We start from the raw sequence: 144,179 nt of genomic DNA on the forward strand, positions 1-144,179 counted from the left end.
GGTTTTCTTTCAAATGACAAAAAACAGGGTTGGACCCAATACAAGAAAACATCCCTGTTAACTACCGTGTGCTACACCAAACAGCCTGCTGTTGCAATAAAATATTTATAACTAATCATTTTGTTAAATGAAACATGTACTTTATGACACCTTTTGTAATTAACAAGCCGCGTTCCAGCTGATTGTGCACATGGTGTTCCATGGTTTATTACCAGGTACTATGAGGAGACATAATAAGCACCTACAAATAACCGCCCATATTAAGATGTAGTATTGCAAAGAGAAGCAATTAAGCTCCTGGGAAGCTTAGTGTTATTTGTTTGTAAACAAGTGCAAGGGTAGGACCTTTGCCAAACAAAAGATTGGGTTAGTGGGATGATAAAGCAATAAACCTTGCAGTGCATGAACACTTTGTGGCAGAGCTACAGTCAGGGAGTGATGAGGAGGCTTTAGCAGAGACTTTAATCAAGCTGGATTTTGCTGACAAAGGGTGCTTAAAGATACTGGTATGGTTAAGCTGTATTTAATGATGCCTTAGATGTCCTGAGTGCTGGGATTAACACTGAAATAATGGCTCATGATCTCAGTAAGGCGATCTCAGTGGACTTTGGTCACACGAACATATTCAACATTCACCATTAAATTCTCTAATTTGCAGATTAAAGACTAAAGTAAGAGGCTTGAGGGTGTTGTGCTGAGGAGAAATCTCAAACACCTGTCATTCATATTGTCATCGACCAGTCAGAGGTTGTAGGTACAAGGAACTCTGAAAGATTCATTTTAATCAAACCAGAGAGCAGTGATGTTGCAAAGATCACTGACTTGACCACAGCAATGCAGAGAGCTAAATCATCTCCTAAATTTTCCTGCTGTGCAAGCACAGGACAGCCACTGCCCACTGGCCCCATTTTCCATGGTTGCCTGTCAGGACAAACCTAGTCAGGATGGGATTGCTCATGTGCTTCGTCTTGGAGTCAAAAGCTAGAGTAGGTTAAAGCAACTAAAACTCAACATTTTCATATGGCAGCTGTGGTCTGAGGGTCCAAATGCTAACTGAAGCATCTTCTGAGGAAGAATTATCCCTGATTAGAGCCAACAAAATAGGTGTCATGTTCCTGTTATCCCTGCCTGGCAGAGCAAGCCGAGTGTGCAGCGCTCAGGGTGAGCAAGGTGGGACAAAGACTGCTCTGGTGCACCTGGGCAAGCCTTGCTCCATCAGTGCTCCCAGCACATAGCCCAGCACTGCTGGGGAGGGATGGAGTGGGGAATACCCCTCTGATACACACAGGTGCCCTTCATCTCTCCTGAGCTGTGCCTGCTTGCCTGGCTGGCATGTGCAAGCCCCATGGCAGGGGGACAAGGCACCTCACCCAGAGGGGCACTGCTGCCACTCAGGTCGAGCCAAGGGACAGGCAGGGACTCTGCATGCTCACTGCCAGGCACATGCCATGGTCTTGGTGCTGCAGGACTGGGCCATCCTGTGAATTAACCAGAAATGTGGCATCTTCTGTCTTGCTCTGAATGTAAAGGCTGAGGCTGGCACTGTGGTTATTTGGAAACGGGCAGTCCTCATATATTTTTACTTTTATTGGTACTCTGGGTTCAATTTTTGCAAATTGCTGAGAAGTTTTGCCAAACCAGTGGCAAAACTTCAGCTCTCACTGGCTTAATTGGTCCTTTGGTAACAAACATCTATAATGGGAATTAACCATCTGCAAAATGCTGCCCCACTCTATTTGTGCCAAATCCCCACATCCTTATTTGAGATCGGAGACTGAGGGGGCAAAACACATCTACATACATGGTTTTCTTGCAAAACATTTCCTGGCTGTTTCTTTTTAAAGGCTGTGTTAACATTTGGCTCACGTTCTCTACAGGGGTAAGCTTTTGTGCTTCAAACACAATGCAAAGCCAGGTAAAAAGTTAAGGCTCAGTTTGAATACTGACAAAATTATTGTGAATTTTCACTTCATTTAACTTTCTTATCTTTGTTCTATCTTACCTTGATCTGTCTTCAGGATTACTGATGTTCCCTGGGCAGTCTTTCTCTGGTTAGTTATACCCATCCTGGTTCGGTTTTTTGATGTTGTGGGTTCAATTTATTTGAATTTGCCCTAAAACTGGAGGCAGAAGAGCTGAAGAGATGTGAAACTGGATGAAAAACTCCCATTTTTTTCTTTCATGCTGAAGCCAGCAGATGGTGCTTACTGCCTTTGCACATTTCTTGGAGAAGCCCCACATTATCTGCCAGCTCGTTTATGGTATTTACCAGGGAACAGCAATAAGGCTCAGAGCCATTTGTCACTTTTCTGAGAGATGGAGAATTGGGTTCTGAAAGCAAGACACATCCCACAATGTTGAGAGCTTTAGAATTTCAACTCCCTACGATTTTGGATGTTTTCACAAACTGTATTCTCAAAATGATGCTTTGCTGCTATCACAATAATTGGTGCAGTTTGTGTTGTTGTTGGGAGTTTTCTCTCCTTAAAATTGGAAAGAGTGAGGAAGATAATGAGTCATAGCATCTCCTTGGATGGGTTTTAAAGTGGAGCTTGGAGAAGTAAGCTCTAAGGGACAGGTTATGCCTATGGTACAGGGTAGCTGAGGCCCAGGGGAGCCAGTTCAAGTTGGGATGATTTGCAGGGATAATGAGGAGTGTGTGCTTCCAGGAGGGGTGCTCTGAGACCTCTTCAGCCCAGAAAAAAAGGGTAATAAGCTCTCAGAAAAGCATCTTCCCAACCCTCCCCAGCACTGGTAAAGAAGCACTATCTATCCCCACTGATGAGTGTTGTGTTCCCACGTGCGCTTTGGGAGACTTTTACAGCCTGAATATTTTCCCAGAACAGCTGTTCTGTAGCTGTTCTCTCTGCCAGTGTGGCTGATATCTGCTGAAAGGTGCAGAGAGGTTTAGTTACATGGTTTAGAAAAACCCTAAAAACAGTGGTGCTCTCTTATGTGGTGATGGAGAGTGTGAGCAGCAGTGCTGAGGATAAAAGGCTCAGTTACACATTTGCACTCATTTCTTCTGTGCAAAGAGCTTCGCTCGTACATTTTATTTACCTTTGTATTTCACCTATGTATTTCCTTTCTATGTCTACAAATCAAAACAGGAACTTACCTGGCAGACTGCATCTTTCTGTGAGCATCTTTTATTCAATATTAATCTCATTCTCTTCCTTGTAGCTGAATCGTTATGTCTACATTAAAGCAGTAATTTCTATTCCCAGCCACCAGCCAACAGCTTTAGTAACAGGTAACAAATTTGCTTATGTTTAAAACCAGTAGGAATTTCTTTCAAGATAATGTGTGTCCAATTTCTTCCTGATTCCAGCCCCAGCACAGTGTCTGTCAGTGCCAGCTGCATTTCTAGGAGCAGCCTCAGGTTTAAACCTTTCATTTGATGATGCATGCTGAAGTACTCTCTTTCTAATTTTCTTTTTCATTATGGATTACCTGATGTACAAACCCAGCTAGGTTTCCTACATGGGAGGGCAATTTCCAAACCCAGCAAAGCTTATTAGAAAAGTCAGCAATCTGACCGCTGGTCTGGATGAATTTTCTGACCACTTTTACCAGATTTGGCAGCTAACCCCCGAGAATGAGAGCTTCAGGGAAGCTGTGCTGCTCAGTGCTCTACTCTTTCAGTCCTCAGGTTTTCTCCAAAATATGTTTTTCCTCCCTACCAGCATGTTTAGACTGGAAACTTGGTGAAATTACAGAAATACTGGTGTTTTCCTGAGGCTGACAGCTAGTTCATTTTACCTCACTGACAATTATTAAGATAAAAGATAAAAATCTCTGATTATTATTATCTTTATGATTTGATCAAATGTGGGTAGCGTGAATCAAGGATTTTCTAAACAATAGAGGAGAAGAGTGTGGCTAAGCTTGGGCAGAGGAACCAGGCAGGGTCTGGCCCCTTGTGAATCCTAACTGAGGAATTGGTGTATTTCAAATACCTGGAACTGATATCCATGGCTTTAACAAAACAAAAAAAAAGAAAAAAAAAAACACAATCAACAAACCCCCTCTTGAGATAACTTTAGTTTTCATCTGTGTCCAGGAGTGCTGAGCACCTGCCATTCATACTAACATTCTATCACTGTCAGAAAAAATAAATGTTGGAAGCAAATGACAATTGGTTACTGAGGTATTATAAAGCTACCACTCAGTTTTTGGTTTATGTCATGTGCAGGCTGACCCACCTTGATCCATAAATAACCTATCTATCTACAAGAAAAAGGCTTGCATAATCAGGTTTTTTTCTGTCCTACTTCTGGGAGAAGGTGTTGTTAGCAAAGGCAAAAAGTGCTCAGCAATTCCGTGGCCCTGCTTCTGCACAGCACAGGCAGCTCCTGAGCACTGAGCCCCACAGGAGATGTGACAATGGCCTTCCTTGCTTTGAGGCACTGGAGACATAGAAAGGTCTCTCAAATCTGCTTTGCCCCCAGAGAAATCAATTACAGAGTTCTTATTGATTTCAATGAGGGGGGGAAAAAAAGCAAACACTGTTTATGGGTAAGTAAGTAAATTTATTTCACAGATTTAGATGTCAGTGCTCGCAGAGCCTTGTGATGTGAAGCACTGAGCACCTCTAGCACCACAGTGAGGTCAGTGCTGCCTTGCTGTGGTGTTCTTTATCACTCAGCCCAGACCTTCCCCCATCCAGGCTGTCTTCATCTGCCCACAGGAACAAAATGAGAGGAATCACGTTTCCTCCAGGTCACCTTGGGTTTCCATAGTGACTATTTGAATGTGATTGTCTTATCAATCAGAACCTTCTTTACTCTCATAAGCAACTATAAAATCTCCTCTGGTTTCTATAGCAACCATCTTTAAACCCATATATCTATTTTCTCTAGGCTTAGCTGAATTGTTAGAAATAGTGCAAATTAACTAGTAGTGCAATATTTCTTATATGTTTTCCTTTAAGCTATCCTTTACTGTCATCCAGAACAACAATTATGATGAGGCTACTGTTCTTTTGTTTCAGACCCTCTTTGCTGACTAACCACATGAGCAATGCCTCTTAAACACCATGGGTTTCATGAGGAGCATGGTAAACCCCAAAATCTCTGGAGTTCAGTCTTTCCCTTCCCTTTCCCTATGCCATTCCATCCCCAAGCACTCAGCAAAAAAATTGGTGTTGTTTTGATACCTCAAATTTCTTCTTGTAATAATACGCCAGAATAGTACCTTCCCTTCAGTCAGCTCAAAGCAAACTACAGCGTTACTTAACAGCAACCCTGTGAATTACTTAAATATTATTGTTGGTGCAGCACAATGTAATGGTCCATTTACACTCCAAAACCAATAAATGTCAAAAATTTTATGGAGTTTTTTCAACTAAATGTGGTAACTGGAGACAAGGCTGATACCACATTGCCTATAGTTTTCTTTCACTAGGCAGCAGGTTCACATGAAGTTTTCTGTAGAACTGAGACTGGCACAGTCACAACCACACTTTTACTTCATGATCTGGCCATGAACACCCATTGCTTTCAGTCTCAAAGTTCCTCTTCCTGATGCCATGGTTTGACTTGGCAGGAAGCCAAATGCCATAAAGCCACTCTCACATTGTCCCCCACTGTCCCTCCAGCAGGATTGGGGTGAGAAAAATAGTAAAATTAATGGGCTGAGATAAAGACAGTTTAATAGAACAGAAGAGGAAGTGATAATAGTAACAGCAATTCTAATAGCAATAAATATGATAAAAATATATGATATGATATGATATGATATGATATGATATGATATGATATGATATGATATGATATGATATGATATGATATGATATGATATGATATTATTTGATATTATTTGATATTATTTGATATGATATATGATATGATATATGATATGATATGATATAACATGTACAAAACAAGGAATGCACAATACACTTGCTCACCACCCACAAGAATTCAAGGTTATAATGTGCCTAATTCAAGATAGATTATAGATAATTTTTCAGCTCTGTGGCAGTGTTTTCTGGAATCCTGTTGGTAGCAGCAGGTTGCAGACATACCATATCTGCCTCTGTGCAACCTCCAGGTTACAGGGCAAGAGAGGCTCTCAGCTCTGTCTGTGGTGCTGCTTTCTAGCTGTTCTGGGCTTTTCTTTCTCCTCTTTCTCTGTAGTAGGAAAATTATTTTGGTTTTGGCATGAGATGAGAGTCTTGTTTGTTTTTCTCCTAATTTCTAACTTTTCTCTAGAAAGGTTTGGTCCCTACAGTGTCTCCATCTGCTCCCCCTTGCCCAGAGCTGCTGGGTTGCTGGCAGAAGGCAAGTTTGTGCCTGTTCTGCATGTGCAGAGACACCAACAAAGCTGCAGTCAGTCCACCTTGCTTCAACAAAATTGAAGTTCAAAGAAAGGTAAAAAAAGAGCCAGGAAGCTGAGGCTGTGGTCACATATTAGGGAAGGACAGAAGACTTTTGTGCCAGCTGGTGGGAAATTCAGTAACTGAAATCCTATGGGTATGAGAGGAGGAATACATCGAGATAATAAAAAGGAGAGGAGTTAACTACTTCTAAAATTAAAAGGAGGAATGTGTAGTGACTCAGGATCACACTGCTGGAATCACAAAACGTGATTGGTACTGCAGGGGCTTGGGCCCTGCAGCTGCCTGGCTGTGCTCAGGGAGGCTTCCAGGCTTTTCCAGGGTGTGTTTCTCATTGGTGTCCTGATGCTGAGCTGCAGATGAAGGAGAGGAAGGGAAAAAGGGGTGCCTTGAGGCTGGCTGTGAGAGCTCCTCCAAGCAGAGCTGTAGGGGACCAGACTGTATTTAGAACCCCCAGGAACCAAAAGCATTTGTGCTCAGTAAGGCTTATGGCCTGCTTGTGCCTGCCTTGCTGGGCCAGGGGCTGTGGAGTGCCAGCACAGAGCTGTGGGCACAGCTGTGGTGGCCTGGCTGCCAGTGCAGGGAGGGAGTCACTGGTATCTGTGCTGATGTGAGCTCAGGGCCAGGGCTCTGTTGCACTGCTTCAGACATGGCCAGACCCCCCAGAGCACAGCACAGCAGCTCTTTGCTCTCAACACAGCAATTCCTCTGCTCACACAAATCCCAGAGTAAAATCACTCCTATAAAGAAATGTTTTGCAGAAACACAATTTTTTTCAGTGGGAGCTTGCCTGGAACTCTTTTTCATCCCTAAACTTTCAATCCCACAGCATTTTTTTTCCACACAGGTGCCCTCCCCCAAGGTACACAGGGCTTTCAGCTCTGTGCAGGGTCCTGCAGCACTGCTGCATGCTCCCTGGGCAATTGCAAACCTGGATACAAATCTGCTGGGTCCCAGTCAGAGTGGGGATGCCAGGAGCCCGGGTGACTTCAGGTTTGATGGGGAGATGGCTGCAGGCAGAGATGGGACACAAGGAAGGCACAGAACACAACTCACCAGCAGGAAGAGCTGCTTCCTTCAGGCAGACACTTGCAGCTCCTCTGCCTTCCTTCAGTGGCTAAACCTTCCTGAGGAAAGCATCACAACTTCACTCTCTAAAACACAAGTGTTGAGAGACTTGGGACCATTACATTTGACTTGGCATGGTAAGAAACTCACAGGTTTATATAAGAACTGTCTAATCTGAAGCTGTTCTTTGCTTAACTTCAGCCAATGTGCAGGCATGTTCAGAAGCCATATAGATCCCTTCACATGTCTGAAGATACTAAATCATATAGTCATAAACTGATTGTATAAAATACTGTATATATCCACTGTTGAGGTCTGTAAAAGCTACAACAATCCATTTTTTTCCATGCAGATTTCCTGAAATTGTTTAATATCTGAATGTGCAATTTGAATATAATCTGTAAAAAATAAGCACATGCCCATTGCTGGCAGTAGATGAGTATTTGCAGAGCTGAAGTCAAACACTTCAGAACAGGAAGATGCTGAAGTTATCACTGCAGTTTTATCTTGTAAATGCTCCAAAGAACAGAGTGTTTCTTGCTCCACTTCCCACCTCCCTCCCCAGGCAGGCTGAGCTTTTCTTCCTTCTCTTTTCACTTTTCTCTGTGGACTTCCAGAGCTGCTTGCTTTCAGCTTGCACAAGGACAAGCAGGGACGAGCTCTGTGCTTGCTTTTATGCACCTGGCATGCAACCCCTTTGTGTTACTGTGGATACATTTGTTCTTCACTTTCTAAAAGTGAGGAAAAGGGGCAGCTGGGGAGAAGGGCTGAGAGAGGGTGTTTTTGCACTGTGGTTTTCCCCCGAAGCCTGTGGCTGGGCGGGTGTAAGGCCTGTGAGAGCACAACTCAAAAATGACAGCAGGACTGTCATATCAGGGGCAGATAAGGGCCACATTGCTTGCAAGGACTGAAAGCCTCATTGCCCTTATCTCAGTTTTCAGAGCCACTGAAGCCCCGTGTCTTTCTTTCTCCTGTTTGCTTAATGTGTTGGGAAACTGCTGCTGAGCAGCTCCACGTGCTCCTGTCTTCCTTGGGGCATGTGCAGCATGGCCTGCAGTCCCTCCCTCCCTCCTTCCCTGCCTGCTTCTCTCCCCCCCTCTCTCAGGAGCGTGGGGGCACAGGCTGTGCATATTTAACACCCCACTCTCTAGCTGCATCTTCTCAGCAGCTGCCCCCAGGAACACGACTCTGTTATTTATGCTGCTCCTACTCCCACCACGCTGTGTGGGTCCAGAGCCTGCTGTGGGTTTTCCCTTGGGTGAATGACTCAAGTGGCAATAAGACCCAGCAGCTGTGCTGGAGACTGCCACAGCACTTTCCACTAGATTAACCCTGGAGGACTGCCAACAGGATAGAGGGTCTGGCATGCTGCTCACTGGCATCTCACATCCCTGCAGGGTGGCTTTGTCCCCACGCCTTGAGATGACTTGACTTCCAGTCTTCCTCTGAAGCAGCTGAGCAGCTCCCACAAAAATAGGAGCAGTTTCTGTAGGAGGGACTGTGGAAAATCACTGGACTCAGATTTAAAACTAGCTAGCAACACCACTGTCTCCATCCCTCACTGGAAGAGGGTGGGATGTGCTCTGAGCACAGTCACAGAGCAGCTCTTGCAAATTATGTGATGGGTGTCCTCTCCAGTGATACCCACCAGTGATACCCACTGTGTCCAGGGAGACACAGCCTGTCCACCCAGCAGTGCCTGCTTACATGTAGCCTCTAGACAAACAGATCCAAGTTCCTATTCACCCTCTGGCCAGCATTATAGCACTAGTCAGGGACCAGAGATCTGAGCAAAGGTGACATAAGGACACACCTTTTCCAAGATGTTCAACAGAAAAGAAAGCCACGGCATGAAAGTGGGGACAAGCAGTGAGAATTTCAGCAGAACCTTTGAAATACCTTTGTAAGTCCAAACTTTCTACAATTTCTTTTAAAATTTTATTTAAAGACATCTGAAATGTGGGATTTTGAAATAAGAAAGCAGTTATTTGAGCCTCCTGATGCTCACAGAGAGGCAGGAATCACCTGTTTGACTTGGTAGCAGTGGGTGAAGCTACATTTCCTTTCACATTGGTTACACCTCTGTAGGCACTGTAGCTGGTGCCTGCAGCAGAGAAGGCTGTGTTTGCACCCTGTGCTAGGCTGGCTGCAGGAGGCAGAGATGCAGGCCTGGAGAGAGGGGGTTACAACAACAGGCACTGTCTGAGTGCTCTGAAGAGGGGCAAGCAGATTTCTGGAAAACTCAAAATCATTTAAAGGACATAAATGAGAGTGGATCGGGCTTTTCTTCTTATTGCAGAAGGGAAGTGTGATGAGATCTGTGACTGCACCTATGAAGAAGTGAACAGAAGTGAAGTTTTCCCTGACATTGTGTAAGTCTTGTCTCAGGGTCAGATGCATCTGGTGGGAGTTTATATTGCAAGTAACTGTGCCTTTCTGTGGGAGGTTCCTCCTCTGAGACATTCCTGAGGGATTAGTCACATTTGTGTGCCTCAGAAAGAAATGTTTACTATGGCTTTTGGAAAGAAAAGAGCAGAAATCTACCCAAGCAGAGCTGTGGTGCAAGCAGGGGGAGATGCCCAGCCTGGCTAAGCAGGCTGAGGCTGCCCATGGCTGGCTCTGCCCACCCACAGAGTGTGTGCAAGTCAGACACGGCTCTGAAAAAATGAATTGTCTGTGCTGTTCAACAGAAAACAAAACTGGGGCTTGAAGATGGGGATGAGGGTGGGAAGTAAGTTTGCAGACAGCACCAAGCTGTGTGGGAGTGTTGACCAGTTGGAGGGCAGGAAAGCTCTAGAGAGGGATCTGGACAGGCTGGATCAAAGGGCTGAGGCCAGTGGTGTGAGATTCAGAGACCAAGAGCTTGGTCCTGCACTTGGATCGCAACAACCCCAGGCAGTGCTGCAGGCTGGGGGCAGTGCCTGGGAATCTGCCCAGTGGAAAAGGACCTGGGGGTGCTGGTGACAGCTGGACATGAGCCAGAACATGTCCAGGTGGCCAAGAAGGCCAATGGCATCCTGGCCTGGATAAGCAATAGTGGCCAGCAGGACCAGGGCAGTGGTGGTCCCCCTGGACTCAGCACAGTGGGTCCACACCTCAATTCTTGTGCTCAGTTCTGGGCCCCTCACTACAGCAAGGACATTGAGGGGCTGGATTGTGTCCAGAGAAGGGCAACAGAGCTGGGGAAGGGTCTGGAGCACAAGGCTTGTGGAGACCTGCTGAGGAAGCTTGGGGGGTTTAGCCTGGAGAAAAGGAGGCTCAAGGAAGTCCTTTTCACTCTCTGCAATTGCTTGAAATGAGGGTGTAGCCAGGTGGGGGTTGGTCTCTTATCCCAGGTAACAAGTGACAGGACAAGAGGAAACGGTCTCAAATTGCACATGGGAAGTTTCAGACTGGATATCAGGAAAAATTTCTTCACTGAAAGAGTGGTCACGCATTGAAATGGGCTGCCCAGGGAAGTGGTGGAACCACCATCCCTGGAAGTATTCAAAAACCGGGTAGATGTGGCATTTTGTTTAGTGGTAAGCACAGTGCTGCTGGGCTAACAGCTGGATTCAATGGTCTTAGAGGTCTCTTCCAACCTTAACATCTCTATGATTCTATACATTTAAGTGGAAAGTTTGTGCAACTTTCCAAAATCCAAACTTTCTTTGTTTCTGTTTTCCTTTAAAGACAGCTGAACTGGTGCTATTTAGTCTTGAATAGCCCAAAAGTGCTAAGCAGAGGACTAAGTGCATCAATAAAAGGTTCTGTAGTTTCCAAGAGGAGCACTAATTCCAGAATGGAAAATTATTACTATTCCATCCCTTTAGAGACCAGTAGGTAAATTTGCTCATGTTTGAATACTTGAATTAACAATGTGTAAGTACCACAACTCTTTCTAATTTCTGAAAAGTATGTTGGTAAATCAAAGACATCCAGAGCTCTGTCTGTCCTGAATGTTGTTCTGGGTGTACTGTGGCTGTTGGGTGGAAATAAATGTGTGCTTTCTAAGTAGAAAGAAAGATATTATCTATTAGCATAAAATAATATAAAATTGTTTTAAATTAAAACCCAAACTTGGTGTTTAGGGCTTGGTAAAATTGAAATGGACAAAAAATCACTACCACCAGTAGAACTGGCTTTTTGGGCTAGAAACCAAAACTGTGCCCAAGATACACAAAAGCCTCAGGGATCTTTCCCCAGGGTAAGTGGTGCTAAACTGTCCATCTGCCCTCTCTGCCCCACTGAGAAGCCACCCCGTTGCTCGGCTGTGGGCTGACTTTGGAAGATGGAAGCAATTTTGTTGAGGCCAGCTTGACTAATCAGCCCAGAGAGCTGGGTGTGTCTGTACATTTTTGCAGAAACACCATGAGGTTTTATTGTCCTCTGAATGCAGAATTGTGGATGAGGATTTGGCAGATGAGGTCCATTCATGCTCAGAAGTGTCAGCCCTTTGGCAGAACAATGTGGTAAGGGTCCACCCTGGGTCAGTATTTTGAGTGGATTATTTAATTAGAGAAATAAGTTATTGCATAGGGTAAGGCAGTTATTGCATAGGGCACAACAGATAAAAACTTGGTTTTGATTTAATTCAGGCAAATGAGATTTTTGTGTTAAGATGTTAATTCAATCATAGCATTGCATGATGCTCAGTCCCTGCCTTTCATAAGGTCTAGGAGGAAAAGTCAGAGACAGGAATAATAAAAACCTAGGAAGGGCCAGGCTGTTAAAACTGCATGGTTGTGAACTGAGATGGGAGGTGGAAATCAGGCCCCACCAAGCTGGGGGCAAGGTCAGATTTATGTGTATGGTCTGAGCAAGCTGGAGAGCCTGCCAAAGAATGAAACAGGAGGACAAACATTGTTTTGTGTTTCTTCTCTGCTTCCATCCAGCCTCACAGCTACAAAGGAGATATCCTGTGTGATAGCCACTCACTCTCATGGCTTCCCTTTGTTACAGAGGTGACTCTGTGCTTTGGATCTTGACTTCCAGATGTAGCTGCCATGGAATTCACACTCTTCTTCCCACTGACTGCTGGTGGAAAAGGCAAGTGCTGCTTGGGAAAACAATAAATATCACCCAGCTCCCAAAAATCTCTGCAAAACAAACATTGAGAAAAGTATTTAAGATAGATTGCAATGGTTGGGTTTGACATGTATGTTTGCTTCTGCCACATATTTCTCTTACAAAACTAATTTGAAGTGTATTTCTGAAGGAAAACAAAACTGGCTTTGTTCTGAAAATGCTTAAACAGCCTCTCTTCCAGGCTTGCTGGAATCTACAAAGGTTTTGCCCTGAAGTGAAGTCTTAGTAAAATCCATCATTCAGAAGACTGTTTTGCATTTGACTCAGGTTTTCTGGTGTGAAATCTTTCCAGCTTTCTTTGACCAGTCCTATTGAGAGCTGTCAGTGGTGATATCTGATGCCAGCAGTGGCCTTGTGAGGCTGTGAAGGGAGCTCTAAGAAATGCTTATCAATGCATTACCATTTGCTTCAGGAAAAGATTTATTACTTTACCTTCAACACACTAATGGGGACATCTTGCTGTGTCAACATGATGTGTTTTATTCATTTAACATCATTTGTTAAAGAAAAGCAACTCTGAATGCTGCAAGTGGAGTAGTTCTCATGTCTTTTCACACTTTAGCAGGCTTGCAGTGGACATTCAGGTTTTTTTCTTCCTATTGCTTTCCAAGCTGCAGTCACAGGTTGTACCCAAGAAATATTTCTATAGGCTTCCATGGCTGAGTTGGGGTCTGGAGCAGTGAATTTCATTTCCAGGGGGCCTCAAGGCAGGAGTTAACATTAGACTATTGCCCATGTCCCAGCATGTGTTACAGCTGTGTGCTGTATGTGGTGCCTTTTTTTTTTTTTAAAAAAAGACTATGCTTATGTGTTTCTTGAAAACTGTGAATTGTTTCTCAGTCTGCAGTTACAATTATTCTTCCCTGTCCCTCTGTTTTTAATTCATGAACATGTAGATGCAGATTATTGATCTTGCAGCATCTTGAAACAAATCTCTTCATTTCATGACAGTGCCACACACCTCTCCTGTGGGGCAAAATCTGCAGGGCCTCTGGCTCTGCCATGACACAGTGATCCAAGAGAGCTCTGATTTTTCCCAGATAACAGGACTTGCTCTACTGTCTTTTATCTATTTTAAGGTTGAGGCTTTTTTCATCAAATATGTATATTTTATCAATCCCTTCCCTTTTTTTAATAATTAAGTTTTGAATTAAAAAATTAATTTCTTAGAAGGCACCCAGAGAATACTTGAGGTGGGTGGTAAGACTGATAAAGGCAGTGTGCTAGGGAGATTTAGTAAATAAACACCTTGTAAGCATGCTGATCAGTGGAGGGAGGTTTGGGATCACTGCTTCTAACTCTAATTTCAGCCCCTGTGTGTTCCCCTTCCAACAGACTCACGTTCTGCCGTTACTGAGAAATGGTTTTGCCATCACCATTTGTTTTCCTGCAGGTTTCTTCCATTCCTGGAGCCTGCTTGGCTTCACACCTCTCAGTGTGTGTACACCACATAGAGCCAAGCTTGGCACTGTGTGTGCAACTCCAGACAAACCACACATGAAAGGAAGGAGGAAAAGCATTTTCTCTCTGAAAAATTGCTGCTGACATGCATCCAGCTACTCTGGGTTTTGATACAGGCTTCCACATGATGCAGTGTATGTCCATTAAACAGCCTGTGCTGTGCTATCACAGACTGTAAATTGCTGATTAATCACACAGCCAGCCTGGATGTCCATCTCAGCCCAAGCTCGGCTTCTCCATGTGACTGATGGCAATGGATGTGTGCATGCTGACAGCACCAAGTGTCACATCCTTGGGAATTCAGAGCAGGAGCCACCACAATGAATGTGGAGCAACTTGCTCTGACCTAGATAAACTGTCTGAGAGCTTGTATGTGTGTGTGCACATTTGAGCAAACACGATAAGAGAAAATAAGGATTTAAATGAGCAATGTCCTGCCCTGTATAACAATAAACCAAACAAATCAAAATCCCTTCTTCTCCCCACACATTAATCTCTTTTCTGCTCTTGTTCATTCTCGCAAATCTGTCCTTAGTATTGCAGTGGCTTGTTTACCGCATAGCAAAGTTTGCCCCTGTGTAGCATTTCAAGCAAAGCAATTTAATGGCCCATTGGCTAAATGCTGACTAACCTACTTGAATGCAGTGGGAGGGAAGGACTGAGCATAAGCTCAGCAAGGATTTTGGCATAACATTCCATGACACTCACATCCTTGCAGTTTAGTGGGAGCTATTTACCCACATGGGGCTTTTCCATGCTCTGCATGAAAACTGTTTTAACATTTTGTTGCATTGAAACAACATTACTGAGGCCCTGTTGGAACCCAGGAAACTCCTCTGGCTGCTTAGGAGGACTCAAGCCCCTGCCCAGGGGGCTCAGAGACCTTAGCACAGAGCACAAGACCCCTGTGCCTTTGATTTAGCCCTTGGAAAAAACAATTACCAACCTTACATGAAGAATTACAAGCCACAAAAGTTTACGTAGAATGATAGTGAATTTATCATGGGGTGAAAAACAGATTTTTGGGGTTTTTAGAATGGGGGTTCAGGGAGCAAGATGGAGGAATTTGGGTGTGTCCAGCCTTTCTCCTTCTTCTTCTTGGTCTCCATCTTCTGCTGTGATGTTGGCACTTACAGATTGGTTTAGAGTAGAAGCTCACTGTCCAGCATAGGTGATAGGTATTGGGAAGTTATGGTAAATAATGTACACGTAGTTTTAAAAGATTACACTGCCCCGGGGGTGGCCAGTGTGCCTCTGACTGTCTGGCTGAGCAGACCTCAGCAGGTCAAGAGAAAGAATTTTACAGATAAGATAGAATAAACAACCTTGAGACCAGGAACAGAAGAGTTCTGACTCCTTCTTTGACAGCCAGGCTGGGAGAAGAGACTTTCTGATGTATCCGGGGTCACTCTGAGCAGTAAAGTCCCGAGAAGACCCTTACTCAGCGTTCACTTGTCAGGCTTTGTGCTTGGCCCTGCACAAAGTGTGGCCTCTTTGAGATGCCATTCATCAACACATTCTTCTCTACTGACCTCTATTTGTGTATGACTGGGAATTGTATGGGACATTACACATTCATTCCCTGATTTGCTGTAGATAGGAATCACAGGCAAGCACACAGGAACACTTACTGTGTAGGTATGGTCTTGCATAGCTCAGTTTGGGCTGGAAATATCCAAAAGCACACAGGCCTGTAGCCAGCTGCTTTTCAATGGCAGTGTGATTGGGTTACTTAACTATCATCCCCTGGCAGCACAGGAACCTCAGCTCAGAGCTAACAGCAGGCAGCACCAGGCAGTGATGCTGTCACAGGGCTCCTGGTAGGCACCTGTGGATCTCTGTGCTGTTCTGTCTCTGCTTTGATAGGTCAGAGTCAATGTGCAAAGACAGAGTCCTGCTGTCCCTGCCTTTGGATGGCACAGCTCACCTCTGGAGTCTGCCTGGAGCACACTGGGTAAGGATGCTAAGGGCTGAGCAAGTGGCACATAGCAGGCGTACAGGGAAGGAAAACCTGCAGGAAGCCAGCCTGGCCTTTCCTAACACCCTCCTGCTGGAGCCAGGGTGGGTGAGCCATACAGCTTAGATTCATGGACTGCTCTTGGTGTTCAGACCTGTACTTTTCTCATGTCTCATCTGCTTTAGTCTCCATCTGCATTTTAAATCACTAGGGCCTACAGGTGACAGGATGAGGTTTCTTCACTCCCAAGGGGGTGCCTTTGGGATTTGTCTAGTTTTTGTATGCAACTTTCATTCTGAGGAGGATATAATTTTTACTTCCTTTAGCCAGGATAACTACAGGCCACTTTATAAGACAATCTAAAATGTTAAGAGGTTTTATTGTGCCTGCTATGCCTTTTTAACGGTAACAAAACATGGATATTTTATGCTAAAGTTCTGGTTTGTTCTGTTCAGTTTTGTCTCCTTCACCACTTTTGAAAGTCAGCTGAAAGCTCTCTGAATTAAAACTCATTGAAATCAATACCAGTTTGGGGGAATTGATCAAGGTCCATGGAATAAACAAGCACATCTCTCTTTTTGGAATATTTTCCAAGGAACTGTGCTGTGGTTTAATCACAGGGAGGCACAAAGCATAAATACATGCATGGAACACAAACATTATCTGCACCAGAGCAGCAGACACCCTGACAATCAGATGCTCAGCTGTAACAACAAAGTTAAAAACTCCACTCAGATTTAGCAACTCACCTGCCAGTTCAGTGACTTCACCTGCAGAGTTTACCAGTACTCCTAATTTGCATGAATAAAGGGCCAACCTGATAAATGAGAACTTTATTACAAATGATACAAGTATATTTGGCATTCCAGAGAAATTATCTTATTTGGGCTCCATCATTTGCAACACACACCCCCTCAGGAAAGTCAAACCTATTACAAAATGGGAGCAGTAAATAATAAAATGAATATTTTTCGCTGAGGGGCAAGGTACCCTTCCCAGAATTAAAATCCATCATTTAGACTTCAGTAGTAGCCAGTCTATGTAGTGGTAGTCTGCCAAAACACACTACATCAAACCTGTGTGAAAGAGGTTATACAATAGATAAATTTCAGGACTTTACCCTTTTTTTTACTTACTTTGTCCATATCTTTTTTGTGGTTCTAAGCTTTTCTTGGCTTAAAATTTCGTGCAAAAATATAGTTTCTCTGACTGTCCATAATCTCACAATTATTCATTCCACTAAAGCTTTTAGGAAAAAAAATGGCAAAGGAAAATACAACAGTTATGACAAGTTCCATGTATTTTACATAAATTTTAGTCATCTAAGACTCCAAATTCGACAATGAGTGAATTTTAGGCAACCTGATGTGTACTGTGAGTTTATAAATTTTACTTTAAAGACTTCTGTTATGTTGGGAAGATAGAGGTGGTTAAGGACTACTTATATATGTAATTAAGGTTAATAATGATCCAAAAAGGCAATCTGATTAGGTCCATTTTGAGTGTTTACTCCCAATATGACCTTAAACATTTTTAGTGGGGCATTTGAGTTTTTTGTATACAGCACACATTTTCTGAATAACAAACAAACATTTGTATTTATAAGACACTTTTCTATGATATGTCAAAGGACTCTAAAGCATTTCAGAACACAGCTTGAGAAAGGCCATGCCTCAAAAATAAAACCACACTGAATACTGATGTAAATTCTCCCCTATTAGCAATGTCACTATAGCAAAACAGCTGTAAAGACTTGGGTAAAATTGGGAACTCTAACAAGCACATTATATGTGAATGCAACAATCCACAGCACCAAAAATCCTTTTCGAAAAGAATTGCAAAAGCTTGCTTTAGAGGAATCAAGTTATCTTTCTCTCCCCTTCCAAAAGGAGAGTCATATCATTGTGCAGTATTTAGTCAGTAAAATATTAAGGCCTTTACACCCTTGTACCAGTGAGATTCAGCTGGCCAGTAATCTGTGTCTTGTGGTGCTGTTTTTGTGCTATGTTGCAGCATGAAGGGAGCTGCCATCCTGAACCTCCTCAGCTCCCTGTCACTGATACTGAGATCAAAGCCAAGCTGGCACACAGGGTTTCCTCATGTTCTGGTAAAAGGTAAATTAGAAAGCAAAGTCCTTAAACTGGGGCAAAGGGAGGGAAGGTAAAGTTGTATCACTGACCTATTCTTGTTTTCCTTCTTCCCCCTCTCAGGGTAAAGCACAAGCACTGTAAAGATTTAAATAAGCCACTTAATCATTAGGGATTCATCACTTGTCACACCATTAGCTGGTATGAAATAGTTAACAGTGCAGAAATCTAGAAAAAAATTCCAGCCCAGATTCATCTGTTCTGAGTGCAAACTTTTTATGAAGGCTCATTAGAGGAAAATTAGAGGGAAAATTCAGTACTTTCTGCAGAGATAACTCAATACATGGCAATCCATCAGGACCAGAAAAGCTGCTTTTTGTAGATTCTGGACTAGTTTTTCTGACAGAATTATACTTCAAATGCCTCTACAAAATTTTCCACTGATTAGGCTAAGCTTTCTCCTAAGGCATCTTACTCATTTTGCAATATAAGTCAATTTCCATATCAGCAATAATGTAAGCAAACAGTAGTCTGTTAGTAACAGTTAACCCTTGATGAAACCACTCTACTGGTACCAACACAGAAATACTTCTCCATACCTCAGACATGGTTTTGAAGTTCGGTCTTTCAATCCCTTAGCACTAGGAAAAGGAAAAAATCAAAATATTTCTATTGTTGCTAATTGTACACCATTGTCTAATGAATCAGCAGAAGCGAAAAAGAGGCAACTCAAAGCAGCCAATAACAGTGATCTGCATTTTGATAACCCACTTATCAAATGGGTTATATGCAGTCAATATAGTCAAAGCAGAAAACTGGGCACTACTGCATGAAACTGCACACACTGCATTAGAGCTCCTGCCCCTGGCTGTGAGAAGACTCATGGAAGGTGATGCTAAAAACATCAACTAGAAGAAAAAGACTTGCCTTAGATAGGATCAGCTGGCCCTTGAAAGCACCAGTCCTCTCATCTGTACTCCCTCTTTAGTAGTTCCCATGGCACCAATTTATCTTTCCTCCATTAGGTTTTGTTGCTCCAGATGCAATACTGCTGTAGCCACAATTAACCCTTACTAAAAAAACAAATCAAAACACTTTTGCATTTAGTGACACTGATCTTTAAGCATCTAGTGCCACATGCTTACATACGGGATCTGTGCTTGCATGCATCAGCAGAGTTAACAGCCTTCAGAATATGCTTCCAAGAAAAGTTCTTCCCACAGCATTTCAGGTGCCTAATATTCCCTAGTGTAATTTGATGTTTAACACAGAGCATCCTCCCCTGCACCAAGTATGCAAAAAAATCTTCTCCAATAGACTAGAGAGATTTACTTGAGAGGAATTCTTAGTTTTTAAAACCTTTACTAAGGTTTGATCAGAAAAACTTGAATGGGCTGAAAATATCATTATTTCAGTTTAGTCTATAACAAAAAGCAGAGCCTAGCCTAAGTATTTAACCAGGTTTTAACATCTTATTCTGAACCGTGGATTACAATTTCTAAGTTATAGGGTTCCATTAGGCTGGAAATAAATCCCCACAGACCAATGTCTACAGAGCAGCTATTTGCTTCTTGCAGAAACGGTGATGAGGGGAATTTCTCCACCTTACTCACTCACTTTTGTCAAGTGCTGTGGTGTACATATAGAGTAAGTACTGCTTAGTATCACTATAACATCATCACATGTGTGATCTCGTGGTTATTAGATAGTTTTTCTGCATTGCACCTGTGCCTCCCCATTTCAGGGGTTAGCAGGGGTCTTTGATGAAGGCTTCCAAGGTCTTCTTCACATCTGAACTTTTCAACCTTGTCTTCAGAGTATGTGCAGTTACAGTGTTCCTTGGTCAGGCTGGTCTTAACCAGCCTAAATTTTGTTTTGTGGCTAATTGCCTTTACATTTGCCAATTTCTCATTAGTAGTATACTTATCTATTTCTAAAACTGCCCACCTGGTGAGTTTTTCCTTCTTTTTTTGTCTATTCAGCATTAAGCAACTAGTTAACCACATACTAGCCATTACACTGTATAGAAAGTTATTTATATCAGGTTACATAGGTATAAAAGTTATGATTCTGGTTATATTGGTACCAGGTTATACAGATACATTAGGTTATATTGATATCTTCTAACTCAAGCTATATAAGCACCTTGTAACCTAAGTTATATAGGCATCAGTTACAAACACTGTCCTATGCTCTAACATCTGTGAAGTTTTCGGGTTCTTTCAGGTGTTTACAACAATTGGGCCAAAGAAAAGAAAGAGGCATTACTCATTAAGGGGCTAAATTACATTCATCTCACTGTACAACTGGTTCTGTGCAAAGTGTGAGAGTTTTAAGTGTGTTTATAACTCTCCTGCACAGGAACAAAAAGCAATGGCCTGTCAAACTGTAAGGAGGGCAACACTTAAGAGCAGAAGTACTGCAAACACTTAAACTCAAGAGGTCAGGCAATACCAGTAAAATGAACTTTATTTCAAAGCTCTTTAAAAAGCTTCACAATAACACTAACAGAATTAGCATTTCCTTCATTTTATGTACCCCACATGAAAAATGTATTGTTTAGCAAGAGATGAAACGTAAGCGTTTCTGCATGCTACTAACACATTTCACCATCTCATTACCTGATAAGTACTTTGGACTGCAACAATCAAAAATCTCAGACAGAAGGATTTCTTCTGCAAAGTCCTTGTGAAAGGGACAGACACTGGCTTTTTCTGACATACCCAATTAGATGTCCAGACAAAAGAAAACTACCTTGGCATCTACAAATGCCTACGAGTGTTTTGATTACAACCTTTTAAAGGAGCAGTACATTTCAAAGCAAGGGCTTCTTTTCATCTTTAGTGATGCAAATGGTTAAATACTGCACAGAAGCTTAGTATGAACTCACAATTCCACAGGAATCTGAAAGTTACCAAGGCAATTTTCCTTTTAGGATAGTCATGACCAACACTTTACTATTCTTCCTCCCACAACATAACATATTCCCAGACAAGTCTTAAGAAAAAAATATAAATAGTTTCCAAAACAATGCATTCCCTCCCCCATCACATATGACAGCCAAAACATCTTCTGTCATGGGATGAAATAATTTGCTGCAAGTGCAGTGGCTTAGTCCAGGTCCATGTTAATGGTGTTTTGATCATTTGGATGACATTCGCCATTTTGCTGAGGCATTTCAGAATTTTTATCATCTCCCATGTCTTCAGTTTTATAATCACTCTGCTCACTTAATGGGTTTTCCTCCTTAGGAGAGTCAACTTTTGGTTTTGGTTGTGTCACAACAGGCTCACAGACATTGTTTAACTCCTAAAAAAGATGGAAGAAATGTGGGCAGAATGTGTATAAAGGAGCCACCAGCTTCACTAGTGCAAAAAGTCCTGTGTCCAAAAAACTGTTTGAAATTGGCTTCTGCATTTGTTCCCCTGAGTCCAAACTGACAAGTACTTAGTGTACTCTGAAATAAATTAACTGGTATACTTTCTGATGTTCTGTGAGCAAAGTTCAACTAAGTATTTTGGATTTCATATTCGTTTCTCTCAATACTATTTTGTCTCTCAGTAAAACACTGAAAAACAACCTGAGTTTTTAAGGGGACTGAAAGACAAAATATCAATGAGCTCCACAAAATTGTATACAGTACACTAGAGCTCCTCTTCTTTCTGCTGGATCTCCTCCTTTCCATACTTTCTACCTTTCAAGAACACTAGAGCAGTGAGATGAAACTGGGGAAGACAAAAGGCACAGATACCAGTCTACTTTTAGCACCAACCTCTAAAGATAGTTTCTTATGGTACTTACCTGTAGCTTTGCCTTAATTTCACTTGAATGCACAGCAGGATCCTGATCTAAGCTCTTCTTAGCCTGTGCACTCACAGCATTATTCATCCACTCTACCACTTCACTAACACACTTCTCGACTTTCATCATTTCCATCTCATCGATATGGATGTACTTCTCATCCTGTCCAAATACAAACATTTTGTATCAGTTAATAACTGTCAAGTGTTAATAACATGATGAAGTTATGCCAACAAGTCTATCTCAATTATTTATAACTTGTAAATCTCTTCCAATGGTCAAAACAAACAGAAGTTAGCCACAAGGGAGATCCATTACAGCCAGAGACAACAGAAAATACAGATGTGAATATAAAGCTTCCTTTACCCAAATGAACAAGAAATCTGGTTCACAGAGGGCATAGAAGATTCACAAAAAGGTCATGTAATAAAATATAACATACTTAAAAAAGCTGATATAAAAAAATATTCCCTCCCGTTCTGGAGGAGCTACCTGTGCCCAAGATAGTTTAGACATTGAGATTCTGATGTACAGGGAAAGGACCACAGTTTTCAACTTTAGCATTCCCTACAATGCTACAGTTACACAATTAACTACTATCAGGAGAAGGACCTACCCAGCAACACAACCAATGAATCCATATTTAGAATTCTTAAATAAAACCAAGTTTTTAAATATACTATTTACAATGATGCTAGCTATATCACATGTAACACTACTAATGATTTCACTTAATTTTGTAATCTATAGCTGTGAAGACATAATTGTTTCTGATGTTAAGTATCAGGTTTAATTAGTCTGAGTGTTGAAAGCCATCCTATTAAAATTCTTTAAGCTGAAATTCAAGGAGCAAATTTTCAGACTGCAAAGCTTATCAAGAACATAATCTACAAATACCAATGAAAAAAAAAAAAAACAAACAAAAACCCCACAAAGAACCAAACCCCAAATATGCACATATAACAAAATTGTGTTTTTTACTTTATCTGCAGCTAGGTTTTACACTAATGCCTCTCACCATACAATAATTCTTGTCCCTGAAAGAGAGCACATTTCTAAAAAACAGACCAGTTTTTTAAAGGTCAAGAATCAGACCACAAGTCTAAACTCTTTATTAGAACACCCTCTTTAGCCTGAAAACATCCAGAAGTATCAAGCAACTGAAGATATGACACACTGCATGAGATTTTTTGAGTACTGGGAAACATTTGTGGTGTTAAATTTTTGACCTATATAGCAGTAGTTCACAGCTCATCTGAAAGTGCATTTGAAGCCCTCCAGCCAATGAGCCTCACAGAAGCACTGTGGTTAAAAAAAGGCCACTTACCTTATTCCTGAATTCCCCAGCTATTGTAGCATAGTACTGGAGCCTGTGTCCCAATTCTTGTAATAGCTTTGGTCGCTCCTCTGCCTCTTGGAAGCGCATTTCAATTGGAGTACCTAATTTCTAGAAAAAGCAATTCCTCCATGTTTATGTGATTCATTAACATTCATTAATGTTGTTTAGCACAGTCTTTTGGAAATTTTGCTTTTCAGGCATATTAACAGGCCTACCTTTAAATTCTCTAATTTTTCTACATACACCTGCTTTGCTTCATCCTCACCCTCTTCATACAGCCAGCCTTCTGTCTCTGCTAGGAGGGCAGAGAATCCCTGCAGATCCTGTGTGTCAATATAATTCAACACATCAAACACTGAAATACACACCAATCAACCATGTTTGTCTTGAAGGAACATAACAGAGGTAAATATACACATGAATCCTTAGCCTCCTGTATAAAAATTTAATTTCTACTGCAGCTTTTGCCTAATTTAGTTACTTAAACCATGCCAGCTTCTGGACTAAGAAACACACAACTACAACAAAGGTAGCATTTACAGACTTTTGTCTTTGATTAGGCCAATGCTTGGGGTGTAACTAATTCATGGTTTTGGTTACACATAAAGCAACACAGTTCCCCCTTCCAGTCACCAGTTCCAATTGGAAGCAAAACTTAACTCCATTTGTGACAAAATCTTTTTTCAGGGATATGTATTTGTTACACCTAAGCCTTATTCTGGGTTAGTCACTGCCATCATTCAACTGAAGTTCTGGTTTTGCAGCTATGTTTAGGGTGGCTTTGAGCAAGTTTAACCAAGGTATACAAAACAGATACTTGGTATTTTCAGAGAAGTTCCTGAAACCATAACCTACCTTTTCACAAACAAACTTTTCATATGGTCCAGACAACTTGTCCCTGAACTCATATACATATTCCTCCACTGCATTCTTTGCATCATTTCTCTCTTTCTCCAGTTTATCTTGCATAATCATCTTTCCCTGTATACCACAGAAAATATTTTAATTAAAAAATAACAATGTTCAAACAGCATTCTACAAAGCACAGCTCCCGTAAAGTCTCCCACAGGCCTTGGTTCACGTAACTGTTGAAATTCTCATTATTATGCAGTAGACTCATCTGAAGAAATGAGTTGCACTTCTCTGGATTACAACAGTTTAAATGAATCTGTGATGCCATTCCACGGATCAGTGCTCTGATACTAATTGCTGTAGAGGACACTTCAGTCTTTCTGATAAACATTTGTCAGTTATGTGTTAGAAGGCAGACAGCATGTTAGCTCACTGTAAACTGAGCCCACACTCCAGGGTGGCAGAACAAGAACAGAGGCTGCCTTGAGAAGCAGGTGAATGGTTAATAACTGCACACAAGAAAGCAGTCTAAACCACACTAACTCACCTCTGTTTCAATATACATATTGAGGAGATCTTTTCCTAACTGCCAAACCAAGTTAGCTTCAATGGGCAGTTCCACATTCTTCACTTTTATCTTGGGTTTTTTAGCTTCTGGGGGCTGATCACCTTTCTTCTCATTTGTCTGAGTTAGAAAGAAGAAAAATAAGATCATTTTCCTGACTTCTTTCTGATGAAGTACTGCTATGATGAAAGATACATTCAGAGGAAGAACACACAAAGGTTTTTCCACGTTCTTTTAAAATCTTCAAAATATGCTCGTGAGGCACTTTCCTTTTGGGGATTCCACCTCCTATCCTAGTCTCCTTAGAGTCTGTTTCGAGACAGTAAGCACTGAGCTGCAGCAAGGACATTCCTCAGATATATGCTGTGTTTGCAGATTTTCCAGAAGTGTTCATGTGTAACATAGCAGTTCACTAATGATGATGAAGGCCTTAAGACTTTAACCCAAAGCATTTTTCATCTCATACAGATGAAAAAAAATGAAATCACTAGCAATAACATGCAGACAAATGTTTCACACTGATTGTTTCCTTTTAGGTTTATGAATTCCTGATCCCAGCTTCCTTCAGCAGGCCTAATAAGCTTGGCCTTTCACTGCTGTTTAAATTCAAATGTCTGCAACCCAAATAAACGAGTTGTCCAACACTGCAAGAAGACATGGAAGTGGTAGAGAAAGGCTTCTTGCAGGAATCCTTTTGCAAACTCTGTACAGAAATCATCACAAGATACAGATATCATTTTTCACTTAGTAAAGGTGTGAAAATGAAAAAGGTTCCAACACCAAGTTCCTACTTTTCCTGTAATATATTACCATTTTAAAAGCCATTATATAGGATAACATTTTCAACAGAGTTAAAGGGTCACTCACTTTCTTGACATCTGGGATTTTGTTTTCTTCAGAGGGAGGTTCTGATGAAGGGGGAGACTGAGACGTTTGCTGACCATCAGTTTGTACCTGGGACTGTGTTCCAGCCTCACTGTTCTCTTGCTGGATATTTTTCTGAAATGAAAGCCCAGGCACAAAGGATGTAGAAGGCATGTGCACTTGCATTTAAGTATAGGGCACGTCACTTCTGACGCACGTACGGTACAAAGTGCCCTACACAGCATTCTGTGCACACGCAGAAACACACACGCTTCAGCTCTGGAGATACAGACTGGGTGCAAGTTCAGAAGGAGTTCATGAAAATGTTACCAGTGCCAGGCTTGCTGCACAATACTTGTGTGCGTGTGTGCACGTGCGACCACTTTCTCTTACAAAAAGGGGCTTTTAATTTCTTGAGTCATAATGTTTACTTTTTCCCCCTCAAAACTATTAAAAGATCAAGTACACTATAACAATGTGCATTATCCCCAGTGCTCCCCTTTCCTTTGATGCTGTAGAAAACAATTCAGCTTTCCCTTTCACAAAAAGTTTCAAAAAACTTTACTGATACAAAGGGTTACATACAAATTCTTCCACCACAAAGTGCATGGATAATTAACAATCCAAATCTAGTTTTCCTGTTTGGAACAGTTGGATAACTATGGCAGCTGTAAGCAACCCCACCCTCAAACAACCTGTCACTATTTGGCACTTCACATAATAACTGATTTTGAAATCCACACACTTTCAAGATAGCATAAATTATCTCCTGTTCTTGTAAAGACAATTTCCTGACAGCTACACACATCTTAAAATTAATCTCCTTTTGCTTCCTTAGAGGAAGGTATTTTTCTTCCAGAGTATGTAACAGCAGAACACCCTTTCATCAATCATTAAGGACATTCACACACAAAAAAGGTCAACTTACATCACTGAAGTTTTCAATAGACCTCTGGTCCTGAGCTTCCACTTCAGTCTCAACACTGACATCTTCACACTCTTCACTTTTAACTGGTTCTACCATAGATGCAGTGGACACACTGAAAATGCCATGAGTATTGACACGGACTTTCACTTTGACTTTAGACTTCTCTCCGTCTTTCTGGGCTGCCACATTCTGGATAACATACCTACCTAAAACCAAAAGAATCAAAACTCACACAGTGGAATTAAGTAGGTAATATTACAGAGCCAGGAAAACATCTCCCTTTTTCATAGACAAACCGTTTTCTAAATATTTAATGAAGCCTCCATGCTAAACTCATGGTCCCTCAAATTAAATCAGTACTACCAGAAAAAAAAAAACCAACAAAACCAAAGTACACTGCTTTTCAGCTAACTTCACCTTATAAAGTGAAGAGTAGGTTCTCCTGACACAACTAATACAGAGTAAATACAAAACTGGTGCTCTCTGTGTTACTAGTGGGCTGAAAGAAAACTACTGAAGGGCTTAGTCTAATGTCAATATTAAGTGGTGCCTTTCTAATACAAGTTACTGCCCAACACAGAAAGAATATTTCTAGAGGCTTTCCTTACAGCTTTTAACATCCATGCCAGTCTGCCATTACCTTTTATTCTTGGGCAGAACATAACTGTTCTGTAACTACTGTAATACTTGAAACAAGCATTGTAAAACTAATAGACAGACAATTAGCTCAACAGTAAATGAAGAATCAGATGTCCTTGACATTAACTGCAGACATTTTTTCTTATGCATGGATTACCAAAAGAGTGACCTGGAGACCAGAATGCTCACTTAGCTGCAAAGTACAAGCTTCCCAAATTCACAGGCCAAATATACATATTTGCACACACCATTCCTTTCAGCAACAGATCTAGATCACAAATGCACAAGCTTTTACCTGCCTTTCTCACAGGCTGTGGAATATAGTCCTCTCTCTTGTAAATCAAATAATACTGGAGTTGTGTGACCTGTTCTCTTTTTTGCCAGTCTCATTAGAACTACTACTTCACCCATTAGTCATAGCAATAATTCTGTTCTGAGCAAAGAATTAACTGGCAACTGAGTTGAAACAAATCTGATCTTCAGTTCTGTTCTTACCAGTTTTCAGAACAGCAGATAAACAGTTTCTCATTTGTCAAAGCCAAATTAACTGAACACTGACAAATCCCACCATCAGTCTTTATGGTAAGAGTTAGCCACAAAAGGCAGTCTGATGTTTCTGTAACTACAGAATACAGTCAGAGAATCATAGAATGGCCTGGGTTGGAAGTGACCTTAAAGACTGCATTCCAAACCCCCTGCCTTTCATTGGACCAGGTTGCTCAGGACCTCATCCAACCTGGTCTTAAATACCTCCAAGGATGGGGCATCCACAACTTTTCTGGGAAACCTATTCCAGTGCCTCACCACCCTCACAGCAAAGAATTTGCTCTAAACATCTAATCTAAACTAGCCCTCCTGCAGTTTTTAAAGCTATTCCCCCTTGTACTGTCACTACTTGTGCTTGTAATAAGTCCTTCTCTTGTGCTGGTTTTTCAAAATACATGGCAATACATGCAAATAAACAACATTTAATTGCATGTTTAGAACTCAAGAACAATTATTTAATTGGCCTGTCTTTACCATCAGTCTTCTTCTAGCTAACCATGTTGTAAGCTCTTTGTAAGTATCAACACTGTCAAGTGCTGCAATTTGTCAAAAAGTATGAAAGAACTGCTTAGAAGTGTTACATAGACAAATCAATACTGTAGTCTTGTAGCTGCCACTATTTCAGGCTGCTTTGATTAGAAGTTACTCAGCATTATGTCAGTTCCAGAAGGCATAGGTAAAAACAACAACTAGTTATTCAAGACATGTGGTTTTTTTATATACAGGAGATATTATTCAATTATTCCTAGCTTGCTTCAGTGATAAAACAGAAAAGATTAAAAAAGTCAAAAAGCTATCTTTAGTAGTCATAACCACATTTTAGTTGTAGGCATTGATTTGCTCCCCCTCATTTCTTCCTTCAGCCAAAGCAACATTATAAGCAAGAATAAAAAATACTGATTCAGTTGTCTCAGGAATGGGAACATTCTGAGTCCTTCGGAGACAAAAGCCTGAATATATACATCATAACCATACTGCACAACAGTTACTCTTCAATTTCAAATTGTTCTGTTGGAGACAACACTATTTCCAGGACAACTACTTACCAATTTTTGACTCAGGATATGGGACTCCATTAGGATCAGAATAAAAAGCTTCTAGCTCAAATGGACCTTTCCTATAGAATGTAAGTACCTTAGAAAAGGGTGCTGCATGATTTCTGCTGAAGACCTCATGAACTCTGTAATTAAGGGAAAAGTATCACTTTTAGCAGTGTATTTGAGCTGGAAGGTTTTGATATAGGGTCAGAACTCTTTAGAGGAATATCATGTTTTGAAACATTTACCCCTCTGAACATTTCCAATAAAGACACTTCACTACTGTACTGCAAGAAAAAGGATTTACCATTCTCTACTGTAATGAGAACTTGCACTGTTCTCTACTGTAATGAGAAATTGTGTATTTTGAATCATAATTTGCACCCTTCCTTAGTCTCAAAGGGATAATTATAGACCTGTTAATTCCTTGCTCATTTACGTTCCGTGGCTCAGTTGAGAACCCTGACACCAGATTATTATTCATTCCTCAACATGACAGAAAAACAACCAGCTTTACTTCATGTTCTATGGCATGTCCGCTATTATGCCAGCCTGATCCCAATTTCCAACTAAGTTTTGTCTCCTAACTGTGGAAGATCTCATCTAATAAGCCAGATGTGAGAAAATGAGAGCTTTACCTAGAACAGGAACCCACAGGCTGCTCTCATAAGTGACAGAACAATTAGGCCCTGCACCTCCACAGAAAACAGACAGGAAGAAAAAAAAGGCTGAACTACAAAGAATATGAAAAAAGTATGAACAGATCCCTCTAGAACCATGATTTTTCCACAGGTTGAACAGGGAGCTCTTTCCATCCTAGAAAACAACTGCATTTCCCACAGGCATGGCACAATTAGTAACAGATGTCAGTCATAAGAGACTGCAGCAAGAAATCACTCTTACAAATGTTAAATTTTTGCTAGGTGTTAAATTGCTCCTGCAGTCAGATAAATAGCATCCATAAGTTCACAATATTTCCATAGTACCTAACATTACTAATAAATCAACAATCTTAGGTGTCAGGAACACCTTGAGTAAAAAATGAAAAGCCAGAAGGCAAAGTGGAATCAGGACCCAAGCACTGATCTAATTTTATATTTCCAATCCTGACAACCAGATAAAGGCAAGACCAGATACTAGTTGGTAGCTCTCTCACTTTTTTAAAATCTTTATGTTTTTACAAATGAGGAATTACAGTTCAAATTTCAACCTATGTCTTTACAATCTTCCCTGTAAACCATCTCTGGTACATGCCTATGGGTTTTCTGCATGAGAATGCCAAAATCCTAGTTTAAGTGCAAGCAAGAACATGACCCCTGAATTATGAAGGTCAAAAGCTTCATGGAATGGTAGTCTGAGCTACCTACCCTTCAGTGTCCTCTGCTTCTGTGTTCCACAGCAGAGATATTGGAAAAGGTGTAGCATCTGTCACAGAAAATTCTCTCACTTTAAAAGCTGGAGAAAGAATGGCACACTGAAAAAAAATAAAAAACAAACAACAAAAAAGCTTGCATTACTGCTGGTTAACTCCTCTACTCCACTAGACATGACAGCAAAAAATTTTCAAACAAGTGAAAACTGTATTGATTTTACTAGACAGAACTATTTCAATACTCAATTTCAATGCAGTATGAGAAGAGAAATCTCACACACAAGTGTTTATGTGCTGTGTTAGCAGGTCTTTTGCAGCTTGTGAGTAAAGGTAACACTAAGGAAATAGCAGGACTATAAAAAAGGGAAATTCTGCAGTGCTTACTCCTAAAAGAAGTGTTTATCCAAAGGGTCTTGCTTCTTTCCCTGAACACAACTGATTGCTGGCAATGGAAAACTGTCAGTGAGACAGAGTAAAGAAACAAGTCAAAGAGAAGAGGGTGAAATAAGACAAGAAGTTAAAGGAGAAAAGAAAGAATACAGAATGTGTGGTTTGCTTGTAAAATATAGCTGGAAACAGTAAAAATGGGAGGGAGACAGAATAAAACCTGTTTCATAATGTTAATAAAAACATTAATAGCAAGCTGGATACCAGGAAAGTCAAACTTGCAGTAGTTTGGGCTCTCCATAGAGCTTATACCTTCTTGAGTAAAAGTAACTTTCAGCTTGACAGCAACTTGAATTTTTGGCATTAAAGATCTCTAGATTGTGTTCTTCTCAAGAGCAGAGTGGGCTGCTTACAGAATGCACCCTGCAATAGGGTACTGCACCAGGGAGGAGTACTCTGGTCTTTTTAAACAGTACAGTCCCATAAAAAGACCTAGTGAACATGTATGTTCCCTTGAGTACTTTAAAATGGACCACTTCTACAATTCTTCATAACTGCTTGACCTATTCTTCCTATTCATGGAAGAAATACATCTTTTAATTCCATCAAGTGCTGCCAGTACTATACCTGCAGAGCACAGCCCCTAGCTATGGCTTCATCTGCATTCAGTGTTGTACTGACATCCTTGCCAAAGAATTTAGCAATCCTCTCCTTGACAGCAGGAATACGAGTTGCTCCTCCCACAATCTCCACAGCATTTACATCTTCCACTTTCAGCTGTGTTTGTTCCATTAATGAAAGCAGAGGCATCTCTATCCTCTGCAGCAGGTCAGCACACAATTCTTCAAATTGTGACCTAAGAAAAAAAATGGAATTAACTAAATAATGCCTGTCCCACAAGAACCTTGCCTGGTATTTGTTTCCAAACTGATGCTGACTAGGTTGGTTAGCGACACTACAGAGACCTAAAGCTAAACTCCTGTGAGTAGGCCAAAGTAGCAACCACAGACAGGGTAGTACACAAACAGCTGCTTTCAAGTTTTCCTAAGCCACTATCAATGCAGTTAAATAAGATAAAGGTTTTGTTTGGGCAGCTGCTATGTATTTGCCTCAGAGCAAAGGTTACAGATAAATCAGAAAACACTGACACTTCCTTTATCATGAAAAACTGCTGCCTAAACACTGGAAGAAAAACAACCCACCACTCTTAGCAGTAGCTACAGAACAAATGAAGCCATGCCTGTGAACATGTGTATGAGAGACAGACTTCATTTACACTTGGACCATAATCAAGTCATCATCCATCAGCACTGTTTCTGCCCTCCATTTCTCTATCAATATCCATAGTACACTAAGAACAGAAAAAAAGAAACAAAGCTGAAATTGTTGCTATCTTAAGAGAGTATGGGATTTAAGTTACCTAAAATATGCAGAAAGTCAAAATATGTAACCAACCTTCTGGTTTGCAAGTATCAATCCATGGTTTTAGAACCATATTCTACAAAAAGAATCTGAACTTTTATGTATGTTATTGCACTGAAACATTACTCAGGTTAGCTGAACATCCCATTTCCCAGCCTTAGCTATTACAAAGTGCCACAGCTATTCAGCACTTACACTTAATTTTAGCACATTAAGTTTCTTCCAAACACTGAAAGAAACACTTCTTTAAAAAAATGGCCACTAAAGCAAATGCCTGTCTTGTATAGAACTCACCTGTTCATTTTTCCAGATACATCAGTATCATTCATAAAACACTCAATATTTAGGGGAATGTCTGTGCTATTTGAACTCATTAGTTTCTTCAGTTTCTCACATTCCTGATACAGACGAAGAAGAGCCCGAACTTTGGTTTTTGGATCTAGTTTGTACTTTGATTTTATTTCTGCACAAAAGTAATCTACCAGCTTTCCATCAAAGTTTCTCCCACCGAGGAAAGGGTCAAATGCTGTCCCAAGTACCTGGTTTAAAAGAACACAATTATTTAGTTTAACACTAATAAAATCACAGGGAATAGCAGTCTTCCAGTATCAGCAAGTCCTTGCTTCAAAATAATATTGGGGACAGGTCAGCCTATCTTCCAATGTACAGTTACATCAGCCAAAATTTGATCTTCACTTTTGCAGAGGAAATAAGACTAAGTAAGTAACTGACAATCCTAAGTATTCAAAGTTTTCATCCATACATACACTCATTTAGATAAAGCAAAATAAATTACAGCACTAGTATTATTTATCTTACATTTGTGTATTGCAAGAAATTTACATCCTGTTTGATGCAATTCTAATGAAATGAAGAATACTGATGAAAACCTTTGCCTTTTGACTTGTTGCCACTTTCCATGCATTATTTAAGAATTTAAAAAAGAAGGCAGATTGGCAGGCTATTTGATTCTAATTGCTGGTAAACATTTTAATTTCCACTTAATCTTACTACCTTCAGTTTACTTTTGTTGAATGCACAGGCTGATACTTGAAATGCAGAATGTCCCATATCAACAAACACAACTATCCGTGGCTTCTCTTCAGGAGCTGGAAGGTCTTGTTTATAAATTCCATAATTCAGAGCCACTGCAAAAGAAGTGTCAGATATTATCCACACAATCTCTAATTTCCAGTGGCCTACCACAACAACCCTGTGAAAATTAAGCTATAAGATCAAAAGCATAAAGACAAATCCAGACATACACCTGTGCAACATACACTGTCTTCGTGGAAGCTTTGTTCCATTAATCTAAACTGTAGGACCTGAAAAGCAGAACATACTCCCTTAGTCATGTATATGCTCCCTCAGCATTTGTTTGGGTTTGTTTCTTTTTGCCTTGCAAAGTAATCAAAAACACAGAACATCTTAACAACAAAACCCAAACCCAGTTTTGTATTTCCAGTGAGTATCTTCCAAGCTGGGAAGTTTTGTCTGAGAGTTGTATAAATGGTCAGCAGAGCCATGTGTCTGCTTAAAATCCTGACTATACTGAAAAAAAAGCCTTGGAAGTTATGAGGTGTTGATGTTTAATCAAGGAACTTCCTTTAGGAGTGTCTAACTCCTGCAGCTGTGCATCTGGGCAGTACACCAAATGAACAAGTAATCCAGGCACATGTAGTGACTCCTAAATAAGTGCTCAGGGAGATAATTATCAATGGAGCTTGATCTCATCTACCCATTCACACAGAAGACATTAAACCAAAAAAAGAACAGCAAGTTTTTCAAATATTTATATTTGCCTGATCAAGTCAGCCCTTTTTCTTGAAGTATTTAAATGCACCCTCTATCCCACTTGTCAATTGCAGGAACTGCTATTTTATCCTACTTACCTGCTGTCATGTCATTCATTAATCTAAGACAATTCAAACCAACAATCTGAGCTGCATCCAGAAGAGATCTCCTTTCAGCATCTGTGAAAAATGATGGAACCTGAAGAAAGTAGGTGAGAATACAAAGTTATTTCCAGAAAATGAGACATTAGACCACTTATTTGAAAGTATTAATTTAAAAATTGTATCTATTCCTCCACTTTGAGGAAGATACTTCCTTCAAGCCTCTAAAATGCAACTACCATACTGAATTGACACTTCAAATATTCTACTCAGAGATGGAATTAAACCAGCATCAGCTAGTTTAAATGAGCACACACTAGCAAGAAACAAATGAGTTATTTGTATACAAATGCTAATAACAGGAAGTGCTGGCCCAAAAAGTGAAACTGGGTATTATGAAGACAGTGACATGGAATATCTTAATCAGAACTAGCAGGCAGACTCCTATCCAAACAAGGAAAGAGGGAACTAACAGCACACAGCAATACTACAGATGTCAGAGATGCAAAGAAATAAGGGATAACAAACAAAGAGAATCTATTTTGGCGGAAATTACTTCAGGCAAGAAGTGCTAAGAAATTATGAAGGAATTTCTGCTGAAAATTTTCTACAGATCTCTAGCACTGGCCTTGGACAGTGCCTTCTGATGTTCCCCCTCCAGGGACACATGAAGAACTAGCTTTCCAGGTTCAACTGGAGAATCAACATTTCTAATAATAACAGAGCTAAATATTCCTAGATGCAACATGAGACAGACTTGTTCAGAGTCATTGAGAACAGAGAGGCAGGTGTTATTTTATACTGGGGCTTTGCAATGGAATGACTGATCTTGATCTGAGGTCATTTGCTGTGCAGTCATCACAGTGAAAGAAACAAAGCAAAGTTTGCTGAAAGGATGAAGATAAACAGGACAGAAACTGAAATTTTCAGCTGACAGAGGGCAAATCTTCATAAAGGAAATTGTTCAAAGCTGTTATCAAATTGTTTTAAATCCAAGGAAAAACACAAACATATGAATTTACTTCAATGAGTAATTTGTATGCTTAGTCATGAAAGCAAGCTGTTCCAGAAGGATTTATACCTGGATCCAGAAACATTTTGGGTCCAAAGGTCCAGACATTTCCAAGAGAATGAGTTCATTAAGTTAGTCAGGGTCTGGAATATGGCAGCAGCTCTGGGATTTCTTTAAGTCAGAAGCTCTAAACCTAGTTTGGGTTAATAGTTAATATCTTTGTAAGTGCTTAGCAGAGTTCTTTTTCACTCTGCATGAATAGAAACAAAATGCCCTCAATAGCTGAAGTGAAAAGACATAATGTTCCTGTGCACTACAATTACTTACAGAAATAACACAGTCTGTTACTGGCTTTTTCAGGTTACTCTCTGCAGTCTCCTTCAATTTAGTCAGTAGCATAGCTGAAATCTGTTCCACACTGAAGATGTGCTCCTCATCCATGTACATGACCTGGATCGAATAGGTAAAATAATTCCATTAGTTCAACTGATGGAAAATTGCATACATTTAATGTTCTTTGATACACTGCTGCCTAATACTCTATGAATCACGACATGCTTCATTATTTCATTATAGAACTTCAGTTTACAATTTAATTTCCCAGCTGAGTGTTTTTAGAAGCAATAATTCTATCCTGTCTTAAAACATCAAGAACTGTATCAACTCCATAGATTAAGGAAATTGCCAAAAATGACACAAGTTTAAAATGTGGCACACCATTAAGTAAAAATAGCCATCATTTTTCAAACTGACACCAAATGCAAAAAATGTATTTTTCCTCAGCATTTTTATCCTTCTGTGTATTTTTCCTCAGCATTTTTATCCTTCTGCTCAAATAATGAGACGTCTCTGAAAGGAAGAACTGTGCAACAATTCACCTATGCAGATGAAACAACTAAAAGCTTAAGATAAAGCTTAGCAAAAAGTTTATTTATTGCTCTCTTAGCAAAAAATATTCTGAAGCACCATTTTTATCATGCAATAGAATACATGACAATGATGAAGTGAAGTAATATGTTACAGCTGAGGCTTGAAAGTAACACTTCTCTTTTATTCACTCAGTATGGTTTGGGGAAAAAGTAGGCACTTTGGTTTTAATAGAAAAATTGTTCTCTAAACCTCCCAGTCTTATTGAATTTTATCGAATCAATTATTAAAACTTTTTAACCACAGTTAAATAGAAATAAATACTAATTTGTTCTCCAATCAGCCTAAGAAAAAAAGGTAGTAGAGTTCACCCAACACTAGCCTCTCACAGTACAAGACTCCTACACACACTGATTAAAGGAAACCAATAATTTCTGTCTGAATTTATCTGTTAACCTCACAAATCACAAACAGCAAAAGAGAAAGCATCTTCCCTTTTTTTCTGTGATCTATTCACTACTTAGGACTGATCTATACTGAAGTTATGAGGGACCAGTTCCAGCTAAAGTCTTCAACAGGGAAGCAACACTGATTGTTATGCCAACAAGATTTCGTTATGAGTAATTGTACACATTTCTGTACATGGATACAATGTTATTAATGACACCTATTCTATGAAAAGCTGACATTGTATCAGTGAAGTCCTTGAAAGGCAAGCAAGAGCCAAACCTGCAATGTGGTAGGAGATGATTTTGAATACCTTTTTGCAAGCAACTGACTCCAGGCAGTCCGCTAAAGACACACTTGCCACTCACCTAAGGCAATCATTCTAAAGAAGAGTTCTGACTATTTTCTAAAGCATTTGTAAAACACCTAATAGGTCTGCTGCAATGAATTCCACACAAGTGGTAGAAAGTCATACTTTGAAGTAAAACCATACAACCTTGTAATTATCTTAGCAGTTTTTCTGCCAGTGCATTTGAGCTAGATGTGCAATTTGCCAACAGGAAAACTTGCATTTCAGCAATTATTTGTAAATGAACCTTAATTTGAAGGTTAATATTCACTATTTAAAGATAAAGCTTTCTATTCATAAAGAGCTCTCCTTTAACAGAGAGATTAAAGCAACCTACCTTTAGGATAATTAAAAGAAACTCGTATTTTCATTTCAGGTGCTGAAATGTAAGACTTCAGATTTACCTATACAACACAGAAAGATACACTGCAGATTTACCTTCACTCCAACTCCACCATTCTTCATGGGAACCAAATCATAGCTCAACTTTTCTTTCTCCTTCTGAACAAAAGGATCATTAAATGCACGGCCATGGAATCTCTTGAAGTTAGATACAGTGTTGTGGGCATGAGTAATTTGCTGTAAAGAAATACAGGATAGTTAGAAATCCACTCTTAATCAGTCTGCAGTGTTCCGTGCTGTTCTGTAGGCCCCCAAGCACAGGTCAAGTTTTCAGACTACTGCTCACTCCCTTGTCACAGCTTTATTTAACACTGGTAATTGCTGTCTGGTACTTTTTATCAGCTCATTAATAGTTAGACACACACCATTACTTATTAAGGATTATAAAACTATCCATCTCTGAAACCTTGAGACAATTGGGTGAACAATAACATGATCAACAGAGTCTACTACTTTAGTCAACTAATTTAGAATGATAGAGCCGCTTAAATTGGAAAAGGCCTTTCGGATCAAGTCCAGCTATTAACCTAACACAGCCAAGTCCACCAATATGCCCAAGAGCCACATCCACACACTTTTGACATATCTCCCAGGATAGTGACTCCACCACTTCCCTGGGCAGCCTGTTCAGATGTTTATAAACCATTCAGATAAAAAAATCTTTTGCTAACAGCCAATCTAAACTTCTCCTGGTGCAATTTTGTGCTTTTAGATTATTATAAGGGCACACCTGAGCTTCCTTTTCTCCAGGCTAAACACCCCCAGCTCCCTCAGCTGCTCCTCAGCAGACTTGCTCTCCAGACCCTTCCCCAGCTCCATTGTCCTCCTCTGGATTCACTTCAGCACCTCAGCATCCCTCTTGTTGTGAGGGGCCCAAAACAGAACCCAGAACAGGATCTGAGGTGTGGCCTCACCAGTGCTGAGTACAGGGCACAATCACTGCCCTGGTCCTGCTGGCCACACCACTGCTGATAAAGGACCATTGGCCTTCTTGGCCACCTGGGCACAGCAGGCTCATGTTCAACCACTGCCAAACAGCACTCCCAGGTCTTTTTCCACCAGGCAGCTCCCCAGCCACTCTGCTCCCACCCTGTAGTGTTACATGAGGTTGTTGTGACTCAAGTGCAGGACACTGCACTCATTAAACCTCACACAGTGGTCCTCATCCGTTCAATCCAGCCTGTTTACATCGTTTTGTAAAGCCATCCTGCCCTCCAGCAGATCAACACTCCAGTCCAGCATAGCCTCACCTCCAAAGTGACTAAAGGTGCACTCGATCCCCTTTTCCAGATCACTGAATAAAATATCAGATAGGGCTGGCCCCCCGTACTGAGCCTTGGGGACACCATTGGTGATAGGCTGCCAGCTAGATTTAACTCCATTCACCTTAACACTCTGGGCCTGGCTATCCAGCCAGTTTTTAACCAGGTAGGAGTAACACCCCAGTTGTGCCAGTCACCCTCCCACGTTGCCATAATGGCAACTGTGTCAGAGTTTTACTGCTGCACAACGGTGTCCAACTCCTCCTCTTTATCACCTGTGTTGCAGGCATTGATGCCTGCTGGAATGCACTTCATGGGCTATTGATCCTGCCCCTTTTTGCAGAGAAGTCCCACCTCCTATGCAACCATTTTAAACACATCAGTAATAACCCTTGTGTCACTGCTGCTGAATGGATCTCCATCCCACCTCCACTAAGGCAGCAGAGTGAAGGACCTCACTCTCTCTCAAACACTGCTGTGGTGCCCCCCAGGGCTTATCTCTAGCAAACTTGATTGTATGTCTTCCCCCCTCCAAATCTGGTTTAAAGCTCTCAGTGATCCTTGCTAGCTCCTGCGCAAAGATCCTTTTCCCCCTCTGAGACAGGTGTACCCTGCCTGTTGCTAGCAGTCCTGCTGTCATGTAAACTGACCCATGATCAAAACCCACAAATTCTGCCAATGGCACCAAGCTCAGATATTGGTCTGCTGGCTCTTCCTGTTTCCTCCATCATTTCCTGCAACTGGAAGGATAGAGAACATATGATAGCACTATTTGTGCTCCTGATCCCTTAAGCAGTCATTCCAAGGCCCTGAAATCTCTCCTGATTGCCCTTGGACCTCCTGGTGCAACCTCATCACTGCCAATCTGAGAAATCAATAATGGATAATTATCTGACAGCCATACCAGGGCAGGAACTTGGACCCCAGACAGGCAGCAGACTTTCCTAAGAAGTGGTTCCTGCCAGCATATTGGGCCTTCTGCTCTCTTCCAAAGGGAGTCTCCTACAGTAATGTCCTCTTTTTCTTCCGGGAAGCAGTTTTGACATAGGCCAACTTAACCTTGGTGACAGATTGATCCCTATCACTTCAAGTCAGTGTTTTCCAGCAGGTGGAGGAGAGAGAAAGGAATCCTCTGTGTGTCAGGTCTGCCTCCCAGGCACATCCCAGGGAAGGCAGGGTGCAATTCCACTATATCATCTCTCTCTCTCACGCTCCCTGATAGTCCTCAGCCCACACACCTCCCGCCAGAGTTCTTCACTAAGTGCAAGAGTACCTGGGCACATTCCCACATCTTGCTCACAGGTGCCACCCACTACTGGTACTGAGAGCAGGGCTCACCGTGCAGATGCCACCCAGTACTGGCAGTGTGTCCCTGCCAGAGCTGTCTGGGCAGCCGTGCCAGCCGTGGAGCTGAGTGGGGCCGTGGCTTTCTGCCAGGTCGGCACCACTGCTCCTGCCCAGGCTGGCACTGCCTCTGCACCTTCCTGCACACTGCTGAGCCACACCCTGCTCACCAGGGCTCCCTAAGGGCTTCTTTTTTATTTGGGGAAAACTGCTGTTGTTGGTCCTGGCCCCACCTAGGTCCCATCAGCCACTGCCACTCAGCTGCAGGCTTCTGGCAGCTCTTGTCTCCCCGTGACACTCCCCCAGTTCAGGAAACCACCCTGTGCACTGCACTGGAGCACTCTGCTGCTGATTGTGCTGGCAACCAGAGCCACTCACCTTGCACCTCACTGCTGTCACCCAAATTCAAATGTTTAAAGATTGCAACTACATATGAAGCTGGCTTCTCTGTCTGGAAGCTGGCCCTTCAACCCAAGCCACACCACCTCCACTTTAAACATTATTACATGAAGTGCAAGCAAGGGCTTTCCTAGTTACTAAGTGTCAAGTTTAAGTGTTCCCATATATTTCAATAGTTACTTTTTTCTCCCTGTGCTACTTTGAAAGCACATCATTTCCTTGCTCAAACTCATCTAGCAGAAACTCAAATTCCTACACTGGACCAAAGAAGAATACAGTGCATCGACAACTTGGAATTTTTTTTGCTAACATTTTAGCTTGAAATATGTGCTAAACTCCAATGCAAGCTCCCCAGAGCAAGCAAGTGACATAAAGAGGCATTCGTTATCAGAAATGCAAAGCACAACAGAAACCAGACAACAAGAACAGCCTAAGAGATAATGCAAGTATCTCAGAGTAGACTTAATTCTATTTCATTAGAGAGAAATTACAAAAGTGTGTTATTATCTACAGAATAGATTTAGGCAGGCACCAACAGACTGCATGATAGCAACTCAAATGCTGAGCATACCAAGGAATATTTCTAGCATTCACTACCCTCAAAAGAAAAGCATCAATTCCTGGTTGCATTAAAAATTTTCCACCACGGAACAGAAGAATTTGAGCTACATCTTTATTAAAAAGCTACTCAACTAGGACAGTTCTCCTACAGAAAAGCTCCCTGACAAAAAAAGGAGGCCATACTCCCACTGACAAGCAGTAACTTTCAGACAGCTGTGTCTGTGGAAAGATGTCACACTTGGATTGCCTGCTGAGAGTCATCCTTGGTTTATTCCAATCACCAAACAGTGCTCAGCAATTAATAGTACAAGCACAAGTTAACGCAGGCCAAAAATTATGCCAGGAACTATTCCAGTACTTAAATGTGATTGAGTAGTTAGGTTCCTGTGTTGAAGATTGTTGCCCAGCATGGTTTTATTTATTTGTATAGCCACAACTTCAGAGTGCCTGAACGCTACGTATTTCACAGCTGTACGACTGAAGAACGCAGCAGCAGGAATTATTACCATGTAGTGGGTAGAGAAGCACAAACACTCTGGCAGCTTTTATAGCCTAATTTAGAATTAACCTCAAAGCCTTTTCTAAGAGAACAATCTTAAGATATTTTTAGAGTAATTGTATGCCATTAGGTCTGTTTTAATATCTTCCTGCTTAGTCAGAATTAAGAAAGCTGAGAATTATGATCTGTTAACTAATGTACTCTTCTCATCTCCAGTGCTGCCATGCTTACCTAAAGGTTACAGAAATTTGCTGAAAATTTGCTCCAGCAGCAATTTCTCAAATATTAAAGAGAGCACCTTTGAGTATTTTGAGTTCTCTCACAAAATCACACCGTAGAAGCCACCAGTCAAACCTCTTTTTATTTTGTGGGATCTTTTTGGTTTTCTGCTTTTTATTTTTCAAATAAAAACAATCATTGCATTCCTTGATTTAAGTAGCTACTACACCTGAATACACCAAAAACGTAACTCTCAGTACTCCATGTCAGGAAACTTCCACATTTACAGAAGAAACACAATTCACCTCTTATGTCATCAGCCAAACTGGACAACTTACAACTACAGAAATAAATGATCTGTCATCTTTTATCATTTAAAGTATTACATTCCTTTTTCCTGGCAAAAATATTTAGCTTCAACTTTTAGGAGAGCCAAGCATGAAACACTCAACCAAGTAACACCATACAGGTTAGTCTGAAGGTAACTAAAGTCACAGGTGTTCATCACTGCAAATACATACTTGTAAATGCAATCTAAGAGAGAATCTGCCTCACTTGCAGCCTCCTTCATGTTTTCCACAGCACCTACTAGAACAATCTAACAATACTGAAACATGCTTGAGACTACATCAGGTTCAGATAATTTCTCATTTTGAGTAACAACTCATTTTTGCACACTAATGAATCATACTAGTTTCTGACTCGCAACAATGTCAGCAGTCAACTGAGCAATGGTGAAATGAAATTTAAGAAAAAACCACAAACACATGTATTTACTTGTGTTAACGCTAACCTGTAACTGAATGTGCCCGTGCTTGTTAACATGTGAAGTATTTGTATTGCCTCGGCTATTCAAAATTAAGAGGAATGCTATTATAGTGGAATAAAGTCTCCTCCAGTGCTCTCTCCATGGAAACCCACTGCAGTCCTTTGCTACATGAGAGAGATGCACAGGCCAGCTGAGGCTGCATGCTTGATCTCCCAGCAGCAGTTATGTAACAACGCACAATACCTAAGGATTTGTTTAATCATTCCAGTTTGTTATTCTGAGACTTGTTGGAATCAAGTTCCCCTTCTAAACTGAAAATACTACTTTAACAAAGAAAACATTCAATCTTTCAAAGCACCTCAATCAAAAAAAAACCCAAAAACAACAAAAAACCAAAATAAGGACTTGCACCTTCAAAACCAGCAGCACTTAATTTACAGCAAATCCAAAGGTAGTAAGGTACCCTAAATAGCTTTAAGAATCTGAGCCAAAGCTCTCCCTTTACATCTAAATTTAAGGGACTATATACAGAATTTAAAATGTTTTCCTTAAAGTACAAGGAATATCCTGTATACAATCATTAGGAAAAGAAATCCAGTGACCTTAACTTGTCAGAATATGAACATATTCCACTGGAAAGTATTACATTAATGAAGGAGAGAGCAGAAGCATTCTAGCAAAAACATCCTACATTTCTCCAAAGAAAGCATGGCAGCATAGTGCAGCATTTCTAAAATAAAAAACTCAACAAGAAACTGAGGCTGTTTGGCTTTAAATACACACAGACAACTCACTTTACACACACACTGGTACTTCAACAGTTTGCAGCAGGAAATGACCTACCTGGTTTTTAGCCGCAACACCAATAGCTCTGTTTTTGGATCCAAATGAAACCACTGACCTGGAAAGAACAACAGGCTAATTAACTCGGTCCTGACAACAGACACGACTGAGAACTCTCACGGATTCATTTTCTGCTACTGCAAATAAAACACCTTAGCCTTTCTGTCAAAGTGTCATTCCTGTGGTAAAAAAACTACAGGAAGACTTTTATCCGTGTTAAAGCCTTGGCCCAAATCCAGGACTTTTCCCAATGGCTTATCCGAACGGTGGAACAGGATGATCGCAATTCAGAGCTCACAGCCGGACTACACCCTACCCATCTGTGCACGGCTGCTTCCAACTTGTCAACTAACTCCTGCTTGGAGCCAGAGGCTTTCTATATCTAACCTCTGACTAAGGGAGAGCTGCCCTGAGCAGCTGGCAGAGCCCACCCTCCGCGGCAAGGGTGGGAGCGTGTGTCCGCCCGTGTCCCACTTCACCCGGGCTGCCCCCCGGGATCCTCCCGCCGCAGCACGGCCCGAGCGGCTCCGCACAGCCCCGGGCACTGCCCGCGGGACGCGCTCCGGCTCCGGGGCACGGAACGGGTCGGGACCGGGGGACACAGGGGAACAACGCGGGTGGGGCCCGGGGCGGGGGCACAGAGCGGGTCAGGCTCGGGGCGCACAGCGGTCCCAGCGGCGGAGGGGATCGGGGCACGCAGCGGGCTGGGGCGGGAAGGGGAGCACGGGGGCACGCAGCGGCTCGGAGGGACACACAGAGGGCTGCCGCCCGGCCCCGCCACCCTGTACCGACCCCCCCGCAGCCGCCGAGGCGGCGAGTGCCGGGGAACGCGCTGGCTCCGCACAGCGGGAACCCCCCCACGCCCCACCGCGAAACTTCCAGCAGCTTCTCCACGGCGGGCGCCCCGCCGGGCACGGACCGGCCCCTGCCCGCCGCCCCCCTACACTCACGGCGTGCACCGGTCGCTGAACTCGTTGGCGACGGTCTCGATGCCGCCGGCCCGCGCCACGGCGATATAGCAGCTCTGGAAGCCCAGATCAAAGCCCACCACGGCCATGGCCCCGGCGCCAGAGGGAGGCCTCCGCTCTGCCCGGCTCGCTCCCGGTGCTGCTGCGGCCGCCGGTCCCCGTAGCGTGCGCGGGCGGGCGGGCGGGGAGGGGACGCAGCGGCGCCGCCGCCGCTTTAAATATGACAATGAGGCGAAGTTTCCAGAAACTGCGGCAGCCACTCACCGGCTCCACGTGCGGCTTCCGCTTCCGCCCTCGGCCGCCTTCTCGAACAATTCCCGCCAATCGGCGGCTGCGGGCGCGGTGACGTAGACCGTTTCCACGGCGACCGCGGACGCCGCCGACCCCCCCCCGGGGGCGGGGCCAGGCGCGCGGGGCGGGGCGGGGCGGGGCCGTGCGGAGGAGGCGGCGGGGGCCGGGGCCGGGAAAGGCAGCGGGGGCTCCCCGGCCCGGAATGTGCGGGAGAAAGGGAGATGAGCCGCTTTCCGTATCCGTGCCCCCACTTTAGTGCACCGGGTAACCTCTCTAGAGCTCTTGGTCACGTTGTTGTGGGTATCTCCCTCCCGCGCTGGCGGGCGAAATATGCTAATTGTACGCGTCACTGACTCTGCAGAGGGCTTTTGTCTCGGCGTGCCACAATCCATTATAGCATAAATGTTCTATTGCCTCCTAGCAGTCCAGCTCTAGCTTTTTGTGCAGGACCCCATCCCTGCTGGAAGAAGCCTTAACCTCCTGTATTCCGTACGGAGGTGTGGTGGGTACACAGACCCTGGTTCGGTTGTCAGCAGTGCATCCATCACAGAATCAATCCGGTTGGAAAAGTCCTCTGCGATCATCGAGTCCAGCACGTAACAGAACCATAACAATCAGACCGTGGTACTGAGCGCCTCATCCAGTCTTTCCTTAAACCCCTCCAGGGACAGTGAGTCCGCCACCTCCCTGGGCAGCCCATTCCAATATCTAATTGCCCTTTCCGTGGAGGAGAAATTCCTCCTAATGTCCGGCCTCATACCCCCCAGGCACAGCCTAAAGCTATGTACTCTGCATGTTGGGGCTGCCTTTCAGGTCCTGGCTGTTACAAAGGGCAGGGAGAGATGATAGCATACACTGGCCTGAGTGTCCCTACGTGGAAGAGGCAAGATATTTCCACTCCCAACCCCAATACCCCTTTCTAGGAACTGTGGTTCAGCAATTTCTGATAAAGTTTTGCTTCAGTGTTGAGTAGCATTCAGCTCTGCTGGATTTTGACCCCTCTTGGGGGTGTATGGGGAGGATTTGGTCTCCTAAAATAGTGCTTGCCTGTTTCAGAGGAGACACGGGGCTGAAAAATTCATGATGCCAGCGTGACTAGCTAAGGATGCAGCTTCTAACTTCGGAACAAGCTGATAGGTTGGCCTGGTAGATGTGTGTGTGTGTGAGCTGGTGAAGTTTCATGTCCTTACTTGACATGGTAAATATTCATGGTAATGTATTTCCAGCTTTGAATGAGGAGACAGACTTCATCAAAGTATTTAGCTGCTTAAATATCCTGATACAGAAATGCTTAAAGTACTTAAGCGGCCTTCCTGAGCATCCAAAGTCCTTGTATCCTGGATAACACTTCTGTAGAACTTGAATGTTAAAAACCAGTCTTTTAATTTATCAGCTCACCTGTGTGTCAGCTGTCACCCTGCCTGACAAGAAGTGGGGTACCTAGCATTTTCAGTGATTGTTTAGGAATTCCTGTTCTGGCAAATTATGAACATGCAGCATATCTGGTGGTTAAACTGTTGCCATAGATGATAAAAGTACATTCCAAGCATTCTTTCTGCTTTTTCTCTTTTGTTACAAACTGTTTATCCTTGAATAGAAAAAGAAGAAAACTTGACTGTTTGCCCAGATTTGCAGCTGCTCTCTAAAGGGAGGAAAAGATCAGCAGCAAATTTGGAAGTTACTCTGCTGGCACCATCTCTGATGGTGCAGTGCAGTGGTTGAGTTATGCCTCCAATGAACTGGAATCCCAGTATAGGAATAAAGTTTATTTTTACTCAGCCTAGAGCAGAAGCACATATTGGTAGCGACTCGCTATGCGTTCCCACTATGGAACTGTAAATGGTGTTGAGGAGGAGTAGAGAGGAGATAGGAACTGTTGAGAGGGGTAAAATTGGTAAGGTGCTGCTGGAGATGGTTCCTGCCTCTGGGCCTGGGGCAGCTGAGGCCATGGTGAGGGCTGTTCTGAAAGATTGGGCCAGTCCTGCATGCTGCCAGCAGATCTGTGGGCTGAAACCCTGTGGCTGTGGGCACAGCCCAATGCAGCAGGAACTGCTTTGTGCAGGGGTAAGTTTGAATGTTCTGGTGTGAATAAGAACCCCCTGGTTTTCATCAGAAATACAAGATGGAAGAGGCATCAAGAAATGCCACGGCATTGGCTGGCTGAGGTTAACACACTGGTGAGGCCTGGCAGTGAGAACACTTGCATCTGTCTGTCCAGACTGATGCTCCGAATAAAGCCAGCGGGATGGAAATCCTTAAAACCCTGATTTACCAAGGGCTGTAAAAATGAGATTATAAGCTTTATTTCGAAAGTCTAGGAAAGGATTCTGAAAAGTCTTGGTTATTTCTTCCAGCAGCGTGGAGACTGTGTGTGTCTTCCTTCTAAACTAGAGACAGCAAGGGTTACATATGGACTGTCAATCTTCTTGTAGGGTGGGTGAGGAAACACTGTAACCTCTGTTGTTGTTAGTGTTGGAACACTAACCATTCAGAACAGAGGCTAACCAGCGTGCTGCCCTTCTTTCTGGGCGTCACATCAGCCCTTACTGGATGTCTATGTGGACAGTAATGCTGGCCTGATGTGAAGTTTCTGTTAATGTTCTCCTTGGTCGTCTAGTCTGTGATCTTAGTGCTGCTGGGAAGGGGAGAGGAGAGTTCTGCTCCTCCTGCTTTCTCAGTGTTCAGTGGGGTATTTGGTTCTTGCATATGGGTCCTCTGTTTTAACCTTTGGGGTTTTGCAAAACCTCAACTATTGTAGTTTGTTACCAGAATATAATGACTGAGCTGCGATTTTCAAATTTTTGAGGTTGCCTTGCATATTTAGGATGAGTGTTGTTCAGTTTACCCAAATATTCTGTCTACTTTTGTGTTTAACCTATGATAAATGGAGAGAGAGTTTGGTGACAAAAAGGCGCCTCTGGTGGATTTTTCCTCACCCCTCAGTACATGCAGGGAGTTGAGTTCTCTAAGTGCTCTTACTGTGGCACTTAATGGCATCTGTAAACATTCCCACATTCTGACCTGGGGAAAAGAGCAATCTGACCTTCTTCAGTGCAAGCAATGCTTTAAAATGGTTGCTGATCAGGCCTTTAAAAATTATTTTCATATTTGATACTGTGGCCTCTACCAGAGCGTTGATAAGGGTGTTCAGAAACTGAATTTAACTTGGGAACAGGAGTTATCTCATCTGTTAAACCAGTCCTAGTGTTGGTAACCTGCCATGGGGAGCAGAGATAGGATGACATTAGTGTCTATACAGGGAATGTTACCATTATAAAACATTACCTCAGTCAGCCAGAGGATGGGCTGATGTCCCTGTGGAAGGCCAAGCATAGGCACTTATTCCAAATTAACTTAGGAATCAATTGAGTACTTGAAATTTCTGCTGTGTTGCCAGAGGCCCAAACAGAGATCTACAGGACCTCTGCTGGGACAGTAGAGGTGGTGTTCTTTGTACATAATCTTCATATTTTATAGAAACAGAAAACAGGAGAACCCATCCCAGTATAGGCAGGCAACATGGCAAATGTTGCACTCCAAGTAAATAGGTCTCTGTCATTTATCTGGGGACTTTATATATGTTCTCACTTTCCATTTGGGGGTTGAGCTGCATTCCAGCCCAAGCTATTGTTCTAATCTGTTTAGAAGTTGCCTGTGCCAGCTCTACTGCAGCTGCCTCTGTAAATGTGAGCAGTTGGCCCTTGTGATAGCACATGCTGGTCAATCAAAGCTTCTGCACTGCTTCTGTCTCTCATCATTTGAGAAGGTCTTTAATGCAACCTAATGAGATTAGGGTTCATTTGTTCCTGGGTTCCCAGCTAAGTTTTAAAAGGGTGAAGTGCATTTCAGGTCATTGCTTATTCCAAAGAAGGACTGCCATTCCTATCAAGCTGTGGTTCTCTGGAAATACGAATTAGTTCACTAGACAGCTCCAGCAGTCTCACCCTTGTGGTACAATCTGGTACTTCAGCTCTTGCTTTACACTGATTTTCATACCACTGTGTTACCACTGGATGGTATTTATTTTCATGTATATAAACACGATGTAAATCAAGTGAAAAAGAGGATTGTGTCAAGGAAAATAATATGAGTTGCCAAAAGTCTATGCAACTATGAGACTGACACATGATGCTTTTATTCTCACTTAATTTTTTTTTTTTTTGCTCTTCTGTATAGGAAGTGTTAATGATAATTTCTATGGTATTATCTTTGCTAATACCTCCATTCACATTCTTATCCTGGAGAAAGAGGAAAATTGAAGAGGATATGTCACCAATGTGGTAATGTAAGTAGCCTGAAGCATAGCAATCTATGGGCACTGCTTTCTGAGTGTTTGAAATCTGAGCTGAGCTGTTCAGAGCATCCCTACCGAGGGGAATATCCACTTTGTACAAAATGCACAGGCTCTCGGGTAAGGCAGATAAACTTAACTTGATAGATTTTTGCATGCTTCCTGATAAGAACTTTAGCACTTGGCAAATTCTAATGAGGCTCTTTGCAGTTCTGGCCATGTGTCAGCACTTGTACACACAGCACAGCATGGATCCAAATCCCAGAGGAACTAACAGGGTGATGATGGCTTTATCTTCCTCACACTCTGAATAAGACTCTTAACCCAAAGAAACCTTCTTAATCTGAATACAAGGATGTTCCTTTTCTTGTGACTTTTTTAATTTTCATGCCTATTAATATATCTGTGTTCTTATAAAATGTGAGTTAAAATGGAGCACTGTTTATTTTTGAGGTTAACATGAATTCCTCAAAACCTGTAGCTGTGAATGTTTGCTTCGATGGCTGGGAAACTACTGTTACTGTCTGATGCTGACTAAGCATTATTTGTATTTAGAAAAGCACAAATTAAGAATGAAACTAATGCAAAGGTGGAGAAGGCAAGCTAAAAGTTACAGTGCCAAAGTTATTGTGAAATTCTTAGTTTTATTCCCTTGGATGTACAGATATTTTCATCCTTTCTCTTAAACAACTGGATTGTCCCACTGGAAAATGTTAAGATTTTAGGAAAAAGAAAATTTACTCTTTTTTTACTTTGTATTTAATAAACTTAACACAGCAAGGTAGGTATACCACAAATGCTTTAAGATCCAAAATTATGGAGATTGGGCACATTCAAATAGTACTCAACCTGGAGTGGTCATGAATCTCAAATACTCTAATTTGAGTGATTATATGTTTATAATTCCCTCATACACTTTTCTCCTGTTGCTTAGACATGAGATATGTTTTAAATAAGAAAATCAGGCAATGGTATTATGGTTGAAAACAAAATGAATATTGGTGGCCAGCTGAACATCTCTAATTGGAAGGAGGAGAGACATGGAAGTTTTTTAAGTAAATATGGAACTAGACTGTATAAACTCTCCGAGGTCTAAGTGCAATTAATAAAATAAATGTACTTGTAAAAGCAGAAAGATTGCAAATCCTCTTTAGACAGTCTGGATTAAAAAAAAATATATCAGTGGGGTTTTGACTGGTTTTTGTATATGAAATGAAAGGAACTGAATGTTATTTTTAAGTAGGGAAATGCAAAGGGATGAAAATGAAAATAAGGAATGAGGGGAATGGAGATAAATAAGCTAAGTTATTACTACTTGATCTGATAGCAAACCATCTGGCAATATGCTGCCAAATCATTATGTATCATTTATATGACTCAGTGCTAATTAGATGTGCACAGATTATGCAGACTTCTTGTGCTTTCAACATTGATAGAATGTTTTAAAAATATCACTTACATTATTAGCATGACATGTGCTTGTTATGAATTTCTGACAGTAATCCAAGCCATTTTTTCACTAGAAAGTATCCAAGGCACTTCAAAGACTGTTCAGACTTTGACTTATTTAAAAAATAGAAACAAAAAAAAAACCCCAATATAATATCAGGATCTTCTGTCCAGACACTAAGAAATTAATTTCCTTTGCTTTTCCAGTAACTTTCAGAAAATCTACTGACTGAGTGGTTAGGCCTGGACAGCATGAAAAGTTGACTAAGTACATAAATATATATACACAGGTTATGGTAAACATGCTTAGAAAGATCAAGTAATGAAGCATCTTTTAAAAGTGTGTGTGCAATGCACCTGGTCTGTAGCTACACAAATCAAATATTTTTTTCTGAAAAGAAATGTATGTATGCAATTTCCCTACTTTAATTCTCATAAAGTCAACAACTGCCACAAATTGAGGACAACAAAATTCTCATTTGAGTGTGTATAGTACCTCTATATCTATACTTAGAACCTATTAGCTATTATAAATATATGTCTATCTTAAATATGCTGCTACATAAACCTGTTAATAAAATGTATTCTGAGAGTTGAAAACTTCACACTGTTTTCATATGAAAGCTACAAAAATCTATTGGATGGAAGATGAAATACTAAGAGGTAAAATGAACAGGCTGAGTGATTAATAGGTGAAAATTTTCAAGGAATGTGTCAAAGGTGGTGCATCTAAAACTACAGATTTTTTTTTTTAAGAAAAAAAAATCAACATGCTTGACAAAGAAATATTATCTGCATTTTGAAAAGTAAAGGCCTCTGAAGGGAGCTTGTTTATTTGTCATAAGACTTGGTTATGAATGTGGTGAAAATAAGGCAGCTCAAACCCATACTTGCATAATGAACTAGAGAGTGCAAAGAAAGAAGTAATATTTGAAAAAACTTCAGAACATTCTAGTACAGGGAAATAGATCCTAACACAATCATACTTTTTGTGATGTGAGTGCTTTAGTAAATATGCATGACTCAGCATGTGTGGTTTGGTATTTACATTTACAGATGATTTGGAAGAGTTGAAGAGAGCCCAAAGAGCTGGCGGAATGCTTTATAGCGTAGAACATATGATCTGCAAAGTGGTATAAGGAAACATTTATAGACTTAGAATTACTCATGATATGCTCATTGAAGCATTTTTCTTAATTTCAGAAGAAGTCACATAATGTTCCTCTAGTAGAGGGAGGAGGGCAAAATTCCAAACAAAAGTGGGATGTACACTTTTAACAGTAATTGTCATTAATGATTTCCTGCTGAAGTTTTCCAATATTATTAAGTTTTTATTTATAGTTACAGGTGCCTTTCTAAAAAGTTACTGTCCTTTGAACACAGGCTAGATACATCCATTTGTTAAAACTGTGTTATTGTGCAAGAATTTTTATTTTAGTAGTGTAATAGTAAAGTCCCTGCACTGCTTGAAACATGCTGAAACTGATCTCTGTGAGAGGCCCCAGCTGAGAGGGCTCAAAAAGTGAAAAAATGAAATAATGAGGACCTTAGGAAAATGTTGGTAGGTGTTTTGACAGCTTGAATGGATTTACCTGAGCTATGCTAATATTCATGTTACAGAGAATTCAAGCTGAAACTAAACAAATATTTGCCTGATTGGAAATTTGCCACAGCTGTTAATCTTATGCCTGAGCCAAGCCTTCACATACAGTTATGATTACTAATAACATTACACACAGCTTGTTGAGTTTTGGGTTTTTCTTGTTCTTGGATCAATAAAGAAAAACCAATTTATGTGTAACTTCTGGACATTGGGTGGCACCATTGCCTCATATAAGCCTTCATAGTGTTGGCTCTGCTCCTTTTTCCTTTAGCATAACTATATAAGGCAAGTCAGAACACAGAACTGGTTGCCTTCTTTCTTCTCTCTCTCTTTATTTTTTTTCCTTTTTAGTTTGATTTGAAGTAATCATCTTGCTTTAAATAGTAACAGATTTTTAACCAAGAACTGATGTTGCGCACTTTAGGGAAGTGGTGTTTTGATTTCAAGTGCTGAGATGGAAAGATATTCTGTACAGCCAAAGTGCTTTCATGTGCATGTGCACCAGCCAGCCTGTGATGAAGCTGTACACTAATTCAAAAAGCAGGAATACCACCTGTGTGGTTTATTGTCTTTAATAAAATTCAGTTTAAAACAATTTTTAAATTCAGAGCTGATTTGTGTCTGTAGCAGGGCTGATATATCACATACCACTATGTGCTTCTTAAGGTCAAGATTCCTCTAGGTTTACTTTTAAGTTGTATTTAGGTTTTTTTTAATTGGACCTTGATCTCCTTCCTGGCAGGGACAAAAGCTTTGCTCCCAATAAGGAGACTGTTATAAAAACTTACAACAAATACACTTTTCCTTACACGTCTATGGATTTTTTTCCCAGGCTTCATTAAATTTATTGTACAAAGTAGGTATCTCAGGTAGGTAATCTCAGATGGCATCTCAGATACCAAAGTAGGTATCTACTCAGTAGACAACCAACAGTATTTTGTCTTCACATTAATTAAACCATCAAAGACTGCATTTTGAAAATTTTCTGACCAGTTACACATCAGTGACTATTGTGGAAGTAGTCCAGTAATGAACCAGTAAAAAGAAATGCAGTTTTCCCATTAATTTTTGCTTTATGGCTGTGCATATCATGGTCATTTTCTTAGGATTGGTTGTATTTTCCGTAGAGCTCTGTAAAAACTTGGTACTGCTGTTATAACCAGTGTGCCATACTGCTTAGTCACAAAGCACCATTTCCAGACTCTTAACTGAGTGGTTTTGATTTAGGACTGTCTATTTTGAGGGTTTGGGCAATGTTTTCCTAGATGATGTTGCCATCAAACTCTGAAACTTCCTTTGAGTTTTGTAGTTTCTCTGTGTCATGTTGACTTGGTGTTGTTGTACTTGAATGGTTCTGTACCAGATGTGTCATTCTGTGCTTTTTTTGATCCAGTTCTCTTTGACTTCCCATATCAAAAGCAGAATGAAAGAATCCTAAGGGAGCCATTGTGGGTGGACATCATCTGAAACTGCTTTGAGGCTAATACAGGCTGTGATGAGTGCAGTTGCTCTGAAGTGACACCAGGCTGTAATGGCTCCTAAGGGCCCCTCCATAACTGAAAACTTCTGAGTGAGAAGTGCTCCAGTTCCTACTGTCAGTTTTGATCACTCATCTGGTTAACTATCCCAGCCCTTGTTTCCCCTGATGTCACTGAAAAGGACAAGGCAGACGTCCACCTTAGAGTGAAGACAATCAGAATGCAGAAGTCCTTTTCAGACAATTAAATCTATTTTTATTGCATAGAAGATACTTCATGTGGCTTTGTTCATATTGAGGAATGGTTGTTAGGTGACTTATTCATAAACAAGAGTGGTTGGCAAGCTCAGAATTGAATCATTTTACCTTTAATAATGACTGATATAATGACTTTGAACTGCTATTTTGCCTAAGTGGGAGGCCTCAACAGGCAGCAAATACCAACTTCTGTTGTTGGTAGTGAGAGTGAGTTTACATCTCCAAAGTTGTCTGCAGGTGAGTGTCAGGTAGGCGTTGTCTTTTTCTATTCTTCTCCCTGACACCTCAGAATAAGAGAATTATTAAGCTGGGAAAGAAGTTTTGGGGTCATCTGGTCCAACACCAGCTCAAAGCTACTTCTGAAGTGGCACAATTTTCCACCTCTGCTTGTTCAGTGGCATGATTACTGTGCACACCTGAGCTGCTTCAAAAGAAAACTTCTTCAGCTGAAGAAACAGGCTCTTATGCACCTGCCACTGTTTAGAGTGTTCATATCTAAGTATACAGCCCCTTTGCTTCTTGAGATTACTGGCATTAAAAGCTGTAAGACAGGCATACCCCAAAATCTTTGTGTCACCATCTTATAGGATGGATTTTCCCAGTGTCTAAAGCCTCATTAAGGCTTCAGCCTCATGCTAGTTGAACTTCTCTGGATATTACTGTGACTGCTTGTCTCTTGCCCTCTCAGGGATTCTCTTCCTTTTTTTTGGCTGCCAAATTGGGATGTCATAACAAGGTTTGAGTTTTTTTCTGAAATGTCATGGTTTACAAGTCAGCCATAACAAGGCAATACAAAGTATATGGAAGTTTTTGTGAGGCATGGGACATTTTGAGGCACAAATCCAAGGAGATGATGCACGTTAATCAATGCTTGATTGATCATGATATTTACAGTTCAACAAACCAGCAAAAATGTTAAAGACAAATACATAGTACATTATTTAACTACCCACTTCAGTGTTTCTTGAACAGCTTGCCTCATTCTTTCTCCCTGCCACTATAACTTAGTACATGGCTGAGAAAAGTGGGTGATTCTTTACACCACCGTTTCTTTTCTTGTATAAATTACAAGCTGGGGAAAGAAATTAATGTAGCCACTAAGCTCTTTAAAACTTATGGAAACATTTTGTTCATATGTTCTTTTCATCTATAGTTTGACTTTCAGTTGACAAGGTAATATTTCCACTAATTTATTACAAGATAGGATCAGGTAGTTTAGGAGAGATTTTTGTGCTTTTAAATAGCTACATTTCAGCAGGGAAAATATAAAGAGCTCAGATGAGCTTGGTAGAGGCAGTTATGTGTCAGATGGAAGCAGCAGGAGACCAAACAGGAGAGAGCAGCAAGTCTGACAGTTCTCTAGACAAGCTGTTCATTTGACCAAGGGAGTGGGAAACATGCCCTTGGCTTATAATCAAGACTGAACAGCTTCAGTCCTCTACACCTGCCTATAGAATTTTCACCTTGACTGTTTGCAGTACAGTAGACAGGAGTATCTGATAATCTCATTACCTGAACTCTGGGGACCTGTGTTAAGTTCCACAGCTTGATAGATCTGTTTCTTATCTGTAGCTTGGTCTGTAATAGTTCAAAGATGTTGAAATTCCTGTGTCCTGCCCCCTCCCCTTAGTGCATATATTCTGTCTCTTGGACAATGCTAAATGAGCACCAGAGGATATGCTGCAGATGGTATTTTCACTGTTTCTCTGCCAGAAGACAGAGGAGCTGACTGGCAGAGACAGTTAAACACTCATTACTACCCCATAGGAAAGGAATTTTCTTTGATCCATCTTTACAATCTTGTAAGAATCTGTGGCTGATTGCTTCACACCCAGTGGTTTTCCAAGTCCATTCTAGAGAGTGTGTGATCTAATAACAGCAGTCTCTATCATGAAAAATTGCTTGGTTGAACTCTGTTCCTGGGATTCTTCGCTGCAGCCGCACACCAGTTCTCTATAAAGCTTTGACTGAAGGCTCCATGTCTCGGCTCAAATGCAGTCCTCCAATTTTAATTAAGAACAAGCACTTTCCAGGTTAACTCAAGAAGAAGAGAGACTAAACTCAGACTACACTGTGGGCTGCCACAGGGGTTGACTGGAGCACTGAGCTCCCTCAGTGATTTGCTTGTCAGGTTTACAGCATGCACGTGCTGGTACTGTAATGTTATCAGTTCTCCCAAGCAAGATGGGGCAAGTCCCAAGACCGAGTCAAGTTTGCTGCAGGTTTCTCCCAGAGAGAGCTGTTTGGAGTGGTCCAAGTGAGGGTAGTTCAGATTTGAGTGCTGCAGAGAATCAGAGCTCCCCTGCTCAAGCCCACTGCCTAGTGTTTGACACATGTAGGTAGGTGTATTCCCAGGGTATCTGTATTTTAGGGTACATAACTGCCTTGAGTAGCTGAAAGCTGAGAAACTCTGTTTCCAAACGCATGCTGTAATTTAAAAACTAATTGTGTGGTTCCAAACTCATTGGGATTGGTTTTGCTCATTTCCACAGGATTAGTCATCACTTAAAGTTAGGCCCCTCCTTAGGTAACTTTTGGAGTGGGAGAGAGGGGTCCAATTGCAGAAGCCAGAGGAAGAGCTGGACCAGAACTTCACTTGTGATTTGCAGGGCTGTCTCTGACAGAGAAGTTTTCTGCCCAACCTATTGAAAGAAACTACAGAAACTCTCATTCCTGGATGAAACCTTTCTCAGATGACTAAAAGAACAAAATAATTGCAGTCGCATTCTCTAGCTCAGTGATTGCTGTTGTGTCTGGTTCATAATTTCTCTGTTTCCCCATATTATAGTCCTTCTATAGAAAGAGATGACAGAGCCACCAGGGTATCAGAGGCACTGCTGCAATGCCTGCACAAAGAGCAAGCTACCTTTGAGCCACATGCCAGCCTTTGCATTTGATATGCATCTATCTATCTATCTAGCTATCTATCTAGCTAGCTAGCTAGCTAGCTGTCTGGCTGGCTATCTAGCTATCTATACCTGGCAGCATTTATTTGTATTTGAAGCCCCCCCTTTCTAATCTCAGAGGTGGGATAGCAACAGTGCTACATTTGCAGTATTTAGGAATCTAAAATATATCTAATACTATAAAGAAAGGAGGCCTGCTAGTGTTCTAAACCTCTGTGTTCCTTAACAGAAAGTTCATTATTTTCAACTTTCCTCAGTGGGGAAAGTTAGAATATTCTCAGTGGGATGGTTAGAAAAACAACACAATCTGAGTGTGTAAGTAGAGTAGAATGCAAGAAAAAGCTTTATTTCATACTTCCTCCTCACAGACCTAAATATAAGATTTAAAACACTTAAGTGCTATTTTTCTTAACAGTTGGAGAACACCATGTTTCATGGTAGAGTTCTTGGGGGTTGCTACAATGGAATTTTTCTTATATTTGTGACAAGCCAAAACACTTATTACATCAAAGTAAAAGGCTGTTTTTTTTTTTTTCCTTACAGACTCACTGCATGGGGAAACAATGGAACATAGGATTGTCTTAACTATTTTGAAAGTGAAAAGTCTTATGTTTATCCCAGATGTTGTGGGCATGATCCTTGTGATGCAAGTTCTTAAAGAAAGCAGCACAAAACAGAGAAATAGAAAAAAGGGTGGGAAATGCTGCTGAAACTTATAAGGAAAACCAAGCAAATGCGGATATACATGTTAAGCAAAAGGTTTAATATACTTTATATTGTTGTAGTTCTAGAAATGGAAGGATAACTTTATACTTTTCTCTTTCTTTTTCCTGCTAATGATGAGCATACACATAAAATCAGACATAGTATGTAAGTTTTTACTTAGTTGGCATCAGAATTATTATTCTTGAGGCCGGTAACTTATTTAGTGAGTTGGAATGTCAGCAACAAGCAGTTGTACTGTAAGGCACACAACAAGCTGTTGTTCATGCTTGTGCCTCATTTTCCCTTCTCTTGTGATATCAGGGGTGTGTGTTTAGAAAATACATAAAGCAGGTTGAGAACTGCAAAGTCTGGCTAACATGTTTCTATTGTGAGACTTTTAAAGGAAAGTGTGAGGTCTGCTACCAAGTTACTGTGATATAGATGTGCTTGCCTGAGCTTGCAGTGAGCGTTTATCACTGTGAAAAGGTTTCCATTCATCTTCACTATCACTTCCCTGGCATATTTAAGTATCCTATTGTAACCACTTGACCTTGAAGAAAAGAATGCCATAGACCTAAAGGTTGCAGTATTTTGAAGAAAGATCCAAGTTGGGTCCCGTGCTGTTTGGCCTTGCTGGATTAAAAATAGTTCATGGCTGACTTGGACTCTGCACCATTTTTCTCCAATGAGGTCAGTGCATGTTGAATGGCTGGGTTGTTAGGAGGGGTCTGTGTGAAAAGTATTTGATGGGAAAATGTGTAGAAATAGACCTGGCTGGAATTCATGTTTACATGTGGCCAGCATGAAAGGAATTGTTACATAGGGACACTGGGTATTACACTCAAAATCATGTTTAAGAGCAAAGAAGCACACCTTATATGTCAAGAACTTTTTGTTTCTTGCTACTATAGTTGAAATGTGAAATTCTAATAATTATCAATACAGATCTAATTGTTACAGAAAAAAGAAACAATATCATTGCGCTGAAAATTTTCTACACACTGCTGAGTTTCTAGTCCTATCACTGCTTGCTTTTTGAGGCTTGTCTGGGTCTGAAGGGCAGCAGTTTAATTCTGGGGTGTATGGGGGAACTTACAGCAAGTTGTTCACATATGGAGTGCTTCACTAGGACAAATCTGACATTCCCATGGATCGTTTCTTCTTCCTTGTGCCAGGATTCGTGTTGGGTCATTTTTTTGTTTACTAGCAAGGTTTCACATTCTTGATCTTTCTTCTTTGGTCTGTGGCTCTGTTATATCCAAATTTACTGTCTGTATTGTGATATCTATGCACGTTAGAGTCTACTTTTTCTTCTGTGCTGCCCCTAAAACCAGTTTTGTGCAGCTCCAGGTCTGTATTTCTTTAGCCAAATAGGTCGAGTCATTTTAGCTGTGGAGTCTCTGGTGCCAAGGCTGTGCTCCAGGTCCCATGCCTGTACTCCCTGCTGCACCCCATGTCCACACTCCTGGTCACACAGGTATTTTAGGAAAGGCTATCTGAAGGTGCCGTGCGCTCTCTTGGGTAAGGGTTTCTGAGGGTTGGTCTAGAGAAGAATTAGGTCCCTTGCTTTGGTGGATGAGGTTCCTGTTGGAGTGCTGGGTAACATTTCACAGAATAACAGAGCCAATTAAGTTGGAAGAGACCTCTGAGATCATTGAGTCCAACCCACGACTGAACACCACGACGTCAACCCCACCAGGGCAGTCTTTCATTAAGCACCTCCAAAGTCGGTGACTCCACCACCTCCCTGGCAGCCCGTTCCAACGGCTGGTTAAGAAGAGTTAATGGCTGAGGAGAGCTGTGCTTACTGTGCTTGTTTGGGGCAGGACGCTCACTCCCGGTCCCGGTCCCGGCGGCCGTCCCGTGACGAGCGCCCCGGGAGCGCGGGGCGCTGCCTGTCCCGCTGCTGCCGCCAGAGGGCGCCGCGGCCGCCGAGCGCCTCCCCCCGCTGCCGGCGCTGGCGGCCGGTCCTGCCGGGAGGAGGGAACGGGAAGGCGGCAGCGGCAGCAGGAGCAGGAGGAGGAGAAGGGCGGGCAGGCAGGCGGCGACCGCGGCACCGCCACCAGCCGGAGGCCGCTCGCCCGCGCTCCTGCGGCAGAGGCGGGCAGCCGGGCGCACCGTGCCCTCCGCCTCCGACCGCGCCGTGCGGCTCCGCGGCCCCCGCCAAGATGTCTCGGGAGCCCGGCTGCAGCCGCTGGCTGCTCTTCGCTGCCTGCGCCCACCTCGTCTTCCTTCTCCCGCCGCTCCGCGCCCGGGGTGAGTGGCGGGGGCCGGGCCGGGACGCCATGGCGAGGTGAAGGGAGGAGACCCGGGACGCTCGGCCCCTCCGAGGAGGGGATGGCAGGGAGGAGGGCACGGAGAGCTCGGAGTGGCGCCGGAGCGGCTTCCCGGCCGCCGTGTCCCGGCCGGCGCGGAGGCAGGCGGGCGGGGAGCCGAGGTGCCCCGTTCCCGAAGTTTGTTGGCGATCCGGGCTGGAGCGCGGCCGGGCGGCGCGGGGTCCCTGAGCGGCCCCGGCTGCGGGGGCAGCGCCGGGAGCGCCTCCCGCCCCCGAGCGGCGTGCGGGGCCAGGGTGCGGGCAGGGACAGCCCGCTCCGGGAAACCGGCCCTGGGAGCCGGAACAGCTGCGCGGGGAGCACTCGGGCTTGTGACTGCGCCGCACGGACGGACTGCTCTGCTCAGGGCGGGGGGAAAGGTAAAACCGCCCGCCCAAAATGCCAGGCGAGAGCAAGGAAATACATTACTGTGTTGTAGAGATGTTCTTCATGTGTTTAGTCAGCTGGGAGAAGATGAAAGGAGGAGGATTATTAGAATGTCAGAGACTGGGTTGCTACAGGCTCCTGGAGTTGGGAGCTGTTGGCGTGAGTGTAAGCGGCAGAAGTAAATGTTTACATCTGTTCTATGTCTCATTATTTCTATTCCTGAATATTTCCATCTCTTTCAGCATAGGCTTGTCAGCCTATTGTGAGCCTTTGGATTTGATTCTTTTCCACTGCTATGGCTTGTGCATCAAAATCATGCAGGGGAAAACTGGTGCTAATAAATCACATTTCCAGCAAAGTAAAACTGTGATATTTTGGTTTTCCTTCTGCTAAACACTTTTCCTTTCACAGACACAGCTTAGTTTTTGGAGAGTGCTAATACTCTACAGCTCTTCCTTAAGCTGCATTTCATTCTTTCCAGGATGGGTAATTTTGCTCCAGTAAGGTACTATAGCATTTCTGATGGCAAACAGATTGTAATCACAGTCAGAGAATAGCAGATTCAGTTTTGCCTTTATCTGTATTTATTGTACATGCATAGATACCTACCTACGTGCAGGTAGAAAGCAGAAATGGAAACCCTTGTGTTCTTGTTTAGTAGGTCTTGATTAATCCTTGTATGGGATTTATTCACCAGAAGCTTCCTGCAGTATCATGGTTTTCTTTTGGTTTTTTAATACCCATTTTTGTTACTGATCTGTCCTTTCCCAAATATCCCATGCTTTTGAGATGGCCTGGATAGTAAATTTGTTCTTCGAAAACAGAAATAATTGGAATTGCCTTCCACAGAAGCAAACAGTTCGTCTGTCAGTAGTTAGGTAATTTCATAAATTCCAACTTGCAAGTGGCAGCTTACAGAATGGGAAAATGTATTCAGATGATTTTGTATGGACTAACTTCTAGGCAATCAGAAGAGATCATGATGATGCTTTTTCTTCTACTGTTTTTGCTTGCCTTTTATAAAGACAGTGGTGTACACAGTACTCATTTAGCCATTCCAGTGGTTCAAAGTGGTGATTTCAGCTGCCTTCTTCCCATATGTGCCATTTGTGTAAAGAAATATAAGTAGTTGCTTTTATTTTATGAAAAGCTACAGATGCTGCAAATTTGCTTGCATCAGCCTCTCCTCTTCCTCCTCCCCCTGCTCTCTCCCCATTTTGTGCTGATGAATCTGTAATGCATTCTTATCTGGCTAGACCAGAGTCTTTGATGCTGATAGGGTGGCAACAGTGAAGAAATATTATAAAAGCTTGCATATAAATACACAGAACTAATTTATAGTGCTCACAGGCTGTCTCATAATGGAAGATCCCATCTCTTTGACTGACAATATCAGTGCCGATTGTGTCTGCAATCATGTCAATTCATATAGCCTTATGTTCTTTGAAAACTTGTAAGGGGAAAGAAACCCAACCAAAACAAAAATAGGCCTTTCATTAAGTTATCATTAGGAGTGTAAAGAAATTCTGTTTTAAATGTTTTCTCTACTGCATACAATGTAATCACTGGCTGTCATTATTTGAAGTGGTTTTTATTATCACAGTTTTGCCATACATTGTCATAGAATTGTTACTTCTTTGTAGCTCATTGAAACTGACCCACAGCTCAGCGAGGTGGTTGGAACAACACTGGGGTCAGTCAACCTTGAATCAGACTGTGAAAAAGGAATATAACAGAGGTATTGCTTTTCTCAGGTGGATTAGTCTGTGAAAGCAAAGAGTTAACTCCTCAGTTTTAACATCCTTGGTACTTCAAGGACATATAATTTTAAACATTTGGAAGTTGTTTATGCATGAAAGAGTATTACCAAAGAAAGGATTGCTTCTACATATAAAATGTGACATTGTATAATTGTATGTATTTATACAGTGTATTGTGTTTTAATGCTGCAGTGTTTACATCCATTTTTCTATCCTGTACATATTCCTGCTGAACAATGAAAATAATTGCTGAGTTTTACATTCCAGTGTTATAAGCAAATCTATTTACCTATTAAAATTTTAATGGAAATAATGGAACACTTGACAAAAATAAATAAGAATTGAAGGAATTGAACAGGAAATCTCATATTACATGTCTGGGTTTTGAATGGATCAAAAAATGTTGTCTAGCTTTTCCAGTGGATTCTAGTCATGCTCTCAAAAGACATAAAGATAAAATTGGTAGTAGTATAGAACTTTAAAGTCTGTCTAAAATTTCTGTCCTTTTCTTATCCTCTGTTCTTGGCCATTTAGCAAAAGGAGGGGAGGGCTGGTGATTGACACGTTCTGCTTCTGTCTGCTTGTGCCAGATGACACGATGTTAATGCACAACATGTGTCAACCTTCAGAGTACACAATGCATTAAATAATGAAGTGGCAAATACAAGATTACAGTTGCATTTAAGATGGTGCCTGGCTGTTTTTTTCCTGCTTTGGATAGCTTTGTTTGCAAGAAACTGTATAGTTAATCACCCTGGTCTTTTGGTTGCTGTGGTAGCTACAGGGCTTGAACTTTTACCAGTTTCTTCCAATGAATTGGAAGAATTCTTTCTTGCAATGAATTTTCTCTGTGCTCTGTGGCAAGTCCAACTGAGGTATGCTTACTTTGTATTACGAAACACAAAAGGGGCTTGGGGAAATTCTGGATTTTTCAAAGGTACCTCTAGTTCCAGAGTTTGATATGTGCTTTAGGGAGTTATACTGAAAGAAATCCTTTACAATTGTCTGAATTAATAATGATGTTTGGGCATGAAAAGTTAGTGGTTTGTTATAGTAGTATCTGATAGCTCCTAGACATAGGTCATCCTTCTTTGTGCATGTATGCCTTGCACACAACAAAAATGTATCCTTATCACAAAGAATTTAAAGTTTCTGCCTGTGTTGTGCAAGTGACCTGGCCATGAGCTGCATCTGGAGTTAGAATTTTTCTATCAGTGGTCCACTCCTGGGAACATCTTTTTCAGAAACCTCTTGAAAGTGAATTGCATGTGAATGAATTAATCTTGGAGTTGTCCATTTGTTCCAAGGCACTGTATTTTCTACCTACCCTGTGGTCCCTTTGTTGATGTGTTGTAGGCCAGATACATTTACCATGTTCTTTTCCTGCTGCCCTTTTCCCAGTAAATCCTTAGAAGAGGATATTTATTTCCATGCTGAGAGAACAGGTTGCTTAGCCAGAATAGTCTTGGCCACAATTGACTGCTGAAGACTGCTTTATCAAATTAGATGTGCAAAACAGATTTGCCAATCAGGTGGAAGAGTGTTGCTAAGATAAATTCATACAGTCTCTGTGCATGAAAAACTTCACTACTGTTGGGTGAAGACTCTGGAGGCTTTTTTGGTGGTGTCTTCAGGGGTCTGTTAGTCTCTTTTGTGAATCGTTCTTCAGTAGTTTAAAAATAGTCTGAACAGTTCTTGTCTTATTAAAATGTATTAGCTGGAAAGAGTCTTCCTGATATACTTAATGTAAAAGATACCAAGTCATTTTAATGTGTTTAATTGTTGAAAAAGGAGGGGAAGCTGCTTTAGTGAAGTCACAGGGAATAAGAATAATGATATAGCAAGGAACTTTAGCATTCATTGCCTGTATTGGCTTGTTGGATAAATTATATGTGTGAGTGTTGAAATTGCACTGTGTGACAGGGTCAGAGCTGGTTGGTTTTCAAGGCTCTTCTCCTACAATAATGATCCATCCCCACGTGCAGGAAGGCAGGCAAAGATGGCAGGAGGCCCACATGCACAAACAGGAGCTCCTGACAAAGCTCAAACATAAAAAAGGAAGTGCACAAGAGATGGAAATACAGTCAGGTAACATGGAGACACTGTCTGAGAGTGCAGGTATGCGATTAGGAAAGCCAGGGCCCACCAGGAGTTGAACCTGGTGAGAAATTCAACTTGTGAAATATAAGAAGAAGGGCTCCTGCAAGTGTATCAGTAAAAGGGAGACTAGGGAAAATAATAATGGGCCTTCTTGTGAATGGAGGACAAGGTTAAAAGAAGGACATGAAAGAGGGCAAGGAACATGGAACCTTCTTTGCCTTGATCGATATTAAGACTCACCTTCAGCAAACCCAGGCCACTGAAACTCATGAGAAAGTCTGGAGCAAAGAAGAGTTACTTTCACTGGGGGGAGGACTGGTTTAGGGAACATTTAAACAAGCTGGACATGCAGAAGTCCACAGGACCTGATGGCAGGCACATACAAGTGCTGGTGGAGTTTGATGATGTCAGTGCAAGACTTGATAATCTTTCAAAGGTGATGGTTGCTGGGGGAGATTCCTCAGGACTAGAAGAGCATTGCCCTGATCTTCTAGGAGGGCAAGGATAAGTTGGCTAGTGGTACCTCAGTCGCTGGGAGCAAATAATCCTCAGTATCACTGCCAAACAAGGAAGGACAAGACAAACATGTGAAGGACAAGAGGGTGACTGGGAGAAGTCACCATGTTTTTATGAATGGACAGTCGTGTTTAACCAACCCAAAGGACTTCTGTGATGACATGACTGCCTTCATGAATGTGGGGAAAACAGTGGGTGTTGTTCATCTCAACTTCAGCAAGGAGTTTGAGCTCAATCCTCTCTCCTGTAATGTCACAACAAACTGATGGAAGTATGGGCTATGTCTGTGGACAGTGAAGTGGATAGAAAGCTGGCTGACTTGGTGGCTCTGATGAGCAGCATGGTGGCTCCAGTAGTGTTTAACCTTTCATTAATGACAACAGGATGTGCACCCTCAGGGAGTTTGCAGAGGATACACAATGTGCAGGGGGAGTTGATGCACCAGCTGGTGGTGCTGCCATTCAGAGGAAGCTCAGCAGGCTGGAGAAGCGGGCAGACAGGAAACTTGGGAAACTGAGTTCAGTGAAGGGAAATACAAAGCCCAGCCCCTGACAAGGAAGCCCTCCATGCTGCATTGCACACGGGGGGCACATTGTCTGGGAAACAGCTTTGCAGGGAAGGACTTGAGAGTCCAGGCATTCAGCAAACTGCTCATGCACCAGCAGTGTGCCATTGCAGCAAAAATGGCCAGCAGCCCCCTGAGCTGCAGGGGAAAAGTGTTGGCAGCAGGGCAAGGGAGGTGACCCCTCCTGTCTGCTCAGCACTGGCGTGACACATCTGGGGTGCTGCATCCACATCTGGGCTCTCCAGTACAAGAGAGACATGGACATACTGGAGTGAATCCTGCAAAGGACCATGAACATCATTAATAGATGACAAGGAGAGGCTGAAGGAGCTGGGGCTGTTTAGCTTGGAGAAAAAAGGTTCAAGGAGAAGTTCCAATATGTAAATACCTGGTGGGATGCAATAAAGAAGACAGAGCCAGAGTGTGGTACTTAACAGGACATGAATCAATTTACACAAATTGAAATACAGGAAATTCTGTTTGAACATAATTACTTCTTTCTTTGGTTTTTGTTTATTTTGTTGTTTGGGTTTTTGGGTTTTTTTGGTTTTTTTTTTTTTTTTTTTTTTTTTTTAAATCTAAGAATGAACACCGGAAGAGGTTGCTCAGAGAGTTTATGCAGTCTGTTGTAGGAAATAATCAAAACCTAACTAGACAAGGTCCTGAGGATCCAGTTCTGGAGGGTTGAACTAAATTACCATTAGGGATCCTTTCCAACCTCAACAAATCTTTGGTTCTGTAATACCAGGATGAATAGGTTGTTTAATTAATTCCCTGAAGAGCTTTATCTGTGCTCTCAAAGATGTGCTGTGAAATAGGCAATCTGATTATTGTTTGATTTGTTTGAAGGATCATGTGTGTTAATATTTTATAAAGCTTAGGAGCAGTGTGCATGGGTTATTGAATGCACTGTGGTGACAGAGGCAGCATCTCTTGTCAGTCACAGTTGTCTTAGGTTTCATGTGTCTTTCCTCAGGAGCATATTAAAAACTGAAAATAGGCTTGTGAATAAGCTGAATTTATGAGGTGACACTTCTTCAGGTTCATACTACTTAATTAATACATTTGCTGGAATAAGGATGTTATGTGTAAATCTTATAATTAGAATTGTGCCAAGAAGAAGGTGTGGATCTGGTTTGTGTAGGGGAGGTTATTCCTTGTCTGAATTTGTAAATACTGCTATATTGGGAGGCAAGGAGGAAAATGACCTTGAGGTTTGCTCAGTTGGTTAGTTCCTGGTGCTCATAACATGGATTCAATCCCTGTACTGGCCATTCCTTTGAGAGTTGTGGGTCCCTTCCAGTGCTGAATATTCTGTGATTCTGATTTATGACCACCATGAGTCTGCTGTGTTAGGATGATTTTTGGGATGTCTGGATCTAGCTGTGTGGTTTGAGATGCAGGGTAATCAGGACCTGAGATGTCACTGTGAACCTCAGCTCCTGGACACTTGATGAAATTTGATCTCCACCTGGAAGAGCATAAGGATGTAGGTGTTCAGAGATGGGGCACCCTAGACCCAGGCCAATCTTGTCTTGCAGTCCTATAGTGTAGGTTTCTAGTGCATCAAGGGAATGGTAATGGCTAACAATTCGCTCTGAAGTCAATTTCAAGCAATAAATAATTTAAATTTGTCGTGAGACAATCCACTTGAATCTGTTTTCTGCCCCAGTTTTTAAGAAAGCCATCAATTTGACCATGAAGAATAGTGTCTTGAATTCCTTCCAAATTGTAACAATTTGCTTTCATTTGCATCTCTTTAGTGCTTATAAGAAAAGGATTTCTTAAGAAGAATCTTAGCAAGGCTTTCTTATGTTAAATGGAACTTTTACAAATGAACAGGCTGAAACAAATTAAGTGACTACATCAACAACAAAAAAGTAGCACCAGAACCGATTTTATTATTATTTTTCCTAATACAAACCAGCGTATGCAAAGGGTGGTGTTGCTATAAATAGTTTAAGATAAAGCTACTTCTGTGCAGATTAGTTCTGTGGGGTCCCTCTTCTTTTTGTAAACATTTATTTGGGTCTCATACCTTTACAAGTTTGAATGTTGTTTAAAGGTGACATTCAAAGCCTGTGATGGGCATCTTTACTTTTGATAGAAATTTCTGTCAGCTGCTGTAAGTTTCTGTGGTTCCAAGAGAAGCTTTGGTAATCCAAACTTTAACCTAAAACCAGTGCACTGCAGGTTTCCCCTGTGGTAGCACATTAGGCTGTTAGCAAGTAAGCTACTGGACTGAACAGATTTTATTTTTATAAGGGATTTATTTGCCTTGAAGCCAAGAAAAATTGGCTTCATATCAGAGTGATTTTTTTCAGTGATGGTGTGGGACTTGTCATGCAGCAAATATATAAATTCTATGAGAACAGACTCTCATGTTCACAAAGATTATTACAAATACAGTATGATTTAATGTGAAAAATCTACCTAAATGATGGGGGAGAGAGGGAGGTTGTGTTTTTTTTTTTTTTGCTGCAGAACTTTATCAGTTGTGAAAGTGAGCTCCTGTAATATGAAAGAAGTCTGTTTTTTCTTTCAGCTTTTGCTGTAAGTGTAGTTTCTGAAGGTGCAGAAGATGAGACTGAACTTCCAGTGCTGCAGGTAATAAATTTTAGTTGCTAGAGCAGGAACATTTTACAGACATTATAAAATAAACTGGAGTAGGCCTGAGCAAAAAGCCTAAAATCTGTGGCATTGATTATTTTAATTATTGACTTCAGTAGTACCAAATTTTATGTGTTGTCTTTCTGTTCTAGGTCATATAAGTTCTTAGTGCTATTGCTGTTGAGAAAAGTTTATGAGTATATAACCTTTATTAATTCAAAGTTTTTGAGTATATAAACTTTATTAATTCAAATTAATTCATCTTCCTTCTTTCTTGGTTTTGTTAAATATAGAATATATGGAGAGGGAAATGGCTGCCTCTCTGCCAAATTAGCATTATTACATATTACCACTCAGGTCACGGCTCTAGCAAAGCTCGTGTATGAAATTTCAAATTAACCACATGAGGAGAACTAATGGTCAGAGCTAGCCCTAGCTTTCAATAGCATCCTGAGTGTTAGGTGTGTGTGCCTGCATGTCCTTTCACAGACTTCTGACTACCATTTTTATATGAGTACATATTTGTAACAGATATTTGTGTATGTATAAAAGAAATGTAAGGGAGGAAAATAAAAAGAAATTGAATGAATCAATAGTTAGAATCTATAGCTGCCATTTAGATCTAGTGATTTTGACATCAAGTGCAATAGCAGTATAGTCAGAGGTATATATTTTGAAATAATTTTTGGTTTTGATGATGATTGCTTTAACTACAGTAATTTTTCTAGGTGAAAAATATCCCTATTGCAAACTGCTGATCTGCCACAGTGTCTGGGAGACTCTGTTGTCATTCTGTTGTCATTACTGATAGATTGCTGTTTGTTAAATTCCATTACTGTCTCAATCCAGCTGTTACCTTCTTATATAGGATATAATTTATGAAGGCTTCCCTAATATTTTAGAGTTTCAAAACCTCCCTTCAGATGAGATCAGAGGTGCTTCCTAGACCTCTTCAGGCCAAAATACCTTTTTTTTCCTTTTTTAAAAAAAATAATATTAACAGGACTATAACAGGCAACAATTGTTTTGTGTTTTAATAAAAGTAATTTTAAATATGGCTTATTCTTCACACAGTGTACCACAAAACACAAAGGTTTTTGTTTGCATGGAAAATCAATCTTCCTGTGTTTTTTTCTGATACAGGTTAGCTTTGAATGTTAACTGTGCTATATAACGACAGTGTTGTATATAAGTTAATATTATAACACATCTTTTAAACTTTTTTGACCCAGGCAGCAGGAAAAGGATCATAAGAATGGATGCAGTTGCAGTAATTTTTGGAAAGGTTTAACAGATGGCTACCAGGGAAGTTGGAGCTTATTCATTTCAGTGTAAAAGTCAGAGGAAAGATCATCTGATGCAAGTAAAGCTAAAAGGATTACATACATCTGATATTTAAAAAAAGGAAGAGGGCTCAGTATTTAGAAATAGAACTTGTCTCAAGGGTAGGAAAACTTGTATGAGGTTATTACTAAGGAAGTGTATGGCATTTCTATCTGAAAGCCTTAAAACACTGGAACCGAGATAGATCCTGCAATATTCTTATGCAATTAGTAAAGATGAGTTTGATTTTCATGTGGCCAAACCAAAGCACTGGGGTTCTGTCACCTGGGATAAATTGTGCAACAAATGAAGGCTCTGTTTTCCTTCCTACAACTTTCTAAGGCAGTGCAGAGATACCTGATGTTTGTCATACCTGAGTAAATTCCAGTGGAGTTATGTGCTACAACCTGTTGATATTTGTCTTGATATGAATTGCATTTGAGTCTTCCTTTAAGAATTGGCAGAAGATAGATTTGATAGCTAGAATTGAGAGGTTCCTTTAGTTTTGAGAGAAGCTTGATAGTAGATTAAATTAATAGATTGTGTTAGGTTTTTTTCCCACACTGAACAGGTGTGTTTTTATTGTAGAACTGCATATTCCAAACCTAGTGCTCAGGAGATACATTATAAAGAAAAAAAGACACTGTTAGTACTAATTTAAAGAGCTCTGGTATAAATTGATTAATGGAAAAGCATTTTCTCTTTTCTTACTCTTACTGTATTTTCTGAGTAATAGTATGCAAGCATATAGGGTATCTCCTGCAATTCTTGATGATGAATAACATTTTACTTTATTTTTCATATTAGTTTTTGAGTTAAAGCCTCTGTGTATACATTTATAATCTGATGAGTGCTTTGACTCCCCGTGTGCTTCTGTAGAAATATTTGAGGCTTTGTGTATATTCTTACTTGGTTTTTTTTCCTTTCTTTCTTCTAGAACTCTGAAAAAAGTAGAACAATTAGTAAAATAGGCAGAGGTAAGTAGAGTATAGGGCTGTTTCACAAATACTTTTTTTTTTCTTTGTTCATGTAGTCTCATCAAACAGAAAATTCTAAATCTTTAACTGTACTTGCACTTCTTGCAGTTGTTTTCTGTGAACATGTGCACTTGCACTGTGAAAAGAATGAATTGCTTTTTATAGTGCACTGTAGTTTAAAATAAAATTTTTTGATACTTAGCTGTTCTTGTAACACTTTAAGATGAAACTGAATTTTACCATTCTGCTAGGCTCTAACTGTACTTGTAATAACTAAGGTTATTGTAAATTGCTTGTAACAAAATATAATTACTTTGTAATATCTAGAAGCAAGTTTTTAAGAAACACATCAAACATTAATAGGTAGAATAGTGGTAAAACCATTTCTTGCTGCTGGACAAGTGATAAATAATGAAAATAAAAATTCTGCAAGGTCCTGCCTTCTCTGAAGAGCAGTCTGATGTCCTTCTGGCAAAAAGTTAACAGACCTGACTTGCACTGTAACTGTGGACTTTTCACCCTGTTAAACCCTCAGGACTTGGCTCTGCCTGTTCTAAAAGGACCCAGCTTAATTATGACTGTCTTCTGGCATTTCCTAATGTAATATTTGTCAATACTGTGAGGGTATGAGGAGCACTGGAGAAAGTGAAGGTTTTGTGGTTTCTTTCCTGTTGCTACTGTTAAAAAAATGTAGTGGATTAGATGGACTGCTGGTCTGATGCAATACATCAATTTTTTTGCCTCTTCGTAATAAAGTTATTTTGGTTTGAGGTTTGTTTTTTGGATTGTTTTTTGTTTTTTAGGTCTTTAACCCATTTCTATAGGTAAAATGTAAGGGCTTGAAACAGAATGTAGTTCTTGAGGGCTCTTAGTTCCTCTGATATTTCATTCTTCTCTTTTGAACTGTTATATACAGATCAGTAGCACTTTTGGAAATTAATCTTTCAAAAGACTGTTCTTTCTTTTGCTTCATTGGGTGTTTCTCAGTTTGGGACACAATTGAGGTGTTCAATATTGTAACTATTCTCTGTTGACATTTTCATACATTGAATATGTCTTTTTATTAAGTACTTTAAACTACCTATAGCACAGGAAACTATTTCCATTTGATTTAATCATCAAAGTAGGTTTTATCTCACTCCTAGAAAGTATGCTGTTGTGGAATATCACAGGTGTTGTTAAATGTACCATAAGTGAAACTAAGTGTAGTTCAGATGCTTCCATATCTGTAAATATATTGGTACTAAAACAGCAATTACTAAAAACAAGGTAGTGTTTGCTTTTTGTCTCTGTAGGTGTTTTTGGAGTTGTGGATGTAGATTTAGCCCTTTTACTCTCATTAGCATCAACAAAGTGTAGTTTCAGTTTTCACACAGATTTTAATTTTTGCGCAGGAAATCTAGCAAAGATCTTGCTAGGTAGCAATTAGTTGGTATTCAGAAGTTTTTATTATGCATGGGATTTTTAAGCAGTTTGTTTGGTGGTTCAGAGCATGAACACTGTGGATTCCTAGACTGTGTAGGAAAAATGTGAAATGAATACTGATATCTAAACCAATACTTTTTCCACCTCTGTAATATATCACCAGAAACCTCATACAATTTGACAATTGTCTCGATGAATAAGCTAATAAATTGATGGAAAATAATATTGAAGGAAAAGTAGTAAAATATCTAACTGCAGCTTTGAGCTGTCACAGGTCTAAATTAACAAATAACTGTTCAGAGCAACAAAGCAATGTAATCAGTCCTCAGGTGTTGGACATAGCAATCTTCTCATAAGCTTAGTGCAAATATTTGTGGTTACTACTCTTTCTTTTCACAATGTTTTCCTTGTGATCCTTCTTCATGGGCTCAGTTTTACTCTTTTTCCTTGTGATTACTTGAAAGTCCTTCTTTGGACTTTCCTTCTTTCCTGCTTCCTTTTTTTTTTTTTTTTTTTTTTGGTGAACTTTGTTCCCTCTCCACAATTTTCAGCATTCTGTACAGATCTCCTGGGCATTAGTTCAGCCTTTTGTGACCAAGCAATTCTCCTCATTGATTGATGCTTAGTTAATGCCTTGAGTGGGTTAAACAGCATAGATCAAACTTGGTAGGAGTTCTGGAAAAAGCATCTGTCCTCTTCCTTTTATTGTCTCATCCTCTGTTGTTGTCAGCTGTGCTCTGCTTCTGAATGAGGTCATATCTTCCTGTTTTCTAAGATTTCCAAGTATTGAGGGATTATTGTATCTCCTATTATCAAGAAAATTTGGCTACCTGCTTCATCATCTGCTTGTATTTTACAATAGGCACTTCTATAATCCATAATGTTTGCAAAGCTATTTCACTATTTTCTTTTAAATTTCTTAGTCTTCTCTCCTGTTAAAAGTTTTTAGTTGTGATGCCTTTAAACCCTGTGAAGACACCTGTGAGATATTAGTGCTGACGGATAAGAGTATCAGCTCAGTATTCTTGTGTGTGTGTCTCTCCACCTGATGTTTGTTTCTAGGTAGGGTTTTAATCTCTTTGTTTGGGAAGCAGCTTTTCTGTTTCATGTTCATGTGTTTTCTGGTGAGGGGAGATGCTGGTCTGTGACAAACACCTTTTAACTCTGGTGACAAGGAGTGCTGGTGTATTGGAGAAAAAGCAACCTCATGAATGTGGCTGCTGTTAAACTGCTGCACATCTTCCAGTCATGCCCTGCTCTTTTTAAATGAATCTGGTAAAGGACTGGTTTGGATTTTTGTGTGTGTGTGTTTAATAATGAGTTTTACTATTTAGAGATAATATTTATATAATTAAAGGAATAGCTTACTATGTAATAGATTCCTACATACACCTGGGTTCTCACTAGCTTTGGAGCAAATCAGAAAATAATTTCTTTTATCTTTAAATCTTCTTATTTTCTTGCTTACAGAATTAAAAGGAATTGTATTTGTCATCCAGAGTCAAAGTAATTCTTTTCATTCCAAGAGAGCAGAAGATCTAAAAAGAGATATTTTGAAACAGGCTGTAGATCTTGGAAAGGTAAGTTGTGATAATATTAAGTGCACCTTGTTATATATTCTGTTGCTGCATTTTACTAAAAAATATTGGGGTTTGTTGTGCCTTTTTTCAAATCCATTCTATTTCTTTTCTAATTGCTTTTTGTGTGCTTATAGAAAACTATTTCAGTGGTTATTTACTGATTGTACACTGTGATTTATCACTACTTTAATTTCAACTATCCACCTTTTTGTGTAACGGCTGTTTTTGTTTGGACGGCATTTGATGCAAAAGTGATAAGAAAGACTTGCAAGAAGGCAATTTTTCAATATGACTGTAGTGTGTTTGCAAAGAAAAAAAGATGCATTCTTTATGAAGTGAAAAACATAACAATTTCATTATTAGTTTGAATAATTTTCATTGAGTATTTTAATAGAGCCAGTGAATGTGCTGTAAGGTAGATTTTGTCAGAATTCCATTGCACGGTTGTGACATGATGGCAGTAGAATGGAAATGTGTATGGACATGAAATTCCTAAGGCAGGATTCCCACTTCCTGCAGCAGCAGTCCTCCACACCTCTCTTTACCCTGTCCCTGCATGTTGCAGTGCCTTCCCTGACTATTCCTTGTTCCTCTGCCACCCCTCTGCAGACTGAGCACTCTCCCCTTGACCTGCTGCTGGGTCACACTGACCTGGGAGCTGCATGTACTTTACATTCTAATGGGAAATTTGATTTCTAAAGCATAACTCTAGAGAGAAGAGGTTTTTAAGAAACTTACACTGAAAGTTCAGTGTGCATAAACAATGCTTTATTTTCTTTGTGTTTTATAAAATAAAGAAAAAATTAAGAGTGGCATACATCCCCTCATATGAAATAGCTTCCTGTGAGATTATTTGACCTATTTTTCACTTCCACCTCCTTTGTTGTAAAGGAAAAAGAAATCTGATGTAAATTGTCTTACATACATTAGTCTTGTAGTGCCTAAATCAGATTGCTGGATGTTTTAGGCTTCATTTATCCAAGCTTATCAAACCTGTTGTAATTAAATCCATTCTAAATGCAATTTTTAATCCCTTAATGAAATCAGTAATGTGAACAGCCTTTGTTCAGCAGAGTTCTGCTCTTTCAGAGTCCTCTGCGGAATTGAGACAAGTGTTCAGATCCAATGTGTGCAGAGAGGATTATGGTGTCAGTTGTTAAACCCAAGGATTTTAGTTGAGTTCTGTAATTGATGTTGCAGAATATGAGTAATAAAAAGTTCAGTAAGTAGAAGTACAAATGGTTTCAGTGGGGCTGGAATATAAGCATGTTTTGTGGGAAAGAGGTGAAATAATTTTGTAATCAGAGTTGTACCTGAAACTGACCTGGCTTCTAAAAACCTTTATTGCCTATTTGAGAAGATGCCTTTATGGAAATGCTGAGATGATGATGCTTTTCCAGTATTAACAGTTACCTCTTGAACAGCAGTCGTGGTGTCTTAAGAGAAGCAGTGATGGAAAACCCACCAATAATCTCATATCTGAAATTTGGGAAAAGGGGAGAGCCATCAGTGTATAGGAAAAATAAACAGGCATAATCAGCAGGTTCTTGGTACATCTTGATTGTTTTGGTCAACTCACAATGCCACTGTGAGACACTCCCCAGCAATGCTGATTGTGGACATGGGGCAGATCATCTCTGCAATCCTGCATATCAACATTGAAGTTGGCATTTTTCACTGCAGAGAATACAAATGAAATTAGTAGTTTCAGGCAAAAAAAGTAAAATCCTTGTGTTTTCAAAGACAACTGCTGTATGAAAACAAAAGACTGAATCATCAGGTTCACTCCTCTGTTGTTATAGGCCCAAACAATAGATGTTTAGTCCATAAGTTAGTCATTAGTTATTTTCTGCTAGTCTGAAATGAGAAATGGAATCCAACTGGAATTAAACCAGCGCATATGCCTCACTTCAAAATGGATTAAGTAACTGTCGTTAATCTTAACAAGTGATTTGTCCATTTATTTTCTTTTATGATGCGCTTAAAACATTTTTTTAAAGTGAAACAATCTGTAATTCTGGTCACCAGTAGATGTCAGTATTTTGTTCTTGCTCAAAAATATTTTCCCTGGCGATTTATTAAATATTAGCCAAAACTCTTCAGTTAGAATTCAGGAATGACAAAAATTCAGTTGTTTCTACCAATCTTCTTAATTTTCTGAGATTATGGAACACTTAACCTCTGTAAACTAGACCTTCGTAAGAAGCACCAAATAACAACAAGGAGACTGTTGGGAGTGTTAAATGGTAATGTTTTGGACTATGCCCTTTCTGTCTAAAAAATTCAAAATCAGGATTACTTTTTTGCTATTACTTTCAAAATGAGAAAAGAGGTAAAATAAAGTTTTTGAAAAGTTACCAGTTTGGGTGCACTCAGTGGTTTTTAATTGCCTGTGATTGTGACACTGTTTAGAAGACAAAATCTGTATATTTCCCTATTAAAACTGGTCTAGTAGAGTAGGAGATTTTTTTTGCTTTGGGTCCTGCAGGGTTCTTGCATTGAACACCCTTGGCCAATTCAAAAAACTATAATTTTCCTGAAAAAGATCAAATGGGGTCCTATTAATAGTGTTGTGGTTAGAGGATTCAGTGGAAGAGCTTCTTTTTCAAGGCAACTGAGTTATTTTTAAATAACTGATGATGATTTGTATATTTACATAATTTGCTTGATACTTTCCAAAATTAATGCCATAAATTCAATGCAATCTGTAATATACCTCTTGCTTCAATTTTCAGTTACCTGCTCAAATTCAGGATTCTAGTATGAAAATCCTGTTTACTTCTCTCCCTCCTGTAATGGCTTCCCATTTCATGGAAGCCTCTTTCCAGCCGAGACTGATCAGGCAATTCATGTTTTGGTCCTGCAGTTTTAACAAGGTTTAACAGATTATATTTAAGTGAGGTGTTGGGCTACATTCTGACCTGCCCCTCCATCTCCATGTCTACAGTAGTTTTTCTTCATGGCAAGGTTTCCCACCATATCAAAATCAACCCTATTTTTAAAATTAAAACAGGCATGTTTTAACATCAAAATTTCTCAGTATTAGTAGATTGATTCCCTTTGGTTTTTTGTGTAAAACAATAGTGTGCCCTTTATTTCCTTCCTAGCAACAACTTTATTTTTTTTTTTCTACAAGGATTTTTTTCATTCTTTTGTTTGTAACATCATCCACAACTTCAATATTTACATTTATTTTCCAAATCTGTCCATAAAACTACACTTTTATTATGTGGGAGAGCTTGCAGTATAAAACCCTAATAAGAGTGTGCATTTAAGTGATCGGTGTATGAAGTTCCTATTTCTACTTTTTTATCCACGTTGGCACCTGTGTTTGTTTTATGTTGTGTTATTTATTCTGCTTGCATACATTGCCTACTATCAGTATGCTCTTGGTCACTTTTCTTTGTTTTTCTTTGTAATGCTTCATTCCTTTTAGGATTTGCATTTTAAAGTGCAGCTACTCATTCTGGGGTTTCAGTATTTGGGTGCTCCTGTTGTGAAATGCTTCTAAACTCTGTTCTGTATGTAGAAAGGTGAGGTGCATTCAAAATAAAACCTTTTGAAAGTGGTCCAGGAAAACTGTACAAAAGATACTGCTTAGTTTGGGAAATGTATTTTAGAGTTGTCTTAAATCTCTTCAAGGTCAGCTTGCAGGGCTTTACACATTTGAGTGACTTTTGTTTTATCTTTGCTTTCCTTCAGCTGTTCTCCTAGCTTTCTGTTTTAATTGTTTGATCTTTGACTTTTTAATATGCCCTTGCTTCTCATTCTGCAAAGGTACTGGCATCCTTTTGACAATTGCTAGGCTTTGTTATCAGCAGAATTGATGCCTTGCTCATTAGCTGCTGGAACTGTAAAAGTTACCTACACTTTGTGCTGGAAGGTGAACAGGATCGTTTTCTTCTAATGGATGCTCAGCAGATTTGAAGGAATTGGTAGCAGTCAGATAATTCTGCACTAATGAGATCTTTTAAATGTTTTAGCAGTGATGAGTGGGCTGCCTTCAGCCCTGCCTTGCACATCACAGACCATTTTTATATCACTGCTTTTACCAATCATATGTGTGGTAGCTTCCTTCACTTTTTAAATGCAGAAAATAGGACCTGTCACCTCACAGAGATGTCTTGACATGTCAGGGCAAAATATAAACAAGAAATTCAGAAGTTTAAAGTGCTTTAGGCTAAGTGTCTCTCTCAGCCCCTTCAGCAGCAATTTCTGCAAACTTAATAGGATTTGAACAAACCCATTTTACTAAGGTATTTCTTTTCCTAGTAAAGAATGAGAGATTGCTATAAAGAATAAGAGATTGCTTCTTCCTCCACTGCTGTTGGCTATATTGAAATTGCTCAGTCATCTTTGAATAGAATGCTCAAGTATACATGAGACTAGAATTACTAAATCATCAGATTGAAATCATTACCTAGTGACAGTTGTTTTGTTCTTGTATATTCTCCTGAGCATCTATACTGGTACTTGAAATACATTCACCAAATTTCTTGCCTTGTGGAAGCTTTTTTCTGCTTTCATGTTCCTTCTCTTCTTCCCCAGTTAAAATAGGTACATTAGATTTACTGTTGTGGGGAAGGGACCTGCTCCCCCGTGGATCACACTGATTTACCTTGGGAGACCACTGTCTCAATCTTGCTGTCAGTGAAATATGCTTCAGGCTTTCCACGAATATAAATCTACTTATACTGCTAATCTTGCTGATATTTAAAGAAGCATCTGAACCCCATAAATTGCTTAATTTCATTGCTTGAATCATAGAATCATTAAGGTTGAAAAAGATCTCCAAATCATCAAGTCTTTGACTGAATACCGTCAAACCCACTCAACCATATCAGGAAGTGCCACATCTGCTCAATTTTTAGAATACTTCTGGGGATGGTGACTCCACCACTGCCCTAGGAAGTTTGTTCCAATGCTTAATCACTCTTCCAGTGAAGAAATCTGTCCCCATATCCAACCTGAAGTGTTTTTATGCACCAGTTGGAATTGACAAAGATTTTGCTTTTAAGTAAAAATTCACTTTACACATGAATATTATCAACTACAATACTAAAATGCTATCTTAAACCCATTCTAAACAAAGACCTTACTCAGACCAGGCAACATAATTATAATGGTTCATCTTTAATATTGGCTTTCATGACTAATAGCTATGTACTGTATAGCACACACCTGTCTTTTACATGATTGCATTTATTTAGAATTCTTGTAAACTGTGAGCTGTGGAGAAAGCATTCCTCACTGCTTTTTATTCACTCAAGTGAAGAGCAAACAAATGGCACTTTACTGCAATATGTTGTTGTCATCCTCAGCTACTGTCTTATTATACACATCTGTGGTAGCATTTATAATAAGCACTTAAAACTTTTCCAGATTTTTTCCACACCTTTTTATTTGTCTTGTTACACAATAAAGTCTGATTTGTTAATTTGCACACAGCACTTGCTGTGGTTTTTTTGCACACAGTACTTGCATTGTTTTTTTTGCTCTTGATTTGTGAAAGCAGGGTATTTGTGAAATTTGTGAAAGCTATGGCCTTTCACTGAACTCCTGAAATGACACATAATATATTATGAAAACTCGGTTCTTTTTTAAAATGATAACCAGGCATCTGAGATTAGAACAGAAGTAGAAATTCTCTCTAATGGAAAATACTACATTATACTTTATTACTTTGGGCTTCCTGAGGAGCAAAGATTATTAGAAACCGTGCCTTATTAGAATCATGGGTTTTGTTGTTGTGGGAATTTTTTAAACCTTATTGTGGCCTTTCAGTACTTAAGGGGGCTTATAAAGAAAGAGGGGAACAGACTTTTTAGAGAGCCTGTAATAATAAGGAAAGGGTAAAGGTTTTAAATTAGAGTAGACTGAGACTCAACATAAGGAAGATTTTTTTACAGTGATGTTGGTGAAACACTGACAGTTTGCCAGAGAGGTGGTCGATATCCCATCCCTGGAAACATTTAAGATAATTTTGGTTGGGGTTCTGAGCAACCTGATGTAGCTGAAGATGTTCCTGCTCACTGGAGGGGCCTGGACTAAGGCTTTAAATGTTCCTTCCAACTCAAAACTGTTCTAGGATTCTATGAATGAAGCCTAAAGGAAGAAATAGAGCAGAAAATTAGAAGGACTGGACAACTTTGGAGGAGTTCCTAAATGACAGATGTGTTAAACAGAAGCAAAGTTCTTTTACAGTGTTAATGTATAATAGTACTTTAAATCATCCATGAGTTTTATTTGAATGGGATTATTAAAATAATATTTTTTCTTGGATTCTTTGAAGCTCTGATAAAACTGATATTTATGTCTTTAAAACATGAAAAATAATTTAAACATGTATTGTCATTTTCAATATTTAAGGAAATTGTTAGAATATAGAGAAGATTAAGTGTTTGGTACAATATTTGAAGCTGGAAGTTCCCAGTAAATTGTCTGACCCACTGGGCTTAGAGGTAGGAGATTTGCTATTACTTTCTTTTACTATTGCTATTGGTATTACTTTCTTTTAGAAATCCTTCAGGATGTCTGCAGAATTGGCATGTTTTTGAAAATAAAGCTGTAGGGAGACTTCAGTATGTACTCCACAGCTCTGCTTTGTCAAAGTAGTCATAACAGATGACTGTAAGAGTTTGGCTTATTTAACCTCCCAAGGGAAGGCTGAGAAGGTAGGCTAGCTCTGAATGTGTCTTAGGATTGATTACTGAAAAGAAGATAAGAGAGAAGGGAAAATGCTGTTATGTGCTTGAAGGGTGTGTAGAGATAGGAAGATATTTCCGAGTCTGGAGCTGTGCAGTTCAGCAGCAGTGCTCAGGGTTCAGGTCCCCACTCCTGCCCCTCAGCTCTGGGGGGAGTTTAAAAGACAGTTTAATGAGCTCACAAAGCACAGAGATAATATATTCAAGACACCTACAGATATGAGCAAACTGGACTCATTAGGAGCAAATTCCTGCACACTACTTTATTTTTCTCTAGTGTATTACAAGATGGCTTTTTGCTCTGCTCAGGTGACTCAGTAATATTACAATGAACTGATTACCATCGTGTTTTGCATTTCACTGCAGTTCTGGATCTGTTTCTATGCCTTACTTGCAAAATCATGTCACACGGGACGTATAATTAATAGTGCTGAGCAAGATCTAGTGTGAGTTGTGTTCTAATAAAGTGTGTTCTCACAAAAGAATTCACTAAGGGCAAGGTTTGGTTATGCTTAGATGAAATTCAGTGAGCTACTTTGTAGAAAAACAAAGCAAACACAGTTCTGCTAGAGGATCATAGAGGATGTGACCCAGCCTGGAAATCCCATTTTAGCTGGAGTGCATCTCTGCCATCCTGGGTGCATACAGAAGCCCATTTTGGCCTCATAGTCTATGAAACTGTAGCATTTTAGCATTTCCTTTTGTTTTTACCCTGTACGGTTTTGTTCTCTATAAATTGCACATTTCTCATATAGGATTTGTTAGGTTGATATGAAATTCCACGTAGTGCAGAAAGAATACAGAAACTTGTTTCAAGTTAACAATTCTCTTACTTACTTCTTAATTCTTTTATTCTGAATTACCTTTTCTTTATTGGATATGCTAGTCCTCCAAGTTTTTTCATGTTAGTGAAGAAAACTTTCAATATTTAGATTCAAAAACCAGAGCTCTCTTAATGATTTGGTGTGAAGTTGATTGTGTCATTAGCATCTTCATACTTCAACTTGCATAAAAAATACTAGATGATTTAAAGGTACAAATGATGCTGTGTGAGTCTGTGTCTTTGGAATTGGCTTGAAAATGTGGATCTAACCCCTTTATTCACACTTGGTTTTTCATTTGTGTAAAGTTTGCCATTGTCATCTGTGGCAGGTATTGCTGATCTCACTGTGGTGATAGAGTAGGTGGTATTTGGAGTAAAAATGTCTCATACTGTATTTCAGACCACAAGCAATTCCATGTCTTGATTTTGCCCTTTAAACTCAGCTCAATTTTCTTAGTGGAGAGAGTAGTTTCTCAGTCTTCAAAAAGTGGTAAAATTAAGTTATTTAGATTATAAGATACTTTATTTCTGTCATATGTAGAATGTTGGTATGTGTGAAGACATGTTTTGTAACTGTGGAAACAACAGTTTCAAGCTAGAACAACCAGTGAATGCAGTACAGGCTGTGGATGCATTTGTAGGAGAGTTTTATGAGATAGGCACAGTGTGCAAGTTACATTTCATTACCTTGACAGCACGTGCCCTTCCAGTCCTCAAAGCTGACACCAGATACATTTTTCTTTTTTGTTCTGTCCTTGTACTGAAGATGGAATAAATAAAATGAGTAGATCAGACCAGTTCCACTAGGTTCAGAGTAAAAATGAGAAAGAAAAAGCAGCTGAAATGCTCCTGTGTTTTTGAAAGTGGCTGTTTTAGACCTATAGAGTGTGTTTAAAGCATTTCCTTTATTATATTAGAATTAATGCATGGTTAGAGGTGAGTGGAAGGAAAGGATCCTGCAGGACATGTGTTTTCATGTTTTAGAGGAAGTTGGGTAGAGAAAGAGAGCAGGTTTATGAGAATGTCAAAGAGAAAAGATACCTTGTAAGAGGTATCTGGATTAGCTCAAGAGAGAGTGCTTTTTCTTTATCATCATTTCTTTGCTCTGCGCAAAGAAAATAGAGCATAATGGTACAGCTACTTAGATTATGTAATTTACTTAAATCTTTTGCATGGGTAAATGCTGCTTTTATCTAAAATTAATCCAGTTTCAGCCTTCAGTGTGATAGAGACACTGATTATATTATTATTAACTACTATTTTCTTTGTCTTTTGTACATGAAATACATGCTTCCTGCAAATACTAGCAGGTTTTTTATGTGTGTAAAAATAAATGTTCTTGTAAAGACAGAGGTCTTCCCTTTTATCTTCCTATCTGCATTCCCTTAAGTAAGCATAATTTTGTGGTTTTATCATAAACTTATACTAAAAATAAAACTAAATAAATAAATCTAAGTAAATAACATCAATAAGGATAAAACTATACTGACGAAGTGAAGGGAGCCGACCCACCCTAATTGATCAGCATCGAACTCTGATTTATTGATCCAGTATGCACACTTTTATAATCGTGTTAATTAAGTTCATACATATTGCAAAACCCGAGCTCATCATTGGCCACAGATTACACACCAACCCCTCCTTTTGTTTTCAATAGCTGTGGTTTCTTATTGAGACCAAAACTTGTTTTTCTCATCCTGTTATTAACTGTTCTCAAGGCCTCCATGTTTGTCACTCTGCTTTCCCATCACTATCCAAGGACAAGGTATTTACTTGTTATTAAAAAACAAGCCTGAGAACTTTGCTGTTTACAGGAACGTGTCTGATAACTTTGCTGTTTACAGCTGCCTTTTACTTTTCAATCAGCTGTATATTTTCATGGCCTTTTTTACTTCAAGCCATGTCTGAGGAAAATTCTCCAACACTATACCCAAGTAAATTTTACCATTTTCACATTTTAGTGAAACAAAAGATATTGAGAATACCATGACTAAGATTTTCCGCTTCCACTAAAAGCTCTGAACTTCTGGTTTTTCAATAAATTGAAAACAAGCAGAAACATATTTGTTAGGTTAGTTTGAACTAACCATAAATCAGAAATGCTGATTTATGAGATGCAGGTGAATATCCTGTTACAAATTGGAGTTTTGGCATTGTTTCTTTTCAATTTGGGTCATTCCAATAGCATAAATCCTTATTTTTGCATAAGATTAATGCACTCCTGAGAGACACAGTTATTCTTTAGAGCAGCAGAGTTTTTGGGTTATTTTAGTATATGAAATTTGGAGGTTTTATGTATTTCTAGATGCTGTGCTTAACTGCCCTTAAAAAGGATTTGAACTTGTAAGGGTCAACAAATAGTGCCAAGTTTATCTTAGAGCTTTTCTTAGAAAAGAAATTATTTTTGTGTTCAAGTGTGAATTTTATGGTAATGACATCATTCACAAAAAGCATTCATCAAGCAGGACGGTTTGGCACTTGCAAGCTGTAAACAGAAAAGGATTAGGGTCTGGAGAGACAGGTGCACCCCTACAACTCATGGTCCTTTCTCTGGTTGTGGGAACACAGACCTCCAAATACAGACACACAAAGCCTCCTGCCCAGGAATTAGAAATGTGTCACTGTCATATTTCCTGGAAAAATCTGTTTGCCTAGGATTCTTCTCCTGGGAAGCTGAGAAGTCTCAGAGAAAAAGGAAAACAATATTATCTCATTTGCTTCACCTGTGTTTTGCTGCTTTGGAATGTGGTTGGAGATTGTTTATCCAACAGATGGTTATTTCATTGGTTTCATGTGAATTGTCTTGACTTAATGACCAATCAGGGTCAAGCTGTGTCAAAGCTCTGGAAAGAGTTACAAGTTTTTCTTTAGTATCTTTCTACCCTTCTGTCTGTATCATTTTAGTATTCTTTAGTGTAGTTTAGTTTAGTATTCTTTAATATATTCTAGTATCATAAAATAATAAATTAGCCTTCTAAGAGCATGAAGTCAGATTCATCATTTCCTTCCTGCCGTTGGGCACCCTGCTAATAGAAGAGAAATGGAATTTAAGGAGAAGACAGGACAGGCTGCAGTGATCAGAGCAGGCCATGATGGCAAGACAAGTGTCCTGCCCAGCAAATTGTTACAAGTGACCATCTCCCTTTTTTCCCTGTACTTGCCAATGATTTTTTCCTCCTTGGCCTGGTTTCAGCTAGGATAGGGGAAGAGGGGGGTTGACTGAGCAGCTGTATGGTGCTTAAGCTGGGCTTAAACGACTCCTCAAACACCATGATCCCTCTTTTGCTGACTTTGTGCTCTTTAGTAAGCATCTCATGTGAGGTTTTGTGCCAACCCAAAGTGCTGTTCCCCTGAAAGCTGTGGTGAGTCCTATGCTCCTGTGGGCAGTGAGACCTTGTCAGGTGAGCAGGGAGCCTCTCTCCCTTCTCTTTAGCTGGTGTCACACCTGGACACAATGATGCTGCAGTGGGGGATTGGACTCACTGATGGAGTAGGGTACTGCCTATGTATTGAGGGATGTATCTGCATCCAGCTTTCCACATGTATTACAAATTGTGCACTTTGGTTTATCAGAAGGCTGTGTTTAAATGGTGTTTTCTTGGAAAGTACTCCAGAATTCTAGCTTATCTGCTAGACACTGGGATCTGCCACATCAAAGAGGTTTTGAGTAACAAAAGAGCAAAGGAATTTTTGAGTACTTTCCTTTGTAGGAAAGCTTCTTTGATCTTTCAGGAAGAAAAAAATGCTAACTCCTCATTTTGATTTTTCTGTAAAGCCATTGGATTTTGTGATGATGTTAGTGTGACAAGTCAAAGCTCAGCTCAAAGTAAGGAGTGTTGGAACTCTCACTTAAGCTGTGTGTAATGTGATTGACCAATGGAAGCCTTTGTAGAACACTCTTCATTATTTATAAGTATTTCTTCATGGCATTTTATAGTATGGCAAGGAGATTACTATGATCTTTTGATTACATGGGTTCTTATGCTAAGCATTGAACTCGAAGTCTGTTAGCTTTATAACAATTAAGACAATTAAGAAATTACAGGTTGGAAGAAGCACTAACCTTAACTTGCAGTTCACCTTGTTTCATGCCATCCTAAGTCATCCATTCTTCACGGCTACTTGCCAGTCAAAACCTAGTAACCAACTGGAAAACCAATTAGTTTTGGTTTTCCATTAATTGTTCGGGAACAATTACTTGTTCCAGAATAATTTTTTAAAGACTGATTGATGTTTAGGAAGAAAGTACATAAATTGAAGTTTAATGGGAATATTTTTATTTTTCTTAAAGGAATTGCCTACGGTTCTGCTTATTCATCAGATCGACAGGCATGAAGGTGCATGGACAATATTGCCATTAATGAGAGAGTAAGTGTAATGAATGCCAGTCGTTTTCAGAAGATTTTGTAAGCAAGAATATATATATTAGTTACTCAGACCTTTTTTGCTTTTTTTAAAAAGCAGAAATTTTTAATGAGAGCTGCAACTTTATATTTTAACTTTCTTACTGTACTTTTCTTTGTTTTATAAAGCAATTTTCTAATAAACTTAAATCAGAGAAGCCTATTTAAAATAAAAGAACAGTAATAATAGAATTTAACTGAGCAACAACCTTCTTCAAATCATGGTGCATTTTAAAATTATTAGGGAAGTAAACTAGTCTAAAGAAATGGCATTTTAAAATGTTTATTTTTCTATTTGGTCCCCACTTCTCACAGTGTTAAGGTATGAGTTATTACAGAAATTTTGATCTTTCAGATTACTTGACTGAATGAAGTGGAATAAATTTTAAAAAATAGATCATAATACTTTTTGGGGGGTTTTTATTGCTTATAGAGTCGTATGTCTCTGTAGTGAGAAGTTTTAGGTTTCAGAATCTTTGTAAATGCTTATATGGCAAATTTTCATATTATTATGATCAGAAAAGAGAGGTAGTCTCAAATATCTTTTCTTCTTAGCTTATGCAGATGGCTCCAAGGAGGACATGCTGCATTTACATGGTAGTATCTTGCAAACTGTCAGGAAATTGTTTTAGTAATCCTGAAGCTCCATGGTACTGAAGACTATCTTTTGCCTGAAGCTTGCATTTGAAATCTGCAGCCTATTGAGTTTTAACTTAGTTAATATAATTTATTAGATGTATTCAGGGTGAGGTTTTTATGTCAGAGTGGTTGCAGGACAGGATACTTTTCCTTCTGCTTTCCATTACTTTATGTGTAGAAAAATGTAAATAGTGCTTGTATAGCAGCTGCCTGTGAGATATATGTAAACTGTGAAAAATAGCAGAAGAGATTTGAAGTAAATTGAAAACTGGAAGATGATGTTCAAGCTATCAATCATCTTCCCTGCTTAGCTCCTGTTTCAATGACCTTGTGGTTCCTCATCTGAATTATTTATGTCATGGTGACTGGGTTTACAGATACAGCTCTTATAAGATAGCAAAACTAAAAGAAAAAATACAAATGCTCATTTGTGTGAGAAAGCAGAAGAAAATTCTTTAGAAATCAGAAGAGGAATCTTAAGTAGAGGATTTCCATCTTGAGATTTCTGGAATATGAGTTTCTTTGTGTGTACTGTTCCACTTAGTACTTTTGGCAAATGAAGACATGGAGTAGTTTAGAAGTATGTTGCTATTTTGAAGCTTGTATAGTTTTGTTTTCTCAATGGACAAAAGAGGAAGAAGGGAGTTCAGCCCATCCTGTAGCACCTGATGATGCTTTTAATTATGATATAAGATGCATCTGCATCAGAAAACTGCTTCCAAAGAATAGATTTCTCAGTCCTGTAGCTGTCAGCATTTTTAAGGAGGTCTCTAAGCAGTTGTGAAAATTCTTAATTTTTAGTTGTTGGGCACAGGTAAAGTTGGACAAAATACTTAATTTTAGGAGATAGAATCAGCAGAGATCTTACCACTCATTATCCTTACTGTGCCCCAAAGGCCTGCTACATTTCATCTCAGTAACCATGTTCATTCAGCAGAGAAGAAATCCCTTTTTTAAAAATTATCCAAAACAGGATCTTACAATGGTACCTCAAAGATCTCCTTGCAGTCTGAACTCCAAGCTTTTGTGCTCTGAGGTCTCCATAAAACTCTCTTGGAGATCTTAGCTACTTAGCCTTGGGAATAATTCCCAAAAGCCATGCAAAGGAAACTGGAAAAATAAATATAGTAGGGGTTTTTCCATTAGGATGTTATTAATTAATATGGCTGTTTTGATTAATAGAGGAAGAATTAAGGCTAGAGGACAGAGAAATAGGGGATGTCATTTTTCTGAAGGAGTCAGGAATCCTGCATTGAGGTTATTGCTATCTTTGAGGAGTCCCTTCAGTCTGTACAGTTTCACTGTACTGGAAAAGCTAATGAAGTTTTTAGGTTGGGAATGATCAGTGTCCAACATCTGTGAGAAAACCTGTCATTAGGCATTTTGGTGATGATTGTAGTGCTGTTAGATTTTAGATGGCCAATGGTGAGGCACCTTGGAAGAAGAGGAAGGTAACTTAAACTGCTGTGTATGGACTTCTGAATTCATAGGTGGCTGTTAGACCTGTACATTTCTGAATGGAAATTCTTTATGTATATCTGTTCCCTTCTTTCTGGAATAACTGTTTTTTATAAATGAATAGATTAACTGTTTTTTTTATAAATAGATAGCAGCAGAGTCAGTATCTTCATCCATTCGCAGTAGTCCTTGGATGTGTAATTCTAAATCAGTAGTAAAGTTTTCCATTTCTGTGTGAATGAGGAATTGATGGCAAATTATTTATATCTGGGGAATGTGCCTTGAATTTGCAATTTTTGTTCATAAGCCACCTTATTAATGAAATGTTCTTTTCTTTTTTAGCTTCTCTGTTACCTATGGTAGGAACTCCTCATGGATTTTCTTCTGTGAAGAAGACACAAGAATACAGGTCGTAAAACTGGTGGAAACACTCAGAAGATTTGACAAGTCTAAGGTGAAATAAAAATTTAGATTTGACTTTCTTTTTGAATGTGATTGAGTGTGTTTTGCCAAATATTGGAAAAGATGTGTCCAAACACCTTAAAACAGGGGGATAGATTTCTGTTGCTGAGGCTGAGAGCCAGGTATTTAACATGAAGCAGTACAAATGCCTGTATAGCTATTGAAGAACTGTTAAAATTGAGCAGAGAAACCAATTTTTTCTGTGAATAGCCTGAAAATTATGTAGCATAAATAAAAAGATTAATATAGTCTGTTTTGCGGTCCCTTCTCCCCATTTTCCTCTCTGTTATCAATTCTGATTATCATCAGACTGGATGACTGATGTTAGTTTGCCTCTGATCTAAAATAGCAGGGTTTCTTCCTTGCATTCTGTTTCTGATCTGTCTTGGTGATAAATATTCTGTACCTACTGGGAAAGAAAACAACGCCAAAAGACTTGCAGAACAAAATAGAAGTACAGTCACCAAGGAGCAAAGCAAATTTGGCAATGCAACTGACATGAAAGGTGCTAATATTTAGAGTTTTTACTGTTCAGAAAAAAACCCCACCTTGGTGTCAGTCCTTTGCCTGTAACAAGAGAAGCCAAAATCTCCTGTGTGAAATATGTTTTGCTTCTTTATTGTAATTCTGCTTCAGGACTCACTTTAGCGTACTTACTTCTTTTTCAGGCACATGGCCATGTGTTTTCTCACAGTTCTTTTCTAAAATGGCAATAAAAATAACAATTTGGAGCTCTTACCTTTTGAAACACTTGGTCTTCAAAATGGAGGACTGAATATATTGAGACCTTTGGAATATTCTTTATTTTTGTTTCAGAAACATCTGCTTGTAATTGATATTCTCAGAATAAAAACATGAACATTTTTGTTCTAGATACTGCACTTTTGCCAGTTTTACTCTCTCCTTTGCACTACATACAGATTCTAATAAAATAACAAACTATGTTCCAACCCACAATAAAAGGAAAATAGAACACTTTGGTTTTCTACATAGCAATTGTCATCTTAGTTTAACAGTCCATCCCTGGTTGCTTATATACACTGTAGTCCATCAGATACAAAATTCGAAGTGATTTATATCAGAGCTCCTTCAATATTCATTTTAAAGTCTCAGCAGTCTGCCTAATAATAAAAAGTTGGTACACAGATTGCTGTGGAATGTATTCAAAACATGACTGGACAGAGCCCTGGGCAGCCTGCATTGGGTGATCCTGCTTGATTCCCGGGGAATTTGAGGTGATCTCAAGAGGCCTCTTCCCGCCTCAGCCATTCTGAGACTCTGGGATTCAGTGTTCTTTGAACAGGTGGAAGCCAAGGCTGTTCTGGAGTTTGAAAATGCAGCCTGTATTTGATTTCAGAGAACAATTTTTAGTTTCATTTCTCACCAAGTACAGTTTTTGTCCAGATTATATATTGCGAACAATGTGCTTCCCTTGTTTTTGTTTTCAGGTTTGCTTTATTCAGCATGAATACAGTCATCAACTTCACTAAAGGGATGCTGTAGATGAACAAAATTGTTTCCTATATTCCTTTACAGGAGTGGTTTTTAGGTAAAGCATTATATGATGAAGAATCTACAATAATTCACCATTATGCCTTTGCTGAAAATCCTACAGTCTTTAAATTTCCAGATTTTGCTGCTGGTTGGGCACTTAGCATTCCACTTGTTAACAAGTAAGAATTGAATTTTAAGTCACTTCCCATTTATTTGCCATTATTCTACACATTCCAAGAATAATTATTATAAACACTTCAAAATTAAACAAGAATGTAGAAATAGACTTCTGTATCATTGCTGTGCATGTGATTTATTTTGCTTCACTCTGCCTACATCAAGTAGCTGATAATTTTCCAATAGTAAATGTTTAAGTAGTTCAATTCCATATTGTAATTTTAAGAATGTATTCTCCCCCAGACAGTGGTTTTATTCTTGGGTTGTAGAGTGGCTGCATTGCCCTCTAGAAGTGTTTATCATGATGTACAGACAAACTACATATTTATTTCTGCTTAGACTCTTAGGTGCTTTCAGATGAGATTTGTAAAGTTCATAAATTTCAGGAGTTGAATGAGTCTTACCATAGCAAGGATCAATGTCCTCATGCATTGAAAATCCTTAAACACTATGCTTTGAAATACACAGACAGAGAATATTGTCTGTAGTTTGAGATGCTGATCAATACTGAGCTTCAAATGTGCTGCTGCTTTTAATCTCTTGCAAATTTTATGCCAGACTCTCTGCCATCTCCAGATGAGAACTTTCTTCTTGTGTAGGAAGATTGTATCAAAGTGTGTGTGTTGAAAATTAATGTTAACATCAGATTATTTAAAAAAAAAGGATTTATATGATAAATATAAGTTGCTTTTCAAGGCAATAAATACAGAAATGTGATTTATTATTATTTTTCCCCTTATAAGATGGTCAGTAGTACCAGCCACACTTTCCTGCATGCACTAGTGATTGGGGTTTTTTTAATATGTTTGATTAAGTTTCTTCATCTCTAATTGCACAGGCTTGCAAAGAAGTTGAAGAGCGAACCACTCAAATCAGACTTTACAATAGATTTAAAGCATGAGGTAAGCAGTGGTGTGATGAAAGAAAAAATTATCTCAAAGTTATATATTTGAATGGTCTTAAATCATAATGGAAATAAGAGATTATTCTTAAACGTTGCTAAAAAGTTTGACTGCAATGGCATGTTAGATTTCTTTTCCTTCCTTTAGACTATTGCAATACTTTAGAACTACATTTTAAGCATTGAAAAATTTATGAGTAAGCTTGCACTCATATAAGAATGCATGCATGATTGCATACATTGAGGTGTCTTCTAAGGGTTGCTCTGTAAGGAAGGAGAGAGACTTCCAATTAATGAACCCTAAGTTGAGGTGAGTAGTAGCTCAATTCCAGCCAGTCTCACTTTCTGAATCAGACTCTCAGTGCTAAATATGGTGGGGTTTGCATTAAGTACTCTGAGGAATCTATCTTTGTGTGAACAAGCAGTGCTGCAACTTGCAGCTGGGAAGTCTGGAAGGACTTCTTTTTGTCTCTGGTATGTCGCACCTTCAGAATGTTGGCCGAAGGTATTTCAGACAGTGAGCAAACTGACTGAAAGCAACATGAGAAGGAGGCTCTGAAAGAGTATCTGTGCTACTTTTTTGGGGGCCTTTTTTATTTTTTCTGCACTTAAAGTGTTTGTGCTGTCCAGGGGTTTGTACTGTTACCAAAGTGAAGTTCTGAACCAGGCATTCAGAAGTCAGTGGGGATACGTCTGGAATACGCTTCTGGCCTGAAATAAGAATATGATTAAGATTCGGGTAAGGAATGGGAGGAAGAAGGAAGGAAGAATGGGATTAAGATTTTGGCCTGAAATTGAGTGACCCTGAAGTAGTTGTAATTATTTTAACACTCTTGAAAAGCATCTATAAATTGTTGTTCTGGTCCAGAAAAAAAAACTAAACACTTTTATATAACACTACTGCTGCTTTTTCAGATCTCATAATGGTCATAAACCTCCTCATTTACAATATAAATCTATGGTGTATTTATTGAATATAGATATGTAGCATATTTAAATAAATTTGGTTTTATGCAAAGCCATTCTTTTATATGGTTTCCTTTCATTTTCTCAAAAACAATTGAATGCCTCTCAGCTTTCATTTTGCTGTGAGAAACAAGACAGGAAGGTGTTTTCTTCCTCTTGTTAATTTTTCTCAATGCAAGACCTTGGGCTTCACAATGTCATTTTATTTTAACTTTATGTTTAAGACAAAATCGTTTATATATTCCCAGTATGACAGTCTACCTCAGCATTAAAAAAGTATCTAAACATATTGTCATAAAAAAAAGATCATTAAGAGCCACTCCTTTATGTGCCACAGATTGCTTAGTAAGAAACAGTTAATCACCCGACCAACAAAATTACTTCCATCCACTTATTATTCTGTTAGCAGGTCTTTGCATATGTTTTATTTCAAATTTATTGCCATTGATAACCTACTTCAGCCCTGGAGTTATTCTTTCTGCACAGTCTCATGTCTCCCTAGAGACAGTTTCACTCCCTCTCATTTATTTAATAATCACCATCTTCTCTGTCTTAAGTAATTTTTTGTCTACGCTCTTCTTATGTGAATCAAGATTGACAGCAAATCAAAGAATATAATCTGTTGGTTTTTATGATTGTGTATAATGTTAAAGTTTATAAGGAATATTTTAGTTTGAGGGACTCCTAATAACATATGCCTCTAGTCTTTGGTGTTTTATTGTGCTCTGCATCGTTTTTATTATTTCTTTTTTATTTGTGTCACCTTATTACTTTCCAAGTACCTATTCCTTATATCCATAACATTTATTTCACTTTCGTATCTTGCAGATGTGGTGAAGTGTTTTTGTTGCGCTGCTGCTCATTTGTAGATTGTTGCTTAGACTTTTTGTAACTGTACAATATATGGCATATTCCCTGATGCCTATTCAAAGCTGGAATTGAATAATGGAATTTCGTGTACATCTAGCATTAGGTCTGAACTAGGACTAAGACTGTTTTTGTCTTCTAATTGTAAATCAGGAGCAGAACTACTGTTCTCTATCCTTCCACTTGGAGGGAGTGACAGGAAGAGCCAGCAACCAATACCTGGCTCTGAGCATGGTGCCACGGGCAGAATATGAATTAGTTTATCAACTCAGGGACAAATCTGCTACACCATGCCGCATCTTTCACTTTTCTTGTTAATATGATTTCTTTGTATGCTCTGAAAATTTTTATTTAGAATGATTACTGATATAGATGTTTCCAATTTTGATAGATTGCCCTGTACATTTGGCAGAAAGGGGAAGGACCACATCTTACTCCAGTGCCCGAGTTCTGCACAGATGATGTGAATTCATATATGGTTGATCACTGTGCAACAACCTTCAGTAATTTTCTACCACTTTGTGTAAGTACAATATTTTAAATACCATTTGGTTAGTAAAAATAAAACTCTTACTAAAACAAATAATACTTGACTTCAAAAATCTCAAAATTTGAGAAAATATTTTTAAGTAAGCTTAAAAAAAAGCCCAACAAAATAGTTTGTTCTGACATTTATCTAGGATGTAATTTGGATATGCTTTCAGGCTTCTGTGGCACAGAATATTTCCTGGCAACTAATATTGTGTATGCTTTAATGAGTCTTTATACCACAATGTTTGGTTGGCGCATGATCTATAAATTATTTATCCTTACACTCCTTACACAGTGAGATACTGAAGTATAGATGATCTTTTTTTGTTTTTTTCCCCACAGATGGGAATCTAAAACTTGTTGAGGTTAAAGATAAAATGTAATATAGTAATTGGTGCCTTAAAGTACAACCCATCTCTTCCACCTCTGGGAGGATTACATTTATTATATTATGCGTTAAGTATAGCTAGTGGCCAGAATGTGTTCCATGCTTCCAGGAGAGCAAAATTCTAGGTGCCAAAAAGGATAACAAATCAAAGTGGTCAAATGGTTTATTACAGTTGAGGAAATTCAAAGATTTCTAGTGTGTATCATTTAAGCTGGTTTTTCCTAGTGTGATTTGTGTTCTCATAGTGACTGATTTCAAAGAAACATTCTTTTTCAGATTAATCATTCTTAGTTCAACAAGTTTTCCTACTCGTGGTCTTTTCCTAATGATAGGTGTTTTAGTTCTTGTCAGAGTACTACATCAATGGAAAAAATTTTCCAAGAATGTTATTTCAGGAATTTTGAACAACCAATGCCTTTTTTTTCAAAAATAAAAATTTACTTCCTGGTGTATCACGAGGACACTGTTCTGCTTGATAGGCTATATAATGAAAAGCTGTTTCCTGTTTTATTATATGTAAGGACATACATATCCTATAAAATACTACAGGCACAGCCTGCACTTAAAAGATTATTTTTTGTTTTGTTCATATAGGGAGAGCCAGTGAATAAGGAAGATGTTTTTGTTGCTGTAAAAACATGTCGAAAATTTCATGCTGACAGAAGTAAGTTGTTGGCTGGTCAAGGTAGTAGTTCTATGCAATATAGTTTATAAAATGAATATTTTAAAAGCAAGCTGATATATGCTGTCTCTGCAGCTCTTGGGACTAAATGTTTGCAAAATCAACTCAGAAACAGGAAAGTTTTGGAATTTTAAACAGCTCATCCTTCAGGTGGAATCTTTTTGCTATTCAGAGTCCTCAGGAGTGCTGTTAAACATTTAAGATTAAAAATGGTTTCATCATTAGTGATTGTTGCCAAAAAACTTGGAATTAAATACCTAAATTAAAACATGCACAGGATTAGCTGATATTCTTGTAAATTGGAACTGTTGCAATATGAATTAATACAGCAGCTATTAATATCCTTCAGTGAGTTTCCCAGATAATTGATTCACTTTTCTTTGTGCCAGCAATGACAATTGTGCAGCTCTTTGGTGGCTAACTTAGAAATTTGAACAAGCTGGAAGGGCCCTCATCTCCTCCTTCCTTTTGTTCTGCCCTCCTTTCCAGTGAAAGATTGAGCAGCTTATGCTGTCATGTTCCTTCTTAGCTGTACCATGTGCATGTGTCCTTTATAATGGTTGGAATGGGAAAATCTGTCCCTTCTAGAAATCTGGTCATATGAGGTGCTTTGTCCAACCAGTATCCCAGATCAAGAGTGTGTGTGAAACACTATAGCATGCTTCATCTGGAAGTTCATCTGAAAATTGTAGAGTTACACAAGCAGCTGCAGTCACCATGCTAAAAACAATAAACAAAAACCCCTTAGTGCAGCCCAACAAGATACACACAGTGAGCATTAACTTCCTCCTCAGAGGCACAGAAAACAGACACGGAGAGACTCTCAGCTTCTGCTAATACATAGTAATGCTCAGCTAACTTGAGGGAGATCAAGTCTCAACAAAGCTTGGAAGGAAAAATTCCAAATCCAGCTATTGAACAGAAGACATTCCACCTACTTGATGCCACCTACCAGTCTGTTCTAGTTTGCTTTTAGATATTTTGTTACTAAGGAAGAGATTTGTTTCCAGGAATTTGCTTGAATTTTGTGTGCTCTTTAATACTCCAGGAGCATAATGGTCTGTCCATTAGGCTTAGTTTGTTTATAAGCGTAATTTAAAGGGATTATAATTGGCAAAAAAAAAATTGAAAATCAAGTAGTTGCTTAGTAGTTGTAACAAATTCTGAGAGGTTTTTGCCATACGTGTTGTCAGAGGACAGGATGAAAGTAAAAGCTCTTTTCTTAAATAAGTCTAGTTAAAAACAGGTGGGATTTTTGAATAATGAGATTTATGGAATTATTCTCTTAATGCTACTGCACCAGATGAAAGCACATTTGTAGTGTTTTAGTCACATAATTTTTAGGGTTTTTTAAGTAACTTTTGATAAAACAAAATTGACTGTCCTGTAATTGGAGTTCACTGAAGAGTTCTTCTTCCTGGATCCATGTTAATTTTTTAACATTAAGATTTAAAAAAAGAAGAAAAAGAAAAAAATCCCTAGAAAGTCAGAAAGAAACATAAGGCCCCAAAAAGATAACGTAAACAATCCTTCAAGAAACACCTGTTGAAGACTGAGGAAAATTCTTGAACTTTCCTCACAGCTTCCAGTGTTATGCAATAGAGGATAATCTTACTCCAGATTTTGAAAGATTAATGGATGCCAGCTTCAGAGAGCTCTTTTTACCTGGTAAGTCATTCTTTATTGTATGCCAAAAACTACATTAATGCAGCACTAAGGCTTGGAAATTGATGTGCTTTTAAAAGCAGCTAAATTTTACCTCAGAAGTTACTTCAGATACAGCTCTCCTTCTTGCACATACCATCTGTAGTTATAAAAGAAATTTTCAAGACTGCAAACATGCATCAGAGTTCTAGAAAGAGCAGAAATAAAATGTCATTAAGAGCTTAGAGCTGACCTTTAAATATCTCTAGTGGTATTCAAACTTTGGTGTGATCAGAAGTATTAATACATATTGATAAATATTTGCATCATCATCTAGTCCAAAATTTCAAGTAGTTTTCTTTGGAAGGTGCCATTTGCCAGAAATTACAAAGTATTGTGGGATTCAGTTTACAACTGACATTAGTCTGCATGGTGACACTTCCATCAAGACAAACAAGGGAAGGAGAAGGACACTTCAGCCAGCAGCCCCCTTGCTAGAGCTCTTAACTGAGATGAGACTCAAGTCCTTGCTTCAGGAAACTTTTCTTCATTTATAGAAAGAAGGGGGGGCTCCACCAAAGGAATTGAGAGGCTCAGTCTATAATTGCAAATGTTTCTGTGTGTTAAAGGACCCTGCTGAGTTTCAGGTCCTTGTTTGGAGAAAGATAAAACAACCTTCACAGGTGCAGCTCTTCTGCCAGGGGAAGTTTGGATGCTGTTGTGTATTTGTGATTCTTCTGTTCTGAAGCCTTGTTTTCAGAAACCCTTCTGGTTTTGTTCTGCTTAGAAACATTTTTAACAAAATAGGAAAATAATTCAACAAAATAGGAAAATAATTTCCTGCCTATACATTTTTTGTACATATTTCCTTTTGTATTTTTTATGAGAAAATGAGAATGCTTTTAAGAACTTTTAAAAGTAATATAGACCATTGCAATATGCTACAAAAGTGGGTTTTTTTCTTTTCAAAATATTAAAGTCTTTCTATTAGTGCATTGAGTTCTTACTACTCTGTCTTAACACTAAAAGGTAACTGTTACCAAACTGAGTGTTGATCAATCAAGATTAATAAATTCTGTGTGTTCAGAGTAGAGGGAAGTGAGCAACTAGGTAGGCAAAAAACATCAAATTAGGTGATGGATGATTCTAGCAAGGGGCTGAAGGGAGTTGTTCACAAGCATCAGGGCTGTACAGCAGCAAAGGGAAGTTATGGAAATATTTCCTCCATTTGAAGCACTACCTCCTACTGGTGAGACCTCCTGGATGGTGTCAGAGAGCATAGAGCAGAGAAGCAATAACAGCAGAATGCAGAGTACTTGCTCATCTCAGGCCTGACCTCCTCATTTTTAAGAATGAAGAGGCATCATTATTTCAATCTGATGGTTTTCCTCTGAACACCCTGCAGATGGTTGGATTGTTTTTGTGTTACCCATAATTTATTCACTTCTCAATGTAACGTAAACACTGATGGCATCATTATTAGAATTTTGTGCGATCAACTTTAAATCCTGATGTGAAATGGCAAGCTGGTAAGAAAAAGGTGGGTTTTTTTAGAGAAGCATTAAGCAAACCTCCTTTGAATAGAATCTCCATGGGATTAAAATTGATTGTGTGATATTTATAAACTGCACTATAGAAATACTTCTTATTTAAAATGAAACATAAATATTTATATCTATTTATGTATTATAACAGGAATGGTTATAAAATGTCTCGTGAGTGTGTCTCCAGAGGCACACTCTGGAGCATTAATATGATGTTACTGTCAGATAGGATGTGTATAATACCAGTAAATTATTTCAAAAGGTACATTTGGTCTGTTTCTGATTCAGAATATGTTACAGACTTTACAATTGGATTAACATGTGCCATTTCAATACTGGAAGAATGACTAATTTCTGATAGTGTTTGTGCTGATGTATTCTATGAATCATACAATAGCAAGTGTAAAAGCAGAATTCCATACTTTGGTTATGCTTTGGTTGGAAAATGTAAATATGACAGTTTACAATTATTAATATTAATAATAAAATCATGAAAATATAGTAATATTTTAATAATTTTAAAATAATTTAAATAAAATTGTTCTGACTGGCTTTCATAAAATTTAAAACTATTTTTTCTCTCTAAATATTATAGGAAAGAAAATAGAATGGACATTTAGAATCATGATGCTCTATTTGAAGCAGCAGTTTTATTGCCATGTGAAGAAATGTAACTAACAAAACGTGGTTAACATGAATATTTGGATCAAGTATCTATTTTAATCAAGTTCCTTGTGTTTGAATGCCAATCATTGTTTTGCAGTACCAGTGGTAAAGCAGACCTGGGAAAGAGAAGCTGCCCTTATTGAATACTACAGTGATTATGCAGACATCTCCATTCCTACTATAGATTTAGGCATACCTAACACTGACAGAGGTGAGCTTTTGTCAGTTTTGCACAAATGACTGAATGAATAAGTGGAGTTTTATGGATGATATGTTTTTCATGTCAAGCATGTCATGTAGAAATTCTGGTTTTTTCTAGCACATAGGTGCAGCCTAAACTGCACAACTGAATGCTCTTCACACAGGAAATGGATGGAGAGTACATTCAGAGTCCCCCTGTGTAGACAACATGTTCTTTTAAGCAGAAACCCAAATACTGAGATTATGGAAGCATGGTATACTGATATACTCCAAGAGAAAAAAAAATGGTTTTATTACTTGGGGTAAGAGTAATAACTCTACAGTTATTTATGATTTTCAGTAGGATCATTAACAGTGAAGAAGACATAAATTTATTTCAAAAGACCTCAGGCAGTGCCAAGTGGTTACTAAGCATAAACTGCTTGCCATATGGTGTTAATATATTATATCCATGTGCCTTGCAGGTCTCAATTTAAGCACAAAAACTGAATGTTAGGATTGAAACATCTTTCTATAGGAAATAACAGGCATTTAAATCAGTTTACTTTGTGTTTGAATACAAAAAAGGCTATGGGCATGATGACTTTCTTGAGTTTATTTTTTTTTTTTCTTTCATTTGATATATTGTTCTTAGGCTGATATTTTATATCTATTACCTTCTGAATTACAGGCATCCAGGCAGTGGCCTGTTAGCCTTATTTGGCCCACTAGGTCAGGTGTTCTGACCTCTGGGTTATTTCTGCCCCTTTGTTTTGTCTGTTAGAGGCACAGAGAGCACAGGCAGGGATTTCTGTGTGCACAGGTGGAGTGGAACATTAGCAAGCAGTGAGAGTTGTCAGGGGCCAGCAAGGCTGCTGGGCACACATGGATCAGTGCCAGGAGCCATGCCCAGTAGTTCTAGTGGTGCCAGGAAGCTTCCACGTTTTTTTATAGAGTATAATATAGAAATCTTGGGTTTAATTTTGGAAATGTTCAGATATCAGTCTGTGTTAAATTCACAGTCTCACAAAATCATCAGAGCAAGGACTTCCTTCATGTCTTTAGCATAGAATTACTGCATTTTTTCAAAGAATATTTTAACTAAAAGTGTCTTCAAATATAATGTTGTTATTTTGAGTGGTTGTTTACTAAATGTAATATTCATAGTAGTAATTACTTTAGACAATCAACTGTGATGAGTAAAGACTGACTGAAATGAGGTTTGTCCAATATCTAAAAAAGACTCAATAGAAGTCTGAAACTTCTTGTTTCTCAGGTCCCGCTTATTCTGAACAAGGGTGTTTCACTTCTGCACTCCTAGCAAAGGGTGTCTTACCTCCTGAACTTCCTGATAATCTTGTGATAAATGTTCAGACCTTCCCTTGGAGGCAGTGATCAGGACCTGAGTTGCCAGTGAGGAGTACAGTAGATTAAAATGGATTTCAATATTTCTGTAAAAGCAATGGATCTGCCTGATGCATCTTGAAATGCTGTGACAGTGACTTGGAGTATTTTGCAGAACATTTGCTTCTATCATAGTCTCCTCATTTTTACAGCTCTTTAAATTAAGAATAGCAGTTAGTCCAGTATTGTTCAACAGCTTGACAGATAGCTGGAATAAATCTTGTTTTTAATTTAATTCCTGTTTTATTTAAGTATATGTTCTGTTAATTTATCTTCTTTTTAGGTCACTGTGGGAAAACTTTTGCCATTTTGGAAAGGTTTTTGAATCATACTTCTCCCAGAACCCCTTGGTTAGTTGTAGTGGATGATGACACACTGATAAGGTATATATTCCATTACTTCATAAACCACTGTTTATGTCAGTAAGAGATTTAGCAATATTCACCTATCCTTTTTTTAAAGAGATACAGCTATTTTATTAGTCACATGGCTTTATATTACTTGAAGAAAAATAATTGTCACTTCCCATCAGTATTCTTTTGACAGATATTAAAAACAATGTGGTAGCCTGGTTAAAACTGTGCATATCAGTGTTATTGTGTGATCACATAGTCTGAATACACCACATTTTGTCATTCCTCTGTGTAGGTACGTTTGAGCTGATAGGGTTTATTCATTTGCTAATAATCTTCCTAAGATGTGTTCCTCAGACAAATGTGTCAGAAGAAAGGTTTCATAAGCTCAGGTCAGTTGTCCAAGCTGCCCAGAATGGTGTTTTTGAGCTTGCATTTGTTGGAAAATTAGATCTCATTCTCATAAAACTGCAACATAAGCAAAAAAAAAGGCACAGTGAGCAATGTGCAGGATCATGTGGTCATGAACAGTGGCTCAAGGCTTTACATTAAATCATGTGACAGAAGAAGAAACAGTGAGAGGATGTAACGGTGGGTAATGGAACATTCATAACACTGAATCAATTTGTAAATGTTCATAGATGATTTGCAAAGATCATATTGCTCGGAAAGTGTCATTTCATGTTTTCTATGAGATGATATGCAGTTTTGCTGACAAACTGCCAACTTTAAAAAATACTTCAAGCTAATTTGTTCATCATTTGACCAAATTGCACAGTCATATCTCATAGTAAATCATCCATCATAAATTTCTCTTTAGCAGTTTATATCTCTGGGGCAGGTTTTTTTGGGTAGAATTTCAGAATTTCTCCTGTCATCTTTGTGCTATTTAACAGAATGCTGTTGAGGGTAGCAATGTCTGTTCCAAAGAGAATGTTTACAAGATTTTTTTTAATGGCTTTTTGTATTGTAGTATATTCAGACTCCGAAAATTGCTCAGCTGCTATGATCCAAATGAACCAGTATTCCTTGGAGAGCGTTATGGCTACGGCTTGGGAACAGGAGGATACAGTTATATCACTGGTGGAGGAGGGTAATTTATTTTAGTTCCTACTGAGATCTGCATTAGTTCCTGGTTTGAGTTTTGCAAATGTTTTAAATTACAACACAAATCAGTTTCAACAGAAACAGTGATGTTTTCCCCAATTGTGTGTAATTTACCTCACACCTTCTGTGTAGTGACACATGCTGGTCTCAAGTCCTCAACTCTTCTCCCTTACATTTGAGTAAGATTGAGGAGAACACCCTTTTTTGAGTCCGGGCCAATTTTAGGAGGAATTCTAAACTGTAGTAAAAATGGTTTGTAGCTAAATTATTGTTGGAATAACAACAATGGGTATAATTGGTATAATTAGTTTCCAGTATAAAAACTAATCATCTTTCAGAAAATGCTTCTTGCACTATTTGTCAGTTCTGACCTCGTAAATTTTGAATTTCAAATGTGCTGTATCAGAGGGCTACATTCAGTCGTGCAGTTTTAAATGATTTAGCAGTATTTATTAATTACAGATATTTGGTGTCTGTAGAAGTTTTTACACATTTCATGTCCTTTTTGTTTTATTCAGGATGGTTTTCAGCAGAACAGCTGTTCAGAAGCTACTTGCTAGCAAGTGCCGGTGTTACAGCATGGATGCACCCGATGATATGGTCCTTGGGATGTGTTTCAGTGGCTTAGGAATCCCTATAACACACAGTCCTCTCTTTCATCAGGTCTGAGAGCTATTTCTGAGTACTAAAAATGTATTTCACTTTTTAAGTGTACACATAAAACAGTCATAAATATTCAAATTCCATCAATATGTAATAACACTAACCAAGATGCTGCTGCTGCTTTACCTTGATTCTCAGCAGAACAAGACTGATAAAATAAGAACATTCTCTTACCATGTATTGCTACAATGCTTTGCTAGTTTATGTAATATTTTAGCTAATCTATAACTACATTTAATTAGAAATGCAGTCAGAAGTGAGGATTTTGAAAAAGAAATAGAATTAGGAGCCACATGCTTTGAATAGTTGTCATATGTCCTCTAAGGGAGGAAACCTACAACACAATGCTTTTTTATGCAGGTAATGGAGAACTGAGTGTAAAATTTTTCAATAAATCCACCTGCTGTACTTACCTGACTTTTCTATTGATTCAGTATTTACTATTCTGAAATACCTCATTAGTGAAGGTATAAAATATTAAATTATTAATTTTATGGTGGATTCTGAAGAATGGTGTAAGTACAATAAATTGCTCTATGCTAGCACATGGGAATGAGATGTTACAAAACATAATTTTCATGTGAGTTTGGGAGAAAAGGGCTGGAGTAGATTTGAATCTTGTTTCTGTCTCCCACACTATTTAACAAGCTAACTGTAGTGTCTCAGTGGAAAGCATGATGCATTGAGGCCTATAGAGATTTTCTTCCTTGTAAGCCAAGTAAACCAAATCCTTCCATGGTATGAACAAGAAGCACTAAAGATTTTTTTTCCCAAACAGTGCACAACTTTTTTAAAAGTCAATGTTTAAATCAGTGTAGCAATTGATGTTTTTCAGGTGCCGATCTAGTTGAAAAACTAGGAAGACCTATCTGAATATGTGCTGAGAATAGGATAATAAGCTACTTGAGAATTAGTAAATTACTCTGTAGTTGAAAGCAGCTGTCAATGGAGAGGGGGAGTTTCTTATTTGAATGATCAGCTTTTTCTATGTTAAGATTCCATTTCTGATTACATTTACTATTTAGAGAAATGGGAAGATGAGAACATACTATTCAATATTTTAATTCCTTGTCCATATAAAAAAATTATATTTGTTTACTCTCCTGTTTTGTTTATCATTGCTTACTCTATTCAATATAGAAAGAAAACAAGTCATGCATATTATAAATTGAACAGTTACTGAATAAATTTGCTTGCACAGCTGCTGAAAAATCCCAAAAGAACAAACCAGCCTAATTAAAGGAAAGTCAGAACAGAACTCATTCTCCACAATTGTAAGAGTTATTCTTATTGAAAAAAAAGGACCTCCTTGTAATCCTTAATAGTGTGCATTTGATACTGAATCACTTTGAAAGTGAAATACTAGCAGTTTGATTTTCCACACAGAAAATTGCACTTGACTTCTAATTCATCTTTACTGTTGCTTGTAACAAATTCTAATTTAACGTCCCTTGAACAAAAATTAACCTGTGAGGGAAAACCACTGAATAAAAATTGAATGTTCTTAATCTACTAAATCCACTATTGTGCAAAAAAAAAAAAAAAATTTAAATGAGAAAACCAATTTTGGATTTTCCATCAACCAGAAAAGAACTTTCTAAGGACTTGACTGAAATATTATGATGTGTGATGTTCCTTGAAGTATGTGAATCTAAAATTGTACTGAGACAAAGATTATGAAACAGAAGCAAAGATATCTTCATTCTTGGAGTGTCTATGATGTGTTTGCTCAGTCTTACTGGTTTCCTGCTGCCTGCTTGCTGAGGTAGATACATATTCTGTAACCTGTTCCAGAGGTTTTCAACATGATCAGACTCTTAAAGAGAGCAGGAACCTTTCCGTGCTGAGTAGCAGCCAGAATTGTGGTCTTAAATAAAAATCTGGGCTAAAGCAATATATTTGACTTTTCTAGAACACCAAATACAAATGTTAGCCCAAAAAAATTACAGTTATTAGAGTTGGTATCATTATTTTAGAATTATTGAAACGCCACAATTTTGTCTATAGCTTAATAAAAAGCTGATTCGTTTTCAAACAGCAAAAATCCTTGGTCTCAGATATGTAAAAACTGTCTCTATCCAAAATAAATTCTTCAGGTTCTTGAAGCCTAAATGTTCTTCCAAGTGTTTTTCAAAAGTTGTGAAGGATACAGATTCCCTCTTGCTTTCTTCAGTGGAATTTTTAAAAATAAGCACTGTGTTTTAAATATCAGAATTAAAAGACCCAAAATACTAACAACACATACTCAGATTTCATAATGTCAAACTCTGTTGCCTAATTTTACGACTGTAATGTGTACAGAACTGCATGAAGAATTCATAAATACCACCATAAGTAGGTGAAGCGTGCAGTATTGATTCAGTTACCAGCTTAGGCATCAAATCAATTATTTGTCATCCCAATAATTCCATTTTCTTCTTGTTTGGGGTTTTTTTCTCCTAGATGTAAAACACAAATGTTTGCCTTCCATGCATTTTTCTTCCAAAAACTCTAATAGCAAAATGTAGTTATTTTACCAGGGACCACTACAGGTAGGAATTTTACATGTAATGATGCACTCAGTGTCATTGAACTGCCAGAGAAAATGAAATATATGTGGAGCATCATGACAGCAGCTGCATCTTTTAGCTGTGTTGTAATTCTGTCTGGTTTGATATAGCCTGATAAAGAATAACAACACAGTTTTCTGGCACCACAGTGTATCCCATGTTTGGAACATTTACCTGTCATAAACTCTATATTTTGGCTGCCTATGCTCTTATTAGAATGCCACAATCACAGTGGCAGTGCTGACAACTCTCATTAGAAGAGCAAGAGAATATAGTTTAAAATAATTTTGTCATTATTGAGCCAAAACTGCATATTTAAAAAGATTTCATACCAGCTACACTGTTTATCACTTGACTTCTGAGATGGTGGCCATTTGATCCTGAGAAATAGGGCATATTTAGTGTCAGTGTACTTCATTCCTCGCATGATGACTGCAGTGTGTGTTGAGGATTTAATCTAATGGTGTGTCAGTTGATTTAACAGAATGATGTAAAAACCCTTTTGTTACCATCTTGTGTATTTTGTCAGTGCCACATTGTTGTGTCACGGGGGCCATTGAGCAGTGATATCTTTTTAAAATTATTACTGATCATTAATACTGGTGCTTTTGCTTTATTCTTCCATCTTAGGCAAGGCCAATGGACTACCCAAAAGACTACCTTTCTCACCAAATTCCAGTATCATTTCACAAGCATTGGAATATTGATCCAGTGAAGGTGTATTTCACATGGCTGGCACCAAACACAGAAGAGTCAAGAAATGGGAAAAAAGTTGGATATAACAGAGAGGATTTATAAGCAGTAGAAGAATGTAAGTGTTGATTACTGTTCTACAGCTGAGAGACAGTCACTACTGTGATTTTTGTTTTGTTTTCACATTCATCTGTTTATGACATAGGAAGACAGTGTTTTGTTCCTGTTGGTTGAATCCCTTCAGAACAATGGAAGAAGGCACTTAAATGACTTTTGCATTCTTTTCCTCCACTTGCTTTCTTTTTAGAATTATTTTGGACTTTGTATACCAATGAATTTGACTCACATTTAAGAATCTTGTACAACTTTACCTGTTCTGCTTTGGACTTGGTTCAGGCAGCATCAATTTACATTCTGTTCCTTTGCTTTCTCAAAAGCTGAATTTATGTATTTGGGAGCCTAATATTGAATAAGAGTTGAACATCTATTCAACATCATCTCTCACTGTCTTACAGAAAACAGTTCTCTAAAAGGTTCTGGAACAGTTTCTTCATTAATCATGGAGGACACACCGCTTTTTTTCTGCCACCAGGAATTTGATTGTGTGAAGTCTGTGCTCCTTATGCTCATTTCTGATAGAAATACCATCCTTTGCTGGAGTAGCTGGACCAGGCATGAAACCACTGTCGTACCTTATAAGTTTATTGGCATTTGTGTGGAATGTCATGTACAAAATGGAAAAGAAGGTTAAGGACCGGGATCTCTTAGTGGCCACGGGAGGTCACTGTGGCTCTTTTAGAAACCCAAGTCACCATGCATCAATTTGGCAAACATAAAAGTGACTCTTAAGGATTTTTGCAGAACTAACATTTCAGTATTTCTGAAATGCACACATCATTATTTCTGATGTGTGCATTTCAATAGTATATGAATGCCTGCTTTAAAAATTTTGTAGTATCCCTAATGTATATCATCAAGATAAGTAATTTTATGCATACAACATGTAAAGTGTGATTCATATTTAAAACATTCTTGAATTTTTTTTAGTAATTCAGTTTTGTAAAAATATTTGTACAAAAACTGGCTTTAGTATGTTCTAAACTAATTTTTATATTGTAAAACTGCTTCTTTTAAAATGATAGTATATGGCACTTGTATGCTGTTATTTAACTTGGCTTGCTATATTGTAACCAAATACAGGGTCTTAAAGCCATACTGCTGAAGTAATTCGTGTTTTGGTTCCTTTTAGTAGGTTAAAATTTATTCCACTCCAAAGAAAAACAATACTTGTTCTAAAGTTGAAGTAGGGGAGCCACTGATTCCTGTCTTGGTAATCACCAAACTTGTATAAACATTTGTTGGTCAATGTAGCTTGTGGGTTTCTAAGCATTGAATAGCAAGCACATCTTCATAGTACATTACATTCAAATTCCAATTAAGAAAGAGCAATCCATGTTATGTCTTTCTTTCTTCCCACTACCAGTGCCTTAAACAGTAGACATTTTACTGATACCAGGATTGTGTTCTCTGATACCGTTGGTGAATTGTTAATTATGTTTACTGTTTAGAACTGTGAAAAATGAAAGCTGAATAAAAGCATTCTTTAACCTTTTGTGCTTTCTGGCTCTTTGCAAACTAAGTACAGGATTCCTTAAGCACCAGTGAAATAAGTTCATCACCTTAATTGTAATTACTGTCAGTTTTATTAAAAGGCCGCATAATCTTTGGGGTTTTTTCATGTCCTGTCCTGACCTCCATATTAGGTCAGTTTTCAGCCTCTATTCTATTTTGTGCAAATGGAAAATGCTGTTTCAATGAACACCTTGTGATTGGGAGCCTTGATGCTGTCACAAAACATATTTCACTATCAAATTCTCCAAAGGTCTTGCAACTCAGTCCAGTCTGGCCCAATTTCCAACTGGTAATATTTAATACCTCACTGGGCCCTGTGGAGGCAGACTAGATCAACAAAAGATTATTAGATTTGAGTCCTGGCTGTGTTGTACCTCTAGACTGGTTATTTAGATGTGGGAAGTCATTGACTCATTGATTGATTGCTGACTTGACTTTTATTTCTGGTTTGACAAATGTAGTAGTAGCTGTCCTGAAGTCCATCTTTTCCCTTGCTGTTAGCTTTGGGTTTTACTGCAAGGTTTCTGGAGGTATTTGTAAGCATCATACTTCTGATTTTAGTCTCCATAATTTTGAAGGCAACAAAGCCATAATTTGCTCAAGTATTTTTCTCCCAAAACTCTGACTTTTGAGACACTGCAGCAGCATGACACAAATGACCTTTTAGTTCACCACCTAAATAAGTTTTTTTTTCAAGCAAAGGATCACAAAGAGTTTATATAAACAAGACATGAAGCCTTCTATGTGAACTTGAGTTTTAGAATGGATGACTGTTACTAGCTGAAACCTAAGGATAAAACTGTGTGTTAATGAGCCTGAGCAGTACTAATGTTTCTAATGAAAATCAAGTGGATTATAAATGGTGTAGTGTTAAAGAAAATTAACAGAAGAGACATTCACAACTCACTTGGTAACAGGCAGATTACAGGTAACAGGTCTGCAAAGTTGACTGGTTGAAGTTTCCTTTTCTGGGACATTGCAAGGTTGTGGCATGAAAAAGAAAATCTGGAAATCATTACTGACTATTTGTTTTTAATGTTTATAGCATGAAATTTTTCCATTTATTAAGATCTTTCTTTTACAAAATTATTTTGATAATTTGCTTGGTTGGCTCATCTGCCAGGAGCCAAAAAATCCCTTGTGCCTTCAATAGAGCAGATATGTAAATGAAGAATGATGAAGTATTTGAGGCTCACATTTGATCATGAGCGAGAGCTGTGAATCTATTTTGATTTCCCTGCATCTGCAGATGGCCCAGGGATGGAGACCTGAAGGGATCTGATTTTTGTCTCTTCCTCTGTGGTTTGGAAAATGGGCAGGAGTCTTGAGGCAGCTTGCAAGCTGGGTAACTTTGTGCAGGAACACTCTGCCCTGACACCAGCTCTGATGGCTGCTGGCTGGAGGGAGGAGTCCAAATTACCTTATTTTCAATTCTTTAATTTCTCATGGATTTTATTATCAGGGCTGGAACTAGAATGTCTCAGCTGGAGGCCTGAGACACCATTCAATGAGATTCCTGGAAGCTGAGATCAACACTGTGTAAGACTGCCATAATTATTTCCTGTGAGCACCTCCAGAGCCAACAGTGCCGGTGCATTACCAAGAAACATGGAGAAGAAGTAAGAGATTTGTTTTTTGCAACATTGTGAAACTCTGAATGCTTTTGTGCATTGGACACCATGATAATAAATATATTTGAGTTGGCTTCAATGCAATTGCGTCTTCTTGTTGTTCATGTGAAACTAAAGGAAAAAATTGGAATTCTGAGCAAAATGCTCCCTGAGAGTGTCACATCATCACACATTGGCTGAAGAACCTACGAGCACTTGACTCTGCTCCATTAGTGCTGGCTGGTGTAGCTCTGGCTCTTGAGGTCCCAGCTCACATCAGCATGGTGGCTTCACTCTCTGTACCACCCCTGTACACACATCTACTGTGTCAGTACAGGGCAAATTCACCTCCCCAGTCACACTGAGGGCTTTTTCTTTAATTAATTGTTTCATTCAGCAAAGAAATCAATTTAATATTGATTTGTAGGCAACTAATTTATCTGTTTCAGTTTGTGATGCACAATGTGCATGTATAAAAAATAGCTTTTTAAATATACAGTCTCATACTGGTAGCCACTGTGTAACTACTTGATTTAAATTCTATCCTGAGAAGAAAAGTCCTCATGCTTTTCAGATCTCAGCCTGTTGTTTACAGGAGGAGACCTGTGGAACTAGAGGAAGTAGAGAAAGGTGAACAATGTGTTTTTATCTACCTGCTTTTGCAGATTCCCTTGACTTGTTTATTTGTGCCCTTGTCAGCCAGGAGGCAGAAATACCTCCACTGAAATCAGTTAATGAAATTTCTTCTGCTAGGACCTGCATTTGCATGGCAAGAATGAAACAGCTTTGGTGGAGGGTGTGTGCACTGGTTAGTTCTGAATACAAGGGGAAAAGACACAGTAGAAATAATTTATTTAAAGATGAAAAGGTAAGTAAGCATTATGCAAATGCATACAGAGGCCTAAGGACTCACTGTCAAAGAAAGGAAGAAGTGGTTTGGAAAACAGGCTATGGAGAGGAGTGATAGGAAATCACATCAATGGAGTTTAATGAAACATTCTTTATGGAAAAGCTATAGGCATGCTGCTTCTATAAGCCAAAAATAACAATGCTAAGCTATTCCTGTGAGAAATAAAATTTTAAAGCAATGCTTTTGTAAGTCTGAAAGCTTAAGAACCTGACTGTTAAACAGAACAACTCCAAAAAAGTTGAAAGCACTAGGCTGTTAATATTTTACAGGCTAAACTTACAAAAAAACCCCAGGGTAAGCAGATTGTTAATTAATAAGAAGCCATTAAAGAAAATTATCTGGGAAGATTATTGAGCATCATCAACTGATTTGTGCCCACTTCTCATTTATGTGTTTCTAGCTGGGACATCCTCCGGATGAAGGTCTAATCAGACAGTTTATAATGTACCCCATCAAGGCCCTCATAGCAGGAGCTCATGTGTTGCCCTGGTTCTACAGGCACTGCACCCCATCTTCACAGGGCTGTGTGACACTGTGTGACACATGCTCCCCAAAAGCCTGGGAGAATGGCAAGAAATACAGCACATATTCCTCAGGAAGGAGGGAAGCTGTAGGACTGAAGACTTGTGAGTTCCTCAGTTGTCTTAAGGAGAGCTCTCACTGGTCCTCCTTCAAAGTAGCCATTCCCTGGCTAGCAAGGCAGCAGAAATGATGTGGAGTGTAACCCTCAGTAAAGACAATTATGCAGTAATAGCGTGGAGCAGGTCAAGCTTGTTTGTAGCTCTGGAGGCGTTGGTAGCTTTAAGGACAGTCAGAAGTGCTGATGGGTGATGTTGGCTAATTCACCAGCCTTTTTTTCCAGAGACTTCTTAAGATTTCTTATGTTGCTAAGATTGTTTGCAAGTTCCTTGAGGGAGTCCTTTACACAGAGCAAGGTGCTCCAGGTGCAGTGCTTTGATGCAGCCTGTGCTGTGGCTCATGGCCTCATTCTGCCCGGTCATGAAGCTCTGCTGAAAAGCTCTCAGTATATCTCTTGTCCTGACAAACCAAGTTATTAATTGGTTGTTCCTCTTTCCGTTGCTGTTTCTTCAGGCTAGAATTTTCCTGTGGATGGATTTTATGTTAACTAAAACACCTGATCCTACAAATGCAAGTTCTGGAATGACTTTACATTTAATAAACAGTGAACAATTTTAATAGTGAAACAGTGAACAGTGAAACATTTTTAACAAAATAAAATGTGGGTAATCATCTATAGTTACCAGGTTATTATATTTGTGTGAAAAACTCTCAAGTGCCATTTGAATGCCGGAAAAAGATACAATTTTGTTTCATAAGAGCTGGCTTACCTCTACCATGGTTTGCCCCTTGTTCAGTTAAGAGATATGATTAGCATGTAACAAAATCCTTGCTTTAGAAGCTCATATTTGTCCTGCCACTATTGTCCAAACCTTGCTATTGGGCACTTGGTGCTTGAAAGCTGAAGCTTCAAGCAGGGAAGTTTCTTTCTTGTCTACCATTTTCTCTTGTGCTGTGTACATCTGCAAAATCTGTGTAATGCTGGACCTGTGAATTGAGCCATACCACTGTTCCCGGCTTGAGAAAAGGAAGATGGAGCCCAGCTCTGGCTAGGCTGAAATGCCTGCTCCAGGTGAGTATTTAATTGACTCTCATCAGCATTAATCACAGTCGGTCCCTGAGAGGACTGGTGTCAGTGCTGCACCAGCTTCTTCTGGGTGAGCCGATCCCTCGTACTTCATGCCCCTCAGACAGTGCCTCTCAGAGCTGTTTCTCAACAGGAACAGCACATTTGCAACACAGAAACTCAGAACTGCAAAACAGCCCAGGCTCCTCTGGAGGTCACCTGGTCCAGCCCCCCTGCTCAAGCAGGAACACGTCCAGCTGACAGCTCAGGACATGTCCAGGTGGCTTTTGAGTACCACCAAGGATGCAGACCCCACCACTTCTCTAGGCAACCTGTGACAGTGTTTGACCATCCTCACAGTACAGAAGGATTTCCGTATGTTCACTTGAAATTCCCTGTATTTCAGTTTGTTCCCACTGCCTCTTGTCCTGTCATTGGGCTCCACTTGGATGACTTCAGCTCAATCTAATCTACACCTTCTCATCCTGTACTTACTGATAAGATCCTACCTGAGCCTCTGCCTCTGAGAAGTCTCTGAAGCTGCCTAAGTGGGGTACAGATTCAATTTGGTTTTGTTTATCTGACAGTTTCTCTTTAACATGGCAAGGTGACTCCAGGCACTTTCCACCAGAGCCTGTTTACAGGTTTTTAATAACTGTCACGGTGCCAGGCGTTGCTGCGTGGTGAGAAGCTGCTGAGAATAATTAGCACTGAGGGGAAAATGTCAAAGAGATTCAAATGTAACATTTATACAAAATGCTGCTGCTTTTTAAAATTCCGATCAGCAGCAGCACAAAGCCTCTGTGATTCCCTGTACCCTGAGGTTCGTGCCACCCACACAGCTATGCAAAGCAAGTTCTCCCCTCAGAGTCCCATTTCTCTTCCCTGTAGGAATGGTGCCAGCAGTGCTGTGAGCTGGAGAGACCCATGAGCTCCTCAGTGCCCCGGCACCCTGAACGTGGCACCTTTCTGCCAGCCCTGTTATCCACAGATCATGGCCCTGAAGGAAGTTGCCCAATCTGTCTGCATCACTTACATCACTGCTCAGGCCTTCTCTTCTGTTGCCTCCCTTCCCTGCTTGGTTTTGCCCCCAGCCACCTGTGACTGTGCCAAGCTTTCCCGTTCTGCACATCAACCCCCCAGTACCAGCCATGGGTTATGTGACATGTTCCTCCTGCTGCCCTCATCCCACTAAAAATCAATGGTAGTTACTGTAATCTGCAGGTTTTGAATGGTTTGTGTGTGAAGGAGTCAGTTTTCCATTAACCCTTTGCCCCCTTGCAGGGTTCATTACCAGTATCCAGCATAAGGTGTTACTGCATCCTCCCTAAGGATTGTACTGCTTCTGCTGAAGGTGCTGGGGAAGAGATTTCCTCCAAAACCCACTTGCTCTGTGCCTTCCCTCATACTCCAATGTGGAAGTGCCCTCATTTTGCCAGCACAAATGTGACCTGCTCTTAAAAGTGCATGCTTTGTTGTGTTGGTATTTGGGGAGCCAGGTTGAGGCTTCTCCTTCCAGAGCTTCTCTCCCTGTGCGAAGAATGGAGGAAAAATGTTTGCTGCTGAGGCTGAGTGGAGGGTTTAAAACATTTGAGGGATTGGTGCTGGCATCTATTTCCCTAAATGTGGACATGGAATTGCTTCCATGGTGAGAAAAAAATTAATACATTTCTCCAGAGATGCCCCAGTAGGACTGAAGTGCCAGTTTATATCTTCAAAGCAGGTTTGTATCTTCAGAAGCAGACATTTAGCTCCACAGCAGCCCCACCATTGAGTGCAGAGCAATATAACTACTTTTATTCAACTCTTGGGGATCTGCCCTATGAGTGGTAACTTGGAAATATAAGGTGTTTGAATTGGTAAGATACAAATACTGCCTTCTGTAACATCCCCAGGCCTGTAAAATGTCTTCTTTCCCCCATGAAGTCCTTCTGATTAATGAAAAAACAATTATTATTGCAGATTTCCAGATAATCATGATTTATTCTTCACCCATCCACAAATCAAAAAAAAAAAACAAATTGCAGCAATCTCTTTGGATTGTATGCCTAAAGAGAATTTATAGGTATGTGTTCTACAGTATATATGTACATTTATAGGACCTCTTTTAAAGATCCATGATAACCTCAGTGTTAATAGCTCCCAGGAACTGATTTTATGCAGTCACCACCATTAAAATCCTGTGTTTACATTTCATTATCCCTGGACTAGGAAATAATGGCACAATACAAGGGAGCATATATATACAGGTAATGATTTTTACTGTCCTGTGTAATTTTCTCAGGTGCTCCTCATGCCTTGGTTGGCCAAATCTTTTCTGAAATGCCCATTTCACCTGTGCTGAAATGGAGCTGGAGTGCCCATCTCTAAGTTTTAAGCAGAAACACTCCATGCTCCCTGGAGCCACTGGACTTCTGGGCAGGTTGCTGTTGCAGATATTTCATTTTAGGCAGAGCACATACACACCCAGAGGAGCAGTCCACAGATCTCAGGTCTTGCCCTGCAGTGGCTGAGTGGCTGCAGGATCTGTTGAGATAAAGAAAGGTAAGGGGTTCCTGTTCAGGTGACAAGGCCACAGTTACCTATTTTTATACTGAGAAATGTCTAGTAAAGTTGTATTTGTATTGCTGTGGATGCAGAGCACCTCTCTGCAGTTGAGGGCAATTTATCAGCTCCCAGTAATTGTGAGCCAGAAATAAAAAAAATACATGTGGTGTACGCTAGTGAATATTGGGCTTTTACCTCTCAGGCACTGTGAGGAATGTAGCAAGGCTTTCTTAATTCTGTATTTTAAGAATTTAATTTAAAATGCATTCTTTCTAATTTATCTCATGCAAAGACTGGATGTACAGATGGAAATATCCCACATTAGACAAAAAACAAATCATGTTTGAGTTGACCAAATCATCCCTTTGGCCAAAGGGATGAAATTAATTATTCAAGAAGTGCATATCCAAATGTTACATAAGAGCTCCCTTCCCTGTGAAATTACCAAATATAATTAAAAATGTATAAAGGAGGAGACAAGTAGCTTCAAATAACTTTGGGAACTTTTAATTGTTTTCAAAATATATTCAAAGCCAGTATAAGACTTCCTTGTTTAACCCTCATGCCTCTGACATCTGTGTGCCACCACTCTGCCCAGGCAGCACCAGCCACAGCTCATCTAAAACCCTGGTCTGATTACAAATTAAACCAGGGCAAGCCTTACATTTAAATCACTTGCTAGAAGAGATTATTGTATAGAAAATTATGAGAGTTTGTTTTTCCTAGCAGCAGGAAACAGAAATTTTCAACAGTAAACTGTTGAATAACAAACATCATCTTTGCTGGGCAAGTGGTTCAATTTTATTTATGAATAAGGGAGATTAAAAAAAGGAGATTTACTCACGGGTTGAAAAACATTACAATCTTTCCTTTCTCTAGTTATTTCTCAGGGGTTGTGGATCAGCCCTGCCAGACAGGCAAAGGGAAATGCTCTGTTAAAGCAACAGAGGCAGATTAACCTGGTGGGGTTTCTTCACAGACGTGCTGCAGAGCTCCACACACTTCATCAGTCCTGCAGGGATAATTACAAGTGTGTCAGTTCCTCCTGAAACACTTGAAACTTTCACACCACTCAGCTCTCAGAGTCAGTATTGCTTAACAAATCCCAAGGCCTGTAAGGCTCTTAGAAACTTCATGCAGTCCTAAATTTTACCTGCTCTTTTTCTATTTCTTCCTTTCTTTTGCTCTGTTTTCTCCCTCTGGTCTCCAGCTTGTTTGGGTTTTTTTTTTTTCTTTTGCTTCATGAACCTGCCACTCAAATAGATTTGGTAGGGAGGCTGAGGGCACTTTAGTCACCCACCCCAGCCCAACTAGTCTGGCGTACCCTTGACATGGACACAGCCATCTTGTTTAAACCAAGGCTGCCTGTGAAGTAGAAAATGCTCAGAGCACCTCAGATTTATTGTCCTGCTTGCCATTTTTGCCAGTCTGTGCCCTCACATACAAGCAAATTTTACTACATTTGGTTCCCACAGAGGAGACAGATTTGCCATTTGTTGACAGTCAATGCAGAGAAGCACCCCAGGACTATTGTAAGTGCTCCCATCAGTGCCTGCTGCAAGGAATCCTCTGAAAAAAAAAAAAGTGATCTTTTCCAGCTTGCCAGTGCTCATCCACCTTGGGCCCTTGGCAGCGTCTTTGTCAATCTGCCTCCTGTATTTTGAATAACCCACCCCATACCTGAGGTTAGGGTGCCTATATGTAAATGCTGAATGCAATTAGGAGATTTTGTCCAAGCATTACCATGAAGAAAGAATTATCAACTCATGGTGGACACACTCAAAGCTGAAGAGCTTTACAGGAGGAGGCAGAACTCAATGCTATACAAACCCAGAAAAAGAGGAAGTTTTGCAGGCTTTTAAAGACCAATACACAGTTGCTATTTTGTCTTTCCTCTGCACCCAGTACCTGTGAACACTGCAGTGGTATCATTTCCCTTCAGAACTGGAAGAAAAATTCTCCACGGCCAGTGTGATTCCTTTCAAAATACTTTTCCCAGGAAATGAGGCTGTTTTTCTTTCTGCTATGACTAAGTCTCCAGCTCAGTGCACCAAGTGCCTGTCTTGTTCACGAGAGCCAAAAAGGACTGCACAGCCCCCTGGTCATCCTGCTCAGGCTTGAGCCTGTATCAGTCTGGCTTATCCCGGTACCACAGCAGCAGCTTTGGGTACTCAAAGGCACATGAAATTCCTGTCTTCAGCTGCCTTCTCCCTGTGGATATCATGGATATATGGCCCTGTATTTGGCCATAGGCTTTAAGGCTGAAAGGACCTAGTTACTGTCTGATCCATTGTGCTGCAGAGTGAGAGCCCAATATCTGACTGAAGGCTTGGCTGCACAGTCTGGGGAAGGGTGGGGTGGGTGAGGTGGGACCTCGCAGGGAGGAGACATGGCAAGGTCCTTGGGAAGGGGTGAATGGCGCACGTGAGCTCTGTGGGGCTGTGTGGTCATGGAAAGCAGGGGACAGAAAGGAAATGTGCATTAGGGGCAGGAGGAGCTCTAACGTTTGCAGTGAAAAGGAAAGGAGATGCAGGCAAATTGTGTGAGACCAGCTTCTCTGTTGCTATATAGCCCTCTTAAGGGCTAACTAGCAAAAAAACAAAAACAAAAACAAAAAAGCAACAGCAGAGGGACCAATTTGTTGAATTTTTAAAAAGTAAAACCAGTTCTCTTCATGTCTTGGAGTGCATGGCTTTCCTTGACATTTATAAGCCAAATGTTACTTTATAGATAAATATGGATCTTTACTCTAAATCATGCTTGAATATTATAAAAATTTTACATAAGCTCAAGTGTTCAAGGACTGATGTACAACTGACTCAGTTGTATTTCATCATGTCCACTGAAATCCCTTTTTTGTGATGATTTAGTTTTGACTCTCAGCAAAATTTCATTCAAAACCAGGCCCTGATATTGGTCTATCATTGGTCAATGTTTCTAAATGTGGTCACACATAAAAATTTCTGCTTCTCTCCACTTTCAGATTTCCAGATTTCCAGTGTCTATATCCTTCTTGTTTTGGCTCATCCCATGAAATACCTTCTCAGCTGATTTTCAAGGCCTGTAGCAAATTTTCCTGCGTGTGCCTATTGCTCAGGGAAATTTAATCTCCTTCTTCCAGAGCACTGCTCCATGCTGCACTCCTGGCAAAGGTGATGAAAATCCACAGAGACTGAGAAAATGTGAATCACGTAAGTTTTGGGGGTTTTTTGAAAAACCCTGCATGACCTCAGGCAAGTTACTTTGTGTCTGGTGAGATGGGATAGCTGTAGATGTCAATTGGTACTACAGTTTCATGTCTGTAAGTCCATGGAAAGTCCTGGATTGCAGTACCTTTGAAAGTAAAGCCACAGACACCTAAATCTAGACATATAAAACCAAATAACCTTCAGTGAAATGTGGGTCTGTGTTTTATTTTTACCTTATTTTTCTGGACTATGGAATAATCTGTAGCTTCAGAAAACTATACATTTGGTTGCATTAAATTTTATTTCTGTATGATAGATGAGTCCTCAGGACTTGTTTGGTACACCTAAACATTTGTCTGTGTATACATGAGCGAGGTAATTGCACAACTCCTGCAGACAAAGCTTGTTGATAACCCTTTTTGAATTAAACTCCCAGAGAGACACTTTCTATCACAGACTACTTTTGGCTGACAAATGTATTTTAAATACTGCTCTCTATATCATCTCTGACAGCCCTTCTTAGCTAGTAAATTTGTGGTTTGGGAATCAAGACAAACTGAATGTACATAAATGAAAACCTCTGTGATATAAACAGCGTCAGTCACCAAGCCATAAAGCTTAATGTATTGTAACCCATTAGTGGTAATTCTGGCTATATCTGGCGCTTGGATAGGACTAGATTAAAATATTTTACAAGACTAAGGAAAGTCAAATTTACACTCAAGATTCAAAGCTGAGGTGAATTGTTTGCCTTCAAAGCCAAGGCAAAAAGGAAGATGAATGGGAGCACTGCCCATGGTCTGCTCTCACACCCTTCATGTGAGGCTGTTTGCCATGGCCAGCACCCTGACTGCCTCATGGCCTGTGGCAGACTAAAATCAGGCTCACAGGATGATTTCCTTTGAGGAGGTGCTGGGGAGGGATCCACCACAAATGTAACAAGCTCAAATCCATCCCTGGGGCTCAGATTTGGGTTCAGAGGGAAGGGTACTCTCTGTTCAGTCCATCTCTTAGAGGCCATGCAAGCTAAGCTTCTGCCTAAATGGACATTTCTGTGAATGCTGTACTTGTATGGCCACCTTCTGCCCTCACTGGGATAAAGGGAATGGGTCAGAACCCCTCAAGGAAGCCCTCTTGAGACCTCCTTTGTGCCTATGGGTGTCTTTGAAAGTGGATTAGTAAAATCTTGGAATTATTTTGAAACAAGCCTTTTATCAAGTAACAGAGAGCAGTGTACCTATGGCCTGGTAGCTTTGGAGTTCTTTTTTTTTCTCTGAATGCTGTCCAATCTCAGTGTTATGCAGTTCCTCTTATGCTTTATGGGAAGAAACTGGATCTCACAACAGTTCCTCAGGTTTCTTGCAAGTTTCAAGAAAAGCAAGGGAGTTTCGGTGATTTTCACTGAAAAATTTCACCCAGCTCTACAGAGTCCTGCAAGGTTAAATCCTTGTATAAGGTTCTGCTGGAAACTAAGTGATGCATTAGCAGCTCACTGCTCCCACTCATTTTTGTCCATTTATCTTGTCCTAAGGGGGAAGATGATGCTTCATCAAAGGAAGCAACAGAGTTGCTATTCTTATATAAATATAAAATTAATAATTTGAAAATAGGCATGCATTTACTTATGTTTCTGTTTTTGAAAAGCTTTTCCTACCTTATGAAGATTTTGAAAAACTAATTTTCTTATTACACTTTTTTAAAATTCAGAATTAGAGTTGACTAGTACACTTTGATTACAAAGGCATTTTAAAGAAAAATCATTGTTAGGAAACTCCCAGTGTTTTCCTGGGGAATATTTCTTTTTCCTTACAGATTTGAAGCAAGTCACAATATTATGTGAACTGCTGTGAATTGTCTGGACTTTTTCTTTTCTTTTCTTTTCTTTTCTTTTCTTTTCTTTTCTTTTCTTTTCTTTTCTTTTCTTTTCTTTTCTTTTCTTTTCTCTTCTCTTCTCTTCTCTTCTCTTCTCTCTTCTCTTCTCTTCTCTTCTCTTCTCTTCTCTTCTCTTCTCTTCTCTTCTCTTCTCTTCTCTTCTCTTCTCTTCTCTTCTCTTCTCTTCTCTTCTCTTCTCTTCTCTTCTCTTCTCTTCTCTCTTCCTTTTTTTTTCCCTCTTTCTTTTCTTTCCCTTTTTTTTCTCATGGGTTTATAGAAAATGGTTATCCCATTGAGTGTGTTTGGAGGTCACAGCACCCTGAATTTGTTCCATCCTTTTGCTCATAAAGATCAATAATGCAATCACCAACTCTGAGCTGCAAATTATCAAATGGACTAAGCAACAAGATCAATTAATTGTGCCAAAACCAGGTACTCTGATTCTGTAAATGCTGAAGAGGTTCATTCTGATATTGCTCAAAATTATACATCCCAATTTTGCCCTGGAATGGGATGAGAAACACGGGTTTAAGGGCAGCATTTGCTGCAGTCTGGATCTTCTGGACTCAGCTCAGTTTGGTTTGGGAGAGCAGCCCATGAAGGAGTGTCCATGCAACATCCTCTCTCACCTTTGCAGTGCAGACTGGAGTGAATCCAAACCTCTAAAGGTCACTGAGCTTTGCTCAGTGCTCAGTTATAGAAGAACATGTAACTTCTGTGGTTTCATAGTGAGAAGTGATGCCTTTTGTCTATCAGGGTGATAAATGCCTGTGCCTGGGGCCACTGGAACTGTACTTCAGCTTGTACATGGCCACGCGAGAAATATTCTCTCTCAAGACCCCTACAGGGATCAGCCCTTCTCCTGCTCACTGGAGTGATGGCTGGGTCTCCAATTCCCCTCCAAAAATGGAACAGAAATGGTCACTGGTTTTCAGTGAGCAATTACCCAAATAGCAGTGCCTTGGGCATGGAGAGCTGAACAGATTTTTGCTTTTCTAAAACAGCACACAAAGAGCTCCCCTTTGGAGCTTTCATCAGGATCATGTCAGTGGTACTTCTAGAGCTTCTCCTAGTGCTTTTTTCCCAATCTTCTGCCTCTTGGCAGTGTGTGTCTGCTGTGTATTTTGCTCTGATATGCTGCTGAGAGCCACTCAGCTTGCTGCCTCTGCATTGTCATTATATCTGCAGTGGGAAACCCTGTGACTGAATGAATCAATATCACATGTGGCCTGATTCCAGGGAGGTAGAATTAGTTATACAAGCCACCACTGATAACATGCTTTTCCATTGTTTGGCCAAATCTGTCCAAAATTTGCATTGGCCATTGTCTGGGACTCAGTCCGGGTGGTGAGAGTTTTCTCAAGCACTCAGAAAAATTTGTTGATCCAAATCTGCACCAGTCTGTCTCTCAGTGAAAAATTCTCAGGGCTGATCCAAACAGAGGGAAGCAAGGGTGGAAACTGAGTTTTGAACTGCAAAACAATAGAACCATTGGATGTTCTTAGTCCCATTAGGCTAACGGGGTCTTAGGGTTACATCCACAGAGATTTCTGTGAAGATGCGGTGCTTAGGGTTTGTGGCTCTGTTATTATTTGCACACAGTCGTTACTGCAGCAGCTGTCTTTAAATAATGCATGTCTGTTTGCATGTTTTATGGGCTTCTTTTGAATATGTGGATCTCTCTTAAAGCAGTTAATAGAGGTGTGCACAAGAGAGTTTGACTTTTACCTTCAGAGGAAAATCAAGGAAAATACTCCAAAGCTCTCCAAGATCTGCAAAGCTGGTGCTTGTTTCCTCAAGGCAAAGTGAGCCCAGCAAGTGAACACCAGACAGAGGCAGTCCTGATGAAGATGTGCTGCCCCTCATCCAAATCTGAGCAATGTTGAACACTCTTCTCAGCCTGCTTAAGTCCCCACTGTCCTGGTACCAGCACCAGTGGCACATGTGGGTTTTCATGAGGGCCCAGATGGGTTGAAATCTTTGAAAAAATCTCTGCTCAGAAACATCATCTAAAATGGGATTGTTTTATTTTGTAGGCTTCATCTTACTATATTACACCTTCACTTGATAAAGAAATCAATGGATAGGACTCATGAGATTCTAGCTTACTTGCTATAGAATGTTTCAAATTAACTAATGTTGTTTGGTTTGATTCCTGGAGTAATCCTGGTCACATGCATAAAAGAATTGATTACTCTAAGTGGAGATGATGCCAGTCTTGTTCCTGCCTCAAGGCTCAGCAAAGCTCCAGGGCAGCCCATCCCATACCCACCCAGTTCCTGGTGCCTCAGGAAGGATCCCTATGGGACAGGAGGTGGCTTTCAGGGCAGAGATCAGAGTCAGGGGGCAGGCAGCATGGTAGAAGTGTGTCTTTAGTCCCAGTTGCCCCTGAGACCCAGAACAGTTTTGTCTTATGCCCTGGGCACACACACAGCAGCAACAACCCAGCCAGAGCCCTGGGAAGCCCTGTCCCTCCCAAGCCACCAGCCAAGCAGATGGATCTGACAGGGAAGGGTTTAAAGGAAGAAGAGAAACCTTCAGGGGAGCACAGACTCATGTGCAAGGCGGGCACTGACTGCTGTGTGCACCCTCCCTTGGGAAGTGCAGAGGCACCAGGCTTTCTTGCCACATCTGAGGCCTCCAATCCATGCAGAGCTGCCCCACTATGGACTGGTGCTTGCTGGTGCATGCAGACACCACGGGCCAGCAGGGACCACCACATCCAGGACAAGCTGTACACCTGGATGGAGGTGGTCACTGCAAAGGCCAGGTGCAAAGGCCCCATTTGAGAAGAGGGAGATCACCATCACACAGTCCCAAAGAAACTGAAGACTGGTTGAAAAGGACCCTACCTGGAGTCCATCCATCAACCTTGAGGCAAAGTGAAAATTTTCCAGGATAGAAATCCATTTTAATTTAGGTGAAATGTACATTTTTGAGTTGAGTTCTGGTCAGAAACCATAGTTATTTAGCCAGACTGCAAGGCCTAAGCTCAGTGAAGTTACTTCAGCGAAGGACAGAGATAAAGGGTAGGAGACAGAAGATGATAGAGAGAGACGGGGACTGCTGTAAGGGCAAGTCAACCTTACCTCGGAATTCTTTCTGATCAAAAGGAACTAGTGGTAAAAGTCACACGAAATCCATAAAAATGAATATGTATGAACCTATTGTGAAACTGTATGCATATGTGTTTGAGAGGGGGATAAAAGGAGACCTGAAGTTCTCAGAGGTATGCATGCCTTTTTTGAGGAGAGCAATCTCTCTGCATGCGTTCAGTGCTGTAATAAACATACCAAGCTTTACAACTTTTACAAAGTTGTGAGGTTTCTTCTTTTCTCCGCAAAACAACCTTTGGATGCTTTGGAATCCAGCTCCTGCACCTCTCTGCCTGTGTGTGCTGTACCCCTTTGCCAGAGGAGCAGTAAAATATGTGCAGTAAAATTACTTGTGAGAGTCCTGCAAGAGTTCATGTGCAGGAATTTCTTCAGTGAGAAGCTGTAGTATTACCCAAAAAAATCCTCACTAAGGGCTATGGATCAACTCAAGTGAATTTCACATCCAGGGAACCAAATGGCTGTAAACTCAAGTGCAACAAGCAGGGTCCTCACCCCTGGTGTGGAGGGCAGACATCCCACCCACAGGGTGAGTGGGAGGAAGAAGAAACAAGGAGAGCAACTGAATCAAAACCTTTTCTTCCATAACTAGGCAGCAAAATGAGAAAATGAGTTTTCTGAATCATGTTAAAGTATTACTCCTGGAAATGCAGGGTCTTTTTAACATGTAATGCAGGAATAGCCTCTAGAATTTGTTTTTCTCTTTCAGAGAAGTCTAAAATTAGCTGCTAAATTATTCTCCTCTCTGCCTCTCTGCTGGCTAAAAAATAAAAACAACAAACCGTCCAGAGATTACTCACATTTGACTTAATTTGAATAAATGTACTATCACTGACATGATTGCTAATTATCCTTGTGCTCAGTTACTCAAATTAGCATCCTATGAATTGATCAAAATGGATAAGCTGTGTCAGGGAAAATATGTTTATTTGCATAAACCTGCAGTCTTACACAGATAGAAGCATATAACAGAGCTTCAGCCTTTGACAAGGTGAGACCATGCTGCTGTTTCACAGTATTTAGCACTTTTCCTACCTTGGGGTGAAGGGAACAAGGCTGGCTGCCCTCCCTTCACAGCAGATAGCAAAGAGACTGATGGTACCCTTTTTATTGGGCCTGTCTGGAAAAAATGAGATGGACACACTCAGCTGCTCCAGCCCTGTGTTCTTCACTTTTTTCATCATGTCTTAATCCCATTATTACATTTCTTTGTGAAACAACATCACAGAGAAAGAAAGGAAGTTGGATGATGCAGAAAGAAACATCAGGACAAGAGCCCTGGGCATGTTTTCCCTTTGTCTGAGGAATATGGCAGTCTTTCCTCAGCAAGAAGAAATGCAGAAATGTGCTGAGACAAGTCAGGAGAAGAAAAAAAGGGAGAAATAATGGGTGGAAAGTTTGCACTGGGGCTAGTGTAAATCTTCATCTCTTAATATAAGAGATGAAGGTGCAGATGGAGGTAATGTAAAAATGAAGAAGAATCTGCTTGTTGTGGGGTGGAAGTGACTAGTGACTTGGAGAAGGGGAAGAGGTAGGGAGCCAAGAGTGTAATTTTGGACTCCTTGGAAATGCTGCAACCCCTCACACAATCCAGCAGCTCTGTTTCCAACGTGCCTGATTTCCTTGGTGGGACCACTTAGCTGTGGGACACCATTTGTTGTTTTCCTTTTTTTTCCTCCCATCCTAAATGTATGAGATCATTTACTGCAGAGCTCTTCCAACAGGCATGAGACCTACATGGCTTTGACCATAGGAATACAGTCTCACAAGAGATTTATTCAAAGGTCAGTGAAATCATGAGTCACTGCTTGAAAGCAAGAATTTTAACATAAGAAAGGAAAAGACTTCCTATTTTTTGCCAGGAAGAGCAAGCCAATGACCATGTTAAGTCTAGCTAACTCCAGTGATCCCACGGCAAAGCCATTACTTGCAGTTTTCAAGATATTAATGGAGCTGCAAATAGATGCTGAGCACCTCTGAAGACCATACCTTTAAAAATATCAGATCAAAAATGTTCCTACAAGTCTATTAAATTGGTTCTTCACTGGGTTTTTCTTTAGTTTTTATTTAACCTGCCAGAAGTGAGAATTTGGCCTGGTGTTCTTCAGCTAGAGTTCAGATAAAGAATAATGTTTGATGTGAAGTAGGACTGAAATTAGCTCACTTTCACAGAGTATCTTGGCTATGTACTAATCAAAAGAATTAACACTTGCTCCTAAATGGCCAAAGGGGAAATGTCACTGAACATGTCATGAAGGGCATACTCTTTTTTAAGTAGTCTCAGTAAAAACACTTCCAGCAGCTATGTTATAAAGGCATGGTGCCAGGTAAAACAGACTCAAGAGTTATAGAAGGCATCCTATAGATCCAAGTCTTAGAAATCGTAAGTTACATCCTTTTCTACACAACTTTCCATCACCTGTTTTGGCTCTCTCTCAAAATTGCTGTAAAGAATTATTTTACTTCAGAAAATTAATATATTGCAATATTACAAAATGCTTTGATTATGTTCACCAACTATTTCTGGCTTCGCATAAATAAGTAATTATATCCAATCTCTAACAATCTTCCCCCCGCCCCTCCACTTTCACCTTTTCACTTTTAAAATCACTAATTGTCCTTTGCAATATTTCGTGGTATAGATCTTAAAATATATCCCAGGCACAAAATGTACTCTCCCCCAGAACCCTTCTACACCCCAATGTGTTCTCACTAATGTATTCCATTAGTGAGAGGAGAAGCTGACTCACGCTCTGATGATTGATGCTTCTTCTGTATCATACAAACAGTCAGGAAACTTGACGTACAGCATTGCTAAGAGATTGTTTACAATCTGTTTACTCCATTTTTTGGCTAATCCAGCTAAATTTACTGATCCTCTTGAAGTGCATAAAGCCCTTTGCCTGAGTTACCTTTAACATGAGTCTGAGTTATTCTTCGTTTTACTGTGAGCACAATAATGTCGTTTAAGCCCCGGAGTGACATATTCCAGTGTCAAGTCAAAGGTGACTCCCCATTTCTACATATAAATCTAAACATGCATAAACCAGGGCTCAGCTCTTAAGAATTACTTCAGGCCTCCAAATAAAATCCCTGCCATTTACCTTTTGTAATTAATGTCCATTACTCTTCTTAATTAAAAGATTCAATTACATTAATTCTATTAATGGCACTGTGTTTGTTACTCAATGTCATAAATAAAGAACACTTTTAGGGAATTACATCAGTGCTTTTTCCCACTAGCTTTTTTTATTCTCTAGAAAGCATTTATTCCTTAGCTGGCCTAAAACTGCCACTTTTCCCCCATTCTTGTCTGCTTTGGTGCTACCATTGTAACTACCCCAGGCGAGCCATAGAAGAGCTTGGGGGTGATGCACAGAATCACCACCCTTCTCCCCAAGCCCTCAGCATCTGTACTTCCAATTTAATCTTTGCCTTTCATGCTTTGCTGCTCTTGGCTGGGTTTGCCAGACACAAACAGGTTCATCACAATTCCCTTCCCTCCATCCCATTAACAGGCTTGTGGCAGAGGTTTGGTTCATACAGGATTTCACTGATGGTAAAAGCTGTTCTGCATCTCTCCTCAGGAAACACAAACCTTTCCTCTCAAAGCAAAGAAATTGAGCACTCATGAAAAACAACCCTTTCAGTACTATATGTTGCAGTTTTAATTGAATCTCTCTCATTTCAACAGGGTCCTTCAACAGCTTTGTGGACTCAGCGAGCTGATGAAAACTTGAGCTGGAAAAAGAGATTAGTGTGGCTACTGGCCAGGACAGCTCTCCTGCATGATATGTGCCACATCACTGTGTCAAGACAGGATTGATCCAAACAACAACATCCTGCTTGTACAAGTGTGGCTATTGTGTAAAAAAGCCACATGACTACATTGAAGTGCAAGGTCGTGTTTGCATCTGGTGTAATTCTGAGTCCTAGAGCAAATCCCAGCTTATATGAGGAAGGTAAAGCTAATGCTGCATCTATATTAGCTCAGCAGGTAAAACTGCCAAAATCAAACCAGTTTTCAGGTATGCTACTTCTCAAAACCATGAAGGGACAGGAAGGGCCACTTCAAACCCTAAAACAGGGTCTCTGTGCTTAAAATCTTCTTAGTCTTCCAATTCTCCCAATGGTCTCCTGAAGGACAGTTACCTACAGCAATTTGATTCCCTGATGCTCCTGAGAATTGAGGTCTACAGCAGTACTGCTGATTCATTTGTGCCTCATCCTACCATCCCTTGGTCTTTGGAGCCTTCTGTCTGGAGCAGGAGGGACATGGCTCCAAGAAATGGCACCATCTTCCCCAACCTGGAGCAGATTCCCCCTCAGGAATGTGGGTCAGGGAGCTGTCCCTTAAACTTGCTTCATGGAAACATTGAAAGCTTATGGATCTAAATAAGGTTGAAACAAAAACCACTGACATTTATTTATTTCTTCAAACACTGACCAGTTTCTGAAATTAAATATACTGCAGTTGTGAATCAGACATCTAGACATTTTTACAAGGGCATGTAGTGACAGGAAGCAGGGATGGCTTTAAACTGAAAGGGAGCAGATTTAGATTAGATGTTGGGAAGAAATTCTTTACTGTGAATGAGGTGCACTCTTGGTTCAGGTTGCCTAGAGAAGTTGCGGATGTCCCAACCCTATAAGTGTTGAAGGCCAGGCTGGACGGGACTTGGAGCAGCCTGGTCTAGGGGAAGGTGTCCCTGTCCATGGCCAGGGCATTGGAAGCAGATGATCTGTAAGGCTTTTTCCAGCCCAAAGTATTCTATGATTCTATCAGTGACACCTGTGGAGCTGAAAGAGTCTGCTCCTCACAGTGGCTGCTTTGGCTCCTGAGTGCCCAGGTGGGACAGGGCACTCCTTTCACTTTGTGACAGTCCAGGATTTCCCATAAACCTTACCTCACTACAGAGCAACCCATAAATTTCTTCTTTCTTTTGCATGATCAAAACCCCCTCATTTTATTTAAATCTCCACTGAAAGACATGATTTAACTAAATTTTTAATGTTTTTTACACATTAAAAACATTTTTAATGTTTTATGCTCATACTTTCTGAATTCCAAAGAGCACTTCTTTGCAGGCTTACTTTATATTCTATTCTCTTTGAGGTGAGTATTCACCCCATTGTGTAGTATTCACCTACAGTCAAGAGCTGCAGCTCTGATCTTACAAGCATTTATCACCTCCTTGAGATGCAGGTTCCACTGTTATTTGTATTTTTGACCTGAACAAATGTCGAGTTCTGTCCACATTCAAGACCTTGATCCCTCTGCATGCATGGCTGATCTAAGGAGGTCCTTTCATTTCTCAGTACAATGTCTGCTGGTTGAGTCTTGAAAAATGAGAGGCATTTACAATGTCAGGTTACTAAATTTTGAACATGGAAAAGCTCAGCATTAAGTCTGCCTCTGAATGAGTGAGTAGCAAAGGAGGAAGGTAGGAAAGAACTGGGGTTACAGGAGTCATTCTTTGTCTCTTTTCTGCTTGGTTTCCATTTATTGTTATTTCACCTACAGCAGAATTTAACAATAGAGGGGATTGAGGGAATATCAGGAGTATATCTATATTGCTCGAGCAGATCATCAAAATTTCTTAACACAATAGTTCCCCTGGGCAACAGAGTAGACACAATTGACTAGGGCTCCCAGGACAGCTGGAAACTCAGTGACTCAGGAGATCTATAGTTGAGGCTGCTAGAGGGGATGTTGTCCAGGACTTTATGAATGAGCTGAACAAGTTTCTCATCCTCCATCCACAGAAAGGTGGGATGAGGGGCACTGCTCATCTTGGAAAAGTGGTTTCCCCACTGCCTTCAGCGCTGTTTCTCTCCTGCCATGCCCTTGGTCTGCTGGTTGCCTCCCTCAGTGTGCCTTGGAGATTCAACCCTCTTTGAAGGCTGGCAGCCGCTTCTGTTGGCACGGCTGCTCCAACAAACCACATTAGGAACACAGCTTCCATGAGCATGTCTGTCACTGCTTTCCACCATAGTTAAATGCATTTTCCAGGTGCTTGTTGAAAATAAGGCTCTGGTCTTCCTTTCAGGCACCGCTCTCAGCAGTTTAGTGCTCAGCTTGGGCTCTTCTCTGCCTTCTCTCAGCTGCTTCAGATAACTTTCAACCTGACTTTTTCTCAGGTTGAAACTGGGTGTGCACCCATGGTGCTTCCCTGCAGGGCTCTTACTCAGACTTTGACAAATTTGTTTTGCCATTTTCATAGCCACAAAGAATGCTGATGTTAAAAATAATTTCTAAGCATGCCATTTCAACCATTCCGAGTCTTTCTGAACATCTGCCTACTAGGTAATTTTTATCTATTACATCCAGTGTCTTCAAACCTCTTTAGGATTTACCTTTACAGACACTGTAGCATTGTGGAAGTAAACATTCAGAGACAGAGCTCAAGCTCTGTTCATATGTGCATAAAAGGAGAAAATATCAAATTGAAACAACTCAGACCTTGAAAATGTGGAGAAATACCTTCAAAAACCATGCTGATTTTAACATTTTCTGAACAACAGACTGAGCTTTCTAGTGCAGAATACACTGGTAATCCCAGAAAGTAATAAAATAAACTATGCAGAACAATTTTCTTTGCAGAAGGCCATGTCAGGATGTGATGTCAAATGTCCTTAAAATAGCACATGCAATATCCATTTTCCTCCTGAGCTGGGAACTGCCTGCTCCTGGAGGGGAGAGGAAAGACTGTGCAGGGGGACTTCTTGCTGGAGATTGATGAAACAGTTGCCTAACTGCTGAATTGAGGAAAAACTACCTCAAACCATCCTAGGCAGAAAGAAAAAAAGGGGGGGGAAAAAAGAACATTTTTGGCTTGTATAAAGATACCTAAATATAAAAATGATGCTGTAAAAATTGATAAGTGAAGGCGTCACAATGCCGAGGTACCCATTCTTTATCAGAAAAACATGGGAAGCCCTCTGCTACAATTGTGCAAATTAAAGCTTTAATTTTTCTTATTTTGTCCTTCCTGATGCCGAACAAATCCTGAAAATCAGCCATTTACAGTGATTCACAAGCTGGGGAAGAGCAGGGCAACTGGAACCCCATATACACAGAAGATTTGGTTGAAGAAGCGCTAGAAGGAAACACAGATAAGAGGTCTTTTGTTTGAGAGAATATTTTCTTACAGATATTTGTCTAGCTGCAGTTGCTAGAGATGTTCTTTATTACATGAACATGCCTAAAAATCTGCTAGAAATGTTAGACAGCTGTCACAGTGTTCAGATTTAGGATGTGAGAGTGTAGCATGGGTTTTATTTTCATCTGAGCGAAATGGCTGAATAACATTCTGCAGTAGTACAGCATATAAATAATTCAGCTGCTCAGAGGGTTTTATAAATAAAAATAGAAATTATTTAACACCACTTTTTAAATTATAATTAGACCAGCTAGCCACTCTTAAAGTACTATATTTTTTCCTTGTATCTCTCTTTTTCCATCAATGATAAATGCAGGATTTTCCCTTCAGGTGTTAGTGTGTTTGTTTTGACATTGGTAAAACCAAACTCTTTTGTTAATTTTTAATTAAATGGGCAGAATATGTCCTTCTGTCTTCTTTGTTGCATTTCCTCCAGCATTCACTGTATGATAACAGAGGAAGAAAAATAACTCTGTGTCAGAAATGCAGGTAATGAGTATTTACCAATGTCACCAGACAGTTTGAGTTCTAATTTTCTTTGCTTAAATGTTTAGACTCTTAGATAGTGGGCACTATATTTAGATAAAATACTGCTTCCCATCTATTTTTGTGGGATGCCAGCCTAAATTTACCCCTCTGATTTATTAAGTTGTTAAACACTAGCTGGTGTTAAAAATCATGTTCACACAGCTCTACCAGAAGTGATTCAAATGGCTATTGTCACCTGGAAGCCGTTTCCTCCGGAGCTGGAAACATTAAATTTGTGTGAGCACTCCAGGCTGCTTCACAGCAAAGTAACCATAAATTAATTTAAATCACCTTCAGTGTCAGAGGTCAGGGAGCATTGGCATAAGGTGAGAACTGCCAAAAGGCAAGATAAATTACAGCCTGCAATTACCTTACATTTTTTTAAGTTACATTAAATAGAAAGTGCTTTTTGAGCCATAGCAATTGAAAGACAAAAACAAAAGCTATAGGGTCACCAGTATGGGGAGAGAGGGGCAGCTTGAAAACATTCCAGGCATGGTCCCTGCCTAAATGCTTAAGATGTGTTTTTTTAGTGGAATACATCTGGACTAAGATGATAAAGGCAGGGTGGATGGTCAGAAGAAAGCTATGGAAAGAGAAATCTGAGGACAGACTAAAAATCATCTTCATGAGGAAGGGCATTAATCCAGTTTGTGGAAACAACTGGCTTCAGAAATGGTGGATGTGATAGCAAAAATCTCAAGTAAATTTCTTGTGCTGGGAGAGGTGATTGAGAAAGTGTGCCAGGCAACTGAAAGTGCAGCTTAATATTCCTGTAAAAGTGGCTGTGGACATTATTTATTAGCACACAGCCAGTCTGCATCGCTCTGCTGTGCTGAGGGTGACCCAGCTGTGTCCCTGCCTTTGCACAGGCTCAGCAAAAGGCTGCTGGGGGTATGGGGTATCCTTAGTCCATGGGATCCTTGTGGGCATCCTGCTGTTGTCTCAAAGGATGCACTGGCATGGAATGATGGGCCAGGAGCATACGGCAACTGTGGTGCCACAGAGCAGACTGAATTTGCCGCTGGGAGAAAAAGGCAATGAGGAGGAAATGAGGATAGCTGCCAAATCTACTGACTAGACTGAGTGCAGGAAAACACCCCAACAAATGTCCTTTATGTGGTTAATAATGTCCCACTAGATAAGCTTTTACAGTTCCATTGCAGAAATGTCAAATATCAATTTATTTGTATAATGCACTCACCAATGTACCTCATGTATTTCCTGAGAAGCTGAGGTTCACCATGCTGCAGCCTGCAGCATGACCTCTTGGGGCTGTCATGGACCAGTCTTGTGTTTTCCATTTGTGACCATGTATCATAAACCAGAGAGACCAACATTACCCTGGCAATGCCTTGTATAACTGACAATATCATGACACGTTGGAAAATAAGAATTTCAGTGTTTGACTGTAAGGTTTTAGTTACTAGGGCAAGATGCAGAGTACACAAACCACTCCTGATCTCCTTTCTCTTTCTTTGTTCTGCTCAGTTTTTCATGCACAATGAGTATGCCTGCAGCCCAGCCTCAGCTGTCATGGGACCTTCTGTGCTATTTGTAGGAGCAACTATTGATTTTAGGATTGTAGAAGATTGATTACTGCTGAGTTTGTGTGTGGGACTGAGGCAACAAAATCTAATTTAGGGACATTCCAGGCAACCTGTGATGGGATCCTTTAGTTATTAGTGAAAAGCAGTATTTTGTTTCCATTTTTCAGGTAATCACTTTGATCTATCACAGAGTTTGTTTTCATTTATGCCACTCCCAGAGGAGAGTTGTGTTTAGTCTCTTATGCTGGCTAATAAACATGTATGTATGTATGTATGTATGTATGTATGTGTGTATATACACATTATGTATATGTATGTATACATGTATATTTATATATACATGTATTGTTTTTTCCCATTAACTCAAAGCAATTTAGAAATGTGCTTTGTAGTTGGAACAAGAGATTGAAGAAATTCCTAGAGCAATATTCCTATAAAATTTCCTTTTTTACATAAACTGGTTTTACTCTTTTTCAACATGCATTTCAATGACATTTTAAAAGTCAGAATGTACCATTTTGAATATTTTTAATGACAAAAATATCAAATTTTGACCTTATTTTTGATTCAGATAAATTGCATTCAAATTTAAATTTCAAAATACTTTTTTCCACACTGTTTACAACTTTTTAATGCAAACCATATACTTACAGAATAGTCCACATGTCCAAAGTTAAGAAAATAACCTGGAAGTATCGAATCATAGAACAGTTTTACAGTGGAAAAGTCCTCTTAGATCATTGAGTCCAAACATTAACCCAGCACGGCCAAGTCCACCACCAAACCATGTCCCCAGTGCCACATCTACACATCTTTTAAATATCTCCAGAGGTGACAACTCCAATACTTCCCTAGGCAGACTCTTCCAATGCCTGCTGGCCCCTTCAGTGAAGAAACCTTTCCTAATGTCCAGTATAAACCTCCCCTGGCATCACAGGAAAGCATTTCTGGTGAAGCAACATAAAGTAAACAGAAGAAAAAGTTGGGACATAATATTTTTAATGCCTTCTTTTTTTTCAAAATACAGTGAGAATTTTTTGTGTGCCATTAGCGTTAATTTACCCGTACATAATATGTAATATATTTTTATATTATTTTAAGTACATTGTGATTAATTTACTATGAGTGTAAGATATTAATTTGCTCCAACTTTCTGAAGGTGGAAGGCTTCCCATAAAAACAAGTGCTAAGTCGAAGTAAAAATATATTTTAATTATCTCCATGGAAATGTAGAGGTGAAAGAAAATCTGTTAGAACAACCAAGAAGAAAACTTGATTTTTATGTACAAGTGGATACCTGATGTATTGTTTGTTCTAGTAAGCTTGTGCAAGGTGATGGAGTCTGAAAAAGTCTGCGTTTATTGGCTGTGCTACAGGAGAATGGCTTTGCCCTTGGTCACAGTAGTTTTGCCCTTGGTGACTGTAGTTTCAAGTATTATAAACTCAATATAAATGAATATTGTACAAAGTACAGCTGATGAGCAGGTATAGTCCAATTGATTTTATTCTGTTTTTCATCAGGAAGTTTGTGCAAGATATTTTTGCATCAAAAATTTAGTCAATTCAGCCAGTGGATTGAACATCAACCTTAAACATTCATTCATGCACAAAGCCTTTAGGACCAGAATATTGAAAAGATCTCCTGAACATAAAAGCCAAAGACACAATGGGCATGTCTTGCAGCCTAACTACACATATTTCTGAAGAGAAGAAAATTTCATGAGCAGCTCATGAAACTGTTTTCACAAAGAAGCTCTTCTTCAGGGATCATGGGTAGAATTGGCTAAAGATAGCTACCTTTTCTAATGCATTTCCTTTGAGTTAGAAAGTCTCACTCTATACTAGAAAAAGGAATTGGTGTCAACCAAGATGAATAATATAAACCTTTGATCCCAAATTACACCAGTAAAATCACAGTGAGACTGTTGTTTTAGTGTCATGACAGTGAATCCTATTTTTGTTTCAATAGTGTATTAATTTGGGATATTCCTTGCAAAGCAAGAAATTTTGTTTTAAATGAAATTAGTTGGCTGTATCCACTGTTCAGCTTACTGCTTTTCAAAATTCTCTAGCTAAAGGGATTGCTATTTCTGGAGGCAGATCCTGGAGGAAACCATGGGAGTCTTCAGAACATAATAGGAATTACTGGCTGGCAAAAGCCTTCAAGCTATGAGAATCTTCCACTGAAGAATTTTTAGATTAGATTTCCCAAACATTCTGTCAAAATCTTGCGATAAATACATCTGAGAAACAGAGGATATGAAGGGTAGAGCCAAGGAAAAACAGTGTTCTTTTTTTAAAAGCACTGGTTTAAAATTAATAGATCTAAAAAATTATCCATTGAATCTTGGAAGGTTCTCCATTCTATTTTCAGGTCTCTTCCTGAGAATGTCATATAACACATTTTTTAATAATGGACTGAATTATTGCAGCATGTTATTTAAAGGCCATACACCCTGCTTCCAATTACAGCAGCCATTGCATGTGAAAGAGTAATTTTGCCAGTGGTACACTCTGTAACGAGGATATGAGATCTGGAGGTGGGGGGGAAATGTCTGTCTTCTCAGAATTTTTATTATGGAATAAGAAGATCTCCTTTGAAGAGTCTACTTCTGGGAATTGCCCCTGAGGAAGAATAAACGCCAAGTGTGGGACAAGCAGTGTACATAAAACTCACTAAGAACCCAATGTTCTTGTCCTTAAAATGACTTATTTTAGCCATTCTTGAATTTAGAGGTGTCTAGCAATGATCTATATGGTGAAGGGAATGGTTGTTTACTCATTCTCACAATCAGATTGCTCTGATATATGAGTCATCTTGGATAGAGAGTGATAAGCACAGGCATTAATCAAAACTACCTAGAGTTGCAAGAAGCCTGATGGAAGCAGGAATTACTGCTACTGCCACCTTTCACTTCCATTCCTTCAAACTGGGCATGTGTAGAAACAGCTGTCCAATTGAGATTTAAACACCTATGGCAAATCTAAAACTGAGTGCAGTAAATAAAATACCCTACTCTGTTTATTATTGAAGTTGCCAGCTGGAAAATTTGCTATAATCATTTGGAATGGCTACAAATTGGTTTCAAATTTGTGGAGTGGAGTGGAGTGGAAGGTAACTGAAGTGCTGGCTTGGCTGGAGAAAAAAGTGAGTAGCACATCTGGGTCAGTCCGTGCTAGGGTCACCTATGCATGGACTGGCTGCCATGGGGGGAACCAGCTTAGCTTTAGCTTTGGTGGAAACAACTGGGAGTGGGTATTTTCTCATAGCTGTAGCTCTGCAGTGTGTTTTCCCACTGTGACAAGCCTGACCACCATTTTTCCAGTAATGTCTCTAAATTGATATTTCCACCTTTGCTGTGGATTTGCAAAGTTTAGAGCCGCTTTCCCTGATGCACAATATTCCTTTGGGTGCCTTTCTATGTACAGACTTGTATTTGAAGTGGGCAATTTATCTTCCCTTTCCCCAGCATGATTTAGGCTTTCAGGGACTTTGTGAAGAATGAATACCCAGTGGTGGCAGTCTTGACAGCAACAAGAACCAGATCCACACCTTGCAAGTCCTGCTGGTCAACCAGACTTCTTGGTTGACCTTGGTTAGGTCACCAACCTAATCCTTACTCAGCCTGCCTTTTCATTTCAAGTTTTTTCTGTGGACAGTTTGAACTGATTTTCAAGTGACTCAAGAAGAGTTTTGCCCTTAACTTTTGGTATAGGTATACCTACAGAAAGTGAACATAAAATAACTATGAACTTAATAAAACCACATTTATTTAATAAAACCGTTTCCTGAACAGATTCTCTGGTATTCATGCATTAAATATTTCTGAAGCTTGAAAGGAGATGTAATGGAAAGAGTAACATCAAAGACATTAACAATCCCCATAAAGAGAGGTTGGAAAATTATATACTTGGGGAAAAAAAAGATTATTCATATTTTATTCCTTTTCTGAAAGACTATTATATCATGTCATGATGTGATGAGGTTGTGGATCTGATTGATAATGAGTTTTATCCTGTTTGGTTACTGTTTGATGAACATGAATATCTGCAATCAGGAAAGTGGTGCTTGTAGCAGTAAAGTTTGTGTGAGATTAAACAACTAAATTTTTCTTTCATTTCTATTATCTAATTTTTATCCCTCCATTTACTTATACTTTCCAACTCATTCCAATTATTTTTAAAGCTTTCACTGATCACTTTCATTGCTGGTAAGAAGAAGCTGACGTGTCTGAGTGTTGCCAGGAGCTGTGGAAGATTCAAGCTGCCCTAAAGAGCACTGTGACCAGGAACAGTAGGATCAGCTAGGAACCACAAATAATGAGGTTTCCCTTAATACAAATTGATGTTTCCACAGTTGTTTTCCTTTCCTTCTCCCTCTGCAAAAAAAAAAAAAAGAAAATCATATTATAATGCCATCAGATTACAGCAGCTCCGAAAATTGTGTGCACTGGGAGGCAAAGAAAAATGGCAGATTTTCTATTTCTTATGTTCTGTGTGATTCATTTGCAAGCTGGGTTGAAAAGCAACAAGTGAAAAAGCAGTGCAATAAAAATTAATCAAAATTTTGCTTGCATTGCAATACAATAATTATAATAAATGAAATAATAAAAGTGGGCTGGAAGCAGTAGATGGAAAGATAGGAGCAACTGTTGTCTTTTACCAGAAAGAAGCATTTCATAATCAGTTTTGCAGATTGCACCTCCCTGACCTCACATGTCTGGATGGCAGGTAGAGCTGAAACCTGGGCCTTCCTTTGCACCCTGAGAGCTACTCCACTGCCTGGAGTCCACAGGGGATTTACACCTAAGAGAGACATTGCATCCAAGGAGTTCAGCTTTCCTAGGACTCTGATAGATCTCCCCAGAATATTCACATACAGAGCTACATTTCTTGTTCTAGAGCCTTAAGTTGGTCAAAACAGGCTTGGAAGGGGTCAGAAATATTTTTTATTTTAATTTGTGACCCGATTAAAGGCTAAATGCTGTAATCCCAAAGGCCCAGTGAGAATGAGGATGCCTGACAAGTGGAACTCCCACAACGTGCTCAGGTCACTACTGGCCATAGCTGGGGAGGCAGAGCTGCAGGAATCAGTTGGCAGTGAGAGAAAGCCCCTGAGTCCTCAGGTCCACTGGATCCTGCAGCCTCTAGCAAAATCAAAAGGCCATGTATATTTATGAATGCTTAGCATGCATTACCATTTTTTATTCAATTTGACATTAAAGTAACAAACATAAATTCAAAAAGACCCTGCAACCAAAGGCAGTGTTGGAGGACAACTTATTTCATTTGAACCCATGAAATGTCACTCTACAGCAGTTCCTAGGCTAAAAATATATTTAAGTATATCATACTGAGATTGGTTTTTAAATAGTAATTTAGTTCCTTTTTTGAACATAACACCTTGATGTCTGTCTATATATAATTTCATTTTGGAGTCTACAGAAGAAGTAAAATAAATTTTTCATTATGGTTTCATGTAGGTTTCAACATGAAAGTTGGAAGTTGACTAAATGTCTATATATATATATATATATATATACACAAAATTATGTATTCTGTTACTGTCTCACTTTCAGAATTGAATGCTTTACAGTCCTTAGGAACACCAAAAACATTTTCCTCTAAATTTTAAAGTCACTTTTAAAGTGAAAAGTCTTTTTAAATCTGAAGCGTATTCAGCTGCTTGATGTGCCAGATAGAGACAAGAATTAATCTTTTGTTCTTGATTTTTTGAAGTAAACTGCATGAATTCACAGAGGCAGCAGACATAACTGCACACAAAACCAGGGCACTGAGTTTATGAAATGGTTGCTGTTCTCCCTGCTGATAATTTACTGTTATTATCTCTATTTGCCAGGATATTTTTGCCATTTTGAGATAATCCTTCCTTTCGGTTTTCAGACAGGCATAAATGCCTCCCTTTTACTATCTTAATTTCTAAGGCTTTCAACAGCTTTTCAACACTTTTAGACTGTGAAATTTCATCTGAAATTTTCACTATGAGGGGAGCAGCTATTTGCATCATAACTCTTGTAATTACCTTATCACTCAAGAATGTGATTACTCCAATTTGTGCATGTGTGTGTGTGTCTGTGTGTGTGTGAGTGTGTGCGTGGGTGGGAATACTATTAATATTTTTGAGACTTAGAAGTAAAAACTGAAGACCTGCATTGTTTTCAATTTGACTGGCATTACTTTGAAACACCATTTAGGCAATATCCCTTTGCTCAGAAATAATTACCAGCACTTCCCCAAGCACAGTATATTCTAGGGTTCTGGCAAAAGGCAAAACTCACTGCTTTGCCTTGTTTTAACATTTGTGAAATCACAAACTTTGTTAAAATGGCAAAATCCCCTGCTGTTAGGATATCAACTACGATATGAAAGAGATAAGAAATGCAGATATGCGTTGCAAACCACTGTGTACTCAAAAAATACGATTTTTGATAAGTGCCTGAATGAACAATGAGGAAAATATTGCTTTCTAATGCGCTCCAAGGTTCCAACTGTTTTCAGCTTCAGAGACCTCCTTAGGCTGACGTGATTGCTGTGTAGTCAGGAAACCACTAGTTCACCCTTCCATGAAATTATTATCTCTCTGAACCCATGTGAATACTGCTATCTTCAAGAAGCTGAAGCTGAAGGAACTCAGAGGTTTACCATGTTTTCAATTAAGAGCTCCATGCACGGCTGTCACCTAATCATGCCTGAGCAACACCAGCTTTTCCAGCTGCTGTCACCCAGAGCAGCAGAAGAACCAAAAGTGCAGCATCATATATCAATTTCTGAACTGCCACTCCATTGGTAATTGCACACTAAAAATCATGCAGTTCCTGAAAGTCCTTGCAAATTTTCTGTTTCACCAAAAGTTCAAGAAACCCGAGGCCTTTACAAACAGTTTATTATTTCTTTTTAAACAATGCTTTATCTTCTAATGCTGTCATCCGATCATCAGCTTGGCCTCTCAGATAAGGGAATGCATAAAATACAGTTTAATTTGAAAAAGCAAAACCAGATAAAACATCCAGACCAAGCATGTTGCCATTTCAGTTTGTAATTTTTTTTTGATTCTGTGTCTTTTCAGAAGCCTTTAGTTTGATGTGACATGCAGAATTTTTGCTAAATCTGAATTTGCTTTACCAATCATAGGAACAACATATGCTTTACCAAACACAGAAATACTGCAGTATTTCTGCTTTAAATTTATCCTTCACACAATCTATTTCTTCTGGGCTTTTTTCACAGTGCAAATTCCCTACATGTTGCTCATGCCTTTTTTTGCATTTAAACCTTGTGATTGACTGAGTGGCCTGGAGGAGAGGAGAGGAGAGGAGAGGAGAGGAGAGGAGAGGAGAGGAGAGGAGAGGAGAGGAGAGGAGAGGAGAGGAGAGGAGAGGAGAGGAGAGGAGAGGAGAGGAGAGGAGAGGAGAGGAGAGGAGAGGAGAGGAGAGGAGAGGAGAGGAGAGGAGAGGAGAGGAGAGGAGAGGAGAGGAGAGGAGAGGAGAGGAGAGGAGAGGAGAGGAGAGGAGAGGAGAGGAGAGGAGAGGAGAGGAGAGAGTTGGTTCCAATGTCACGTCTGGTTCAGGTCCATCAGATGGTGGGTGCACACACAGTCACTCTGAGGTGTTTTATTTATACTGGTTCCCATGGATGTGAATTTTGTCTTTTCCAAACTTTTTAGAATGGGGTCAGAGGGTCTCTGGTGGTTGTGGCACACCTCTTCTCTGTGAGAGACTCAGGTACAATGCTCTCCCAGAATTGTTGTTTGCTTAGGTAGGTACCCAAGACAAGGAAGATGGAAAAGTGCTATCTTGCTTCCAAAAGACCCTCTTTGCTGATTGCATCCAGTCATCTCGTTGGCATTGTAAAGTTCTTTTGCTCTTCTGCCAAGTGTTTAGACATTAACTTTTTCGGGTTTTCAGTCTCCCACAACAAGAAAACCAAGGCTCTTTAGAAAATAAATGTTCACAGGAAGAATAAAAAGAAAAACTCTATCTTCTTGCATCCACATGTCAAACTTGTTTGTCAGGACCAGTCCTCTGTTTCCATGAAAATCCTGTCCTAGACTGTCCTAGGAAGCTAGACACCTTCTAAATTCCCAGTCATATTGTCAAAATTTGGACAAACCAGGAATCTGTTTTTTTCTGGACACCTGGAAACCTCATGTTCCTTAACCAGTCAGTGTCAGCCCCATGCAACCACATGTGGAAGACATGGTTGTAAATCCTAACTTGGCTCATTTATTTATTTATTGCCACTCAGTAGGAGAAGCAATATGACTAAAATGAACAAAGTAAAAATTTAGTAGTGTTTCCCAGAAGACACTGCAAGCATAGTTAAAGGAACTATAAGTTGCTATTTTCAGAAGGAAGTATTGCACCACCTCAGCTCTTCCAAAAATTTTGTTTTATAGTTTTTTGGGAAAAGATGCTGAGGATTAGTCACTAGTTGGGATATGACTGCAAAAACATTTGGAAACTGCTGGTAAGCTACAGAATGAGGGAATTTTTCCCTGGCCAGGCTCTGATGCCTGTGTAATTTCAGTGTGAAGTGTGTTATCGTGTATGAAATGACATCTAAGTCTGTCACAGTCTGTTTATTTGGGGAGTAATGCTAATCTTGTTTGGAGAATATAAAGAAAAATATTTCCTTTCCATCTCCCCAGCAGCTTGCTACTTTCTCATCTGAGTTACCACAAAGGTGTAGAAGACCCTTTGTAGAATAACAGACAATAAAGACAGTTGATACTTTATAAAACAGAAGAGCAAGGAGCAGCAGTGAGGGTGAAGCACACAAGACATGCCACTGTTCCAAAACGTGCAGGGTGACTGGTGCTAAGCAGGGCAGGGGTGTGTGACCAGCAGGGCTGCTGAGAGACCTTTCTGGCTAATGAAATAGTTCCCTGCCTTCCCAACCTGTTCTCTACTACCTCTCAATTACTACTACTCCACTCAGAGGAACTGCCCAATCTACATCAGCTTACTCAGCAATGCTTGCTGCCAGCACCCCACAATGGTGGGACTCCAGACAACTTCAGAGAAATCAATTTTCCCTGTTCCTAAGGCATGCAACAGACAGTGACCAAGACATGGTGCAATGGATTCTCATTACTGAAGTGACAGGATTACCAAGGTGATTTAGTGGCTGGAAAAATGCCTAACTAGTTGCAAAATGTATCAATTTGACATCAATAGTTCTTAAACATGTATTTTAAATTAGGAGCTTTTGAGACTGAAGCGCTTTTGAGTCACAGTACAAGTTAAACAGTCTTAAAAGAAACACTTAAAAGGCTTACAAATCAGTGTTTAACCGTAACAATTTTCATTTAATTTATATGTGGGCTGGAACCCAAACCTCAACATCATATTTTGCATATCCTTAAACTTAAACCCTTTTTATTTAAATTTCAGTGGCCTTTTGACTGTTTGTATCATTTATGAGCTTGCCCTCAAAAAAGTTGTGGTGGCAAAATTGCAGTGAGGTATTTCTTTTTAATAAGTCTTAAGATGATTAAAATAATATTTTTAAAAGTCTAATCAAGTACTGCTAAGGAGATATCAATTGTGCCTGTCTCTATTTTGGGTATGTGACTTGGAATGTAAAAATTGCCATAACACCATGTCATGCTGCAATATGAAATAACATCAAAGAGTTAGTAAAAGTTTTACATAAGAGAGTTTCTATAGGAAAGTGGGAGCTCATTGAAGTTTTCCATCAGAAAGAATAGTCTTCCTGTAGATATTTCTGCCAGGAAAATCCATGTGACCTACTGCATGTGTAAATTTTCATTGTCCCTCCCTGCCTGCCTCAGGTATTTCAAAATTCTGTGCTCACAATCCCATTTCTGCATTGATTCAGCTTTCCATTATGTGCCCATGAAATAATTATAATAAAATAAATTTATAATTAGTTATATAAATAATTAATTATAAAATTTCATCCTACTTGGCTTATGCACCATTTCTCAATAAGCTTAACCATATAGAAAATATATATTCATCTGTCCTATTCCATTACTTAGCTTGTTTGGGGTAGGAATAGAGTCTGACACAGATGCTAAATTTCTTAGAGGGTTCAGTTTCCATTAATTTGAATTTCTAAACTATCTAGCAGATTGGATTGTAAAATCTCAGAAATTCATTCAGCTCTCAAAAGAGTATTAGTACTGTAAGGGGAGGTTATGTTGTATTGCTGATATACAAAAGAGAGAATGAATCTCTGCTTCAAACAAAAAATTATTATGCTGCTATAAATCTGTATTACCTTTCAGTGCATTCATGATTTTACTTCCACAATTACCTGAGGCTGATTGTAAATAGCCAAGATTTACTCTCAGAAGACATAGAATGGAAAACTCCAGCCAGGTAAGTCATAGCCATCTTTCTTTTTACTTAATGATCTACACATTGGAAATCTGACTTTATTATGCCTTCTTTTTTCCACTTTGTACTCTCACTTGCACTTTGTAGCCATATTGTCTAATAAAACCACAGGAATTCTACAATCCCCCCAAGTCTGGGTATAGGATTGTTACTTGCCACCATTTCGTCCTCTTCACTGCCAGGCAGAATAACAGGCATGCAGCTTTACAAGGAAGATTGTTAGGAGTAAAGACTTAATTTTTTTAATGAAACTCAGACCAAGGGTAAAATATTACACAGAATCACAGGCTGATAGGATGAGTCAGGTTGGAAGAAACCTTAAAGATTATCTAGTTCCAGCACCTCTCCAAAGGGCAGCAACATCTTCCACTAGACCTGGCTGCTCAAAGCCCCATCCAATCTGGCCTTCCACCCTTCTATGGATGGGGCATCCATAACTTCTCTGGGCAACCTGTCCCAGTGCCTCACCACCCTGACAATAAAGTATTTCCTCCTAATATCTAATCTACACCCGCCCTCTTTCAGTTTAAAGCCGTTCTCCTTCGTCCTATCACAACTCACCCTTGAAGAAAAGTCCTTTCCAGGTCTCTTTTAGGTCCCCTCTCTCCTGATGTGATAAATCTTCCCTCTCCAGCCTGCAAGGCAGTGAGGTGGTTCTGAAAGGGCATGTCAGGCTTTAGGGGAACCCTTTTCCTCTTGTAGGTTCTCGCTCTTGCAAGCTTCCATTCTTCTGTATTACTGGCCCCCTCCCTCCCTTCTGTGTGTGCTGTTGGGGAGTTTTAGGCTGTTTGACCGAGGCTGTGCTTGTGCCCAGCTATCCAACTCTTTCTCAGCCTCCCTGGCATCATGCAGCCCTCTCACCATGTCCTGCAGCTCAGCCACCTGCAGCAGGACGTCCTTCACAGGGCACACCTTTCATAGACAGGTCTGCTGACTGTCCCTGCCCCAGGAGACAGGTCTTGGCACCTCTGCAGCCTGAGGTCTGCACAGCAGCATCTCCCTTCAGCATCTCCCTCTGGGTGGTGGCATTGGCCACCACCAGCATACGTGGTCCAGATCCCCCAGCCATTGCTGCAGCCTGTGCTCCCAGACAAGAGAAAACCAGTGGAAGATGTGGTGTTGTTTGTAAAATTAACCTGCAGTCATTCATATTTGTCTCATTAAAGAGAGGGTGTAAAGTCCCCTAAACTAAAAAGAGTTGTTAATGATGTAATTGTCAATAGGATCTGGTTCACAGCACTCAGCAACTGCTTCACAAAGCAATGAAACAACAGGGGCAGTATGGGACCTTTCGTGCAATGAAGCATAATGGTATTGATCTCTGCAGTAATTTATCATCCTTGCCTTGCTCCTGGCATTTGCTCATTGATGGATTCTGTTGGCAAAAACAAAATACTGATAACTTGTTATGGTGGAAATTTGCAGAAAATCTAATTGATATAAAATACAGCACATTCTTGTGTTCAAAGCCATGCAAAACAGAAAGGCCACAAATAGAATAAATTTGTTTCATGGATATCCAGGAGAGGAATTATCCCGGCAGTTTACTCAGAGTCATTTAAAAAATATAAATTACTAACAATATGTACAAACTGCAAAATAACCCAGAAGAGAGAAAAAAATTCAGCTCCCTATATAAAAAAGGTGCTGTTAATCATTTACTTACTGAGAATTGATTTTAAAATGTCCATATTTCTTCTCTTTTCTGTCTCCTGACAGAGTTACCTTCATAAGGACTTCTCACATGGACATAAATTTCAGGTTTGATAGATCCAAACCTCTTTTAAGTGCTAATCGTTTTCTTTGAACTTCAAAAAGGATATGTGTACAGGGGGGTACTGTATGAATTTATAAAGAAGAGTAAAGGAATACCTAAAAAATATCAAAACATAAGCAAGTAAACCATGGACTAGGTTTTAAAGAAGAGGTTAGTATCTGAAAAAATTTAAGAAATTATATAATTGCTTTGTGTCTTTTATAAGAAAACAATTCAGTCTTCCAAAATTTTAGGGAATAATACAATAGAAATATGGGGTTGTTACCAACAGAGAATACAGTGGCTGCAGCAGTCACTGTGCCATTGTCTCTGTAACATAAAAAAGGATCTTTGACAGGTATGTCTATTCAAGAAGCATGTTCTTGTTCATTTTTCACTAGAATGGTAAATTGTTATCAGTTTGAATGCTGGAAATAATTACTACCTAAACTATTTGTAGCCATAACCTTATTGTAGAGCTATGCTCTTTAGGAAAAAAAAATCTTGTCATAGTTTACCTCCATTTCCTTTGAATACTGAACTATGTTGAGAATAGTAGGGCTTGGAGCAATTTAGTCTGTTGCTCCTTTAACAGACTTTGATAAAAAACAGGTTTTCTTAATATTTAATGAACACTTACTTTCTTGCTCCTTTTTCCTTTAAGTAAAATTACATGTCTCATGTACTGTTTGTATCTTTTCTGCTCTTTTGATTCAGCTTCTTCTCAGTTATTTGTGTTTTGTGATTTCTGATCTTGCCTGTGGTTCTGCAGCTTTTATTTTGTACGGCAGAAGCAACCATCACTAGCAGAACATACCAGTACTTTTCCACACCTTGAGCTTACAAAGGAAAAGGATTTTAAAAACCCCAAAAAGCAATCAATCAGCCCTCAAAGAAAAAAACCCTGAAAGCTTGTAAAAGGTGGATTTGGAGTTCATGAATACTATCCAATATAACTATCCAATAGAATATCCAACATGAATATATCCAATACATATATAAAGGGTTCAGGCTAAGTACTGATGATATGACTGAGAAGTTCATTGGCACATTCTCACAGTACATCCAGGCAATTGCAATAGTTAACATTACACTAAAAATAACCCTCAGACTTTTTTATAACAGTCTGACATGATTTACCAAGACAGCTCTGGCATTCTGTATGGGTAAGTGCAGGCATATCCTTGAACTCTGGTCACAGCCTAGTAGGAAAGTCTACCAGACAACTTTCTTGGTTTTCTTATTTCTGCTTTTCTAAGAGGAGCAAGAAATCCATAGCCTGATTCTGTTATGCCTCCTAAGTTTACCTTCCTCTTTACTTTTTAATTGCCTCTTGTAACTATTGCCTTTTATTATACTGTCTACCTTCTCATCTTTGAGAAGTAGTGAGAAAGGAAGGCAAACTCTTTTATCCAAAGTGGCAGGCTGTTAACTCCTTCTTTCTGCAGTGAGAGAGGCTGTTTGCTCTAAGTGTTTTTGCAGGGTTCATGCTGTGCCCCTAGGGTGTGGGTATATTCCCAGTTCATCTTCCCCTTCCCTTCCCACAGCCCTGCTTACACATGGTGCTCCCCGGTGCACTGCCATACAGACAGGTGGGAATTGCCTTGAGGGAAGAGTTTCCCTCTGTATTGCTTTATGAAATGCACAGGACATATTTTTGTAAGCAACAAGACTTATTATTTGTGTATAACTTTAGGACTCAGACTCTGATCATTTACTATTCACTTTCATTATCTATCTGATACACGAACAGGATTTCCACAGGAATCTAGCAAACCATGAAGATTTGGTCTTATTCTTATCAAAATACAGTTTTCTGCTGGCTTCAAATGGTGCAGGATCAGGCAATACAGCCTTGGAAACATTCTCTACCACTGTATCTGAGCTGAGTGAAATACTTAGATTTATTAAACTCAGTAAACAAATACTCTATAAAAACAAAAAGCACAACGGCTCAGTCCTGCAAGGATTTGAGAGCTGTGGTTTTGATCCAACAAAGCACAGAAGTATGTATTTAGCTTTAAGATATTTATGCCCCAGGGTATTCCTGTGAACTTGGAGTTAAATACCTGTTTAAGTGTTTTACTGGCCAGAGCATTTTTGGCATCTTTTGAGGCTGAGTTCTTTCATAAGACTTCCCTCTGAGATCTAAAAGCATTTCACAAAACCCACTAAAGACAATTCTTCAAAATAATAAGGTAAAATACTGTTGTAGGACAGAATATTGTATTATTCCCTTGAGTAGGTACAAGATTCCCATCCATAACTACCTCTCCTAAATCTGTGATACAAAAATATTGTCTACTTTTTCTCCATTTTCTAAAAAACACCCTTCTCCAGTAAACACTGAAATGAATGAGTCATGTAGGAACGGCAGGTTTTAAAGTAAGCTACAATGATGAAAATCCCTAGCTACAGGGGTTTTGGGGTGTGTTTTGTTTTCTCATGAGAGGATGCAGAGGGATGGGGTTTATTTCCTTATCTGGGAAGAACTGAAAATAGTAATAAGATAAACTAAAGACCATTTATAACAGAGGCAGTAAAGTGCCTTTAGAGAAATGACAAGGAACTGAATAAAATGTCCTCAGGTGCATCAGGCAGAGCATCTCCACCAGGTCAGGGGAAGGGATCCTCCCACTCTGGTCTGTCATGGTGCAGCCTCACAGTAATATGTGTTAATACTGCACATAAATCTCACTCTAGTTAAGTATGTTTTAACAACATCAAAAGACCCTATCTAATTTCTTTGTGCAAGCAGTTCAAACCCATATGGAGAGTGAAAATGTATTTTAAAAACTCTGCAGCACATATGCCCAAGAAAGACAAGAAAAAAAACATTGCAATTTTTCCTCCTTTCCTAGAAGGCATCCCGCCCCACT

General features: G+C 39.7%; 2 protein-coding genes across 5 annotated transcripts; one reads left to right on the plus strand and one right to left on the minus strand.

The window, feature by feature from the left end:
- Positions 1–20,431: 20,431 nt before the first annotated feature.
- On the minus strand, positions 20,432–43,734 carry HSPH1 (heat shock protein family H (Hsp110) member 1). Of its 2 annotated transcripts, XM_063149118.1 has the most exons (18): positions 43,551–43,734; positions 42,601–42,658; positions 36,741–36,881; positions 34,967–35,089; positions 33,625–33,724; positions 32,747–32,880; positions 32,027–32,271; positions 30,938–31,166; positions 29,919–30,025; positions 28,561–28,694; positions 26,330–26,535; positions 25,405–25,536; positions 24,520–24,657; positions 23,976–24,101; positions 23,336–23,443; positions 23,109–23,228; positions 21,782–21,943; positions 20,432–21,289 (listed from the first exon to the last, which is right to left on the minus strand). In XM_063149118.1, exons 1-18 carry the CDS (start codon positions 43,655–43,657, stop codon positions 21,092–21,094), a joined length of 2,568 nt encoding a protein of 855 aa, XP_063005188.1. In that variant the 5' UTR covers positions 43,658–43,734; the 3' UTR covers positions 20,432–21,091. The 2 variants fall into 2 exon arrangements, with proteins under 2 accessions (XP_063005188.1, XP_063005189.1); XM_063149119.1 differs by lacking the exon at positions 25,405–25,536.
- Positions 43,735–58,673: 14,939 nt separating this feature from the next.
- B3GLCT (beta 3-glucosyltransferase) lies at positions 58,674–105,013 on the plus strand. Of its 3 annotated transcripts, XM_063149121.1 has the most exons (16): positions 58,683–58,804; positions 66,734–66,795; positions 69,059–69,098; positions 71,994–72,103; positions 83,922–83,998; positions 86,473–86,584; positions 88,129–88,265; positions 89,102–89,165; positions 91,389–91,520; positions 92,511–92,580; positions 96,550–96,663; positions 98,320–98,419; positions 99,363–99,482; positions 100,015–100,159; positions 103,339–103,519; positions 103,917–105,013. In XM_063149121.1, exons 1-15 carry the CDS (start codon positions 58,717–58,719, stop codon positions 103,504–103,506), a joined length of 1,539 nt encoding a protein of 512 aa, XP_063005191.1. In that variant the 5' UTR covers positions 58,683–58,716; the 3' UTR covers positions 103,507–103,519; positions 103,917–105,013. The 3 variants fall into 3 exon arrangements, with proteins under 3 accessions (XP_063005192.1, XP_063005191.1, XP_063005190.1); XM_063149120.1 differs by having other exon boundaries at positions 103,339–105,013; XM_063149122.1 differs by lacking the exons at positions 66,734–66,795; positions 69,059–69,098 and having other exon boundaries at positions 58,674–58,804; positions 103,339–105,013.
- The last annotated feature ends 39,166 nt before the right edge of the window (positions 105,014–144,179 follow it).

This window comes from Melospiza melodia, chromosome 2 (genome assembly GCF_035770615.1).
Source record: "Melospiza melodia melodia isolate bMelMel2 chromosome 2, bMelMel2.pri, whole genome shotgun sequence".
NCBI classification, from domain to species: Eukaryota; Metazoa; Chordata; class Aves; order Passeriformes; family Passerellidae; genus Melospiza; species Melospiza melodia.

Coding starts and splice junctions, on each gene's coding strand:
- HSPH1 (XM_063149118.1), bottom strand. CDS start 43,657: ATGGCCGTGGTGGGCTTTGATCTGGGCTTCCAGAGCTGCTATATCGCC. Junction 36,882..42,600: donor GTGTTGCGGCTAAAAACCAG/GTAGGTCATTTC, acceptor ATTTCTTTACAG/CAAATTACTCATGCCCACAA. Junction 25,537..26,329: donor CTATTGAAAACTTCAGTGAT/GTAAGTTGACCT, acceptor CTTTCATTTCAG/AAAAATATCCAGCAAGAGAA.
- B3GLCT (XM_063149120.1), top strand. CDS start 58,717: ATGTCTCGGGAGCCCGGCTGCAGCCGCTGGCTGCTCTTCGCTGCCTGC. Junction 69,099..71,993: donor AATTAGTAAAATAGGCAGAG/GTAAGTAGAGTA, acceptor TCTTGCTTACAG/AATTAAAAGGAATTGTATTT. Junction 91,521..92,510: donor GTAATTTTCTACCACTTTGT/GTAAGTACAATA, acceptor TTGTTCATATAG/GGAGAGCCAGTGAATAAGGA.